General features: G+C 55.7%; 9 protein-coding genes and 1 non-coding gene across 25 annotated transcripts; 3 read left to right on the top strand and 7 right to left on the bottom strand.

The window, feature by feature from the left end:
* Nucleotides 1-1,311: 1,311 nt before the first annotated feature.
* On the bottom strand, nt 1,312-24,164 carry DPP3 (dipeptidyl peptidase 3). Of its 4 annotated transcripts, none has more exons than XM_038411580.2 (18): nt 23,898-24,164; nt 22,826-23,108; nt 22,496-22,585; nt 22,044-22,181; nt 14,958-15,032; nt 14,573-14,666; nt 14,193-14,323; nt 13,710-13,840; nt 13,385-13,443; nt 12,756-12,950; nt 8,388-8,500; nt 7,935-8,027; nt 7,653-7,715; nt 7,212-7,336; nt 2,855-2,975; nt 2,474-2,653; nt 2,063-2,225; nt 1,312-1,530 (listed from the first exon to the last, which is right to left on the bottom strand). In XM_038411580.2, the coding sequence occupies exons 1-18, from the start codon at nt 23,954-23,956 to the stop codon at nt 1,379-1,381; spliced, it is 2,265 nt and encodes a 754-aa protein (XP_038267508.1). In that variant the 5' UTR covers nt 23,957-24,164; the 3' UTR covers nt 1,312-1,378. The 4 variants fall into 4 exon arrangements, with proteins under 4 accessions (XP_038267508.1, XP_038267510.2, XP_038267509.1 ...); XM_038411582.2 differs by lacking the exon at nt 23,898-24,164 and adding an exon at nt 23,819-23,879; XM_038411581.2 differs by lacking the exon at nt 23,898-24,164 and adding an exon at nt 23,792-23,867.
* An 11,133-nt stretch (nt 24,165-35,297) lies between these two features.
* On the bottom strand, nt 35,298-43,919 carry PELI3 (pellino E3 ubiquitin protein ligase family member 3). The gene is made up of 7 exons (XM_043519538.1): nt 43,686-43,919; nt 39,910-40,062; nt 38,786-38,919; nt 38,440-38,523; nt 37,692-37,900; nt 36,835-37,023; nt 35,298-36,190 (listed from the first exon to the last, which is right to left on the bottom strand). Exons 2-7 carry the CDS (start codon nt 40,059-40,061, stop codon nt 35,624-35,626), a joined length of 1,335 nt encoding a protein of 444 aa, XP_043375473.1. The 5' UTR covers nt 40,062; nt 43,686-43,919; the 3' UTR covers nt 35,298-35,623.
* A 2,389-nt stretch (nt 43,920-46,308) lies between these two features.
* LOC119859321 (actin-related protein 2-B-like) lies at nt 46,309-56,182 on the top strand. Its single transcript, XM_038411274.2, has 9 exons — nt 46,309-46,551; nt 51,544-51,654; nt 51,842-52,057; nt 52,244-52,316; nt 52,812-52,948; nt 53,696-53,845; nt 54,068-54,213; nt 54,588-54,720; nt 55,131-56,182. Exons 1-9 carry the CDS (start codon nt 46,504-46,506, stop codon nt 55,299-55,301), a joined length of 1,185 nt encoding a protein of 394 aa, XP_038267202.1. The 5' UTR covers nt 46,309-46,503; the 3' UTR covers nt 55,302-56,182.
* Nucleotides 56,183-62,781: 6,599 nt separating this feature from the next.
* On the top strand, nt 62,782-66,683 carry CD248 (CD248 molecule). Its single transcript, XM_038410365.2, has one exon. The coding sequence runs from the start codon at nt 62,811-62,813 to the stop codon at nt 64,938-64,940; it is 2,130 nt and encodes a 709-aa protein (XP_038266293.1). The 5' UTR covers nt 62,782-62,810; the 3' UTR covers nt 64,941-66,683.
* A 14,405-nt stretch (nt 66,684-81,088) lies between these two features.
* Nucleotides 81,089-88,177, bottom strand: RIN1 (Ras and Rab interactor 1). 4 transcript variants are annotated; one of them, XM_043519536.1, is made up of 10 exons: nt 87,947-88,177; nt 87,385-87,568; nt 86,795-86,909; nt 86,518-86,590; nt 86,138-86,229; nt 84,879-85,682; nt 84,167-84,472; nt 83,385-83,516; nt 82,430-82,581; nt 81,089-82,118 (listed from the first exon to the last, which is right to left on the bottom strand). In XM_043519536.1, exons 4-10 carry the CDS (start codon nt 86,550-86,552, stop codon nt 81,864-81,866), a joined length of 1,776 nt encoding a protein of 591 aa, XP_043375471.1. In that variant the 5' UTR covers nt 86,553-86,590; nt 86,795-86,909; nt 87,385-87,568; nt 87,947-88,177; the 3' UTR covers nt 81,089-81,863. The 4 variants fall into 4 exon arrangements, with proteins under 4 accessions (XP_043375471.1, XP_038266362.1, XP_043375472.1 ...); XM_038410434.2 differs by lacking the exon at nt 87,947-88,177 and adding an exon at nt 87,753-87,940; XM_043519537.1 differs by lacking the exon at nt 86,138-86,229.
* Nucleotides 88,178-90,593: 2,416 nt separating this feature from the next.
* Nucleotides 90,594-99,268, bottom strand: BRMS1 (BRMS1 transcriptional repressor and anoikis regulator). The gene is made up of 11 exons (XM_043519535.1): nt 99,113-99,268; nt 95,995-96,140; nt 95,555-95,645; nt 95,158-95,285; nt 94,342-94,421; nt 93,804-93,900; nt 93,134-93,226; nt 92,678-92,742; nt 91,875-91,914; nt 91,356-91,488; nt 90,594-91,036 (listed from the first exon to the last, which is right to left on the bottom strand). Exons 2-11 carry the CDS (start codon nt 96,131-96,133, stop codon nt 90,724-90,726), a joined length of 1,179 nt encoding a protein of 392 aa, XP_043375470.1. The 5' UTR covers nt 96,134-96,140; nt 99,113-99,268; the 3' UTR covers nt 90,594-90,723.
* Nucleotides 99,269-99,909: 641 nt separating this feature from the next.
* Nucleotides 99,910-104,818, bottom strand: B4GAT1 (beta-1,4-glucuronyltransferase 1). Its single transcript, XM_038411143.2, has 2 exons — nt 103,393-104,818; nt 99,910-100,948 (listed from the first exon to the last, which is right to left on the bottom strand). Exons 1-2 carry the CDS (start codon nt 104,473-104,475, stop codon nt 100,757-100,759), a joined length of 1,275 nt encoding a protein of 424 aa, XP_038267071.1. The 5' UTR covers nt 104,476-104,818; the 3' UTR covers nt 99,910-100,756.
* A 126-nt stretch (nt 104,819-104,944) lies between these two features.
* TRNAS-GCU lies at nt 104,945-105,026 on the top strand. Its single transcript has one exon. It is a non-coding gene; the product is annotated as a tRNA-Ser (tRNA).
* Nucleotides 105,027-108,067: 3,041 nt separating this feature from the next.
* SLC29A2 (solute carrier family 29 member 2) lies at nt 108,068-121,464 on the bottom strand. 10 transcript variants are annotated; one of them, XM_038411477.2, is made up of 14 exons: nt 120,905-121,448; nt 120,342-120,555; nt 115,229-115,337; nt 114,033-114,114; nt 113,593-113,768; nt 112,848-112,987; nt 112,291-112,425; nt 111,975-112,072; nt 111,606-111,705; nt 111,042-111,262; nt 110,723-110,828; nt 110,455-110,540; nt 110,025-110,224; nt 108,068-109,643 (listed from the first exon to the last, which is right to left on the bottom strand). In XM_038411477.2, the coding sequence occupies exons 2-14, from the start codon at nt 120,382-120,384 to the stop codon at nt 109,532-109,534; spliced, it is 1,608 nt and encodes a 535-aa protein (XP_038267405.1). In that variant the 5' UTR covers nt 120,385-120,555; nt 120,905-121,448; the 3' UTR covers nt 108,068-109,531. The 10 variants fall into 10 exon arrangements, with proteins under 10 accessions (XP_038267405.1, XP_038267410.1, XP_043375469.1 ...); XM_038411482.2 differs by having other exon boundaries at nt 120,342-120,365; XM_043519534.1 differs by having other exon boundaries at nt 111,621-111,705; nt 120,498-120,555; nt 120,905-121,446.
* Nucleotides 121,465-127,431: 5,967 nt separating this feature from the next.
* Nucleotides 127,432-135,262, bottom strand: NPAS4 (neuronal PAS domain protein 4). The gene is made up of 8 exons (XM_038410666.2): nt 135,016-135,262; nt 134,460-134,608; nt 133,850-133,952; nt 133,187-133,436; nt 132,388-132,497; nt 132,151-132,289; nt 130,390-131,666; nt 127,432-129,175 (listed from the first exon to the last, which is right to left on the bottom strand). The coding sequence occupies exons 1-8, from the start codon at nt 135,188-135,190 to the stop codon at nt 129,147-129,149; spliced, it is 2,232 nt and encodes a 743-aa protein (XP_038266594.1). The 5' UTR covers nt 135,191-135,262; the 3' UTR covers nt 127,432-129,146.
* Between the last annotated feature and the right edge of the window lie 1,554 nt (nt 135,263-136,816).

Here is a 136,816-nt window from a genome sequence, read left to right as displayed (position 1 = left end):
CCCCAAAACTGGTGATCAGCTGCACCCTGAACATCTGGGTAAGACCCTCAGCCAAGCATCTGAACAAGATTCTCAGAGCCCAGGCCACCCATCCACTGTCCATTCTCCAGCTGTGGCCACTTCCTGACACATCAGAGGAAAGCAGGGGGAAAAAACCCAGATAAATCTGTCCGCTTGTGCATGGAAGAAAAAATCCCTTCCTGATCCACTGTGGGTGACTGGCTGAATCCTTGATTACAGTCGTTTAACTGCAGACCTGCAAACATTAGGGGTGTGTTGCAGGCAAGGCTGCTCTCCCCTTAGTCCCTGAAGAAAGGGAATGAACAGGGGGATTCAGAGATTTCATGGCCAAAACTGACTACCACATCCTTCCAGCCCAACTCCTCCAGCACACACCAGCTGTATCATTTCTCCCAGGTGCTGGATTAAAGTAAGATGTCCCGTTAAAGCCTCCAAGCAATAGTGAATTCCTCCACCTCCTCAGGGAAGCCCTTCGAATGGCTGTGGAAATTGCTTCTGAGATAAAAGTTAAATCTGTCTCAATTCAATTTCCAGCCATTGGGTCTTGCTATATCTTTGCAGCAGTGGTGAAAAGCTTCCACTACTTGCTCTCTTTTCCAAGTGTAAGTACCTACACAGAGCGATCAAGTCAGCTCTCGCCCTTCGCTTTGATCAGCTGAATAGACTGAGCTCATCATGCATCCCCTCATAAGGCTTGTTGTGCAACCCTGGCTCATTTTTGTGGCCCTCCTTTGAGTGTTCCACACCTTGCTGGAAGTGTGTATATCTGAACCAGACACAGCATTTGAGCAGCAGTTACACTGACACTGGGGGCACAGGCAAGATCATTCCCTGCTACTTGGTATCACGTTAGCCCTTTTGGGCGCAGGGCTGCATTGGGAGCTCATATTGTGGCAATTATTTGTGATGCCAGCTACGTCCTTCTCTGAGTCACTTCCTGAACCTGCATTGTTGGCTCCCAGACATACTACATTTAATTTGGATGTACTGAAACTTCTCAGGGTTCTCTGGGAGGGGTCTAGTGGTTAGAGCAGGGCGGAACGAGGAGCCAGGACTCTTGGGTTCTATGCCCAACTCTGGGAAGGAAGTTGTTTTGGTGGCTTGTGTGGGTGGAGGGGAATGGGAGCCAGGTCTCCTGGTAGAAGTTGGGGGGAGGGAGTCAGACACTAAGGCCCATTAAGCCATGTGCCATTTTGCTGAGGCTGTGGTGAGAAGCCCCTTTAATGCTCATTTGGGACGAGCTCCCCAACTCTTGTTTGACACATCAGACGCAGCAGAAAGAGATGAGAGGCAGGTACAAAAGCTGAGTGTATTGAGTTTCCGGTGCAGTGTGTAGGGGGTTTGGGTCTCCCTGTTCTCAGCCCTGGCTTGCCCAGAAGTGGGCGTCGCTGTCCGACAGCTCCAGCAGATGGCGCTCCAAGAGCTCAGCATCCTCAGGGAATCGCTCAGAGAAGGAGCGGATCAGTCCAGCCGCGGTACCCTCGTACTGCACCAGGGTCACATCCTCGCCTGGGGAGGAGGGGAGAAGACAGGGTCATGGCATTGTCCTCATCACAGCCCCCCTCCTAACCTTCACCCCCCCTCCTCTCTCTCTCTCTCTCTCACACACACAGAGGTCATGTCTCATGTCCTTGCCTCCTGAGGGAAAAGGGGTAAGACGAGGTCCCGGTGTTTCCCCCACACCCTGCTCCATCACAGCCCTCTGTATTGCACCCACCCCAGCTCACTGGCTCCAATCTTAGCCCACCATGCCTTCTCGGCGCCCTCTCCACCTGCACCTGGCACCAAGGCCCCACAGGTCTGAACTCCCAGCTGGCAAAGGACTGGGGTAAACCAGGGCTCAGCCTGGCCTGCAGCCCAGGGGTCTAGTTACCCAAGGGGGGCAGCTGGGGTGGGAGTTGTGGGGCAGAACTGTACCCGCCACGTGAGTGTCACCCCAGAGCAGGGTGCACGGGGAACTGGGGGGACTCCACACCCTCCAGGCAGTGTTACCCCATAGGGAGGTGGATAGAAGGCTGGGCAGTGCTGGGGGATTCCATACCTTCCAGGCGGGTGTTGGCCTGCACAAACATCTTGCGTGCTTCCTTGCGTAGCAGCACGGTGTCCCGTAGGCTGAGGAATCGCTCAGGCCCCTCGTCTGACACGGCTGAGAAACCCTCATAGAGCAGCCGGCCCCCTGCCACATCCGCCGTCGACTTCAGCACCTGCAACATAAAGGGGGCTGAGACCCAGCCAGCCCCTCCACCCCCCGGCAGAACTGCCCCGTACACCCACAACACAGCCACGGTCCCACCACCCCCACCATGGTCCCCCTCTCAGCAATAGCACTGCCTCACTGAGCCCCACTGTCGAGTAGCACAGCACCCCTATTGGGGCCAGCACTGACTGTGAGAGGAGAGTGCCCTCTACTGAGCCCCCAGCTTGTACCCTGCAGCCCTGCCCCGCCCCTCACCTGCAGCCTGCGCAGGAACCGCTCGATGGCCGGCTTCCCCACAGGCAGGATCTTGTTGCGGTTGAGAGTGATGAGTGCATCGGGTTTGCCGTCAGCGCCCGTGGTGTGTTGCAGCGACACCAGCCCCTCGCCCGCCTCCAGCAGCACCCGCAGGATCACGAAGCGCGCCTGCATGTGAGCCTGGGGGAGAGCAGCAAGGTGCCATGATGAGCCTAGGAGTCCTGGCTCCCAGCCCCCCTCCCCTCTAATCCACTAGATCCCACTCCCCTCCCAGGGCTGAGATAGAACCCTGGCTCCCCCGAGCCCAGCCACACACACCTCAGAGGAGGAGTCAAAGGCTGCCCTGCCTCCTTCTAAAGGGCCAGTGCCCCCCCAACTTACCTGGCGCCAGGTGCCAGTCTCAGGGGTGTAGAACTCCAGCCCTAGCAGCCCAGCCCGCACCATGTTCAGCCAGTTGATGTAGATCACATCTTCCGCATCCTCGCCTTCCAGCTCAAAAATCCTGTGGGGGGCAGGAGGAGGGAGTGAGGGAGGCCCACTGGGGAACCCCCAAACTCCCATCCCCTACACTTGTAGATAAATCTCTGTATTAAGTATCTTCACATAACTCATATGCCTTTGTATTATGCCTCTCCATATAACCTTATATTAAGCTATTTTCGTACAACTTTGTATCAAGTCCTTTGATATAGGAACTTTGTAGCAGATCCCTATATAGAAAACTTATAGAAAACTTTGTATTAAATCTTGGTATAATGTTATAGCCCCTAAGGATAGTTAAAGTAGAAGAAAAATGTCTTTTTGCTAGGAGAAAAGGAGTACTTGTGGCACCTTAGAGACTAATAAATGTATTTGAGCATAACCTTTCGTGAGCTACAGCTCACTTCATCGGATGCATTCAGTGGAAAATACAGTGGGGAGATTTATATACATAGAGAACATGAAACAATGGGTGTTACCATACACACTGTAACAAGAGTGATCACTTAAGGTAAGCTATTACCAGTGTGGGGGGAGGGGAGGGGACGGGACTTTTTGTAGTGATAATCAAGGTGGGCCATTTCCAGCAGTTGACAAGAACGTCTGAGGAACGGGGAGGGGGGGGGGAGGGAGAATAAACATGGGGAAATAGTTTTACTTTGTGTAATGACCCATCCACTCCCAGTCTCTATTAAAGCCTAAGTTAATTGTTTCCAGTTTGTAAATTAATTCAAATTCAGCAGTCTCTCATTGGAGTCTGTTTGGGGCCTCTCCTTCTGCCCCTCCACCCCCATGAACATGATACAGTTCTGTGGTGACCTAGAATCCTATTTTCGACGTCTCAGACTCAAGGAATATTTCCAACACACCTCTTAATAACATACTAACCCACAGAGACCTTCCTACCAAGACTACAAAAAGAAGGATTCTGGGTGAACTCCTCCTGAAGGTCGAAACAACAGACTGGACTTCTACATAGAGTGCTTCCGCGGTTGTGCACAGGCTGAAATTGTGGAAAAGCAGCATCACTTGCCCCATAACCTCAGCGGTGCAGAACACAATGCCATCCACAGCCTCAGAAACAACTCTGACATCATAATCAAAAAGGCTGACAAAGGAGGTGCTGTCGTCATCATGAATAGGTCGGAATATGAACAAGAGGCTGCTAGGCAGCTCTCCAACACCACTTTCTACAAGCCATTACCCTCTGATCCCACTGAGGGTTACCAAAAGAAACTACACCATTTGCTCAAGAAACTCCCTGAAAAAGTACAAGAACAAATCTGCACAGACACACCCCTGAAACCCTGACCTGGGGTATTCTATCTGCTACCCAAGATCCATAAACCTGGAAATCCTGGATGCCCCATCATCTCAGGCATTGGCACCCTGACAGCAGATTATCTGGCACTGTAGACTCCCTCCTCAGGCCCTTTGCTACCAGCACTCCCAGCTATCTTTGAGACACCACTGATTTTCTGAGGAAACTACAATCCATCATAATCTTCCTGAAAACACCATCCTAGCCACTATGGATGTAGAAGCCCCCTACACCAACATTCCAGATGGACTACAAGCCATCAGGAACAGTATCCCCGATAATGTCACTGCAAACCTGGTGACTGAACTTTATCCTCACCCATAACTATTTCACATTTGGGGATAATGTGTACCTTCAAATCAGCAGCACTGCGATGGGTACCCGCATGGCCCCACAGTATGCCAACATTTTTATGGCTGACTTAGAACAACACTTCTTCAGCTCTTGTCCTCTAATGCCCCTACTCTACATGCGCTACACTGATGACATCTTCATCATCTGGACCCATGGAAAAGAGGAATTCCACCATGATTTCAACAATTTCCATCCCACCATCAACCTCAGCCTGGACCAGTCCACACAAGAGATCTACTTCCTGGACACTACGATGCTAATAAGCGATGGTCACATAAACACCACCCTATACCGGAAACCTACTGACCGCTATTCCTACCTACATGCCTCCAGCTTTCATCCAGACCACACCACATGATCCATTGTCTACAGCCAAGCTCTATGATATAACCGCATTTGCTCCAACCCCTCAGACAGAGACAAATACCTACAAGATCTCTATCAAGCATTCTTACAACTACAATTCCCACCCGCTGAAGTGAAGAAACCGATTGACAGAGCCAGAAGAATACCCAGAAGTCACCTACTACAGGACAGGCCCAACAAAGAAAATAACAGAACGCCACTAGCCATCACATTGAGCCCCCAACTAAAACCTCTCCAACGCATCATCAAGGATCTACAACCTATCCTGAAGGACGACCCATCACTCTCACAGATCTTGGAAGACAGGCCAGTCCTTGCTTACAGACAGCTCCACAACTTGAAGCAAATACTCACCAGCAACCACACACCACACAACAGAACCACTAACCCAGGAACCTATCCTTGCAACAAAGCCCATTGCCAACTCTGTCCACATATCTATTCAGGGGACACCATCATAGGGCCTAATCGCATCAGCCACACTACCAGAGTCTCGTTCACCTGCACATCTACCAATGTGATATATGCCATCATGTGCCAGCAATGCCCTTTTGCTATGTACATTGGTCAAACTGGACAGTCTCTACGTAAAAGAATAAATGGACACAAATCAGACGTCAAGAATTATAATATTCAAAAACCAGTTTGAGAACACTTCAATCTCTTTGATCACTCGATTAAACCTAAAAAGTTGCAATTCTTCAACAAAAAAAACTTCAAAAACAGACTCCAAAGACAGACTGCTGAATTGGAATTAATTTGCAAAGTGGATACTGGGAGTGGATGGGTCATTACACAAAGTAAAACTATTTCCCCATGTTTATTCCCCCCCACACACACACACACACTCCCCACTGTTCCTCAGATGTTCTTGTCAACTGCTGGAAATGGCCCACCTTGATTACCACTACAAAAGGTCCCCCCCCCCGCTCTCCTGCTGGTAATAGCTTACCTTAAGTGATCACTCTCGTTACAGTGTGTATGGTAACACTCATTGTTTCATGTTCTCTATGTATATAAATCTCCCCACTGTATTTTCCACTGAATGCATCTGATGAAGTGAGCTGTAGCTCACGAAAGCTTATGCTCAAATAAATTTATTAGTCTCTAAGGTGCCACAAGTACTCCTTTTCTTTTTGTGAATACAGACTAACATGGCTGCTACTCTGAAACCGTTGGAGAAGGGATGGAAGCCAGACCCAAGAACAATAAAACTTGTCAAGTGGGCTCATAGAAGATCAGACATATTGACAGCCTTGGGGGTTAGAAGCAAGCACTTTCTTTTGGGAACACCCTCTTTGCAGCACTGGGACAACACCCAGAGGGAAGCAGCACAAAGGACCAAGGGACACAGACACAGATTTTGAATCTGGGATAGATTTGCATGAGAGGGAAGCTGCTATAAATGTGAGGTATCTTGCAGAGGACCCTGGGTTTCGTCTTGTCAACATCGGAGCATTGATCCAGATCGGCAAAAGCCTGGCTCCACTCTCCCCCCCCATGTAACTCACCTGGCCAGTGAAGTTAAGGGGAGCAACTAGTTGGTAACAACAAGACTGAGTGTGCTTGTGTGTGTATGTGAGTGCATGAGTGTAATATATATCATATGCATATGATACAGTGTTGATTGATACATGTATTACCAATAAATGTGGCGCTTTGCCTTATCCCCCTGAAAAGATCCTGTGCAGTACTTTAACTACAACACACTGAGGGGATTGTTGCTGAATTCCTAAACCGACTCTCAAATTCTGCAGGGTACCCCCTCCTTCCCCCCAGATGTGACCCCCCCCCCGAAACTCTGCAAGGTTCCCCCATCCGTGATCCACCCTGATGAGCCCCCTGCAAATACACCAGGTCCCACACCATAGATCTGGGAACAGGGAATGTGTCTGGATAGGGGGGGCCTGGATACAAAAACCAGGGGGAAGGGGACTTGCTGACAGTGGGGGGCAGCTACAATTGCAAGGAAACGCCCCCCCATGGTATCTGCAGGACTGCAGCATTATCCTGAGCCCCAGACCCTGCCATCCCCCAGCCTCCCCTCACTCTCTCAGTCCCCAGTGACAGCCCCCACCTCCCCACTCACCACCCCGTACCCAAGTAATATGAACTCCCCCCATGACAGCCACCCCCACCATCCAGGTGACTCTCCCCATCCACCTGCTGTCCCCAGCCCCTGGCGATAGGCCTTGTCCCCCCACCCAGGCCCCTCACCGGAGCACGTCCTTGTTGAGGCAGAGGTAGAGCCCCACGCACTCGGCCCGACACTCCTCGTAGCTCGACGCGATGGTGGAGAACTTGCTGTCCCATGTCTCGCCACCCCGGTACCAGCTCTGGATCTGGTTTTGGGTGGGGGGGAGAGAAGACAAAGTTAGGGGGCAAGGCTGGCACCTTTGGGAACCCCATAGGCAATGGGGGGTGAGGGCTGGGACTGATACCCAATGGGACCCAATAGGTAATGTGGGGAGGAGGGGTCTGGGGAAGACACGCATGTGGACATTATGGGGCTGGGGTGCAGGGCTGGCTGGTGGGGGGCACCCCAAGGTGATCACAGATGTTCAGTGTAAGCTGGCCCTGCCACTTCTCTTCCCCATTAAGATCATTGCTCTCCCCACCCTCCCCCATCGCCACCACTTCCCCTCCCAGCCCCCTTACCAGTTCCCCCGTCTCCGGGTTGATCACAGCTTCTCTGTCGAAGTTACAGGTGCCCTTCTCCTCCTGTGTAATGGGGGAGACGTTAGCATCCACCCTCAGCCAGCACTGTCGCGCTGCACCAGCCGTGCTAGCCCGTGGGGAGAAGCATCATCCCCAACACTGTGTACAGGGACCCCTTGCCTGGAGCAGAGATGCAGCCTCCTCTGGGGTAGAGCGCAGGGGCTGTTTATATAGGAATCCTTTCCCCCTCCCGCAGCATCCCCTGCCAAGGTGGGTGCTTACCTGCACAAAGAGCTTCCCACTGCCATGTCCCAGCAGCTCATGCAGCCCGACCTGCACCTCAAATGATGGCCCCTTCCACTTAATGTACAGGTCCTGCAAGAGACCTACAGCCTCAGCCAGACATGGTGCGCAGTGCCCCTTCCTCCCGACACAGAATCCATGCTATTCCAGCCTTGGCCTTCTTCCAAATCCCCCAGCTCTGCCAGTGCCCCTCAATCCTGACCCACTGCTATCCCAGCCCTGGGGTCCCCTGACCCGCACAGCTCTGCCAGTGCCCCTCAATCCTGACCCACTGGCCCCCTGCTATCCCAGCCACGGGCTCCCGACCAACTCTCCCAGTGCCCCTCAGTCCCAATCCACAACCACTGCTATCCCAGCCCTTGCCTTCCCCCAACCTCTACAGCTCTGCTGATGCCCCTCAACCCTGACCTACAGCTCTGGACTCCCACACACCTTGTCCTTCTCAGCGAGGAAAGTCAGTTTGTCCTTCTGGGTGGCATAGGCCACTGACAGAACGTTGCCCAGGGACACGTTCTTGAAACCTTCGGTCTGGCGGATGTCATCATCTGGAGAGATGGGGGAAGCAGACACTTGGCTCAGTCCCACCTGCCCCACACTGTGGCCCCAAACAGTCTCCCTGTGGCCCCCACCTTCTCAATGCAGCACAGCGCCCCCTAGCACCACACTAGGGCACTGGTGTCAGCAGTGACTAGGAGAAGGGAGTTACATTCCCAGCCAGGAGAGGCTGAACTGCAGTGATCTGACCTCTCCAGGAGATGAACCTTCCTAGAAACTGCTTTAGATTGTTCCAGGGAAAGCTGCCAGGGAAGATTTCATTATTTACAAACTCTTTGGCTGGGAGAGCATTAGAGGACCGTCACATGGAGATAGGAGGACTTTTATACTAGCCAAAGGATGGTCTGCGACTCTCTGGGCATTTCTGGGACAAGTTGCAGTAAAACTGCAGCAAAATGTCAACTTGCTTTAATCAAATGCGTAAGCCATTACAGGAAGAGTTGGACAATCAGGTACTGTCTATGTTGTTGGCATTACAAGATAAGAGCATTCATTGCTGCAGCAAACAGGGAGCAAATGGAAACAACTGAAGAGGAGACAATTCAGACACAGTGTGCTGAAAAATTTAAATGGCTTGAAATACAGTTTCAGGAAAGCATGAAAGAAATTAACAAGCCAAACCCCCTGTGGAAAATCTGCCACCACCAGCCCAGAAAATAGAACCAGTTCTAAGGAAAGATTTTAAAACAACAGGACAGACTGGGAACACCAACCAACAGGATAGGCTAAGCCTAAACAGTCTGGCTTCTCAAATTGAAAGTGGAATTCCAAAGGGGTACGCTGAGGCAGAGACAATGGAAGCTGTGATCAAGGCAGTTTGCCTGGGACTGATCTTCAGGAGTTACTTGGAGGGGAAAGCTAACCAGAGCCTTCCAAAACTGAGGGTATATTAAGATCCTATTACCAGGAAAAGGATGCAACTGAACTTCCCCTGCAGCTCTCAAGAGCAGCACAAGGGGACGTTTCAGGATTTGCTAGTCCCAGCCCTTGATCTGAGACAGAAAGTACTGTCTGCCGCACAAGAAGCTGATTCTAACTGAAGATATGATGCGGTGCTACAGATATGGCTTTACTGGAAACCAAGCTACCTGGTATTACCTGAAAAATCCAAAAGCAGGTACATCAAGAATCACACAAAGAGATGGGACATTGAAGAGCAGAGCAAGCAACCAGTCTTGCAAGAGATCAGTTTTATTGGCCACAGATGAAGAGGGGACATCAGACATTGTCACTAGAGTCTGTCCACTCGACAAGCAAAAGAACCCTCACCAGCCTACCAGAGCGCCATTAACTCACAGTTACAACAGAACCATTTGGGTTTGTATCAAGAGAAGTCTTGCATCTAGACAGAAGCAAAGGAGGATACGAATACATCTTAGTCATAAGGGATCACTTTACTAGGTATGTCCAAGCCTACCCTCCCACCACCGAGTCAGGAAACACCATGGCAGAGGAGATCTTCGGTAACTTTGTTTTAAAATTTGATTTCCCCAGAAGGATCCAAGAGGCAGAGTTTGAAAATCATTTATTCCAAAGGTCACTGGACTACAGTAAACCTGAAACACTTTGCACAACTACAAACCATCCATGGGGTAAGGGCACACGGAAAGCCTGAATCAGGCTCTGCTGGATAGGTTGAAAACCTTGCTGGAAGAACAAAAGTCAAATTGGAAGGCTTCCTTTAATAAAGTGATTTTTGCCTATAACTGTACATGAGAACCGTGTTGCTCATTTCATCCTTCTGTTTATTATATGGAAGTTCAGCACATCTGCGCCTTGACATTGCTTTTGGTTGACCTATAAACTCTCAGTCTGCACCTGGGAACGGTAAAGATTATGTTGAGAAATGGAAACAGCAGATGAAAGAACCTTACAAACCAGCATCAACATGTTCTCAAAAATCTGCTACTCACAAAGGGAATCACTGTGATTAGAAAGTGCATGGTGCTGCCCTCCTGCCAGCTGCACCAATACTTGTCCAGAGTCTCCAACAGAGAGGAGGACCAGACCAATTAAGATTGTAGTGGGAAGATAAAAAATCATGTAGTACTTCACAGGGAAGGGGACAGTCTAGTCCAGGAGTAATAAATTATATTTTGGTCAAGGTCCAAATTTCTTAGTCAAGGTATAGTCAAGGCCCAGACTCCAGGGAAAATAATAAAATCCAACAACGATGATAACAACAACAAGTAAATAAAAAGATGTTGGGGTCTGTTCAAAAGCATCTGGCGATCTGGATTGGGCCCATGATCCGCCTATTGACTACCCCTGGTCTAGTCTATGAAGCACAAGCAGAACACAGGAAAGGAGGTGTTTGCAGTGAAGAACCCTATCTTCTACTTCCCTACGACTTCCCCTTGGGTGTAACACCACTACAGAAGACACACAGGACAAGGCAAACTAGCACCAAAGGAAATCAAAATGATGACAGGAATTTGGACTCCAGGGACTCTGAAAGAGAGAGTTTTCAGAGTAGCAGCCATGTTTGTCTGTATTTGCAAAAAGAAAAGGAGTACTTGTGGCACCTTAGAGACTAACAAATTTATTTGAGCATAAGCTTTCGTGAGCTACAGCTCACTTCATCGGATGCATTCGGTGGAAAGTGAGAGTGAAGATGAACTACATTGCTGATGGTATCCGATGCTGCCCATGGCACAGAGACTCTGAATCCACAAATATTTCTTCCCCAGCTGGGAAATGAGGATGCTGTTGACTTTATACGTTTGGAAATTGCTGATCACACTCATGGGACATTTGCAACAGTGGTTGAAAGACAGGATTATCAAAATGTGACCACAGAACCTGAAAAAAGCAGTGCCCCAGAAGACAGATCACTGACACACAAGGTAGGCTGACAAGGAAGAGAAGAGCCCTGCAGATGCTGACAGGAACAGTTAGGGCACCTACTTATCAATGTCTAAATCCAACTACCGGACTGGTGAATGCACCAGGAGGGTGTCCTCATATTTGTCACATGCCATATTCAGTGTCTATTCCTGAACCATCTCCGGTATTCTATCCAAGGCTGATGTAAGGGATATTGAATTACACTGTGGATGTTGATCTACAGCACTTTATGGCTCTGGATTGTTTGTAATTCTGTTCATTCAGTACGTTTTTCTAAGTAGCTTGCCATATGCCCAGTGACTTGGAGTTACACGGTGATGCCACTGATCACATAGGAACTGTTATTCCATAAGATATGAACATCTTTGCGGACTGAAGGTAGGGTGACCAGCCAGCAAGTGTGAAAAATTGGGACAGGGAGTGGGGAGTAACAGGCACCTATATAAAACAAAGCCCCAAATAAAAGGACTGTCCCTGAAATCGGGACATCTGGTCACCCTAATTGAAGGTGTTCAGAACTGACTGTTCTGTTGGACAGTGGAACTAAAATTGCCACAGAAACTTTCTGCTGAATTTGAAATAAATGGGAGAGAGCTGCAGAAGGTCCTACCGTCAGTCCCAGAACTCGTGACAGACAAGAGGCTCAAAGGACAATGACAGTGATGTACTGGGACTATTGCTAATAACTCAAACGGATGGACTGGATTAGATTTTGCTCGGGAAGACATTACATGAACTGAGGGGAGTGTAGTACTCCAAAGGGAATGTCAGGGTTAGATTTACCTGTGTGTGTCCCTTTAAGGATTGAAGGGCTTCCGAGGGGGTCCAAAGGGGAAGCTCCAGTTGTAGCAGTAGCATCATTTGTGCTCTAAAAGCACTGAGCAGTAATGGGGCTTGTGCAATGTGTATGGGTGTGTTCGGGTTTTGATACAAAGCTTAATAAAACTCCAGTTTTAAAACTGTCCCTGGACTGGGAGTGTAGCAAGAGTGCCATTGTATCCTCCACTCTGCTCGCTGCAGCCCAGTGCCCACTAGCGCGGCACTGGGGTCAGCACTGATTGCCAGAGGAAAGCACCCCCCACTGAATCGTCCCTGCAGCACAGCACCCCATAGGGCCTTGCTAGGACATTGAGGCCAGCACTCATCATGAGGGGAGAGCAGGTCAAGGGGACAGACCAGTGGGCCTTACATGTGGTCTGGTCTCCCGTGCAATGGCTGGGGTGCAGATGCAGGGAATTATGGATAGTGCCAGGGTGGAAGAGGATTGTGGATAGCTCCTGGGAGGCACACGGGATTCTGAGAAGGGATGCAGACAGAGAGGATTCTGGGTAGTCCCTGGGGAGGTGCAGAGCACTGTGGACCGGGGTGCAGGCACAGAGGATTGTGAGTAGTTCTCACAGTTGGGGATGTTGATGCCAGCCGGGATCCCACTGCCTGCGAATGTCAGCACGTCCAGCGAGGTGAAGTCCGGCGTGAGGAAGGTGTCCTTCTCGAAGGCACGGGGCCAGGGCAGCTCCAGCAGAAGCTGCTCAGCCGACTCCACCAGCCGTGCAAACTTGGCGCTCATGGCCTTGTTCACGATGGCCACAAATCCTGGGGGGAGAGAGCGGGTGCTGTGGCTAGTACTGCCCCGCCCCAGCTAGTCAGCCACCCTCTGCCCAACACCACCACAAACTCCCCCACTGTAGAACACAACCCCCCACAAAACACCCCAACAGTCACACAAAACTACACCCCTCCCCTACAACTCCCCCAAAGCAATTACAATATATGACCACCATCTCCAAAACACACCTACAATACACAATTGCAAGGGACACACAACCACACCCCCCCATGACATTACATGACTACACAACCAACTCTCCTCAGCAGTCAGCCACAAGGGAACACAGTTACAGTACAAAAGCACACCCAGAAAAAACACACACACACCCGTCCACAGCCAGCCCATCCCCTCCCTCCCACTATTCCAACCCCTCCTGGTTCCCCAGGATCCTTTGGGGCTGGGAACCAGCTTGTTTTACCTTCAAACTCCCCCCGGGAGCCATAGGGGTCTCGGTAGCTTTCAATAAAGCCGATGTAACTGTGGAGGGAGAGAGCATATTAAATGGCCTGGCCTGCCCTGGACAAGAGACGAACCCCTGGTTCACTGATCCCAGGAGGCAAATGTCCCCATCAACAAATCCTTCTCCTTTCCTCTCTCAGCTGCCCCCCCCCCACCTCCCCCAGCTAGCACCTGACTTCTCTCAAAACTCCTGGGTGCCAGCACTCTCTGCTCTAACCCACTGAACCCCATTTCCCTCCCACAGCTGGGGACAGAACCCAGAAGTCCTGGTTCCCAACTCCCACCTTTCGACAATAGGCCCCTTGTCACGGATCCAGCTCCGGGAACCTTCCTTGTGGGCCGCAATGGAGCCCTGCGTGAAGCTACGGATGTAATGCTCCAGCATGTGCTCCTGGTTGGTGTTGGCAGCATGAGCCTGGGAGAGAAGAGGGGCAGACACCTAGCTCATCAACGACTATTCGTCTGGCTTCAGCCATTCCTCTCCCAACCCCGCAATAAATTCCTCCTCCCACATCACCATCTCAACTCCAGGAAGTGAGAACCCAGGGGTCCTGGCTCCCAGCCCCTCCTCCCAGAACTGGGAACAGAACCCAGGAGTCCAGGCTCTCAGTCCTTTGGCCCTAAGACTATCTTCTCTCTCTGGATAAATAAGGTTTCACTTTGGTGGCAGAGTTAGAGTTTAAAACCTACAAAAGCCACTGGGAGAGATCCCCCCACACACACAGCTCAGTGCACATGCAGAGCAGGGGCGACAGGGACACTCATGCCTTGGTGCGCTGTAGGTTCTCCACCACTCTCTCCAGCAGGGGTGAGTAGTCCCCACGGGTCACACGGAACGTGCAGCCCTCAAACTCAAAGCAGCGCAGCTTGGGGGCCAGCTCATGATCGACGGGTGCATCTGGGGGGAGAGAGAGAGATAATTCAATGTGGGGGAAGAGAGTGGGGAGTGCAGGCAGGGAGCTAAGCATGGGGGTGGGATCCAGGCAGCAGGTGAGGGGGGTGGCATGGGGGAGTACGGGTTGGGGGATTGGGGAGAAATCCAAGCAGCGTGGGAAGCACAGGTGAGAGGAGCTCAGGGAGGTGGGCACTGTGGGGAGCACAGACCAGGGGGATCCAAGCAGAGGGGGCAGAGAAGGGGGAGTCTTACCAGTGCCCAGCACTGATGCCAGCCGCACCTCGTAGCATGTCTGCCCTGCCTTGTCCTTCTCCTTGAAGAGCCGTGTGTTGTAGGCACTGATGTTCTGAAAGAGATGCAGAGATGGTGCTGGAGGGAGTGGGAGATTTACCCCATTTGACTCCCCCTTCAGTGGGCCCCCTACAATCCTACCCAGATCAGATCTGGGGGGATGGGAAATCTGGAGGGCGCAGACCGCAGGAGGCCTGATGCTGGCCCTGCCCTATGGGCACAAGGGCCGTAGCAATGCAGATGCAGCAGACACACCCCACGGAGGTGGTCAGACTTGGGGCTGCCCTGTGTGGGGCTATTTGGGGGAACCCGGGGAGATGTCCTATATCAGTGTGTCAGCAGGTACCTGCGAGTCAAGGAATTTCTGGGTTAGCTGGGCATCCTCCAAACAGCAGTTCCCAGAGAAATAGGTAGTGGTGCCCTGAGGGGGAAGGCAGGGTGTTACCGAGAGACCGCTAACCCCCCTTCCCGCCACCAACCGAGACGGCTCACACACCCCCTCCCCACCGCCAGCCGCACCCACTGACTCCCTGCCTCCCCGCTGCCAGCCACGCCCGCTGAGACACACGCAGACACCCCCTGCCCCCAGCCACGCCCACTGAAACACACACAGTCCCCGCCGCCAGCTGAGACCACTCACACACCCCCTCCCCGCCCCCAGCCACGCCCACTAAGACACACACACACACCCGCCGCCAGCCACACCCACTGACCCCCCACCTCCCCGCCCCAGCCACACCCACTGAGACACACACACCCGCCACCAGCCAAGACCGCTCACATACCTCCTCCCTGACGCCAGCCACATCCACTGACCCCCCTGTCTCCAGCCATGCCCACTGAGAGACACACACACAGCCATGCCCATTGACCCCCCTGCCTCCAGCCACGCCCACTGACCCCCACCTCCCCATCGCCAGAAACACCAACTGAGACACACACACACCCTGCCACCAGCTACACCCATTGAGACACACACACCCCCTCCCCACCATCAGCCACGCCCACTGACCCCACACCTCCCCGTCGCCAGCCACACCCACTGAGACACACACCCCCCGCCACCAGCCACACCCACTGAGACACGCACACACACCCCGGCCGCCAGCCACGCCCACTGAAACACACACACACACACCCCGCCGCCAGCCACGCCCACTGACCCCCCACCTCCCCACTGCCAGCCACACCCACTGACCCCACACCTCCCCGTCACCAGCCACACCCACTGAGACATACACCCCCCCCCGCCACCAGCCACACCCACTGACACACGCACACACACCCCGGCCGCCAGCCACACCCACTGAGACACACACACACTCCCGCCGCCAGCTATGCCCACTGACCCCCCACCTCCCCGTCGCCAGCCACACCCACTGACCCCCCACCTCCCCGTCGCCAGCCACACCCACTGAGACACGCACACACCCCTGGCCGCCAGCCACGCCCACTAAGACACACATACACACCCTGCCGCCAGCCAGACCCACTGAGACACACACACCCACCCCGCTGCCAGCCACGCCCACTGAGACACACACACCCACCCCGCTGCCAGCCACGCCCACTGAGACACACACACCCACCCCGCTGCCAGCCACGCCCACTGAGAGAGACAAACACTCCTGCCGCCAGCCATGCCCACTAACCCCCTACCTTCCCGCCACCAGCTACACCCACTGAGACACACACACACACCCCAGCACCAGCCACGCCCACTGACCCCTCATTTCCCCCGGCTCCCAGGGTGGATAGACATTCACTTTTTTTAATCACATTTTTTAAATTACATCCATTTTTTTCATCATTATATCAATTTCTCTTTCCAAAGAAAAGAAGAACATAAGAATGGCCGTACTGGGTCAGACCAAAGGTCCATCTAGTCCAGTATCCGGCCTTCCAACAGTGGCCAATACCAGGTGCCCCAGAGGGGATGAACAGAACAGGTAATAATCAAGTGATCCATCCCGTCACCCATTCCCAGCTTCTGACAAACTGAGGCTACGGACAACATCCCTGCGCATCCTGGCAAATAGCCGTTGATGGATCTATCCTCCATGAACTTATCTAGTTCTTTTTTTTAAATCCTGTTATAGTCTTGGCCTTCACAACATCCTCTGGCAGGGAGTTCCACAGGTTGACTGTGCATTGTGTGAAAAAATATTTCCTTTTGTTTGTTTTAAACTTGCTGCCTATTAATTTCATTTGGTGACCTCTAGTTTCTCTGTTATGAAAAGAAGTAAATAACACTTCCTTTTTTACTTTTTCCACACCAGTCATGATTTTATAGAACTCCATCACAGCCCCCTTTAGTTATCTTTTCCAAGCTGAAAAGTCCCAGGCTTATTAATCTCTCCTCATGTGGCAGCTGTTCCATACCCCTAATCATTTTTGTTGCCATTTTCTGAAACTTTTCCAATTCCAATATATCTTTTTTGAGAGGGGGCAATCACATCTGCACTCAGTATTCAAGATGTGGGCATATGATGGATTTATATAGAGGCAATATGATATTTTCTGTCTTATTATTTATCCGTTTCTTAATGATTTCCAACATTCTGTCCGCTTTTTTGACTCCCGCTGCACGTTGAGTGGATGTTTTCAGAGAACTAGCCACAATGACTCCAAGATCTCTTTCTTGAGTGGTAACAGCTAATTTAGACTCCATCATTTTATGTGTATAATTGGGATTACATTTTTCAATGTGCATTACTTTGCATTTATCAACATTGAATTTCATCTGCCATTTTGTTGCCCAGTCACCCAGTTTTGAGAGATCCTTTTGTAGCTCTTCGCAGTCTGCCTGGGACTTAATTATCTTCAGTAGTTTTGTACCATCTGTAAATTTTGTCACCTCACTATTTACCCCTTTTTCCAGATCATTTATGAATATGTTGAATAGGATGGGGCCCGGTACAGACCCCTGGGGGACACCACTATTTACCTCTCTCCATTCTGAAAACTGATAATTTATTCCTACCCTTTGTTTCCTATCTTCTAACCAGTTACCAATCCATGAGAGGACCTTCCCTCTTATCCCATGACAACTTACTTTGCTTAAGAGCCTTTGGTAAGGGACTTTGTCAAAGACTTTCTGAAAATATAAGTACACTATATCCACTGGATCTCCCTTGTCCCTTGTTGACCCCCTCAGAGAATTCTAGTAGAGTGGTGAGGCATGATTTCCTTTTACAAAAACCATGTTGACTCTTCCCCAACAAATTATATTCATCTATGCGTCTGACAATTTTATTCTTTACTATAGTTTCAACTAGGGCTGTCAACCGATTAAAAAAAATTAATCGCAATTAATTGTGCTGTTAAACAATAATAGAATACCATTTATTTAAATATTTTTGGATGTTTTCTACATTTTCAAATATATTGATTGCATTTTGCGTCATAATTGAAAAGTCTAGAATGCTCACTTTATTTTTATTACAAATATTTGCGCTGTAAAAAACAAAATAGTATTTTCAATGCACCTAATACAAGTACTGTAGTACAATTGCTTTATCATGAAAGTTGAACGAATGTAGAATTATGTACAAAAAAAACCTGCATTCAGAAATAAAATAAAGTTCAATCAGTCCTACTTCTTGTTCAGTCAATCATTCAAACAAATTTGTTTACATTTGCAGAAGATAATGCTGCCTGCTTCTTGTTTACAATGTCACCTGAAAGCGAGAACAAGAGTTTGCATGGCACTCTTGTAGCCGGCATTGCAAGATATTTACATGCCAGATGCGCTAAAGATTCATATGTCCCTTGATGCTTCAACCATCATTCCAGAGGACATGATGATGATGGGTTCTGCTCGATAACAATATAAAGCAGTGCGGACCAATGCATGTTCATTTTCATCATCTGAGTCAGATGTCGCCAGCAGAAGGTTGATTTTTCTTTTTTGGTGGTTTGGGTTCAGTAGTTTCTGCATCAGTGTATTGCTCTTAAGACTTCTGAAAGCATGCTCCACACCTTGTCCCTGTCAGATTTTGGAAGGCACTTTAGATTCTTAAATCTTGGATCGAGTGCTGCAGCTATATTTAGAAATTTCACATTGGTATCTTTTTTGCATTTTGTCAAATTTGCAGTGGAAGTGTTCTTAAAATGAACAACATGTACTGGGTCATCATCCAAGACTGCTATTACATGAAATATTTGGCAGAATGCAGGTAAAACGGAGCAGGGGACATACAATTCTCCCCCAAGGAGTTCAGTCACAAATTTAATTAATGCATTATTTTTTAATGAGCGTCATCAGCATGGAAGCATGTCCTCTGGAAGGACAGCTGAAGCATGAAGAGATATATGAATCTTTAGCACATGTGGCATGTAAGTATCTTGCGATGCCGGCTACAACAGTCCCATGTGAATGCCTGTTCTCGCTTTCAGGTGACATTGTAATTAAGAAGTGGGCACCATTATCTCCTGTAAATGTAAACAAACTTGTTTCTCTTAGTGATTCTCTCCTGCAGACTGGAACCATTTTAAGGTGGCCCGTGAGCCGCATCAGTGGCTCGGCCCCATTCCGGCTGGGGCACTGGGTCTGGGGCCGGACCACGCGGCTCGGTCCCACTCCGGCCGGGGTGCTGGGTTGGGGGCCACACCAGCGGCTTGGCCCCTCTACGGCTGGGTCACGGGCCACACGACATGGCTTGGACCTGTTCCAGCCGGGGTGCTAGGTCAGGGGCTAGACCACTTGGCCCGGCCCTGCTCTGGCTGGGGCGCTGGGTCAGGGCCGCACCACGCCGCTCCTGGAAGCCGCGGCATGGCCCCTCTCCAGTTCCTACACACTCCAATGGGAGCTACAGGGGCAGCACCTGTGGACAGGGTAGCGTGCATAGCCGCCTGGCTGCACCTTCGCGTAGGAGCTGGAGAAGGGACATAACATTTGAGGTAAGCGCCACTTGAAGCCTGCACCCCCTGAGCCGCTCCCCACACCCCAACCCCTGCCCCAGCCCTGTTCCCACTCCCGCCCTCCAAACCCCTTGATCCCAGTCCAGAGCACCCTCCTACAACCCAAACCTCTCATCACCAGCCCCACCCCACAGCCCGCACCCCCTTCCGCATGCCAACCCCAATTTTGTGAGACTTCATGGCCCGCCATACAATTTCTATTCCCCGATGTGGCCCTTGGGCCAAAAAGTTTGCCCATCCCTGCTCTAAAGTTTTACATTTTTTGTTTTTGTGTGCAGTTATGTAACAAAAAAAACCCTACATTTGTAAGTTGCACTTTCATGATAAAGAGCTTGCACTACAGTACTTGTATGAGGTGAATTGAAAAAAATACTATTTCTTTTCTTCATCATTTTTACAAACGTTTGTAATAAAAAATAATATAAAGTGAGCACTGTACACTTTGTATTCTGTGGTGTAACTGAAATAGATATATTTGAAAACGTAGAAAAACATCCAAAAATATTTAATACACTTCCATTGGTATTCTATTGTTTAACAGTGCGATTAATCGCGTGAGTTAACTGCTATTAATCAATAGCCCTAGTTTCAACCAGTTTGCCAGGACCAAAGTCAGGCTTACCGGCCTGTAATTGCCGGGTTCACCTCTGGAGCCCTTTTTAAAAATTGATGTCATATTAGCTATCCTCCAGTCATTTGATTTAAATGATTCAAAGTACAGTTAATAGTTCTGCAATTTCACATTTGAGTTCGTTCAGAACTCTTGGGTGAATACCACTCGGTCCTGGTGACTTATTGTTTAGTTTATCAATTTGTTCCAAAACCTCCTCTAATGACATCTCAATCTGTGACCGTTTCTCGGCTTTGTTATCTAAAAAGAATGGCTCAGGTTTGGGAATTTCCCTCACATTCACAGCCATGAAGACCAATGCAAATAATTCATTTAGTTTCTCTGCAATGACCTTATCACCCTTGAGTGCTCCTTTAGCATCTCGATCGTCCAGTGGCCTTACTGGCTGTTTAGCAGGCTTTCTGCTTCTGATGTACTTTAAAAAAAAAGTGCTATTAACTTTTTGATTCTTTGGCTAACTGTTCTTCAATGTGTTTCAAATTCAGTTCGAACTCCTGACAGGCTCTGGCAAGGCCAAACCTTACTGCAAATCATTAGAAACACTGAAAGAAATACACAATAATATAATATGCTGCATGGATGAGCCCTCAAATCTTGAAGGGGGGGGAGTGCATGGCTGTGTAATTATATGAGCAATCAGGGCTAAACCCTCTTTAATGGCTGAGGATGAATCAAGCTTTATACATGTCCCAATGGCCTGCATGTCCTGAGGGTGGAGCAGAGTGAGACCTGGCCATTAGTTTGACATTGAGCAAACCTTGCTAACTGGATGATCTCAAACCACAGTTCTTTCAGTTTCCGTTCTGCACAAAAGCTTCCGCCTTAATTTAGTGCTCTCGGTCAGCGTTTTTCAAAGGTCAGGTCAGGTCGCAGCATAGAAGGCACTGGGTCACTCTGGTCAGCACCGTTGACCGGGACATTAGAAGTCCTGTCGGCGTTGCTGCCCAGCTAAGGCAAGCTAGTGCCTACCTGTTCCGACACCACGCTGCGCCCCGGAAGCAGCCAGCAGCAGGTCCAGCTTCTAGGCGGGGGGCCACAAGGCTCCACGCGCTGCCCCCACCCCGACCACAGGCTCTGCACTCCCATTGGCCGGTTCCCAGCCAAGGGGAGCTGGGGAGGAGGGGGGGCAGTGCCTGCAGGCAAGAGCTGCGCAGAGCTGCTTGCATACCTCCTCCTAGGAGCTGGACCTGTTGCTGGCCTCTTCAGGCAGAGCACAGGCCACGGTGCCAGGACAGGCGGAAAGCCTGCCTCTGCACCCTGGCTGTGCCGCTGACTGGGAGCCGCCGGAGGTAAGTCCATGCCCCAATCCCCTCCCGCAGCACTGAGCCCGACCCCAAACCTGGAACCCCTTCCTGCACCCTAAACTCCTCATCCCCAGCCCCATCCCAGAGCCCGCACCCCCAGCCCAGAGCTCTGACCCACTGCTGCACCCCAAACCCCACATCCCCAGCTCCGTTGGGTCACGGGCATCAAGTTTTCTTCAACTGGGTCCCCAGAAAAAAGTTTGAAAACCACTGTTCTAGTTCAACCAGGAATTAATTCAGGGCAGTCCTATGGCTGTGTTATACAGGAGATCAGACTAGAGGACTGCAGTGGTTGCTCGTAGCCTTAGAATTCATGAATCTATAAATCAACCTGTTTGACTGGTTTATACCAACCAATGAAAATAAACCTTTCTTTAGGAAAAAAACTAACAAGTACAAAGGCAAAACAAGATGACAATAGATGATTTAAATCAAGGTTTCCTGCTGACTGATGATTTAAATCATGATTCAAATCAGTGGTTTAATCACTAATTTAAATCAACCATCCTGGTTGCTCCCAACCCCCACCCCTCCCCAGGCCAGAATCATCATGTGTGTATGTGAGGAGCATTACCTTCTCTCTGAGCCCCAGCTGTCTCTGCTGCGGGTCCAGCGAGAACATCAGCTCCCCACACCTATCCCACAGTGACTCCATCTCCTCTGGCCACTCCTGGAATGCCTGGCTCTGCCAGATCAGCTGCCGGAGCTTGTCCTAGTGGAGAAAGGGGTACAGGGACTGAGCTGTGAAGGAGAGGGGGATAAGCAGGCTGGAGCCATGGTGTGAGGGAGGGCCAAACAACCTCCCCTCCATAGAACATTTAACTCAGTCAGGGACCTGCTCCATAGCCAATGGGAGGGAAGGAAAGTGATGATTGGCTGGGGAAGATGGCTGGCACAGAGCTCTTGGCAAGAGGATGATACTGTGTCTGGGGAGCAGTGCCTCCCCATGGAGACTCCAAAACATGTTCCATCCCCGTGACCCTGCCATGTGGCCCTTCCCTCCGCCCCCTGCAACCACAGACTCACCTTGGGCAAGTTGGGCACAAACTTGGTGTCCCCAAAAGATTTGTAGTTCCCCATGTTGGAAAAGACACCAGCAGCGTAAACCAGGAACGCCTATGGGGAGAGAGGAATGATCAGGGTCCAGGCAGGCACTCCAGTGCCAGGGAGAACCCAGGAGTCCTGGCTCCCACCCTCCCTTCCCCCCACTCTAACCTACTAACACCCAATCCTCTCCCAGAGCCAAAGAAACCCAGGAGACCAGCCTCCCAGCCCCTCCCCAGTGCTCTAACCCACTAGACCCCACTCCCCTTCTAGAGCTGGAGACAGAACCCAGGTATCTGGGTGTGGTGGTACCTGGTACTCCTGGTCAGTGAGGCCAGCGGAGCGCGCCAATTCCCCCAGCTGGTCAGGGTCCTGGGCACGGAAGAGCCGAGAGAGCAGCACATAGATGGCTGGTGCCTCAGGTGAGGTCTGGAGCAGCACAACCAGCCCCCCGTACCAGCAGGCACGTGACAGATAGTGGGCGTAGAGCCGCTCGCCCCGCAGCAGCAGCCGGAAGGCCTCGCTGCAGTCCAGGAGCGCCAGCCCCACATCATTGGGCAGCACATACTGTGGGTCAACCATCTTGCTGGCCAGCCTGTGGGGAAAGCACGGGTGCCCCTCAGTCCCAACCCACAGCCCATGTTCTAACCACGAGACCCCACTCTCCTCCCAGTTCCATATTCATCCCTAGGCTGGTTATTGTCCACCCCCCGCACAACAGCTACAGCAGAATATCAAAGCTAGGACAGGCAGGGCTATTGCCCCACAGCTGAGCCAAAGTGGCATAAGCATAACCAGGGACACAACCACCCACTCATGCAATGGCCTATCTGACTGACCTACACAACCACACAATTGCCCTCCCAAGCACATCTGTACAAAGACACATCCACTCCAGGATGCAGCACCCCAGAGGAGGCTAGGTAAGGGATCCTGTAGAAACTGCTCCCACGCCTCACCCTAGAGGCGGCTACATCTCAGCATCACTCCCCGCCCCCGACACTGCCCTGATTGCACCCTTGTATTGCAGCAACATCTGCACCCACAAGTGCCTGCACCCCCCCGTGCATCCGCTCCCACTCTCCCTGTGCCCAGCCCCCCAACTCACACCTGGTGCCTCCCCAGTCCGTGCAAGGCCTATGCCTCCTGCACCGCGGGGGGGGTCCTTCACCACCCCCCAGGACCCCCACTGCTCTGAGTATTCCCCCTCCCCCGAGACCCCCGTGCACGCCCCTCCCCCCGGCAGGCTGCGCGAGACCCGCCCTGCGCCCAACTCACGCTACAGCACGCGCCCAGAGCCCCCACCTGCCGCCACGGCCCACTTCCTGCTTGCGGCCCCTCCCCCAGCGCCTTTCCATTCATAACCTCGGCCCTCCCCACCCACCAATCCGTGGGCTCTGCCAGGGAGACGGACGTTCTTTGCAGCCAGTCGCGCTTCGGCATGGGCAGGCCTTCGCTTTCCAAGCTCCTCCGCTGCCGCACGCGTTACCCAAAGGCCGGCCCGCGCTCTGGCGCTTCAAGGGCTGTTGTCCTGTCACTAACGGGAGGGGACGGTCCCAGATCCCATTGCCTGCCCCCGAGCCTGCCAGTCCACCTGCCCTGGGGCTGGATCGGGGCTGGTGCCCCGAGCGGGGCAAGGCCCCGGCTCCCGTTCCCTGACAAACCGGATTGGACCCGGCTTTATTCTCCCAGAGGGTCACAGGCTGCCCTGCTCCTAGAGGCCGGGGCGGGGCGGGGCGGGGCGGGGGGCAGCCTGCTTCTTTTTTTCTTTTTTCTTTTTTTTGCGATTTTCCAGAAAACTCCCAACCAAACCGTGCAGAGAGATTCTCTAGGCGGCCTGTGCCTGCTGGCAATTTTATAGGCTTGTGATTATTTATTATGTGTATTACCGCAGCGCCTAAGAGCCTGATTCCCAGAGAGGACCCCGTTGTGCTAGGCATTGTACAAATGCAGAACACACAGACCCCGCTCCAGAGCGCCTGCAATCTAAGTACAAGCCGGGAGACAACAGGGGTAGAAAGATGGGGGAGCACAAGGAACCAGTGAGACAGTAGTGTTCAGCATGCATGAGAGGCTGTCTGGGCTCTGCACACCTGCAGGCTCACCAAGGTCAAGTTGTTTCTAGGTGTCACGGCAAAGGAGAGATGCCACCACCACCAAAACTATCTCTGGTTGGGGAGTCATCCAAGCCACACCTCTTGGTGTCTTCATTGGTTCTTCAGTTTCATCTTCTTTCTAAAAAAGAAAAGGAGTACTTGTGGCACCTTATAGACTAACAAATATATTTGAGCATAAGCTTTCGTGAGCTACAGCTCATGAAAGCTTATGCTCAAATAAATTTGTTAGCCTCTAAGGTGCCACAAGTACTCCTTTTCTTTTTGCGAATACAGACTAACACAGCTGCTACTCTGAAATCTTCTTTCTAGTTTGTATTGCTTGATAACTGAATCCAGGGTCCAGTGTAATCCCATCACATCTTTGGGTCCTGGAAAGGGCTCCATATGGATTGTGCATCTGGCTGCAGGGTCACGTTGGCCAATGTCAGTGACAACTTTGGATAACAGGAGCCCCTGCGACTCCTGAACTGGCCCAGCCCAAGCCCAAAGCAAAGGAAAGTGGGTCTTAGCTCCATTTCTGGTCTTCCAGCCCCAGTAATGGAGCTCCCAGGAATTGGTGCTCTGGGGACTATAGGAAGTTGGTCTAGTGTACTCATCAAATGCAACACAAACTCCTGCAGGCACGTCTGCCACTGTTCTGTTCACCTGCTCCATCAGTGCCCATACTAAGAGCAGTATCAACCAGGCCTTTTCCTCCCCACAAATCCGTTTTCATCATAATACTGCTACCAATACCAAAATAAAGCTTAGCTTCTACTCCTTGGAGTATCATCCACTATATCATATCCCCTTTATATATAATATAAATTTGAGTTATAAAATAATCCATAAAGCTTATAAAGCACTTTCAATCAGTGAATCTCAAAGCACTGTACAAAGGTGGTCAGTATCATTATCCCCATATTACAGATGGAGAAACTGAGGCACAAACCAAGGATGTGAAGAGGACGGGTCTATGACAGAGCAAGGACCAGAACTAAGGTTTCTTAAGTTGCAGTCTAGTGTTCTAGCCAGTGTTCCACCCTGACTTTCAGGGCTGCAGGGAACTTCTATGCAAATATCATAATTAATCTAATTAACATCCCCTTTAACTCCTCCCACCACTCCTCTTCCAGATCCAGGAATAGAACCCAGGAGTCCTAACTACCAGCCCCTGACCACCCCCAACACACTATATCTAGGGCTGTGAGTCTGTCACGGAGGTCATGGATTCTGTGACTTTCCGGGACCTCTGTGACTTCTGCAGCGGCTGGTGTGGCTGGCCTGGGGGCCACCCAAGCAGCTTGGGCAGCCCCCGGGCCAGCCACACCAGCCGCTGCTAGGGCAGTCTCGGGACACTGTGCACTCACCCCCACTGATAGCAGCGGGGTCCCGGGCTGCATGCTGCTGTCCCCCCGCAGAACACCTGCACGCTCCTGAACCGCTCCCGCTCCCCCTCCCCCTCCCCCGTCAGAGCACCCAACATTTACTCAGGGGTATATAGTACAAGTCATGGACAGGTCATGGGCCATGAATTCTTGTTTACTGCCCGTGATCTGTCCATGACTTTTACTAAAAATACCCATGACTAAAACGTAGCCTTAACTATACCCCATTCTCCTCCCAGAGCCTGGGACAGAACTCAGGTGAAGGGAGTAGAATCTAGAGGTTAGAGGAGGAGGGGCTGGGAGCCAGGGCTGAATACAGCAACCCTGGAAGAGAAATTGATTATAGAGAGATACCTTTTTTAACCTGGAACCAAGAAGCAGAACGGGAAAAAGATAATTATGTTATAGAGCTGAGAAGACAGGCATCCATATGTAACTCTGGAGACATTAAAGATTCCCTAATTAGAGACAGGATCATTTGTGGGACACATGATTCCAGCTTACTGGAAAGAGTGTGGAAAGAAACCAATCTAACCCTAGAGAAATGCGTCCAAACAGCAAGGGCAACTAAACTGTCTGGGGAAGGAGCAAAACAGTGACAGTCACTAGTGCAGACCAAGTACACAAGCTCAAGATAAAGGAATCCAGGAAGCAGGACAGAGACATACCAGCCAAGAATGCAGGCATCATGGTCCAGTGAGTGGCATGAAAGGCAGAAAGGAAAATGCCCAGCCTATGGACAATGGTGCAAGGGATGTGGAATATAGAACCACTTTATGTCTCAATGCCAGTACATGTAGTGACTGAGGATGTAGCAACTTCCAATGGGAAAGAGGAGATCTCTTTAGCAGATCCAGAGACACTCACTCAATGTCCATGCACTGTAGGAGAAAGCTGCCCACCATTAAAATGCCATATTTGCAACTATGCTATTGGATCGACAACCGATTGGACTCCAGATGGACTGCAGAGCCATCTGCAATGTAATCCCAGCAACAATGATGAGCACCAATATTAGACTGGAGGAATGTGACTAAGTGCTGGTGATATTCATTCTGAGGCTAGTGGGCAAATGTAGATGCTTGATTAGAAACCCACGAGACAAGAGACATTGCTTGAAGCACACAGTAGTTGATATACAGAAGCACCACCCACTGCTGAGCAGCTGGGCAGTACAAGCCATGGATCTGATAATAACACAAGAATACCTTCAACATGAGAGAGGAGGGAGAACAGTCACTGTGAGCCCTATCCGGCACATATCAGAATATCTATATAATAAGATCCCACAATTGTCACCTGTTTGTGTGTCACTCAGAGGCCTAGACTGTCTGTGGACTCAGTGTGAAGGGATGGAAGCAGCTACAAGCATGGCTGTGAGCTCTTTTGGTTCAGAATATCACCAGGTTCAATCATCACTGGGTTTCGCCGTTTGTTAATGTCCATTCTTTAAGTTCTCAGCCATTTTGACTTTACAAATTACACCTGTGTTTCGTACAGCTACAGTAAGGCATTTATCCAGGCCAGGCCAAGAGTTCTAGACCATTGTGAGATCAGAGGTAACTCAACCAATCACCACCCTTGCTCTACAGCTAACTTGCATGCAACAGTTTCATTGGTCATATGAGGGAGACAGCACAGGTGGTGAATTACTTGGCCCACCTGCCACACCTATGTGACAGCATGGGCTTTCGGCAATTAGGAAAGACATATCTCATGGAGACGGACACCAAGAGGACAAGCTGAAAATAGAAACAGACCCTCATGTGCAGCTTGTGAGACAACCAAAATGCAGAGACCACCTTCTGTAGGTAAAAGAGACAAGCTTTCAAGCTACATTTGTGTATCTCAACACTTGTCTCTCTCACCAACAGAAGTGGTTCCAATAAAAGATATGACCTCACCCACCTTGTCTCTCTAATATCCTGGGCCCAACACAGCTACACCAACACTGCAAACACTGCAAACAACACTGCGTGGGATGTCACAAATGGGTTCTGCTGTGTTGAGCTAAATGAGCCATCTAGCCACCTTTTGGCAGGCACTGCAGGATCTGAATGCCATTGGCATCAGCCCCGGAGGTGTTCCATCGTACATAGATAAAGATGAATGAGTCACTGGCCTGGAAGTTGCTGGTTGCTTAGGGACCAGAGATCATGACCCGATTACATTCAAAATGGGTAAACAGAAAACAGTCCCAACCAGTAACATAGACTTGATTCTTCAGAAGGGCTAATTTCCCAAAGTTGAGGAAAATTATATGTGAAATTGATTGGGAGGAAAAAGGTAAATGGAAAAAATGTGAACAAAAACTGGAAGTTCTTTAAGAAGAGCAGATCTTTTAGAAAAACATTCAGTCTTGATTTTAAAATTGTCAGTGATGGAGAATCCACCACAGCCCTTAATAAATTGTCCTAATGGCTAATTACTCTCACCATTAAATATGTATGGCTGATTTCCAGTCTGAATTAGTCTAGCTTCAACTTCCAGCCATTGGATCATGTTATACCTTTCCCTGCTAGATTGAAGAGCCCATTATTAAATATTTATTCTACATGTAGGTGACTGAGATCAAGTCACCCTTTGACCTTCGCTTTGTTAAGCTAAACAGATTCAGCTCCTGGAGTCTCTCACTCTAAGGCACGTTTTCTAATCCTTAAACCATTCTTGTGACTCTTCTCTGAACCCTCTCCTATTTATCAACATCCTTCTTGAATTGTGGGCACCAGAACTGGGTACAAGATTCCAGCAGCGATCTCATCAGTGTGCAATACAGAGGTAAAACAACCTCTTTACTCCTACTCAAAATTCCCCTGTTTATGCATCCCAAGATCGGATTAGCTATTTTGACCACAGCTTCACACTGGTAGCTCATGTGAGGTTGATTACCCACCATGACCCCCAAATCTTTTGCAGAGTCACTGCTTGCCAGGATAGAGTCCCCCATCCTGTAAGCTTGGCCCACATTTTTTGTTCCCAGATGTATACATAGGGTTACCATACGTCCGTATTTTCCTGGACATGTCCAGCTTTTTGGTTCTTAAATTGCCATCCGGGAGGAATTTTTAAATATCTAAAAACGTCCGGGATTTTGCCATTATTATTTTTCCCCAAAGAAGAGTTGATCATTCAAGAAAGAGAGTGAATGTTGATCATTCGAGAAAGAAAGTGAATGTTGATCACTCAAGAGAGTGCCCACTTTTTCCCCCTGGCTCCCAGCACTTGCACCAAGAAACAGCTGTTTTGCATGGCTGGGAGGGAGGGGGGAGGAGGGGGAACGCAGTGCACTCAGGGAGGAGGCGGGGCCGGAGCAGGGATTTGGGGAAGGGGTCCAATGGGGCAGGGAGTGGGCAGAATTGGGGCAGGGACTTTGGGGAAGGGGTTGGAATGGGGGCAGGGAAGGGGTGGAGTTGGAGCGGGGCCGGGGGGGCACGAGCAAATACCGCCCGCCATGGAGTGTCCTCTTTTTTGAATGCTCAAATATGGTAACCCTATATACATCGACATTTAGCTGTACTAAAACACAATTTGTTTGCTTATGCCCAGTTTACCCAGCAATCCAGATCACTCGGAATCAGTGACTTGTCTTCTTCCTTACTTACCACTCCCCCAATTTGTGTATCATCCACAAACTTGATCAAGTCCAGGAAAAAGGGCTGCAGGCCATGCCTACAGAATGGGGACTCTATCCTGGAGAGCAGTGACTCTAGAAGGATTTAGGGGTCTCAGTGTATAAGCAACTCAACATGAGCTCCCAGTACCATGCTGTGGCAAAAAGGGCCAGTGCAACCCTTAACTGTGCAGACCGAGGCATAGTGAGAAGGAGCAGTGAGGGGATTTTACCTTTGCATACCACACTAGGGAGACCAGTGCTGTAATGGTGCGTTCAGCTCAGGAGGAGGGGCCACAATTTAAAAAGGGTGTTGAACAATTGGAGAGGGTGCAGAGAAGAGCCACAAAAATGATCCAGGGGCTGGAGAAAGTGTCTTAGAATGTGACTTAAAGAACTCCATCCGCTGAGCTTCTCAAAGAGAAAGTAGAGAGGTGACTTGATGACAGTGTCACAGGGAGACAATACTTGTTACTAAAGGGCTCTTTAGGCTATCGGAGAAAGGCAGAATAAGAACCGCGGGAAGCTGAAGCCAGCCACATTCCACTGAGAAATAAGACGCCCATTTTTAACTATGAGGATGATTCACCATTGGAACAAACCCTCAATGCAAGTGGTGGCTTCTCCTTTCCTTGATGTCTTCAAATCCAGACTGGCTGCTAGCTGGAAGATGCTTGAGACAAACCCAAGTGATTGAGCTCGGAATGTGGTGACATTATCTGACCTGTGCTATCCAGGATGTCAGACTAAGTGATCTAATGGGCCCTTCTGGTAAGAATCTATGTCTCTATGAACCAAGCATTAGAGGGGCTCTCGAGCATCAAGACTGGTGATGATGACATTCTTCTTGGAGGAGAAGGAGATGTCAAAGAGGAGACAATCCAGACCATGACACAAAGCTGCAACACCCTCACACAGGTGTCAGGAGCAGAAAATTAGGCTGGATGCCAACAAGCTGAAGAGCATTGAAGTCCCCTACTACATCAGACATCTGTTGCCTTCTGAGGAACTCCAGCTGGACCCTAAGAAGTTGAGAGCCATTAAGGACAGCCCAGAGCAAAAGATGTGAAGGGAATTCAGCGATTTATAGGGATGGGTTTGCTGTCTTTCCAGATTCTGTGCACACCTCTCAGAAGCCAGTGAGGCTGTGATGCACTCCCACACTGATGCAGCATAGGGAAGGTTGGAGAAACAAGAGTAGGCTTTGAAAGAGTAAAGAAAATCCTAAGTAAGGTACCAAAAATAAAGTCCTAAAATTCTGCATAGCAGTAAGAGTTGCAGGGCATTGTCTCAGAAGGAGACTAGGAGCAGTACTGATGCACAACCAGCAGCCCAGAGCATTAGCTAGCAGACCCCTGACAAATGCACTAGACAGAAAGGAAGCTACTGGCAGTGCTCGTTGGAAAGAAACTCTTCCATTAGTTCACCCTGGGACAAGGGCGGCTCTAGCCATTTTGCCAGCCAGGGTGGAAAACGTTTTTGCTCCCAACTCCCGCCACATGCAAGCATGGCTGAGAATAAAAAAAGCCCAAGGGCTGGCCAATCCGAGATCAGACTGGAGGGGAAAAAACCCAAAACCCAGTGGCACAGTGGTACAGCACCCCCTGGAAGTTGGTGCCCAGAGTGACTGCCCTGCTTGCCCACTCCTAGAACCAGCCCTGTCTTTGGGCACAAGGCGGAAGTGCGGTCTGATCACAAGCCATTAGAAAATGTCAGGAAGAAGCCACTGCTGAGCACACCCAAGCAATTACAATGCATGTTATTGAGACTCCAATGTGATGAGGCAAGGATAAGGTACTGCCCGGCTGAGGAAGGTCGCTGCTGGTGGCAGATACACTGAGCAGGGCAGACTTTCCAGTGTCCCTGCCCCTGATGGCTCTGTGGGACAGGAGACGGAGTCTATCCACAGGCTTCAATACCTCCACATCTCCAATGGGAGGCTCCAGGCAATCCAAGAAAGCTTTGAACAGGATGGGGCAGTAAAATGATTCAGACACCCAGGGGCTAGAAGACAAGAAGCAACGCCCCAGGAGGTTATACCTCACCAGCCAGTGAGGGTGAGCTGGGTGTGCAAGGCAGGATTTTGTTTAACAGGACTAAGCTGTAATTCCAGCCGAGTTAAGAGCTGACATAAAAGAATCTAAGGCCAGAAGGGCCCACTGTGATCATGTAGTCTGACCCCTCATGTAACACAGGCCCTAGGGCTGCCCTGAATTAATTACCATTTACACTAGAGCAGAGTGATTAGAAAAACATCCAACCCTGGTTTAAGAATTGCCAGTGATGGAGAATCCACCCCAGCCCCTGGGAAGTTGTTCCAGGGGTTAATTCCCCTCACTGGTACAAATGTGCACTTTAGTGCATGCTGAATTTGGCTGAATTTCCAGCCACTGGAAAATTTGTTAGACCTTTGTCTGCTAGATGGTAAAGCCCATCATCAGCCTCTGTTCTTAATATAGGTACTTATAGCCTGGGGTCAAGTGACCTCCTAACCTTCTCTTGGTTAAACCAAATACACCGAGCTCCGCTCCGGGAGTCTCTCACTAGAAGGCTTGTTTTCCAGCCCTTTAACCAGTTTCATGGCTCTTCTCCTGGGATGGCCACATGCTCCCCATGTGGGGCTAGAGGTACGCCTGAGCTGATCCAAGGAGAAAATGCCCAGCTGAGACCATGCATGGACCAGTGTGAATGTGCAAAGAGCAACCGAGCCTCTATGGGCCTCATGAAATCTCCTCCCCGGGAAAAAGCCAGACCCATTCACGCATGATGTCAGGAGCCGTCTGCTCACAGTGGATCGTTACACTCGGGTCTGGCAGGCAGACTCTCTGGAGGTACTGGGGTAAGACCTCTGATCAGGAACCTGAAGGCACATTTTGTAAAGGTATTGTGGGGGTTCTGGCCTCTGGGCGCAGCCAATGGTCACAGCACACTGCTGCAAAATTCAAAGGATCCAGCCCCAAATGGGAATGGGAGTACAAGCCATCTTCCCTTGGGTAGCCACAAAGCAACAGGAAGGCAGCCAGCTGGTAAGACAGCCAAGAGACTGATAGCAAAGGCAAAGCAGATGGGAAGTGCTCCCCATTTGGCAATGTTGCACCATCACAGTACCATCCCCCAGGGACCAGATACGGGCCCCCACACAGAGACTGATGGGCTGGAGAACCAAGAATCCACCCAGGCACAACCTGAATGGGCCAGAGGTCTGCGCTAGGGCAGTGTGGGGGAGGGAGCTGCACCCTGGGATATGGAATCTGTGCATGAGTCCACCACCACCCCAGTGGGAGAGGGACGGGGATTCCAGCTGTTCCCTCCCCACCTCAGGCCTCTGCCACAAACCCCAAGAGGAGGGAGCTGTGCCATGTCCCTGGGGAGGTAGGGATTCTGCAGGGCCACTGCAATGTTGCAAAGACCCCTCAGAGGTGCTGCTGCTGCTCCCCAGCCAGGATTCAAACTGAGGTCTCTCCTCGCAGTCCACAGCCCCTAACTTCCACCACAGCTTACAAATTTACTTGTGGACACGGGTCAGCTTCCCCCATTACTCCTGGGGATGCACTGCCCCCATCCCAAGGGACAGCCCTGGGGCGGGCTTTGGGCTCAGGGGCAGGTGGCCATTCAGTCCTCAGCTTCTCTATTGGGCTGCCCACAAAGGAGAGGGTCCTGCCCACCTGAACCAGCCAGTTCCCCACCCTGGGACCAGACTGGAGCTGGTACCATCTTGAGGGGCAAGCTCCCGTGTCCCATTCCCGGACAAATCCAGTGTCCCAGTTTACTTAAGGGTCACACAGGTCATTGCTCAGGGAGGCTGAGCTCTTTGTTATCCAGCTTTTAAAATGGTTTCAGAGTAGCAGCCATGTTAGTGTGTATTCGCAAAAAGGAAAAGGAGTACTTGTGGCACCTTAGAGACTAACAAATTTATTTGAGCATAAGCTTTCGTGAGCTACAGCTCACTTCATCGGATGCATTTGGTGGAAAAAAACCCAAATTTTTCCACTGAATGCATCCGATGAAGTGAGCTGTAGCTCATGAAAGCTTATGCTCAAATAAATTTGTTAGTCTCTAAGGTGCCACAAGTACTCCTTTTCTTTTTAGCTTTTAAAATGCAAATAGAGGCCTGGCTGGGGGACCTGGGTGGAATGGGGTGAGGGACTGACCATAGTGGGGGCGAGGGTGTGGCCTTGCTTTGCATGCCCAATAATCAGAATCCCAGACACTGCTCTTTGGGGCTAGGACTGTCTCTCACCATGTGTCTGGGCAGCTCCCAGCATGAGGATGCCCTTAGCTCTGCTGGGGTCTGTGCAATATGGTGGGGTCCCTGATCTCAGTCTGGGTCTTCGCAGCACCTGGCATGACAGGGCCCCTGTCCCAGTCAGGGTCTGCGCAGCACCCGGCCCGACGGGGCCCCAGTCTCGGTCGGGGTCTGCGCACCACCTGGCCCATCGGGGCCTTGATCTTGGTCGGGATCTGCGCAGCACCCGGCCCGCTGGGGCCCTGATCTTGGTCGGGGTCTGCGCAGCACCTGGCATGGCGCGGCTGGTTTGAGCTTCTAGCTGTCACAGAACAAATGGGAAGTGCTCCCTAATAAATGGATAATGCACCCCCCCTCCCCGAAGCATCTCAGGGACTGAGCTCAGGATTCCTGCAGGTAAAAGCAGCTTCCTGTGTCTGAGCTAAAGCTTCCTGTGGCAGCTCCAAGGCTACAGGCCACTCACAAACCTCTTGATGACTCTGACCACTAGGAGGAGCCAGAGAGCCACACACAGGGTTAACGTGGGTCACACCAGTGACAGCAGGAGTCAGTTGTCCCCAAGAACCTCTTATTCCATATCTCCCGCTCCATAGATTTCAAGGCCAGAAGCAACTGTTCAGACCCCTGCATCACCCAGGCTGGCAATGCCCCCCAGCCTCCGAGTGATGGAGAGTCAGCTCTTCCCCCTCCGTTCCAGGCCAAATGTGACCAGCGTCAGCTCCTGGCCCTGGAGTCTGGCTCAGCCTTTGTCTGTGGGATGGAGGAACCCACTGCTCCCAGAAGGGGAGGGGCAGAGTGACTGGGATTGAGCCCCTTTGGGATCCTCCTTCAGAGGAGCTCTTCCAAGGGGCTCCCTGAGTCTCCGGGTGTCCAGACAGGCCTTGTTCTCATGGCTCCTCTCTGACCCACCATGACCCACAACCGGGTGCAGTCTCCTCACTGCAGTATGCAGAGGGGACCTCCCTCTCCCCACTGGTTATACACCCAGGGCTGCCTTAGTCCTCAGCCCCTATGTCCAGCAGGGAGCACCTGGCCAGCTGGTTTCCTCCAGGACTCCTGGGTCCTCGCTAGGGCAGCTGCATCTAGTGAGCTGCCCACGTGAGCCACGTTCACTAGCAGGAGCTGGGCTAACACCGCTGCCCCAGTCTGTGTCTCAGGACCCTTGGGCACTAGACTTAGGGACCCTGAGGAGCTGGGGCACCGGTTCCTGGGGCCAGTCACTGCCCCCATTTCTCCTCACCTGTGGGACTTCCTACAGCAGGAGGCATCGGCTGGAATAACAGCCAGCAGGGGGCACACCCTGGCCCGTGCTGGGGCTAGGTTAGATATTGAGCTGGATGGTGGGGAGACAGGGACCTGCACAGCAGGACAGGGCAGTTGGGTCCATATGTCCATCTGGGGGCAGGCAGTAACAGACACACAGACACGTCCCAGTTTAGTCTTTGTATATAGCTCCCCCCCCAGGTTTTTTGCTGTTTTATTGGTCACTCACACTCAGTCCATGGGCACCCCCGTGCTCCTGCCCCACCCACCACTCTGTCCACAGAGCCATGCCATATCCCCCGGCTCAGGCCACAGGCTTCACCCCACCACACGCAAACGCACACTTCGGCCACAGGCTCCTCCTCCATTTACACTCCTGCCTGGCCCCCGATTCAGTCCACAGCCCCTGCCAGGTACCCCAGGCTCAGTTCATGGGCCCCGCCCCCGCTGAGTCCCTGGGCCCTGCCCCACCTGCTCAGTCCATGTCCCCCTGCTGAGTCCCCAGGCTCAGTCCATGGGGCCCTGGAAGATGAGGCGCATAAATCCCCGCTCGCCTGTGAGCCAGGTGCCACAGAAGGGGCAGGCAGCATGGAAGGCATGGGTGCCATGGGGCAGCGGGATCTGGGCCCAGTACTGCACAGTCTTCTGGGAACAGACGTGGCCGCAGGGGCAGAAGGCGTGGGTGGGCCGGCCTGTGTCCAGGTACAACCCAGCCTCGCAGCCCAGCCAGAGCGGCACGTAGGGTCCAGCTCGGCGGCACATGGGACACTCCCGCTCCAGCCCCCCCTTCTCCTTGCGGAAGCCCCAGTTGTGGTAGCCGTGGACGTGGCCGCAGTTGACGTAGACCCAGGGCTGCTGTTTGTCCACCACGCTGCGCTGGGCCAGGCTGGGGAAGGCCAGCGTGTTGAAGCCCACAGGGCACTGGGGGCGGGCAGCATTGGTCTCCTGGCGCAGCGCCTCCAGCTGCTTGAGGGTGGGCGTCAGCAGCAGCCCTGCTGTGGTCCGCCACAGCAGTGTGGCCCCGCACAGGTCGATGAGCGAGCCGTCCTGCAGCACGTTGGACTCGGTCTGCACCTGCAGGACATGGGAATCGGAGGCGGGGAGCCGGGCGTGTCAGAGCATCAGTTCCAAGGGAGGGGGTTAAGCTGTGGGGGCTGGGGAGGGGAAAGGGGGAAGTCAGGCTGGAGGGGACGGACCAAGGGAGGGAGATACGTGCTCCAGACAGGTGTGTGGAGGGGTCAAGTTGGAGGGGTGTTGGGGGAAGGATCACCAGACTGGGAGTGTGTGGGGGAGAGGGCTCAGGCTAGGGGCCAGGGGGCATGACACATGGGGCTGGGAGGGTTGCTCCTGAGAGGGCAAGAGCACCAGGCCAAAGGCTGGGGGTTTGTTCCAAACTAGGGGCAGCCCTCTGGGCACTGAGTCCTTTCTGGATTGGCAGGGGGGAGGTTCCCCCTATGACCACCATGGGGGCCAGGCCTCCCCCCTGCCAGATCTATAGTCATGTCCCTGTAACCCCCTAGTTGGGTGTGGGGGCACTCCCTGGGCAGGAGGAACCCCCTGGAGGGGTGGGATAGGAGCCCTCCTATGGCAGTGAACAGGGACCCCCAGGAGAGTGTTGGGGGCCCCACATACCAGCTTGCCACAGTGCAGGTTGGAGCTCCCTGGTGCAGTGCAGGGAATGGGGGACCCCCAGGAGGGATGATGTGGGCCCCACGTACCAGCTTGCCCCGCTGCTGCGCGGAGCGACTGTCGCGCAGGGCATACACATTCCCGCACACAGAGATCTCGCGCCACACACCAGGTGCCGAGTCCTCACTGAAGCCCCCCGTGGGGTGCATCACCAGCACCCCATTGGTCGTCAACCCATCCATCAGCCCGTCCGGTGTCCTCCACTTGGCTGCCCTCTCCTGCCAATGAGAGCAGTCAGGGGTCATGGCAACGCATGGGTGGGGGGGGGGGGCTCCTTACAGCTCCTCCCCTGAATCCCTGCATCTGGACCCAGCTCCTTGTTCCCTCCCCAAGAAGGACATCTGCCCCATCCTCCTCCATGCCCCAACACATGCACCCAGCACCCTCCAAGACCCAGAAGCTCCCAGTACTTTCACCAGGGCCCAGTCACCCTGCTACTCATGGGTCCCAACCCCCTGCATTATTCCCAGTGATCCAGGGCAAAGGTGCCACTTACAGTTCATTCCCCAGGGCTTGAACCTTGCTGTCCCCCATGCTTGGACTCCCATCACACCCAGGAGAAGACCCCCAGATCCCTCAGCCACACGGCACCAGCCTGGACCAGAACCCTGCCCAGTGATGACCCATGGCTCCTGCTCCCCCTCCAGGATTCCCTTGGGGTTCACAACCACTGAGGGCAGGGACCTCAGGCACCGGCTTCCCTGAACAAGTGTCCCAAGGACCAGCTGCCCTGGGGTTGGACTGAAGCCAGCACCACCTAGAGGGAAAGGCCCTGTGTCCCATTCCCTGACCCCTGAGCCAGGCAGTGCCCCTGATCTGGGGCCGGATTGCAGCCAGCGCCCCTGAGAAAAGAGCTCCCCTCTCGACACTGTCAGGACTCACTCACTCCAAGGAAGATGTTACGTGAGGAGTCGAAGCCTGCGGCGTAGATCCTGGCGGTGTAGGGAGGGCTGCGCTCACAGATGATGCGGCAGGCATAGCGGGAGATGGTGCTTTGGGCCGACTGCCCCTCACTGGCGCAGCTGCCCCCAGGCGCCGTGTCCGTCACCACAAAGTCAATCATGTTCTCCGTGGAGCGGCCAATCTGTACAGACACTAGTTCTGAGTGACCAGCTTCCTCCTGCCCCCTCCGAGCTGAGAGGCAGCTGCCTCTGGAGTGGGGGCTGTTTATACAGGGACCCCGCATGCAATACTGACATGCAGACACCTCTGGAGTAGGGTGTGGGGGCTGTTTATACAGAGATCCCTCACCCACACTGAGATGCAGCCACCTCTGGGGTCTGGCATGAAGGCTGCACAGCAATTATGACCAAAGGTCTAGGACAGGATGTGAGTGAGAACTGCAGATGGAGGCTTCATGGAGGCAAAATGCGATCCATAGAGTCAGTGTCTGGCTCAAAAGGGCCAGATAAGGGCTCTGATGGGCACAAAGGGGAGGCTCTAGCCAAGTCTTGACTCCCAGCTGTACTGCCTGCTGTTGCCACAAGGGGGCACCCTGATCTCAGCCTGGGTTAAGCAGTGGTGGAAGGGGCAGTGGCTGAGCTAAGATGTCATGGGCAAGAGGCCATTGTGTGTGGTGTGTGGGGGGGAATCCACAGTGCTTGTGGTAGCTCGGCGGTTGCAGTCCCTGGAACTGTCGGTACAGTCATGCGTATATTCCACAACAACGAGTGGCTGGGGACAGCGTGTGGAGATGCTGTGCTGGCCCTTGTTACTGAAGCGCCTGGGAGAGCAGAGGAGCATGACCTGAGCCAGATGGCCCCACCACCCCCATACCCCAGTAATCAACTGGACCGCCCCCTAGGGGAAAGGCCCATACACCATCCTTCTTCCTCTCCCCCCCCCCCGGCGCGTCAGAGCTGGCGCCCCCCAGTGCTGTCTATATGCCGTATCTCCCCTTGGGGGGTCAAAGCAGGCAGCAGCACTGCCTGGGAGCCTGCTGAAGCCATGGCCATGGGGCAGTGGTTGCAGGGGCATGGTTCACCTTGGAGACAAGGGGGGTGGAGATGTGGTGGATCACGTCCGGCTTCACCCCATTGGCCTTCGGCCTCTTGAAGAGTGCGATGCGGCTGCGGCGTCGGCCCTTGTCCCCACTGGCCAGGGAGCCATTGTATCTGTGGGGTGGGAGAAGGTTAGTCCCATACAGACACTGTTCCCCCCCGGCACCACCCTCCCCTCCTGAGCCAGCACAAGGCCCAGCCCCCACCCTGCCAGACACTCAACTCTGGGCCCAGGATGGCAACAAAAGCAAGAAAAAACAGGTGTCACGACAGTGCCGAATCCCTCCCCCGGGGCCAGCACAGCAACACCAATGAGCAAAGAATTCTGGGATAGCCGGGAATGGGTCTGGGAGCCCAGCCCTGCCTACTCTCTGGCTGGCACCTTAGCAGCATACAAAGGGTTAAACAGTATTCTAAGGAAGGCAGCAGTCCCAGCATCACCAAGCACACATGGTGCTGGGTGTTGCACAGACACAGTGAAAAGAAAAGGAGTACTTGTGGCACCTTAGAAACTAACAAATTTATTAGAGCATAAGCTTTCGTGAGCTACAGCTCACTTCATCGGATTGCATCGGATTGTAGCTCACGAAAGCTTATGCTCTAATAAATTTGTTAGTCTCTAAGGTGCAACAAGTACTCCTTTTCTTTTTGCGAATACAGACTAACACGGCTGCTACTCTGAAACCTGTCATTATGCAAGACACAGTGAGGGAGAGTCTCTGCCCCAAAGAGCTCACAGTCTGAATAGCCAAGGAGTGGGAGGGAAACTGAGCTCCAAAAGGGGATGGGACTTGCCCACGGTCAGTGGCAGACCTGCGAATAGAACCCAGGTATCCTGAGTCCTGTCCAGGCAAGGTGCCCACTGCAGTTGGATCTGTGTTACCAGGGAGGGCTCTTGTTCGCCTCATCCCTCCATAATAAACCAGCCCCAGCATCCCCAAGAAACCCTACAATAACAAACCAGTGTGCACACCGAGCACCCTAGAGATGCTACAATAAGCTGGTCTTCACAGCCCCAATGCTCCTAGAGACTCTAGACTAACAAACCAACCTGCATATCCCCAGGGCTCCCCCCATCAGACCTCATCTCTAGTCCCCACTCACCCGAGCACAATGAGCTCTCCATACTTCACAGCCTCTTTGTTCAGCAGGGAGCCCTCTCCAGCAGAGGGGAAGATCCGGGAGCCCTTGGGGCAGGATCGCCGCAGGTCCAGAGACTGGGAGCTGACGGCCTCGGGGCTGCCCTCCAGCACCATCCTGCAAAAAGAGAAGAGGGGGTGAAGGGGAAATTAATGCAATCGGGGCTTAGATCCCATCTCTCTATCTAACCTTCCATTCATCCATCCCCTTAGACCCCCATCTAATTGTTGTTCCAATGGTTAATTACCTTCACAGTTAAAAATCTGCACTTTATTTCTACCCTGAATTTGTCTAGCTTCAACTTCCAGCCCTTGGTTCTTGTTAGATTTTTGGCTGCTAGGTTGAAGAGCTCTCTATTATCACATTGCTGTTCCCCACCTAGGTACTTCTAGACTGGGGTCAAGTCACCCCTTAGCCTTCTCTTTGTTAAGCAAAACAGATTCAGCTTCTGGAGCCACTCACTATGAGGCATGTTTTCCAGCCCTTTATTCCTTCTGGTGGCTCTTCTCTGAGCCCTCTCCAATTTATCAGCATCCCTCTTGCATTGTGGGCACCAGAACTGGCCGCAGGATTCCAGCAGCAGCCGCACCAGCACCACACCCGGAGGTAACAGAACCTCCCTTCTCCTATTTCAGACAGCCCCGTTTACACACCCCAGGATCACCTTAACTCTTTTGAACACAGCGTTGCACTGGGAGCTCATGTTCAGCTGATTATCCACTGTATTTGGATGGGCAGATGGTGTGTGTCTGGGGGGCTGGGGGGAGGAGGAGGAAGTGGGTCCCAGCCACATGGCAGGTAAAGTGTTAACCTCCCCATCCCTTTCTCCTCCCACCTCCCCTATGTCCAACAGGAACACAGAAAGCTGGGTAGCCCAGGACTCTGTCCCCTCCCTTGTCCATCACTGGGCCCAGCTCCCCACCCTGACATTGCCATGACAATGCCCCTACCACTTAACCTCTTGTCACCATGGCAACACTCCTGAGCTTTCCCAACCCAATGTTACTATGGGAACACTCCTGATTTCTGACATCCACTTGTCACCATGGTGACGCTCCGGACCATAACAACCCTATTGTTTCCATGGCAACATTTCTGAACTGGAATCCCTGTCACCACAGTGACATTTTAGATCTTTAATGCCCCTCTTGTTACCAGGAAAATACTTTTCCTTCAGTCAGTCCCCCCTCACTCAGGCGGGGTCAGAGCCAGCCCCCTAGAAGGGAAAGACCCCACATCCTATTCCCCCTCACCAGCTGATCCTGAAGGCCAAAACCCTCCCGGCTCTGAGTTGGCCCTATGGATTGCCATGGGTTGCCCATCTGCAGAGGCCTGTGCAGCCCCCAGATGCTGGCCCTCCGGCCTTCCCCTGCAATGGGATCTATGCCACACAAGGCCAGCTGTGCCAGGCAGTGAAGCATAAGCCAGGCAGGGGAACCTGGGGAAGGGACAAGGATAGCCAGTTTTCTCATCCTCCCAGAGCAGCATAGGACGCAGGAGGGATCGCTGGTCTGTGGGGTTCCCTGGGATGTGGGTAGCTGGGGGACTCATCGGGTACCACAATGCAGGGCCTCCCAACCGTCATCCCAGCCAGCCCAGGGACAGGAGAGGCCCACTGGCTGGGAGGGAAGGCAAGAGTTTACGGACTGGTTTTTTTGGTCTGTACATATCTGTATGGGGGAAGGAAACGTCTGTTTTCTAATATCTCAACTGTAACATCAACCATCCACACACACACCTGACATGACACACAGACACCCCCATCGCCCCACGCAGACACCCCCAGCATCACACACAGACACTCCATCATCATGCACAGACATCCCATCACTACACACAGACACACCTGAAATGACGAAGACACATACCCCTGACACCACACACCTGAAACGGCAGACATAGACACACTTCGCAACACCACCCCCAACACCAGACATACCCATCTCTTACACACACACACACACACACACACGCAGGATAAACATCCTTCGCCCCACCCCTTTGAAAAGCAAGAAGCCAAACAACTCTCACCAAAACAACATAACACAACAATTCCTGGTGTCATCACATCGAGAGACATTCTAACTCAACAACAACACAACCCTATCCCAACACACACACCGGGCTGCAAGGGGCTTCCCACACATGCACAAGGACAACACAACCCCCTTTCCCCAAACACAAACTGGCAGGGCAGGGGCTCTCCTTCCTACCCACCCCCCACACCACCCCCTCCCAACACACACACACACAGAGGGGGCCAGGGCTGCCCTCCCACCCAACACAATTCCCAAACACATACAAATGGCAGGGGATCCCCTTCCAACACAACGCCACCACAACTCCCTCCCAGCACACACAGGGGTGAACAGGCACTTCCCTTCCCACCAACACAACCCACATGGAGGAGAGCAAGGGGCTCCCCTCCCAGGCACCACCCCCCAGCAACACAACCAGCTCCCCAAACACACACAGGCAGCAAGGGGGTGGTGGCTGCTGCAACTGCTGGCAGCAATTGCCCGGGAGCCAGGTGATCCCCGCACCTCCTCCAGCCAGACACAGACAGCAACCCCGATGTGGGTGCGCAGAGAGGATTTTGGTCCCCAAGCCACAGATGGGTGTGTGTCAGGGGTGAGATGGGGGGGCGGGGATCAGGGGCTGGGGATTAAATGACTGGGGGCTGCTGGGAGGCGGGAAGGGGTGTAGCTGTGGAGGTGTCCCTATCTGACCCTTTGGTTTGGATCTAACACAACATTGTGCAAAAGAAACAACCCCGTTTCCTCCAGGGCAAGCAACAAACCCTTGTGTGAGTGAGACAAGGAGGGGAACTGATGGTGCAATCAGATCTCAAGGAGAAAGAGAAAGAGATGGAGTGTATGGGGATAGATAGATAGATAGATAGATAGATAGATAGATAGATAGATAGATAGATGGCTGGGGAGGGAGGGAGGGATGGTTACAGGGCTGGGGAGGGTGGGATGGAGGGATGGTTACAGGACTGTGGAGGGAGGGATTGTTACAGGCTGTGGAGGGAAGGATGGTTATAGAACTGGGGAGGGAGGGATAGACAGATAGATACAGGCTGTGGAGGGAGGGATAGAGGGAGGGTTACAGGGCTGCAGACAGAGAGATTGTTACAGGCTGTGGAGGGAGGGATGGAGGGATGGTTACAGGACTGGGGATGGAGGGATGGTTACAGGCTGGGGAGGGAGGGATGGTTACAAGACTGGGGAGGAAGGGATGGTTACAGGCTGGGGAGGAAGGGATGGAGGGATGGTTACAGGCTGGGGAAGGAGGGATGGTTACAAGACTGGGAAGGGACGGAGGGTTACAGGCTGGGGAGGGAGGGATGGAGGGATGGTTACAGGCTGGGGAAGGAGGAATGGAGGGATGGTTACAGGCTGGGGAAGGAGGGATGGTTACAAGACTGGGAAGGGAGGGAGGGTTACAGGCTGGGGAGGGAGGGATGGAGGGATGGTTACAGGCTGGGGAAGGAGGGATGGTTACAAGACTGGGAAGGGAGGGAGGGTTACAGGCTGGGGAGGGAGGGATGGAGGGATGGTTACAGGCTGGGGAAGGAGGGATGGTTACAAGACTGGGAAGGGAGGGAGGGTTACAAGGCTGCGGAGGGAAGGACAGAGGAGATGCCTCTGGCTGACACTGAGGTTCCCATCTCCAGCCGCCCCTCTGCTTCTGTCTCCCCCCACGTAATCCCCCAGCAGCCCCGACCCGCCGCTTACCCCTCGGCGCGGCCCCAGCTCCCCCGCAGCCTGGCTCAGCAGCCGCCTGCGTCGCGCGGCCAGGATGAATAGCCCCGCATTGCTGCTGTCTCCGCCGGCAGTGCTGGAGCGGAACTGCCCTCCCCCCGGGGCGGGGTGTGAGCGGGGGCGGCCCCGAGACCACCACGGCCACCCCCGCCTCCCCCCCAGCCCATCGCAGGCAGGGATCCCCCAGCCACGCCTGCACCCCCTGCCCGCAGCCGCTGCGTCACTCGTGGGGGGATGGGGCGAGGCGCTTTTATTACTATGCAGGCGCGAGAAGGGATGGAAAAGGCTAGAAGGGGGGGGGGATCGGAGCCGGAGCGGGGGGCTGAGCTGATCGGGGGGAAGCAGAGCCGGATGGAGGCACTGACGCTGGATTAGAGTTGGATCGGGGGGGGGGGCTGAGCTGATTGGGAGGAGGGAAGCTGGAGGGGGTTGGAGCTGTATTGAGGGGACTGAAGCTGAATTAGGGGACTGAGCTGGATGGGGGGAAGCAGAGCTGGAGTGGGGGCAGGGCGCTTTCTGTGGGTTGGGGGGCAGGAGAGTCTGTGCATTGGTCCCCCCTACCTGCTGAGCAGTGATGCTCATGGGGGGAGGAGGGGAGATGGACCCTCCCCCACACACTAGGAACTCCCCTCCGACTTCGATCTGGGTTTCTGCCCTATCTCCACTCTGGGGGCCTGGGGACACATTGAAGGGCCAAAAAGAAAAGGAGTACTTGTGGCACCTTAGAGACTAACAAATTTATTAGAGCATAAGCTTTCGTGAGCTACAGCTCACTTCATCGGATGCAGTGGCCTCTGCAAACTCTTGATTGTGCCTCCAAATTTCCTTGGCCTCCTGTATCCTTCTTTGTCCATTAGGAGGAGGACAGTGAAGGCTGGTTCAGGGGCTAGAACACAAGCCTGGGTTCACTTCCCTTCCACACGAGCCTCCCCTGGTATCCCCTTGGCCAAGTCACTTTTCTGGCTGATGCACAATGGGCCAGATCTATTCTGGGTTGGTTGAATGGTTGGTTCCCCTCCTCCCCCCATCTTCCTCTGAAGCATCAGGGCTCGGCCACAGCTGGAGACTGGACACCAGAAGGAGGGTGAGGAAAGGTGGGTGCTGGGCTCTGAGCCTGTTCACAGAATCTTTCCTCTAGCTGCCAGTCTAGTGCCTGCTGCCCAGATGCTCAGGGTCCAGCTGATCACCGGGCTGGGAAGGAATTTCCCCCAGGTCAGATTGGCAGGGACCTTAGGGGGTTTTCACACACCCTCCCCCCGCAGCATGGGACCTGGGTCACCTACTGAGATCTCCTGGGCACGGCTCACCTCAGCAATTCCTTGCCCCTCCCCCTCCCCCATTATCTGCTGGGGCTCACAACAAGTCAGTCTCTGGAGACTGAAATGCTTTGGTTTAACTAAAGTCTTGGGGCTCAATTGAGGGGGAATGGGGTGAGACGGTCAGGCCTGTGCTAGACAGGAGATCAGGCTGGATGATCTATGGTCCCTTCTGGCCTTAACCACTAGGAAACCAGAGCACCAAGGGGACATCTACACAGCAAGTAGACTCCCACAGGCTGCAGGGCCCTAAACTTGCCATGCAGACATTCTGGCTCCAGCTGGAGCCAGGGGAGCCTCCCCCCTCCTGGGGTCCCAGAGCTTGGGCTCCAGCCCAAACCTGAATGTTTACACTGCAATTCTACATCCCTGCAACCAGATGATGTGGGCCAGGCCTCTATAGTAGGGATCACAGCGCTGCCCTGCCTCCTGTGGGGAAGGGGGACTAGAGAGGTGCTGAGCCCCTGCAGTAATGAGGGCAATCCACACAGTATGACCTCTCCCCCCTTGACCCAGTGACCCCCACTGTGCCCCAAGACACAGACCCCTGTCATGACCTGCCAGGTGTCCTGGTGCTCTTGCTGTGTGTGTGGCTCTAACACAGAGGTTGGCAAACTATGCCCATGAGCCACATCTGGCCCAAGGGACCGTCCTGCCCGGCCCCTGAGCTCCTGGCGGTCAGAGGGCGAGGAACAGGGGGGTTGAATGGGGGCGGCGGTCCCGGGGAGGCAGTCAGGAAGGAGAGGGAGGGTTGGATGGGGTGGGGGGGGTCAGGGGACAGTGGGGGTGGATGGAGCAGAGGTCCCGGGGAGGCAGTCAGGAAGGAGAGGGAGGGTTGGATGGGGTGGTGGCAGGCAGTTAGGGGCAGTGGGTCCAGGGACGGTCAGGGAGAAGGGGTGGTTGGATGGGCCGGGGGGGGCAGTCGGGAAGGAGAGGGAGGGTTGGATGGGGCCACGGGGGGCAGTCAGGAGCGGGGGTCCGAAAGCGGTCAGAGGACCGAGAGCAGGGGGTGTGTGGATGGGGCAGGGGTCCCCACGGGGCCGTCAGGGGGCGAGAAGCGGGCGGGGGGGGAGAAGGTTGGGGCGGGGGCCGGGGCCGGGCCACGCCTAGCTGTTTGCGGAGGCACAGCCTCCCCTAACCGGCCCTCCCTACAATTCAGAAACCCGATGCGGCCCTCAGGCCAAAAGTTGGCCCGCCCCTGCTCCACCAGCAAGGCGATTACTGGAAGCAGCTTTGCCCGCGGAGGCAGAGGCACTGGGCACCCCCAGCCGTGACCCCGCCCCCACCCACTTTTCGGATTCTGCCCAGCAGGGGGCAGCAGCACGTCGCCCACAGACGCACCAGGCCCCCGGCGCGGTCCCAGCCCAGGACGTTACATCAGCGGGGCTGGTTTCCTGCGCTGGGAGCCGGGTCACTGGGCTGGGCCCGCGGTTCCGTGGCTCAGACGGCGCAGGGCAGCGAGAGGCGGAGCCCCCATGGACAGCCAGGGCCGCAGGGTGGTGGTGTGCGACAATGGCACGGGGGTGAGTGTGCAGCCCCGGCCGGCCCCAGCCCTGCGCAGGGGAGGTGGCTGGGGGCAAGGGCGGCCGTGAGCCGGCCCAGCCTCGCTGCCAGCGCGGTGATTTCAGGGGGGATCGGGCCCCGGGAGGAGCAGGGGGGGATCGGGCCTTCCCACTGGCCCCGGCAAGAAGCAATCGGCTTAAAGGGCTCTGCAGCCGCCGGAAGAGCCTCGCCCCGCTCCCCGGGGTGCGGCGCTGGGTCCCCGCTCACTAGTGAGGGAGGTGGAGGAGCAGGTGGGTAACTGTGGGGGCGGTGACTGCCCCCGTTTCGGCTTGGCCGGCAGTTCTGCTGGCCTGGGTGGGGAAGGGGCCCAGCGACTCCTCCAGCATCTCGGCGTTGGCGCTTCCTGCTTGCCCTGGCTCATACACGGGGCCCAGAGAGCGGGGCAGCCTCGGCCGCTGGCACCGGAGCCATTTTTCCATTCTGAGAAAAGTCCATTTCTGTTTCTTCTTTGCATTACGGTGGAAGCTCCACTCCCAGCCTGAAGTCAAGGGCCCTTGTCGTGCCAGACCCATTGACCGAGCTTAGAGCCCCCTAGTGCCCAGTGCTGCCCAGCCACCCAGTGACAGTCCTTGGCTTGCAGAGCTCTCCATCTAAATAGACAAAGGGTGGGAAGAGAAACTGAGGCAGGAAAAGGGGCTTGCTGGAGGTCACACAGCAGCTCAGTGGCAGAGCCAAGAAGAGAACCCAGGAATCTCAGCTGTCAGCCCACCGACTCATCCCCTCTGCTGAATTGGGTTGTGTAGGGGGAACTTTATATATCCAGTATAAGTAAGGCACCTCCATTGGAGAGAGGGCAGCATTAATACTATTAGATAAGGCAGTGGTAAGAGCACATCAGGAGTGCTGGGTGCAGTTCTGGTCACCCCCTTCAGCAGAGAAACTGGCTCCTAGGCTGATCAGAGGAATGGAGAGCCGATCTTAGGGGAGGAGCCTGAAAGAGCAGAGTCTCTTCAGCCTGGCCAGAGAAGGGATCTGATTGCTCCCTCTAAATACATGGGGGAGAACTCCTGAGGGAGAAGAGCTATTGAAGTTTAAGTGGACACAAGAACAAATGGGGTTAAACTGGCCAGGGAATCAGCTGAGGCTAGAAGTGAGAAGGATTGTGCCCCTCAGAGGCAGGAGGATCTGGAACAGCCTCCCCCAGCAGTGGGGGGCAAACACCCCCCTGGAGATGGATGCTCGGGGTGGGGTGGGGGCAGCGATAGACTTGCTAGCCAAGGAGCTCCCTTCCAGTCCTGTAGAAGAGTGGGCTCACCCTCATGCTCCCCTTTGTGGAGAACTGAGGGGTAACAGCTATTTCCTCACTACTTCCCCTGCCCTGGGTCACACCAACCGTGGTGGAGTTCCTCTTCTCACCACTCAGCCGGCTCACACCTCGCTCCTACCCCTTTTGGCTACCAGAAGCTAAAGTAACAGTAGTCCCCATCTTTGCACTGGATCTTTGGCACTCAGCTCCAGGCTCTGTGATCCCTACAGCCCTTCACACCAGCCTCTCTTTCAGTCACCCTTCTCAGAGGCTTCACGCTACCTCTCCCAGGGGCTGGTTGGGGGAGGGTCCAAGCCCACCCTCTATGCTGGGTTCAGTCCAGGGCCCTTAGCAGCCAAGCTCTGTGCCATCAGATGCCTTGTCACTGTCTCCCCGGTCTCTGTCCTTTCTTCAGGCCTCATCCCCAGCTTCCCTCTGGGCTCCGTAACAAGCTCCCAGGGCTTCTCCCAGAGATCTGGGCCCTATCCTTGGGTCAGGTCAGTCACGGGAGCTTGCTTCAATCTTCCCTGCCCCCAATCAGAGCCTTAACATGCCACTTAGGGCTCTCTCTTCTCTCCCCTTCCCCTCACTAGGATGCTGAGTTCTTCCCCCTTCTTTTAGTCCCCCCTGCCACTTCCTCTTTTTATAGCTCCATCCGGCTCCTCCTCAGCTGAGCTTCATCTTCACTGAGGCCTTGGCCCACCTTCCAGGTGCAGCCAGCTGTGTTAATTGGGCTCTCAGGCCCACATTAACCCTTTCATCACCTCTGTGGGGCAGACCCCCACTCCCACAGGCACTTCTCTATCTGTAAAGAAGCCTTTGTGTGTGATATACATTAAAGCGAACATTGTAAGAGTCTTTTCTTCAATATTTCCGAGTGAGAAACTCTTTTTAACCTGCTTCATTGGAGAGCTTTGCCATGAGGTCAAGGCTGAGAGAAGGCAATGCTGGTTCACGCAAGATGTAGTTAGACTGTGGGACTCACTGCCACAGGTTGAAAACTCAGCAAAGTCCAAGAAGGGGTTGCTCATTTTTGTGGAGAAGCAGAATCTGCAGAGTTGGAATTGTTGATGCTGACACAAATCCTGGCAGGGAGATGAAACCTCAAGCTCCAGGGTTTGAGCCAATCTCTACCCATTAGTGAGAGAGCAGGGGGGAGGCTAATCTGGGGAGGATTATTCCCCATTGCCTACTGCAGGAGTTTTACACCTTCACACTGACCAATTCCACAGGCAATGGTCACTGTTAGAGACAGTATTCCAGGCGAGAGGGGCCTTGACTCTGAGCCAGTCTGGCAATTGCCATGTGAGTTCTGCAGGTTAACAGCTATGCTGTGGGTTTGGCAGGGAACTCTGGCACTGCTCGCTGCATCTATCCAAGCGTCTGTCGGAAGTGTCTACAACCTGGCTGTTCTCACCAGGGCTCCGATCTCAGCTCTGTGCAGCACCCAACGCAAGGGGTCCCAATTCAGCCAGGGGGGAGGGGGCTCTGTGCAGCACCTGGCACAATAGGGCCCTGATCTCAGTCAGGGTCTGTACAGTGCCTGGCACGATGGCAGCCCCGCCAACACTTGCTGAGTTGGGGGTTAAAAGGGACACAGGCCTGCATTATGCCAAAGTGGAAGGTAATTTGTAAATGAAACATGAAGCAAAACCCCCTTTGCAGGGAGGACGCCAGGAAAGTTGCCTGTAAAAGGAATCAGAAATGAGATTTCTCTGTAAGGGCTGTTGCTCTAGAGGCTTTGGCCTCACGGAGTCCCTAGCCAGAAGAAGGGGAGATTACCCAGAATTGCAGGGTGCTGCTAGGACCGATAGAGCCAGAGGGGATGTGCCTGTCTCCAGCAGGCTTGGTCTGCTGGTGCCTCTCTGCTGGGGTGAGTGCATGTGTTGTGCTAGCAGAAGCAGGCTCAGCTCTTGCATTTCCTCTTTCTCCACATCCGCTTGCTCGCTGCAGGGTTCACTCTCCCACAGCAGGCAGGGCCAGTCTGCCAGTGCTTTTGCTATGATTGCCCGGGCCTGCTGCTCAACACGAGGCAGAATTAACCTGCAAGCTGTGTCCAGTGGCAGAGGGTTCCACAGGTTAATGGGAGAGAGGAAGGCCTAGTCTGGGAACCAAGGAGCCTTGGGTGAAACTTGCACTGCTCAGAGGGAATAATGGGCCCAATACCCTGGGGGCAGGTGAGAGGATCAGGCCCAGTGCTTTTACACAATCTCTTAATTAACTTGAAGAGCTCGCTGTCATTGGGTGTTCAGGAGGCCAAGCTTGGAGAGGTGGCAGGGCACTGAGATGGGTAATGAGGTCATCCACAGATAGGAACAAAATTAAGCAGCGTGGTTGAGTGGGGGTGGAACTGGGACTCTACTTGTAGCTATGCCACCATCTTCCTGTGTGACCTTGGGTGGGACCTTTCCCATCATTGGACCTCAGTTTCCCCTCCCACCCCTTGTTTGTTCAGACGGAGCTCTTCAGGGCAGGGACTGTCTCTCACTGTATGTCTAGGTAGTGCCTGGCATAATGGGGGCCCTGCTCTCATACTGCTACTCTGACTTCTAAAGCATAGAACACAGTGAGCGCCCCTAAAGGACTCTCACACTATTTAAAGGGATATTATCTTAGTCCGTTACAGCAGGGGTTCTCAACCTTTTTCTTTTGGAGGCCCCCCCAGAATGCTATAAAAGCTCCACGGTGCTCCTGGACCACAACAACTGTTTTTCTGCAGGGCTGGCGTTAAGGGGTAGCAAGCAGGACAATTGCCTGGGGCTCCACTCTACAGGGGGCACCGCAAAACTAAGTTGCTCAGATTTTGGCTTCGGTCCCAGGTGGTGGGGCTCTGGGCCCCAGGCTGCAGTCCCATGCAGCAGGGTTTCGGCTTTCTGCCCTGGGCCCTAGTGAGTCTAATGCCGGCTCTGCTTGGCAGACCCCCCCGAAACCTGCTCACGGCCCCGCAGGGGACCCTGGACCCCTGGTTGAGAACAGCTGCTTTACAGGGCCTCTAGGCACTACCCTAATATTCCTAATAGCAGGGTATCCACATCTCCCTGCATGAGGGTACTGATGGAGCCTCTCCCTTTCCATGGCTGGGGTGCGGTTAGGAGAGGCAGGGGAGCGAGGGAGTGGTGAGTGTCTACAAAAGCAGAAATGTTACTTCCTCTAGGCTCTGCGCCCAGGGTTGCTTCCCTCCATGGCTGGGGAGGGAGGTGGGGCTAGTGGCCCTGTATACACATAGCACCTCCTGCTACCGCTTGGTGTGCAGACAGGGAAGGTCAGGCCAGCCCAGGGGGCATTGGACACAGTTCTTTGCAGCAATTTGGCTCCTTCCCCCCAGGGCAGGGGTGTCTGTGGCTCAGGGCTGGGCCAAGAGGATTTGGGGCTGAGGGGAGAAATTCTGTAGGGATTTAAAGGGTGATACTTCCAGTATCCTTCTGCTCCTCACCCCGGATCATCCTGGTGGGCCCAACTAGCCTGGGGTCCCCCCCACCTCGGAACAAAGATAACTGGGTCCCTCTAGGTGTTCTGAGGGTAACAGGAGTAGCCAAGTGGCGCCAGCATGTCTCCCCGGTGCCCCTAAGCCAGCTGGAGGGAGGAATGGGGCAGGTTTCCCCCTAGCCTGGCCTGGTCCCCAGGTCGGGGAGGCCTTGTGTGGCTGGGTGGGCGGAGACTCGGAGAGGTTTTCACCTGGTTCATTTCCCTCTCTCTGTCTCCCCAGTTCGTTAAGTGTGGCTTTGCCGGCTCCAACTTCCCTGAGCACATCTTCCCCGCACTGGTTGGGCGCCCCATCATCCGCTCCACCGCTCGTGTGGGCAACATTGAGATCAAGGTCAGGCTCTGGCAGGGGGGGCATGTCCCACAGGGGTCAGGTAAGGGGAGGGGGGCTTTGAAGGGGAGACTTCCCTTGGGGGGAGGGGCTCCTTAGGGGTCTGGGGCAGAGAGGCCCTGGCCTCCCGTGGTGGCTTAGCCAAAGTGCTGGTGTCTCAAATCTCCTCCCTGCCCCCCCCCGGCCCCAGGACCTGATGGTAGGGGATGAGGCCAGCGAGCTGCGCTCCATGCTGGAGGTGAACTACCCCATGGAGAACGGCATTGTGCGCAATTGGGACGACATGAAGTACCTGTGGGACTACACCTTCGGGCCCGAGAAACTCAACGTCGACCCCCGCAGCTGTAAGATCCTGCTCACCGAGCCCCCCATGAACCCCACCAAGAACCGCGAGAAGATCATCGAGGTCAGGCTGGGCTGTGGGACTGAGAGACTGGGGGGGAGGGGGCTGTGGGGCGGGATTGAGGGGCACTGGCAGAGCTTGAGGGACATCAGGCGGGGGGGGAGCCCAGGGCTGGGATAGCACGGGCAGGAGGTTGGGGCTGAAGGGCAGCAGCGGGGCTGTGCCCATGGCTTCTCCTCTCCCCCCCAGGTGATGTTCGAGACGTACCAGTTCGAAGGCGTGTATATCGCCATTCAGGCCGTGCTGACTCTCTACGCCCAGGGTGAGGGGCGCTGGGGCCGGAGCATGGGTGGGGGCGTGAAGGGGGATGGAAGGGGCGGAGCAGGTGAGGTATGGGAGGGCCAGAGGGGGAGGGTGCGAGAGGTCTGGGGGGAGGAGAGGTGAGGGCAGAGTCAGGGGCAGTAGAGGGAATTCAGGGGAATGTGTTACTGTGGTGAAATCTATCCTGCTGTATGGCAGGTGAGTGAACCTGTCACCCAGGGTGCTGGCCTGGGAAACTCACTGTCACTGGATGTCCTGGAGGCTGAGAGGGGAGCAGGGTTTGGGGAGGGAAGTGCAGGGAATGACCAGGGGAGCACTGCTTTGGGAGGGCGGGCAAGGGAGACGTCCCCTCTGGGCATGTTATTTCCTGTTTTGCCACAAAGGGGCCATTGTCACCTTTCCCGGACGTGGCCAGTTCTGGTGCCTTTGGAGGTGGGATACCAGGGTAGATGGGCGTATTGCCTCTCAGCACAGTAACCTCCCTCTCCCATTTCAGGCCTGCTGACTGGGGTGGTGGTGGACTCTGGGGACGGTGTGACCCACATCTGCCCTGTCTATGAGGGCTTCTCCCTGCCCCACCTCACCCGGCGGTTGGACATCGCGGGACGGGACATCACCCGCTACCTCATCAAGGTGAGAGCCGGGTGAGGGTGTGTCATAGATTTGGTAGCCGCCCGTTGGACTGCTGTGAGGGGAGTCCACGCCTCGGGGTCCCTGGATGTCTTAAGCCTCCCGGAACCTAAATGGAGTCCAGCCCCTGTCCTGAGGTGTGTGCTTTCTGGGTTCAGCTCGGCTCCCCCAGGAGCCCCGCGGCAGCTGTGAAGCAGATATCGCACCCGGACCCCGCCCCAAGACTCACCGGTTGCCCTTGTACCTCATCCCATGCAGCAGAGAGAGCTCAGATCCTGCAGCCCGACCTCCTGCCTGAAGCGCCTGCCGCTAGCTCCCCTTCCCTGGGGAGGCCTCCACCCAGCTGGGCTCAGGCAGGGCCCCTGCCTCAAGGCTCCTCTGTCGAAAATGGCCCAAACCTCCCAAGAGCTCAGCTCCTCCCCTTTATAACCGTCCAGCCTCCTCCTTTCCCACCGGCCTTCGGACTCTCTGCCCAGCATGGGCGCGAGCAGGGCGTTGGGCAGGCGAAAGGCTGCACCTCGGAGGGAGGGTCCCGCATGGGAGGAAGCCAGGCAGCCAGTTCCTGCTCCCACTCGGAGTGCCTAGATCGTACCCACGCCTTCCCCAGATCCTCACAGGGGGCCAGAGTGAGGGGCGGGACCTCTATGGGAGGGGGAGGGGCCCCAGCAGCTCCTGTTACTATAGTCTCCCCTTCTGGCAGCTGCTGGTACTGCAGGTTCCCTCCATGACTCTGTCTCCCTCTCCTGGCAGCTCCTGTTGTTGCGGGGTTACGCCTTTAACCACTCTGCTGATTTCGAGACGGTGCGGATGATGAAGGAGAAGCTCTGCTACGTGGGATACAACATTGAGCAGGAGCAGAAGCTGGCTCAGGAGACCACAGTGCTGGTGGAGTCCTACATGGTGAGGGAGTGGCTGGGGGTGTGTCTCTGCTTGGTGGATGAGTGGGTCACTCCTGCTCCATTGAGAGACCCTGGCTGGGATGGTGGGGATCTTAGCGCAGTGGGCTGGGAGTTAACACCCCATTAGGATGCCTGGGGTGATTCTCCCCCTTGGAGCAATCAGCTCAGGCTCTCTGCAGACTCGGGCAGTGTTGCTGACAGCCTCTCCCTCTGCTCCCCACAGCTGCCCGATGGGCGTGTGATCAAGGTGGGGGGTGAGCGGTTTGAGGCGCCCGAGGCCTTATTCCAGCCCCACCTCATCAATGTGGAGGGTGTGGGTGTAGCTGAGCTGCTATTCAACACCATCCAGGCAGCTGATATCGACACCAGGTGAGCAAGGGGGTGGGAAGTGGAGCCTGGAGCCCCCTCTCCTGACACTGGGCCGCAGGCAGGGAGGCCTGCAGGCCTAGGAGGCAAAACCATTGGTGGGGATTTTTTGTGTGTGAGAACTAGTAGGGGAGGTGATTGTTGGTGGATTCCAGGTGGCCGATTGGAAGGGGGTTGCTGGGGAGATCCTAGGGTGTTGGGAGGTGAGTGGAGGCAATTACTGGGGTAAGTCTGTTTGGGGGGATCCTGGGGGAAGTTGTTTGGGGGTTGAGTGGGGGGTTGGGAGGGTGAGTGGGGATCCTAGGGGTGCAGTGGGGCTGAGCCCCAAGGACCCCTCCCACGGGGTGTTGTCTGTCTCACTCCATCCCTCTCCCCAGGGCAGAGTTCTACAAGCACATTGTGCTGTCAGGCGGCTCCACCATGTACCCGGGCCTGCCCTCTCGGCTGGAGCGTGAGATCAAACAGCTCTACCTGGAGCGGGTGCTCAAGGGCGACGTGGAGAAGCTGTCGGTGAGTGGGCACCACGTGGGGTTCATGGGCGCTGCCCCACTGGACCCTAGCTCCGTTGCAATGGGTCTGGGGCCTACAGTCCCCTCCCTCGGTGGGACAAGCCAGCTTAGTTCCCCAGTGCCACCCACAATCCATTGCAGCTGACCTGCGTGTGGGGCCAAGGAGACCCCTGCCATGTGAGGCCAAGGAGGCCCCTGCCATGTGAGGGGGATTTCCCCAGGGGTGATGCAGGGGTTCAGAACAGGCCTTCTGGCCTTAAAATCCAGGAGTGAAATCCTGATCCCATTGACCCTGTGATTGGGACCAGTCACACTCCTCCCATAGCTGAGGGGGCGGAGGCTCTTCTCCTGGCTCTGGGTTTGAATCCTGGGGATCCCGTTTTCAATAAATGGTCTTCTCTCCCCCTGCAGAAATTCAAGATCCGGATTGAGGACCCACCACGGCGGAAGCACATGGTGTTCCTGGGGGGTGCCGTGTTGGCTGACATCATGAAGGACAAGGATACCTTCTGGCTGCAGCGAGCCGAGTACCTGGAAAAGGGGACTCGCATCCTGGAGAAGCTGGGGGTCACTGTGAGATAGGGACACCCTGTCTCACCCCCTCCCCACTAGCTCAGCTGCCTCATCTCTTCAATAACCCTTTCCTCCCTGTCAGTATCGCCTTGATTCTGCCTTTCTCGCAGGCCGACCAATCACAGGGCTTCTTTTGGGAACCTTTTTTCCGGGGATTATTCCGGGGAAATAATCATAGTGCCAGGGGGTTGGGTCTGGGTGGGGTGGGGAGAGGGAGGGTGTGCCTCTCTCATAGGCCCAGGGCATTCTCCATCCCAATCCCTGGGCTCTGCCCTGGCCACATCAGTGATGTCTCCCTTCCCCCTAGGGGCCAAGTGGGCCCCTGCAGCAGCCTGGGGTTTAGACAAGGCTGTTTTGGGCTGGATCTCAGGGAGATGCCCCTGCTGGGGAGGGGTCAGTAAGGCCAGGGAGCCCCCCCCCCAAGTCTGGCTAACACCCTGGGGAATGTGCTGTAGGGACTGGAGGAGGGGCTAGCTGGGGCCCCCCATCCCTGTGGGATTGGCCCTTGGGAAGCAAATAAGGGGGTGTTGGGGAGGAATAAAGGGATCAATGACACCCCCAGCATCAGTGACACAACAAACTGGATTGGGGTGGGGCCCCAACTAGCTCTACCCTTTCCCAAGCGTATGGCTGGCCTTAAAGGGTTATTCACAAGCTTTGCAGGAGCCTGATTGCATGGGTGGGGTGGAAGAACTTCTTTCCATGCCCCCCTCTCTCCACACTGCAATGCTGGGGTGCAGACATGGGGGGAGTGTTTGCTGGGCCTGGGGCAGGATTCCCAAGCGACGCATTCTCTGTATTGAACATGGTGGAGGAAAATCACCCCCGCACACACAGAAACCTGTAAAGGGGTTTTTTACCCTGATTTTTAAATTGTTTTTGCTTCTTAATGTCTCTCTGTCTCCTGTCTCTGCTGGGGAGGGAGGGGTGAGAAGAAGTGTCTGTCCTAACTCTGGTTCAACCACAGGCTGGCTTAGGGGAGTGAGATATGGGGCCTTTCCCCTCTATGGGGTGCTGGTCCCTGTTCTGTGTCCCATGAGTGGATTGACTTGGTGGGGGGGCCTAGCCCAGCTCCTAGTGAATCTGGCCTCCCTGTGGGATCTGCCCCCATTCTTAGTGGCAGGAGTCAGGCCTTGGGGTGGCTCCCCTGCTCCCTCCATACACATAAGGGGAGATGCTCTGGGCTGGGGGGAGCTGTGATGACAGAATCCCTAGGGCTGCCAGGCATGGGGCATGAAACCATGTCCAGGTCTGGAACTCTGAGCCCGCCATGATTGTTTCCCGGCCAAGGGGACCTCAGCTCTCCCTAGGCCTGCGCTACACACAAGGCTACTGTGATGAAGGTGGGAATGGCATGTGTGTAAATAGACTCCTGGAGTCTATCCCCAGCTCTGGGTGGGGTCTTTTGGTTAGAGCACAGGAGCTGGGAGCAAGGACACCTGGGGTTTATCCCTAGCTAGGGGAAGGGAGTGGGGGATGCTCACCCAGCCTGCACGGTGGCCCTTTGTGTAAAGGGCCAATAGCAGCATTACCTGTCCCGTCCCCTACAGCCAGCGCTGTGGCTCAGGTCCCTGAGGTCTATCAGGGGCTGTGAGGTCCTGGGGCGGCAAGGCCATCAGGCCAAATACCAAGAATAATCCTTGTTGCTAACTAGGAATTCTGCGTGCCCTTACAGACCATAGGGCTTGGGCAGTGTCAGCCCCAGGTTGCCAGGGGGCAGCACAGGTCTTCAAGACTAACTACATGGGAGTTTCAGAGTAGCAGCCGTGTTAGTCTGTATTCGCAAAAAGAAAAGGAGTACTTGTGGCACCTTAGAGACTAACAAATTTATTAGAGCATAAGCTTTCGTGAGCTACAGCTCACTTCATCAGATGCATTTGGTGGAAAAAACAGAGGAGAGATTTATATACACACACACAGAGAACATGAAACAATGGGTTTATCATACACACTGTAAGGAGAGTGATCACTTAAGATAAGCCATCACCAACAGCAGGGGGGGGGGAAGGAGGAAAACCTTTCATGGTGACAAGCAGGTAGGCTAATTCCAGCAGTTAACAAGAATATCAGAGGAACAGTGGGGGGTGGGGTGGGAGGGAGAAATACCATGGGGAAATAGTTTTACTTTGTGTAATGACTCATCCATTCCCAGTCTCTATTCAAGCCTAAGTTAATTGTATCCAGTTTGCAAATTAATTCCAATTCAGCAGTCTCTCGTTGGAGTCTGTTTTTGAAGCTTTTTTGTTGAAGTATAGCCACTCTTAGGTCTGTGATCGAGTGACCAGAGAGATTGAAGTGTTCTCCAACTGGTTTTTGAATGTTATAATTCTTGACGTCTGATTTGTGTCCATTCATTCTTTTACGTAGAGACTGTCCAGTTTGGCCAATGTACATGGCAGAGGGGCATTGCTGGCACATGATGGCATATATCACATTGGTAGATGCGCAGGTGAACGAGCCTCTGATAGTGTGGCTGATGTGATTAGGCCCTATGATGGTATCCCCTGAATAGATATGTGGACAGAGTTGGCAACGGGCTTTGTTGCAAGGATAGGTTCCTGGGTTAGTGGTTCTGTTGTGTGGTGTGTGGTTGCTGGTGAGTATTTGCTTCAGATTGGGGGGCTGTCTGTAAGCAAGGACTGGTCTGTCTCCCAAGATCTGAGAGAGCGATGGCTCGTCCTTCAGGATAGGTTGTAGATCCTTGATGATGCGTTGGAGGGGTTTTAGTTGGGGGCTGAAGGTGATGGCTAGTGGCGTTCTGTTGTTTTCTTTGTTGGGCCTGTCCTGTAGTAGGTGACTTCTGGGTACTCTTCTGGCTCTGTCAATCTGTTTCTTCACTTCAGCAGGTGGGTACTGTAGTTGTAGGAATGCATGATAGAGATCTTGTAGGTGTTTGTCTCTGTCTGAGGGGTTGGAGCAAATGCGGTTATATCGTAGCGCTTGGCTGTAGACAATGGATCGAGTGGTATGATCTGGATGAAAGCTAGAGGCATGTAGGTAGGAATAGCGGTCAGTAGGTTTCCGATATAGGGTGGTGTTTATGTGACCATCGCTTATTAGCACCGTAGTGTCCAGGAAGTGGATCTCTTGTGTGGACTGGTCCAGGCTGAGGTTGATGGTGGGATGGAAATTGTTGAAATCATGGTGGAATTCCTCAAGAGCTTCTTTTCCATGGGTCCAAATGATGAAGATGTCATCAATGTAGCGCAAGTAGAGTAGGGGCATTAGGGAACGAGAGCTAAGGAAGCGTTGTTCTAAGTCAGCCATAAAAATGTTGGCATACTGTGGGGCCATGCGGGTACCCATCGCAGTGCCGCTGATTTGAAGGTATACATTGTCACCAAATGTGAAATAGTTATGGGTCAGGACAAAGTCACAAAGTTCTGCCACCAGGTTTGCCGTGACAGTATCGGGGATACTGTTCCTGACGGCTTGTAGTCCATCTTTGTGTGGAATGTTGGTGTAGAGGGCTTCTACATCCATAGTGGCTAGGATGGTGTTTTTAGGAAGATCACCAATGGACTGTAGTTTCCTCAGGAAATCGGTGGTGTCTCGAAGATAGCTGGGAGTGCTGGTAACGAAGGGCCTGAGGAGGGAGTCTACATAGCCAGACAATCCTGCTGTCAGGGTGCCAATGCCTGAGATGATGGGGCGTCCAGGATTTCCAGGTTTATGGATCTTGGGTAGCAGATAGAATACCCCAGGTCCTGGCTCCAGGGGTGTGTCTGTGCGGATTTGTTCTTGTGCTTTTTCAGGGAGTTTCTTGAGCAAATGCTGTAGTTTCTTTTGGTAACTCTCAGTGGGATCAGAGGGTAATGGCTTGTAGAAAGTGGTGTTGGAGAGCTGCCTAGTAGCCTCTTGTTCATACTCTGACCTATTCATGATGACGACAGCACCTCCTTTGTCAGCCTTTTTGATTATGATGTCAGAGTTGTTTCTGAGGCTGTGGATGGCACTGTGTTCTGCATGGCTGAGGTTATGGGGTAAGCGATGCTGCTTTTCCACAATTTCAGCTCGTGCACGTCGGCGGAAGCAGTCTATGTAGAAATCCAGGCTGCTGTTTCGACCTTCAGGAGGAGTCCACCTAGAATCCTTCTTTTTGTAGTGTTGGCAGGAAGGTCTCTGTGGGTTAATATGTTGGTCAGAGGTGTGTTGGAAATATTCCTTGAGTCTGAGACGTCGAAAATAGGATTCTAGGTCACCACAGAACTGTATCATGTTCGTGGGGGTGGAGGGGCAAAAGGAGAGGCCCCGAGATAGGACAGATTCTTCCGCTGGGCTAAGAGTATAGTTGGATAGATTAACAATATTGCTGGGTGGGTTACGGGAACCATTGTTGTGGCCCCTTGTGGCATATAGTAGTTTAGATAGCTTAGTGTCCTTTTTCTTTTGTAGAGAATCAAAGTGTGTTTTGTAAATGGCTTGTCTAGTTTTTGTAAAGTCCAGCCACGAGGAAGTTTGTGTGGAAGGTTGGTTCTTTATGAGAGTATCCAGTTTTGAGAGCTCATTCTTAATCTTTCCCTGTTTGCTGTAGAGGATGTTGATCAGGTGGTTCCGCAGTTTCCTTGAGAGTGTGTGGCACAAGCTGTCAGCATAGTCTGTGTGGTACATGGGAGTGATTCACACGTGCATTTCCCTGCCTTGCCTGGGGTAACTCTGGAGTCACTCACTGCGTGCAAAGTTGCCAGCATCCCCCATGCTCTGACCGTTAGACACCACTCTCCCCTCAGAGCTAAGCCAGGAGCCGTGGCTCTCAGTTCCTCCCATTGCCACCAGGTGGTGCTCAACCGACATCACTGCGCTAGGATCCCTATATCCCAGCACAGAGGCCCCTTAACCGGGGAGCTCCTCTCCCCGCCCACCCCTGAGCCTGCAACCAGGAGCCAGGGCAGAATCAGCCCCCCTTCCAGTACAGAGCCTGTCCCCCCGCCTGAGAGAGTCCAGAAAGGGGATGAAAATGAGAGAGGGACTGGCTCCCTGACCTCCATCCCCACAGGGATACCGGGCTGAATGGGCCCATTGCAGCCGGGCGCGGCGGGGGGTGCGGGGCGGGATGGGTTCATCGGTCTGATCGGAGGCTGGGGGGTGAATACCTGGCGGGGTCTAGGGGTCAGTGTCTTCCCCCAGCCCCAAGCAGATCCAGGGGCGCCCAGCTCCATCAGCCACAAGCCAGTGTTTCTTGCAGTCTCTTACAACAACCAAGCAGAAACCAGGCTGGCGGGGGTGGGTTGATTAGAACGAGGGGAAGGGGGCGGGAGAGCTCCCATATAGCGTATGCTGGGGTACCCTCACCCCCGCCGTGGGGATCCCTGTGGGGCCGCTGGCACGGGGTGTGGTAACGTACTACCTGTGGGGCGGGGGCTCCTGCCCCAACAGGGACCAGGCTGAGACAGAAAACACCTCTCGGGGGGGGGCCCTGAACGGGCGCTGGATCGGAGCCAGGGTGCCTGCGGGGGGAACCCTGTGTCCCACTCCCCACTTCCCTGAGCCAGCCATTGCCCCCAGCTGGGGCTGGAGGGGCGCGGAGCTGGCGCCCCCTAGCGGGGAAAGGCTCCACGGCCGGCCGCCCCCCTCCCCTCCTGGTTCCCACACGCAAGGAATTCCATGCATTTCCGCGCTGCGCCTCCGTCCGACCTGCAGCCCCCGCCCCCGGCTGCCCTCCCCCCGCCAGCCCCTGCGGCTGGGCCCATTGTACCCTCCCCCTCGGCTCACACCACAGACTCCGAAACACACAACCCCCCCCGGAGATGTACAACACACACCCGCCACAAAGCCCGCCTAACACACACACACACACACCTAGTTCACAGCAGAGACAGCTGGGATCCCTGCCCCCCTAGTCCGGGCTGCAGCCCGAGATTCCTGGATTGCAGAGCTCGGACCCTTCCCTGTCTCCCCTCGCCTGGCCATGGGGGGGGCGCTCCAGAGCCTTGCGAACCTGTACTGCTGGCCTCGGCCTCCCCAGGAATGGGGTCCCCTAGGGACTGCCAGTTGGCTTAGTAGACAGGGTGAGCAGGTAGGCGGGCATGGGAAAGCACCTGTGCAAATATGCCCAGGGTGTGCCCACAAGTGAATGCACATGTGCAAATGCTCAGGTGTGCATGCACATGCATGGCAGTGCAACTATGCATACACATTTAGAGCCTCTAAGACAATGTGGTGGCATGGGTGTGTGGCAGCATGGGAGGATGCATGAGTGAGTCTGTGCAGGTGTGCAATGGGACAATGGTCACACCAGTGTGTGAATGACGAAGTAAGGAACACGTGCATGACCAGAAGTGCATGTATGCACATGGGTGTGCAAGCCCAGGAAAATGCATGCATGGGAGGGTGAGTGTACAGATGGATGTGCATGCCCAGGAATGTGTGTACACACGTGGGTATGCTTTCATGGGAAAGTGAGAATGCAGAAGAAACTGAGCTTGCACAGGCGAGCTTGTGTGTGTGCATGTGCAGCATGCACACACAAGTGTGCACATGTGCATGTATGTCAAACTAAGCTGCACATGGGGGTACGCACACATGTGTGGGAAAGTGAGGGCTAGGAACAATTCTGTTCCCTCTATGTCCCCCCCCCACACACTCTCCTGCCCTCCCATGCAATGCGCACCTTTGTGTGCACTCTTCTGTGCATGCACACCACGTGCACACTGACTTCCCCCAATCTGGACCCAGCGCCCTGTTGAGGGTCTCAGCTCCCCGTGGGAATCGCCCTGAGCATCATGAGGTCCTGGAGAGGATGGCGGGAGGAAACTCACGGTGAGCCTCTCCCCCTCCCAGCAGGGCATGGGGGCGGGGGGAAGTGAGGAGCCAAATTCCAACCCAGTGTTCCAGCCTCCAGGTTTCTGGAACAAAGGGCTGAACTAGGTCTGGGATTGGGGTGGGCGAGGGGGATGGAGCAGTGTATGCAGAGTGTGTGTGAGTGTGTTGTGTGTGCATATGTATGTGTGTGTCAGTGTGAGCCGCAGCATATGGTCACTGTACACACCCATTCTCTGCAGATTCACTGTCTGTCCCTTTCAGCAATTACTAGAGGAAAGCAGGGTGGTGGAACAGGGAGTCTGGACTCCTGGGTTCTAGCCCCAGCTGTAGGAGGGGAGTGGTATGTCTAGTGGTTAGAGCAGGAGGGCTGGGAGACAGGACTCTGGGGATCTATCCCAGCTCTCGGAGAGGAGTGGGATCTAGTGGTTAGAGCAGGAGGGCTAGGAGCCAGGACTCCGGGGATCTATCCCAGCTCTCGGAAAGGAGTGGGGTCTGCAGTTCTCATCCAGCTGCACACAAGGGAAGGTCTCACACACACATACCCTGCCTCCATCCTCTGGGTCAGGCTGTCCAGGATCCCCCCAGCTGCCCCTCCCAGCTTGTCTCCCCTCTCCCTGGGCCTGGGACCAATTCTCTGCCTTACAAGGGCAGGGGCGTGCACTGTCCCATCCTGCCCCTCCCCGCCGAGGGGAAGAGAAGGGCAGGGGCTCCCTGCTGAGGCACAGAGCCGAGCAGGCAGCCGTGGGCGCCAGGACGATGCTGTGTCTCTGGCTGCTCCTGACTGGGCTGGTGGGGCCAGCGCGGGGCGCCTGGCCGGGGCCCGAGGCTGCCTGGCCCGGGCTTGAGGCTGCCTGTGGCCCCGAGGGCTGCTACGTTGTCTTCTTCCAACGCCGCAGCTTCCTGGAGTCCTGGCGGAGCTGCCGGGAGCGCGGCGGGAACCTGGCCACGCTCAAGCGCCGCGAGGAAGCCGCCCAGGTGGCGGAGCTGCTGCAGGCCACGGGCCCGGGTACAGGGCAGCAGCGGCTCTTCTGGATCGGGCTGCAGCGCCAGCCACGCCAGTGCTTCCCGCAGCGCCCACTGCGTGGTTTCACCTGGACCACTGGCGACCAAGACACGCTCTACACCAACTGGGCACGGGCCGAGTCTGCCGGGGGCGCCGCATGCTCGGCCTCGCGCTGTGTGGTGCTGAGCTATGGCCCGGCCATGCAGGAGAATTTCCAGTGGCTGGAGGGTTCGTGCACCCTGCCCGTGGATGGCTTCCTGTGCCACTTCGGCTTCGCTGGCATGTGCCACGGGCTGGCCACGGAGGAGATGGGGCCCGTGAGCTACACGACGCCCTTCGGCCGGGTCAGCAGCGCCCTGAGCCACATCCCCTTCGGCACGGTGGCGTCCGTGGCCTGTGGCAACGCAGCCCCTGTCTCAGTGCTGTGCATGCAGCAGGACGACGGCGCTGTGGGCTGGTCCAAGGAGGAGCCCCTTTGCGGGGAGGAGCAGGGGGACTGGTGCGAGGGTGACAATGGGGGCTGCCAGCAGCTGTGCGTGGACGAGGGTCCCAGCTACTCCTGTGAGTGCCACGCCGGCCACACCTTGCTGCCTGACGGGCACTCCTGCGCCCCAGCCGATGGCTGCCAGAACCACCCCTGCCAGTTTGAGTGTGTGCCCGGAGAGGCCGGAGGGTACCGGTGCTTGTGCCCCGTGGGCTACACACTGGCCAGCGGCGGGCATGCGTGTGAGGACACGGATGAGTGTGCCACGGGCCCGTGTGAGCAGCTGTGTGACAACTTCCCCGGGGGCTTCCAGTGCCGCTGCCAGCTGGGCTATGAGGACGACGGGGCCGGCGGCTGCGCCGACCAGGATGAATGCGGCACCGCCCCGTGCGAGCACCAGTGCGAGAACACCGAGGGCTCCTACCTGTGCCTCTGCCACCTGGGCTTCAGCCCGGCCGAGGAGGCGCCACAGCACTGTGCCGACAACGACGAGTGCCAGATCCCCGGCGTCTGCCAGCAGATGTGCGTCAACTACGTGGGCGGCTTCGAATGCTACTGCACCGAGGGCTACGAGCTGGAGGCTGACGGCATCAGCTGCGCCCCCCTGGCAGAGCCCCCCGCGCTGGCCACCCGGCACCAGACCTTCTACCCACGCTTCAGGGACCAGCAGGAGTGGGGGGCAGAGATGCCGCAGGTTTTGGGGACGGACGAGCCTTTCAGCCTGACCCAGGCGTCCTCCGGCCCCACTGCTTCCCACCACGATCTCTCTCCTGCAGCCCCGCACCCCAGCACTGGCCACTCAGCCCCTCGCCCTTCCACTGCCCCACCAGCATCCACCACCAGCCCCCCAATCCCTTCCACAACCACTGCTCCCCCAGATCTCACCACTGGCCCCCCAATCCCCAGCACCACCACCCTGATCCCTCCTACATCCACTGCCCGCCCAGAGCCCACCAATGGCCCCCCAGCTCCTCACACGAGCCCCGCTATCACTCCCACAATTGGCCCTCCAACCCCCAGCACCAGCCCCCCAAGCCCCAGATCTCCAAGGTCCCCTGGTGCTCCTGCCTCACCCTACAGCATGGGGGAGGAGGACCCTGCTGCAGACAGGGCCAGGGCTCCACTGCCTCCTTCAGAGGACCCCAGCACCTCTCCAGGCGGGGAGCGGGCACGGAGGAAGCGGGATGACCGGTGGCTGTTGGTGGCACTGTTGGTGCCCCTCTGTGTCTTCCTGGTGATCATGGTGGCGTTGGGCATCGTGTACTGCACCCGCTGCGGTGCCAGGGCCAAGAGCCGCAGCGTCACACAGTGCTACCGCTGGGTCACCAGTGCAGGGGGCAAGGGGCCCCCACACCCCCCTGCAGGGGCCCACCCGACCACCTGCCGGACCAGCGTCTAAGACTGGGCGGGGCCCAGAACACAAAGGGACCAGGATGCCTCCCCCCACTCCCAGCTGGGAGACGAGACCCCCGCCTGGGATGCCAGGACTGGCCTGCACCCTTCCCCAGCTGAGACCGTGGAGCCACCCCATAGTCCCTGGCTGGGACATGGAGGCCGACGCCCTGGCTGGAGCAAGGGCCCTGCAGCCACCCTGCCCCCTGGCTGGGACATGGACACCCCAACTGGAGCACGGAGTCCAGAGCCACCCCATCACCCTCCCCCAGCTGGGACATGGACCCCCCATTTATTTCCCAACTCTCCAGCTGGAGCATGGTCCCCCCAAAACTGTCCTGTCTCCATCAGCTGGTCCCCTGGAATTGTGCATTGGCCATCCCGGAGATGGAATCACCCCTGTCCCAGGGCTGGCACTAGGACTAGAACTGGGCCCCTCGATCCAGGGCAGAGACATGGATCCCCTGCACCCTGGCTGGGACATGGGCCCCCACTCATCTCCAGAGCTGGGTTCCTCCTTATCTTGCTCCATGGACTTCTGCCAAACGGACACAGGAGCCACCCCCACTGCTCTAGGGGCCCCCGCTGATTGTGGGGAACCCATGATGAGACCCACTACTACCCCCACCCCAGAAAAGCTACGAGAAACTGACAGGGATGGAGAAGTGCCCGCAAGACTTGAGAGACCTCTGGAACTAGGGGTCACGGAGCCAAGAAGTGTGGGAAGTGGGGGCCTGGAGCTAGGGGACAGAAGGGGAGTCATGGGGGGGCTCAGAATGGGGGTTGTGGGAGGTCTCGGGGAGAGAATGTGGGGGCCCTCTGTGGGCGTGGAAGTTCAGGGACTCCCCAGATGCTGTTCCATTCTTAACGTGTGTTGCTCTCACAATAAAGGGGTGAGCCCACATTGCCTGCAGCTGGACAGCTTTACTGGGGTAGGGGGGCTGGGAGTCAGGACTCCTGGGTTCTATTCCCAGACAGTTTTACTGAGTCAATCCCTGACTCCATGATGGAAACCTTGGAATTGGCATCATGTGAGAAATCTGTGGGGTATTAGACTACTGAGCCCCACACTTGGCCCTCTGGCCGTCCAGGACTCCTGGGTCTATCCCAGCCCTGGGAGGGAAGTGGGGGCTGGTGGGCTAGAGTGTGGAGGGGGGAGGGGCAGTACTCCTGGGTCTCCCTGGGAGCAAGCAGGGATGTTTGTGTCTGCTGTTGCCTCTTTAATTAGAGTGTAATTAAAGTTCCTGGTGGCAGGAAGCTCCCTGTACCAGCTCCCCCCTCCTCTGGGGCCTTTCCCACCAAGCGAGCAATGGCCCCCCAGAGTCTGTGTCCCACTGGGGTGGGCTGGGACATGGCTCCCTGCCTTAACCCTTCACTAAAGCCAGGAGCAGCCCATCCCCCCTGTCCCATTGTAAGCTGGGCTGTCTTCAGCTCTTACACTAAGCTGGAGCAGGTCTGTGGATGGGAGACCTCCAGGAGGCTGTGAGAAGCAGAGGCTCACTTTCTGCCCTAAACTATCCTGCAATCCCAATTGTTGCACCCCACTCCAGAGGTGGCTGCATCTCTGCGCTGGGTGAGAGATCCTACCCCCTGCTCAGACCCAGCAGTGGCTTCATCTCAGTGCCAGGTGAGGAGTCCCTGTGTAAACAGCCCCCCGTGCACCACCCCAAAAGTGGCTGCATCTCAGAGACAGGGAAGTGATTTCTCTGTATACAATGTGTACAAACCATTAGTAAATATTTTAAACTGAGTCTGGCTATGGATGAAATGTTCTACAGCTTCTTACGCAGGGAAATATGCCCTGTTATTCCAGCCGTGGGCTCCCCCCTCCCGCTCTGCCAGTGCCTGTATGTCCTGACCGACAGCCTTCTGCTATCCCACGCCTGGGCTTCCTCACCCCCAGCCCACCATGCAGTGAAGGGTTAATACAGCAGCGGCCCAGGGAGCCCCCCACCCCAGCCGGTTGGGGGAAGGTTTCCTGGGCTCCCTGCCCCAGAGCCGCCCGGCCTGTTAGCACAAACTGGAAACAGACTCTGGCCTGACGCAAACACTTGGCAAACAATGGCCCCCAGGCACCTTGGGGAGAGAGAATGGGAGGGCTGGGAGGCATGGGGGGCCAGGAGAGGAAGGGGGCAGGGGGAAGGGAAGGATATTTTGGCTCCTTCAACTGATTGAGTTTCCCAATGTCTGTGCCCAATTGAACTCTAGCCCCCGCCACGTGCCCAGACACCCAGAGACATTTATGCACACTGAACCTCCCCCCGAGACACACTCACATGCTCATATACCAATATGCACACACCCACCCAGAGACAGGCGCCCGCACACACCCAGAGACATGTGCACACCACACAGGAGACATGTGTGCACATGCTGGTGTCAGCGCATACACACAGAATGACAAGCACATACCAGTGTGGGCACACTCACACATAGAGACACATGCATTACCCCTCAAGACATGCACACACACACAGACACACACACATTGGTGCAAGCACACATGCACACTGACACACGTACACACACCAATGTGAACACCCTCACCCCCGAGATATGCATGCGCTCACACACCCTTCCCCCCCACGGATGTTCCCCCCATAGATTTCCCTGGGTCGGGGCTGAGCAAATGCTATAAATGTGACAGTGAGCAAGCTAGGCGGCGTTTGCGCACAATGTGTGTCTGTGCAACTGTTAGTGCAAGTGTGTGCTCACCCTGCCCCCTGCTGGCTGGATCAGGGAGCTGCGCAGGCCCTGGGCCCTGCTGGGGGGAGCCGGCATCCCCCAGCCATGGTCAGCTAAGGGGGTTTGCAGCCTTCAGGTGCTGACAACACAGCACCTGGAAGACACCCCCCCACACACGCCTACCGCCTCTTGACACAGTCTGCATGTGGGACAGGCCTGGGATAGCAGGGGGGCTGTGAGTCAGGACTAGGGGGCACTGGCAGAAGCAGAGTTGTGGGGTGGGGGCAGGGATGACTCTGCATGTTTATGGGGGGTGTATTTGGGGGGAGGCAGGTTGAACCCCAACATACTGTGTCTGCCCCTTTTCCCCCAGTTCCCTGTGTCCGTCCCCCGTCCCCCCCCACCCCGAGATGGACAGGAATGTGCAGGGGAGAGGGGGGAGTGTTGAGAAGGGTTAATTAGAGCCAGACGGGCGGAGAAGCCAGAAGAATCTCAGCTCTGTGGGGCCTAATGAAGAGCAGATGGGGCTGTGTGCTTGGGACAGGGACCCCTCCACGGCCTGGCTCCCCTCACCCCCTGTAGCATGGCCCCCCATTGTCCCAAAGCCCCCCGGCCTCCCCCACAGCACAGCCCCCCCCGACTGGCCTGGCACAGCCCCACTATCCACTCCTACAGTCCCCCCTGCCTCCCCCATCGACCATGACACCCCCACCCCACCCCACCATTCCCCCAGCACAGCCCCAATACCTGCCCCCAGGGCCCCCCACCTTCCAACACCATGGCCCCCCATGGCAAGGCCACCTCCATGGCACTGCCCTTCTCCAGTACAGGCCCCCATTCCTTGATACACCCTCCTATGGCTCCTTATAATCCCCCAGCCCAGTCCCCCATACTCCCCACAGTTCCCCACAGCCCATTGCCCCTAATCCTTGCCATCCCCCTTGTGGTGACCCCAAATCTTTCCCCCACAGAGACCCCCAATGTCCCCCCCCAAGCACTTGCAGAGAGTGAACCATACCAGTGCTCTGCTCTTGGGGGATGGGGTGTCCTTCACCAGTGGGGGGTTTAAAAGGGTTCTGTCACTGTTCACCGTGGTGGGGAGGCGCTTGCTCGGCAGCCAGGCAGACACCCGTGTGGGCGGATGGCCTCATTGTGAGCACGAGGGGCTGGGCAGACGCTGTGCAGGCGGGTGCGTCGTGAGCACAAGGGGCCAGGCGGACACCATGCGGACAGGTGCGTCGTGAGCACAAGGGGCTGGGCAGACGCCGTGCGGGCAGGTGCGTTGTGAGCAAGAGGGGCCGAGCGAATGCTAGGTGGGCGGGTGCGTTGTGAGCACGAGGGGCCGGGCAGATGCCATGCGGGCAGGTGGGCATATCAGGAAGAGCAGGGCCATGAGTGTGCCCATGCAGGGATCTCACACACGTGCAGAAGCCTGAGGACCCATGTGGCCCCCAAGGACTCATTCTGAACATGTATCCTGGCTCCCCCCAAGTCACTTGTGACCCCTGGCTGTGGGGTGCAATAAGCCAGCCTGCAGCCCCCCCATACCCCTCTCTCACTGCATGGACCCACCAGGGAGGCCTGTCCCAGCAATGGGGGCGGGGAGCAGTGATCTAGGTCGGGCAGGGGGCAGAGCCGAAGTGGGGCTGGGAAAGGAAATGCCGGGACCACCCAGTGAGTCCCAGCCATGGCTCAGCAGCAGGAGCCAGAATGAGGCACAGAGGAACTGGGGAACACTCCCCACCCCCAGCTCTGCCAATGCCCCTCACTCCTGACCTGCAGCCCCCTGCTATCCCAGCCCTGGTCTCTCCCCCAGCTCGGCAAGTGCCTCTCAATCCCGAGCCACAGGCCCCCGCTATCGCAGTCCTGCCCCCCCACTCCTGACCCACAGCCCCCTGCTACTCCACCCCTGGGCTGCCCACCTGAGGCAGAGACCCAGGTAGGGCAGCTTCGCCCATCCCTGTGCCACAGGATGGACGGTCCCTGGAAATCAGCCAGGTCCAGGCCTCAGGCTTCTGCAGAGGAGCAGCCCCGTCTGTTTGTCTTGGCTGGAGCTACAGCCCCACCTCCCCACAAGCTTCCTGCCACCTCCCCCGCAGAGCGGAGATATGGGGGAGGCCCAGGCTCATCTTACAGGATCCCAGAGTGGGGATAGCAGGGGGCTGTGGGTTGCGATGGAGCGTCATCAGCACAGCTGGGGGAGTCTGAGTCCCAGGGTCTGTCTGAATATGGGGGTACAGGAGCCTTTGTGTGCCCATTACTCTTGTCCCAGCTCAGCCCCACTGCCAGGGTAGCATGCAGGGTGACTGTGTGTTTGTGAGTTCATAGGGTGGGTGTGTGCTGGTTCTGTGTGTGAGCCTGATGGGAAAAGCAGGCTGGTTTGGTGTGAGTGTGCACAGCCAGGTGCGGGGGAATGTGTGTGTGTGTGTGCCAGTGCAGTGTGAGCGTGCAAAGTCAGGTGCGGGGGAGTGTGCCTGGATGTGCCAGTGTTGTGTGTCAGTGTGCACAGGCAGATGCAGGGGGAGTGTGTGTGCGCCAGTGCAGTGTGAGTGTGCACACCCCGGTGCGAGGGAATGTCTGTGTGTGTGTTTCAGTGCCTTTTGAGTGTGCAGGGGATTAGTGCCTATGCACCCAGCTGGGTGTGCGAGGGACACGCATGCTGGTCAGAGTATGGCTAGCCAGCGGGCGGCTGTGGCGGTAGGGATGTGGGAGGGAGAGAATCAGGGGTGGTTCATGCCTGTGAGGGCATATGGGGGTGAGTGTGAAAATGGACCCTGGACACAACAGAAGGGAAGCTGAGCTACCCCAGCTCTACCCTCCCCTCCCTTATCCCCAGCTCCAGGAGGGGAGTGGGGTCTAGTGCGTTAGAAGGGGGAGGTCTGAGAGCCAGGACTCCTGGGTTCCCTCTGGCTCAGGGAGGGGCTATCCTGTGTCTCAGCCATGGCTCAGTGACAGGATCGGTGGTGGGGCAGGAGCAGGCGCTGCCTCATTAGGGTGAGGGGAATTAATGCATGTCCAGCCCCCCTCCCATCATAGGGACTGCAAATTACCAGTTATGGGGGAGGGAGGGTGCAGTGGGTCCTGGGGGGTGGTGGTGGTGACAGTATGCGTGGAGGGGAGATGGGGGCTGACTGTGGGGGGGAAGAGAAGCACAAAGTGAGGCTGGGAAGGGCTGGGCACGCTGCCAGCTCCCACATTGTACCGTCCCGTTCAACTGCGTTTAACCCCCTCAACTCAAAGCTAAGGATGCTTTCACTAGCCCTCCATCAGGCTTTGTTTTTGTAGGGTCTCTCAGGAGCGTGGGCAGAGATCAGTGTGTCATGGTGGAATATCTGAGGGGCAGCAGAACTGTGGGGGAGCCCAAGGCTGGGATAACAGGGGGCTGGCGGTTGGCACTGCGGGGCACCAGCAGAGCTGGGGGTTGAGCCGAAGCCCTGACTCTGCAAGGAGCCAGGCCCATTCCCTGCTAAACCCATTTCCCGTCTCAGCCCTAAGGGACCTGTTTCAGTGCCTGGTGGAACCATCAGCAGCCAGAGGGGGACAGGAATGCCATGTGGCATCGTGCCCCCACTGCTGCCCCAGAGTCCAGCAGCTGCACATCCATCCTGTCCCCCAATGGCTTGCTCCACCGCCGCACTGACGACATGCTGCTCACAGGGGGGGTTGCCCAACCGAGCTGGAATAGAACCCAGGAGCCCTGACTCCCAGTTCCCTGGCACTGCCCCTCACTCCAGCCCAGCAGCCCAGCCCTGCCTCTGTCCTGTCTCTGTCCCTTCTCTGGGGGAGGGATGCAGCTGTGATGGTCAGAGGAAGAAGGAGGCCCTGGGGAAGCCCCCCCTTGTCTATCTCCGGGTGGGGGGGTGGAGTGGGGAATATTTGAGGCTTGACAGTCTGGGAGGAGCCAGGCCAGGACCCGCACGTCACCAGGAAAGTATCTGAGCAAAGAGCCAAAGGATGGGATGGGAGAGAAGGGCCAAGCTTTGCATGGGACATTGGGGCCTTTCCCCTCCGGGGGAGCCAGCTCCCATCTGACCCCACGGTGTGTGTGTGGGGAGACTGGCTGGCTCCCAGGGGACGGGGAATGGGATCGGGGGATTTTCCCACTTGGGGTGCTGACTCCAATCTATCCTCCTCTTAGAGGAGAGCCCCTGGGGCTGGGCAGTGTGGTGGGGGCAGAGGGCCTAGGAGTGGCTACAGGTGAGACCCATAGGTGCTGGAACTAGGGGTGCTGCACCCCCCTGGCTTGAAGCGGTTTCCATCATATCCAGGGTTTACAGTTGGGTTCAATGGCTTTCAGCACCCCCAGTAGACACATTGTTCCAGCGCCCCTGGTGAGACCTGCTCATCTCATCAAGTCCCCCTGGGAGCCAGGCAGACCTGGAGGATAGGTGTGTGTGTGTCCCTTTGAACGTGGCCTGTTCTTGTATGACCCAGACCTGGTTCTGCTCAGCTGTCCCAGCACCTCCAGGCCTGTGGGATTGTAGCCCAGAGACCTGCTCCCAGCCCTCAAGGGGTAGGTGTGCGAGAGACATGGTGTGTGTCCCACACCTAGTGCATTGGACAGGCTAGTGCAGGTGAGAGTGCGTATAGGTGAGCGGCTCTGTGTACATGTTGGTGTGTGTGTGTGCACGGGTGTGTATAGCAAGCAAGCAAACAGTGCATTAAACATCACCTCCATGCCTGTAGCTCATCACTCTCACACACGCTGCCACGCTCACCATGCGGATGGGCTGAGAGGGGCACTCGCAGCCTTGCTTCTCCCACACAGAACCAGCACCGACCCGGCCCGAACTCCTGGGTTCTAACCCAGCTCTAGGAGGGGTGGAGTATTAAGGGGAGAGGTGGTTCAGGACACCCCAGCACCCCAGGGAAAGTGAGTCATCACAGCAGAATGTGATGGGCTCACGCGTTCCCTGCTCACACCCACCCCACCCGACACAGGCCGGCTGGACCCACAACAACATCTGGATCTGCTCAGCAGCTGGAGCGCCCATGGGGGGGGGCAGTGAGAGCAAGAATGGGATCATGTGCCAGGCTTTGTTGGGCCTGGAGCTCCCCCCCAACCCAAGCTGGGTCAGTGCCCCCCAGGACACACTGGGTGCCACTAGCTGGGATTCCCCTCCATATGGACCCCTTCAGAGCTGTCTGGGAGTGGAACAGGGTCTAATATCACAGAGCAGGGAATGGAACCCAGGAGTCCTGACTTGCAGCCCCCAGCTCTAACCACTGGCCCCACTCCCCTCCCAGAGCCAGGACACCGAACCCAGGAGTCATGGTTCCCATGAAGTACTAGGCCCTGTTGCTTCCTTCCTGCAATCCAATGGTTTGGCCCCTCATCCCTGTGCAGTGTGGGACAGACCCCGCTTAGCAGCTGGGAGAGCGTGGTCCAGGCTGGATTCCCAGCCCCCTGGGGCCTGAGTTCCTGGGGAATGTGGCCCCACCAGGAAAGGAAAGCAAGCAACCTCTTCCCAGAGTGGATAAATATAGCTCAGGGGTGGGTAGGGGGTCACAGACAGGAAGGGACAGCGTGGCAGCTTCCGGCCATTCCTCTCCGTCCTTGAGTGACCCACAGCCCCACAGAGACAGTGACAAAACCCCATGATTCCTCCTCCCACACAGGCAGGGTGGGATCTAGCATCTGGCTGCCAGGAGCTTGCTGAAACAGAGGGGGGATCCAGCAGAGACAGGAATGGAGACCCCCTCCCCCAATAAACCCTACAGGTCCAAGCCAGACAGTCCTTCCATCCTGTCCCCCAACAGCTCATCCCACCCCCGTAGAGGGAAAGGTCCTGTGTCCCGTTCCCTACAAATGTAGGGGGGCTGACTCCTGGGCGGGGGCAAAATTGTGGTGGGACCAAGGGCTGGGAGAAGCATCCTGCGTATAGGAATTAACACCAAAGTGGGGAGCGTGAGAATGAAACCTGGCCGCGTGACACATTCCTGCAGCTCCCAGATGGACGCTGCCACTGACACAGAGATGGGGGGGGGGGGGGCGAAATCTTCCTCCTGTGGCCCAGAGGGGGCTGGGGTCCTTTGATGGGGCTTACAGGGGAAGATACCAGTTCTTCCCTCTAAAGGAAGAATGGGGGTGAGGGACGACTAGACTGTGTGTGGGGAGCAACTCAGAGCCCAATGGGGGGCACTGAGAGCAGGATGGACGGGGGAATTCTGATCCCCCCTAGCCCCCCCAACTCCCTGTCAGACCTCACTCCGGTACCCCCAGGCTCCCTCTATAAACAGCCCCCATGCCCCACCCAAGAGGCGGCTATGTCTCAGGGATGGGCGAGGGATCCCTCTATAAAAACCCCTATGCCCTACCCCACAGGCAGCTGCATCTCAGAGCCAGATGAGGGATACCTGCACAATCCACAGTCCCTGCAGCGCATCAGCCCCCAGCACTGTACTGAGGCACGAGGATCAGCGCTGACTACTAGGGGGGAGCCCCCGTACTGAGTCCCCACCCCACTCCCATAATTTAACTTTGACCCCACTCAGATGACACCTGGGCCTGTCTCTGCTTTGAGTGAGGGCCTGACTGGGAGCAGGGACATTAATTTCCCTCCATGGAGTGGGGGTGTCTCAGGGCCATAGTCCCCCCACCCCTCCGGCAGGGTCCGTTTGGGTGCTGCCCCCCTGCTCCAGGACAGGATAGAACAAAGAGCACGTGCTGTTCCAAGCCCCCCTTGGATGAGCTCATTCCCCCCCTCGGGCCGCCATGCAGGGCAGGGCCTCGGGGTTCATGCAGCATCTGCTGGGCCTGGGTGGTGCTGGCTCAGCCTGGAGCAGTCCCAGAGCCCAACAGCTGGGGGGTGGGGTGGGGGGACACAGAGCACGTCCCCCGCACAGCCTATCAGTGGGGTGGGGGACACACACACACAGAGCTCCTCCCCCACTTAGCTCCAACTCACCAGAACACCCACCCTTCCCCATAGCCTGGTGGGGGAGAAACATACACAGAGCATCTTCCCCCACAGCCCACATACCCCACTGGAAGGAAACCTGCCCCCCCCATGCCACTGTCATCCTCCAACCCCCAGCACACCTGCAGGAACCCCACATCCCTAACCGCATAGAAGACCCCCTAACACTCATAGACCCTCCCCCAATGTAATGTGCCCCCTCCCCGCTCTGCAGGAACCCCCAAAAGCAGCCTTGCCTCCACCCAATGTGCCCTAGTCTCACATGCTCAGAGAACCCCCACCACAGCCCTTCACACCCCTCAGTCACACTCTCGCCACTCCCTAGCCATGCAGGGCCCCACCTAGGAGGCACAAGGGTGTTTACTGCCCCTGTGGAGGGTAGATCCTGCCTTGCTAGGGACGAGGCTGTGACCTGGCAAATTTGCCTATTATGGGGCAAATGAACTAGAAGGGAAAGGCCCCTTGTGCCATTTTTCACCCTCCTGAGCCAGCCAGTCCTCCCCCCTCACACCCAGCTTGGACCAGCTGGAAGCTGGTGCCAGAGGGGAAAGGCCCCACAGTGCAGGGTGAGTGCAGCAATCGGGTGGGGAAGAGCTCCACACTCTCTCACACCCCACATGAGCTCACAGCAGCCCCAGCTGCTCCCGGCCCTGCTGGCCCATGGACAGACTGACGCAAGGGCAGGGAATTGGGGCTGGAGCACGAGGGTGGGTGGGACGGGGACAAGGGTCAGTGCCCAGGGATAGAACTGGGCCAGTCACGGGGCGTCAGCTGCTGTAGCCGGTGCTGCCAAAGATCCTGCAGCCTGGCCCAATGCACACAGCTCTGCCGATGTGCTTCCATCCCAGCTTGTAGCCCCTTTGTATCCCAGCTCTGGGCTCCCCCGCTCTGATCCTGACCCACTGCCTCTTGCTGTACCGGCCCTGGGGTCCCCCCTCAGCTCTGCCAGAGCCCCTCAACCCCAGCCCTGGGCTCCCCTCTCAGCTCTGCCAGAGCCCCTCAATCCCGGTCCTGAGCTCCCCCCCTCAGCTCTGCCAGAGCCCCTCAATCCTGGCCCACAGCCCCGAGCTGTCCCCACAACACTCCAAATTCATAAACGGGTTACAATCCCAGTTTAAGGATACGGATGGAGTGGTGTTGCCTCCTGCAGGCGTGATTACAGCACTGCACCTGGACTCAAATTCATCATTGAATCAACTGAACATACATTTCAATTACTGTCTTTTGGGTGCTGGTTCCCACCGGCTGGCTCCGGAGGGCAGGGAATGAGATACGGGCCTTTTCCTTCATGGGGGCACCAGCTCCAATCCAGGCCCAGGGCAGGGGACTGACTGGCTGGCTCAGGGGCACAGACTATGACCATGTCTTTCTGAAAACAAACCATGCCAGGACTCCTTTAGGTGGATTTCCTCAATAGAACAATGTTGGGGGTGGGGGCACACACAGAGGTTGATTTTGTAGTGATACAGTTATCCCAGGACAGCCCTTCAGGTGGATCCTGTTATCCCAGGATAAAGGTGCTTTAACCCCACTTATCTTATTCCCCTTGTGCACAGCTATCCTGTATCCTGGTACAGCTGCATCCTCACCTGGGGCAGGAAGTATCCTAGTGCTGAAACGAGACCAGGAATGCTCCAGCTGGACCATGTGTGTGTGCGCTGACTGGCTCTTACACTGGTGTACCAACCCCCAGGACCTTAGGAAAGCCATAGAAAGGTTCCTTCCTTGGACAGCAGCTGTGGGCTTTTGAGACATGCTGCCCTGGGCGTACTCCACTAGAGGTGCCCCTGTGCCACAGGCCCCCAAGAGTGCCCCTCTGGTCCATGCCTGCACCTCAACTACCCTATGCCCCGTTTCAAGGCCACAGGAGGTGGAGTGGACCAGTGCCTTCACTGCCAGGGCTCCCAGAGCAGACAGCAGGCTCCACAGCGGAGGGAAGGGGGGCAGAAAGTGGAACAGACACAAGGCCAACACATTGCAAAGAATCCCTGCCACTGCAGAAAACTGCCTTGTCTTCTTCCAGTGTTTGTCCCAATGCATGCTACATGCCAGGGGCCTCCCAAGCAGGCTTCTGGTTCTGGCAGGAGCTCCGAGCCTGCCTGCCACCGACTGGAGAATCACCTGCCCAGTCTGTAGTACCCGGGAAGGTATGGATATTACTCCATGTGGTGGCTCAGCTCCAGGAATGCTCCTCAAGTGGCCCACAAAGGACACCTTGAGTCCTTGTCAAATGAGCTGTAACCGTGCTTGGGGGATTTTGTGTGGCAGCCTCAAAACAGCTCAGATACAGCTCAGACCACAGCACCTGCCATTCCTCCAACGAGACAGACCAGCTCAGGGAGGGCCACCTGGTTTTGTGTCTGTAGGGAAAAGGGTAAAGGTCTCCAAACTCATGATGTGTGTAAGTTGGCCTCACCCGTTAGTGTGACATTTCAGATACCACACAGCATTACATGACTCACCACCGCAGAGCAGCCTCTCACAGCGAGGGCCTGCATGGCAGCATGCACTGCCTCAGTTTCCCCAAAACAATCTTCAGCCTACTCCAGCCATAGGGATGACATGCTGCAGTGATGTGGCCCCCCAGCTAACTCATTAACAGACATCCACCCTGTCCTGGGAATCAACATCCAAAACACCCTCCCACCCCATGCACCTTTATCCCAGTTCCCAACTGGACCCAGTCCTTCCTTCCCAAGGGATCTGTTCTCTTTCTTCTAACTCATATACACTTCTGCTTACCTACTGTGCTCAGTTTCCAGGCCAGCCATGCTTCCCATCTGCCCCCATAGCCCCTCCTGGGATCCTCCCCAAGCAGCCACACCCAGATACCTTCCCCATTGCATCCAGTACCTGCCTTGCGTTCCACTCTGCTCTGCTGGGCTTCCTTCCTCTTAAGTCTCACACCCAGCAGGTTGCAGCTAACTGAACAGAGCTGACTAGCCCAAGGCCTCCTGGTCCTTAAAGGGGCAGGCCCTCGTGTGACACCAGGGTAAATGGATGGCGTGAGTTAGATGACATTCAGACACAATTCTGGGTATGAACTTAGGGTGCAGCCTGAGCGTGTCCTTGTCTGGGAACAAAACTATATAAGGAGGGTCAGTTGTAAGAGCCCCTAGTTCCCCCACCATTCCTGCTGATGTTATCGCTGCAGGACAGGGGGCTTTCCTGGGTAAGTGCATGGTTCAAAGAGTGATCTCATTGGACCTGTTCACACTGCACTGAGGTCCCAGACTGGGGCAGGTTCTACTCCAGGTGGAAATGCTCTGAGGGAAATGGGGAGTTGGTATGGTGGGAGAATAACAACAAAATGTCTACATGGGGCTGGGGGGCACTGATTGCTGCCCAGGGCAACCTGAGAGAGCAGTGTCAGAGACCCGAGTTCTTCAGCAGTTGTATAGAGTCCAGACTGTCAGCTATCTGAGACTGCCCCAGTACAAACTCGAGCTGATCCTGCCAAGCCACATATCCTTTCCACTCAGAGCTGCCCACTTTCCTCATGGAATCAGCCTGTGGAACTCATTGCCAGGGGATGTTGTGAAGGCCAAAAGGATAAAAAAAAGAAATAGGTAAGTTCATGGAGGATAGGTCCATCAGTGGCTATTAGCCAAGAAGGTCAGGAACACAGCCCCATCACCTGGGCGTCTCTAACCCTCTGTTTTCCAGAAGCTGGGACGAGGTGACTGGGGATGGATCACTTGATAATTGCCCTGTTCTTTTCATTCCCACCGACACGTTTGGCTCTGGCCCCTATCAGAGACAGGATACTGGGTTAGATGGACCATTGGTCTGACCCAGTGTGGCCATTCTTATGCAGTCCTTTCTACTGCTGAGCAAGAGAGTTTGTGTCCCCGTTTGTACATTGCCTATTCTTTCTAGCTCCAACACCCGGCCAAGAACCAAGTGGTCAGGTGGAGGGAGGACAGTTCAGGGGAATGAGCTCTTCTCTTGTTCTGTGATAGGAGCCCTGGCAGCAGGGGGAATGGGATGGGATGACAAGTGGACAAACCAAGAGGATCTAGGAACCATTATTGCCTCGGCCACCTGGGTGCCAGTTGGAGAATTAGTGCACTGTCCTGTTTGCTGTGTCCTAGTACTCTGGGAAGCAACGGGGTGGGTGGATTGACATCTGTTGTGACCAAAGGGATGGGAAAGAGAGGAGCTCTCTCCCCCTGCTCGTTTATAGTGTGGTCATATTGTCTGTGGTGATGGGAACTGGTTGAAATGGCTGGTCTAGAGGTCATTGTGCCCTGTTCTGAGTTCCAGCAGAGCAACTCTTCTTGCCTTGCACTACCTGATGGTCCAGGGGGACTCCTCAACCCAGCACAGATGCCTTCAGCAATATAGTTCCTGTCGGAAGGGCTGGGACGAAGGGGACTCCTACCCAAACTGCAGCCGGGTGCTTCCCCAGTTGGGAGAGGAAGGAACCCTTGGTGGGAGTGCTCCCATCAGTTTGGGCTGTGGGCTGTCCCCAGCTGAGCTAGCCTGCAGTGAAGATGCAGTTTGGCAGGCAGCGTCACAAAAGTGCAAGAGGCCGCGTGGCCCAGCAGGACCTTACCGTCATCTGTGGAGCGAAGAGGATGGATCAATCGGTCGTGAGCCAAGTCCACACTGCCAACCCTAGAATCCATCTGGCATGGCTTGGCAGGGGCTGAGGCCTTCAGCCAGCCTCCTGGCAGTAACCCTGCCTTGTGCCAGGCCCGGCAGTAGCTCACAAGAGACTCCTCAGCCTGGCGATAGAAGTGTTCAGATACACCCCAGAGGGAAAGGATCTGACTCCAAATAGTTCCTTATCCCGAGAAGGAGGCTGGGGGCCTGGCCTAGCCCTCAGAGAGCTCAGCCCTCAGAGATCCACTGTAGGGCACTGTGTGGATTAGAAGGGCCCCAGGGACGGGGTAATGGGGCATATGGGGAGCATGAGAGTCCCTGTCCCGGGAGCACTGGGATACCCAAGAGGACTGCTCTGAACTCATGTCTGGGGCTGGGCTCTAGGACAGCGGAGTGATGACTCAGGGCCCTTCGGCTAGGAGTCAGCCGATGATTCATGACTTGTCTGTCTCCAAAGTGGGGGCAGTGATCAGGCAAGGGGGATCTGGTCCCACAGCTTGTGCTAACTCCCTGCAGTCAGAGGGGCCCATCTCTCCAGTCCTGGCTGCCTCCCCCATCCCCACGCTCCTCCTCACCCCCCCCCAGAGCCCTACTTCCCCCCAAAATCCTTGCGTTCTGCTGGACTCCAGGCCAGTGCCCCACTCAGTGCAGGGAGCTACCTCCTGTGATGTGCTAAGCAGCAGCAGCAGGGGGCACCAGTGTCCTGCCTCTGCCTGCCCCACCGGAGGGGCCCGATTTCCCTCCCACTGGGTTCTGCCCCCAGGTGCCAGGCCCCTCCCTGAGGCTGTGGCATTGCTGCAAAGCCCTCGCCTGACAGGCAGGCCGCCACAGACCAGGGAGCTGGGCACAGAGCCTCAGTGTCCAGCCACAGACAGAACCAGTTGCAGCGCCTTGGGGAAAAACCACAGTGAAACCCGCCAGGGCACCCGCTTCACAGGGGGTGTCGGCCAAGCTCATCGCCCCCACCAGGGCTCCTGGCATCCCTCCTTCCCCCATCCCCAGCTGCCTGGGTGCCATCCTCCATCCCCCTCTCGTTCATGGGCTCCCTGCCCTTCTCCCAAGCTCCTCCTTGCCAGGGGCTGTCTGCTCCCCCTTCCCCCTGGCATGGGCTCTTTCAGCTTCTCCTTCCCCCATACCAGGGGCCCCATTCTTCCCCACACCCGCATGGGCTCTTTCAGCTCCCCCTTCCCCCATACCAGGGGCCCCATTCTTCCCCACACCCGCATGGGCTCTGTCAGCTCCCCCTTCCCCCATACCAGGGGCCCCATTCTTCCCCATCCCCGCATGGGCTCTGTCAGCTCCCCCTCCCCCCATACCAAGGGCCCCCCTTCCCTCTGGCATGGGCTCTGTCAGCTCCCCCTCCCCGCATACCAGGGGCCCCCATTCTTCCCCTCCCTCCGGCATGGACTCTGACAGCTCCCCCTTCCCCCATACCAGGGGCCCCCATTCTCCCACCCCCGCCAAGGGGTCTGTCTGTCCCCCTTCCCCTCACACCAGAGCCCCCCTATTTCCACCCATGCCAGAGGCACTGTTTGTCTCTCTCCCGCCATTTTCATTTCTTCTCTGTCTGTCCAGGAGCTCAGTCACACAGGGTTTCAATGTCTCAAACTCCACCTGGAGGCTTGGCAGAGCAGAGATGACGGCGGGTGTTGTGCTGGAAGGTGTTAATCGTTGCCATCAGCAGCAGGGCTTGAAGCCATGGCTCTGCTACCGGATGCTGGGGTTCCAGGGGCCTCCCATTTCCCCCTTTTGGTTTCTCTGATTTTCACCAACATCCAACGGCTCTTGCCCATTGCTGCCTAGAACATTCCTGGAAATGTTGGAATTGATTGTACGCAGTGTTCAGAAGTTATCTTGTTACAGACAGAGACAGCCAAACAGATGGCACGTCGTTCAGCCAATAAAGCAGACCCTACAATAATATCAACAGGAGACTTTTGTGTTCCAGAGTGTTGGATTTATCAAAAACATATATTTGAAGCTTCAGAAAATTAAAAAAAAAACACAGACTTGAGTTAAAAACAAAGAATGCCACTCTTCGAACAAAGTAAATCTTTTATACAAATAGCAAATAAAGTAGGCCCTACAATACTATTGATACAAGAGCATTTTGTTACAGAACTCCTTTTCTTTTAATATATGAACAAATTGTAAATTTGAGGCCTCAGACAAACCAGGCCGTGTCGCTTTTGGGAGAATAAAAAATAAAAATGAATCCCTCCCCCCAAAAAATATTTAATAAAGTAGGCCCTATAAAAATAACATCAGCAGAAGAGATTTTTGTGCCAGCAAATCCCCCTGGTGTATGTACATTGATCCCCTGTATCACTAGAGAAAGAGTCTCTCTCTCTCTCTCTCTCTCTTTCGGCATTTAACTGACTCTTATTCAAGTCAGGAGTGATTGTCACAAGCTACGATACTCCCTGCCCTACCCCCAAAGTGAGGAAAAGGCTCCCCCCGCACCACTCCCCCCTGGAACAGGGAGGGGCTACCTGGGACAGACATTCCTTCCACACTGCTATAGGTCTTATTCATCCTGTTTTACAGAAGGGGGAAACTTCTGTAAAACTTCTGAGGTGCCAAGAGGGAAGTGGTCATAAAGCCAGTCACAGCACAGCTCGGACTAGAACCCAGGAGATCTCACTCCCAGCCCCACTGCTCTAACCTATTAGGTCCCACTCCCCTCCTAGAGCTGGGACAGAACCAGGCATCCCAGGTCAGAGGGGTTCATCCAGGTCGACAGCCCCTTCACGGATCAGCCTGTGCCGGGGTCCTGGCCTGGGTCCCATCTCCCCAGGGTGGCGGTGCTGGGCTGGGTGCTCCTGGGACTGGTGCTGTCCTTCAGGGTGCAGGGGGAGACTGTTGTCTGTGGGGTGCCCCCGTAGCTGCTCTGCCGTCCCCTGGGCTCCCAGAGCAGGCATGGTGGAGTGGCACCCACTGCAGGTGGCCTGGGTCTTCTCAGGCCATGGGTCCTGGAGGGCAGAGCAAGTCAAGGACTAAGTGGGCATGGGTGTGGGGGGTGGGACTAAGAGCAGCAGGGACCAATGGGGATGGGGGGCAGGGTCTGAGTGGGCACTGAGGCGGATGGAGGGTCGGTGATGGGGGATAGGGACTGAGGAGGCACCAGGGGTGATGGGGGGACTGTGCAAGCAGCGGGGAGGAGTAAGGAAGGGGGTAGGGATGGAGCGGGGAGTGGATGGGCGAGGGGTGGAGTAGGGTCAGGGACTGGGTGGGTAGCAGGGAGTCCCCGTCAATGACTCCCCCAGAACACTTCTCCACATACCTGGCATGGGCTGCCAGGGGGCCGCCCTGCGGGGCACTGGTGCTGCCAGCTCAGGGTTCTCTGGATATCAGAGTGCAGCTCCCTTGGCTCCTCTTCATGAAAACGCCCCAGCAGGGCCAAGCTGGCCTGGAGAGTGGTCAGGTAATAGCCACCTGGGGAAGGATGGGGTGTAGATTGCCAGGCAGAAGGGACCATGGGGATTCTCTAGGCTGCCCTTCTCTCTGTACAGGGCTGCCCTGAATTGATTCCTGGAGGAACTAGCACAGTTCTCAGAAAAACATCCCTCCCTGCTTTAGACACTGCCAGTGATGGAGAATCCAGCCCTTGGGAGGCTGTGCCCCTGGTTAATTCCCCTCACTTACAAAGTGTACCTTATTGCTAGTCTGAATTTGTCCAGCTTCAGCTTCCAGCCCTTGGTTCTTGCTAGACCTTTGGCTGCTAGACTGAAGAGCCATGTGCTCTCCCGTTTCTGTTCCCCACGTAGGTACTTAGACTGGGATCACGCTTAACCTTTTCTCTGTTAAACTAAACAGATCGAGCTCCTGGGGTCTCTCACTCTGAGGCTTGTTCTCTGAGCCTTTAGTCATTCTCGTGACTCTTCTCTGAACTTTATCAGCATCCCTCTTGCATTGTGGGTACCAGGACTGGCCGCAGGATTCCAGCAGCGGCCGCACCAGCGCCACACCCGGAGGTAACAGAACCTCCCTTCTCCTATTTCAGACTGCCCTGTTTACACACCCCAGGATTGCTTTAGCCCTTTTGGCCACAGCGTCGCACTGGGAGCTCACATTCAGATGATTATGTGGGCCACACCCCCGCCTTTAGGGAAGTAAGCGGACTCAGGGATTTTCCCCTCTAGGGGGCACCATCTCTGATCTGGCCCCAGGGTGAGGGGACTGGCTGGCTTAGCAGGACAAGGAAAAGGGGTAGTGGAGGGCCTAGGGGTCTCCCTTACCTTCCCCCAGGAGCTGGCTGGGCTCCATCAGCTCCATCATGTACTCAGCCTCCATGAGCAGCTGGGGCAGGTCGCACTGAGCCAGGATGAAACTCAGAACCGGCAAGAACTCGTCCGCCTCATAGCTCCCATCTGGGGGGGAAGAGGGGACATGTGAGTGGGTGCTGGCAGGGATGTAGCAGGAACATAAGGGGTATGGGGGGGGTCCTGGCAGTAGGGAAGGCAGGCGGCATTGGGAGCACGAGCTGGGAGAGGGGGTCTCCCAGCGGCAGGTAGCATGGAGAGCACAGGCTGGGCCGGGATGGGGGAGGGCTCCTGGAAGCTGAGGAGGCATGGGGTGCAGGGTGTACAGAGGGGGAGACTGGGGAGGGAGGGGCAGGGGGGACCAGGGTGGCTATGTTAGGTGTAGGAGGGCACAGGGGTCAGTTACGGGGGTGGGCAGATATGGGGATGTGGGGAGCATCAGGAGGTTGTAGGGAATGATCAGGTTGGAGGTGAAGGGGCGGGCAGGCTGGGTGATATGGGGGTGGTGCTAGGGAACAGGGGGCTGTATGGGGATTGTCCGTACTTGGGGACAGATCTATGGCTGCAGAGATGCCCTCCTATGCCTGGGTCCTGGGCGAGGAAGAACGGGGGGCAGGGGGCCCATGCAGGTTAGGGTGGTCGGGAAGGGTGTGCGGGGGCCCCCCACCCCATGGCTCTGCAGACACCTTTGCAGCCCTGCAGGAGCAGCATCACGTGGGCGAGGGAGGGGAGGGGGGAAGGGATGAAGGGATCCGTACCCGGGGCTGCCCCCATGGCTCGGTAGACACCCTTGCAGGCCTGCAGCAGCAGTGTCACCTGGGTGCTGGGCGAATAGGCACGCAGAAGCTGCAGCAGTTTGCGCCGTGCCCGCTGGGTGTCAGGGGGGCTAGGCAGCATCACCCGAGCCGGGAAGGTACCAGGGCCCCGCTCCCGCACCAGCCGCAGGTTCTCCCGAAGCTGGCCCAGGGACCCATCTGCCATGCGTCGCCTGCACAGCCGTGATGCTAACACTGGTTTGAGGGGCTTCAGCACACAACGATGGAGGGCCCGTTCCAGCACAGCATCTGCGGGGTAGTAGTGAGTTACATGGGCTAGCGACAGAGTCAGGAGTCCTGGCTCCCAGCCCCACAGCTCTAATCCACTAGGCCCCACTCCCTTCCCTGGGCTGGGAATAGAACCCAGGTGTCCTGGTCCCCATTAGACCGCATTCCCCTTCCTGAACTGGGAATAGAACCCAGGCGTCCTGGCTTTCCCCTGCCCCACTCCCACCCTTCTCTTAGAACTCAGCAGTCCTGGCTCCCAGCCACCCCTGCTCTAATCATTACACCCCACTCGCCTCCCAGAGCTGGGGACAGAACCCAGGAGTCCTAGCTCCCAGCCCCACAGCTGTAACTCAGTAGACTCCATACCTGTCCCAGAGCTGGGAATAGATCCCAGGCATCCTGGATCCTTCCCCCCAGCCCCACTCACCCAGCCTGTGGTCAGGCAGCAGCGTGGGGCTCGGCAGCTCCAGGGCTGGGCTCTGCAGCAGCTGGGCCTTGGTGTGGGTCAGGAAGGTCCGGATGGGGCTCAGCAGCTCGTGGCTGGACCGCCACTTCCCCCCATCACCCCTCACTAGGGTCAAGAAATCCTGGACGCTGGCTCCCAGCCTGGTGCTCCGGTCCCGCGCCAGCCCCTCCACAGCCCGTGACAGCTGTTTCTCAGGGGCCAGCACTGCCAGGACGGCATCGCTCATGGAGCGCAGGGGGGCACGGGGGCGGCGCTGGGCAGGAGGTGAGGGGGCCCGTGGGCTCCCACTCCCCTCGCTCTCTGAACCACTGGGGGATCCGCTGTCCAGTTCCTGCAGGGATGGGAGGCTGCTCCCGGCTGGCTCAGGATTAAGAGGCTGCCCAGCCTGCTGGGGCACCCGATACCCTGAGATGCTGAGCGGTGAGTACTGGCCCGGTTCCCGGTGCAGGGTGGGGGACGTCCCTGTCTGGCTGGCAGGGATGGGGGGCGGTGGCTTGGGGGGAGGTGAGAGAGGGCTGGAGGTCTCGGTGGACACCCGCACTTTAATGCTGCGCTTGAAGTCGTCCCGCCGTGAGCCCCTGTCCCTTCCCTGGAACAGGGGGTTCAGGAAGCCCAGCGCCCCGCTGCCCAGCCCACAGTCCAGCTCCCTTGGGCTCCGCGTGGGGATCGCACCCAGCTGGCCAGCTGCAGGGGCGACATCCTCACAGAGTTGGGGCTCAGGCGACTCCAGGGGGTCCTTGGCATTGAGAGAAGAGCTCCAAAACTCTGGGCGGGAGAGGAAATGAGGGGTCAGCACCGAGGAGAGGACAGGGGGCCTTTCCCCTCTAGGAGGCGCTGGCTCTGATCCAGCCCAAAGTGGGGGGCCCGGCTGGCTTAGGGGGCCAGAAATGGGATATGAGCCTTTCCCCTCTAGGGGCTGCCGGCTCCAATCTAGCCCCAGGCCAGGGGGAGGGGAGGGGAGGGGAATTAAAGGAGGAATGGAGGGGAGGGATTTCCCAACTACCTAGGGGGTGCAGGGAGTAGGTGCAGGGTGATGGGGGAAGGGGAATGGGGATGGGGTGGAAATGGGGCACACAGAGAATGGGCAGGGAAGGACCAGGGGGATTGAAGGGAGAGGAAGGATCAGGGAGAGGAGTGTAGGGGCCACTGAGATGTGGGGGAGGGGTGGGGGTCTGAGGGAAGGGTCCAGGGGGAAGGACTGTTGGGAGGGTGTCACTCACCGAGCCCCAGGTGGGAAATGGCCTCCAGTTCCTTGTGTGACACAGCCTGCTGGATGGGCTGGGGCAGGCGCAGGGTGACCGGGAGAACCTCCCTAGGAGGACAGTGCATCAGGCTCTGACGGCAGTACCAGGGCTCCCTCCCCCCCCTCGGGCACTCCCCCAATTCCCTTCTGCCCCGCCTCCTCCCCCAGGGGCACTCCCCAGTTCCCTTCTGCCCTTTGCCCTCTCCCCCAGGGCTGCCCCAATGCCCTCTGTCCTATAACCCCTCTGCTGTCCCCCACTGCCCTGGACACTACAGGATCTCTGTCCATTGGGAGCAAGGGAGAGCTGGAGCTGGGATGCAGCTCAGATTTTGGGGTGCTCCCCATCCTCCCACTCACCGGCTCTGGCAGTAGGAGGCCACCAGGTGCAGCATGTCTGGGAAGCTCTGGGATGAGCCCTCCAAGGAGATGCCTGCAAAGAGAAGGACCCTCAGACCTGTGGCACTAGGAGGCGCTCTCCCCTGGCAGTCAGGACTTGCCTGCTGGCCCTGTGCAGCGCTAGGGGGCACTGTGCTGCAGGGAGCTGGGGGGCTCAGTAGGGCCCCAGACGCAGGGCTGTGTGTAGGCGTGGCGCTCCCTGGGGGGCACAGGGCAGCACAGACAGATGCGTCCCTACCGGCTGCTCTCTCCTGCAGGCAGTAGCTAGCGACAAAGGCCGGGGCCAGGTCATCTAGGAGGCGCAAGCAGAGCACCCGGCGTCGGTGTGTGTTCGATCGGCGCACCAGGAACGTCTGGGGCAGGAAGGGGGCACCTGTCAGCAGGGGCTACACATGGGGACTGGGCTGGGGACATGGAACATTTCCCAATATCCACCCCCTTCCCTGCTCCTGCTCAGCCCCATGCACCCATCCAGTGTGGGATCTCCCACTCCCAATCGGCCCCATGGACCCATCCACTGTGGGATTTCCCTCCCCCAGTCAGCCCCATCAGCCCCATCCAGTGTGGGATTCCCCCCCCCCATCAGCTCCATGGACCCATCCAGTGTGGGATTCTCCCCCCCCATTAGACCCATGGACCCATCTGGCCTGGGTTTTGGCCTCTGGCCCCCACCCCCCAGTCAGACCCAGGGACCCATCCAGCCCAGTATTATTCCCCTCCCCAGATGAGCCCCAGGGGCCCATCCTGCCTGATACCTCCCATCAGACCAATGGACCCATCTGCCCCAGTAATGAGCCTGGCAGGGCAGAGGCACCCCTGAGCCCTCACCCCGGGGGGCTCCCGCTGCAGGATGTGCAGGGCCGTGGCAGAGTTGAGGCTCAGCTGCAGCCAGACAGACTGGGTGAGGAGCAGACGATCCAGGAGGCTGACGTTGTTCAGAGACCCCCGGGCTGGCCTGGTCTGGGGGAAGACGTGTGGGTTTGGGACATCGTACACCGGGTCGCGCCCCAGACTGAGGAGGGAGACAGTGCTGTGAGGAGGGCGGGGAGCCCCTAGCACTAAGGGCCAGAGCATGGAACCCAGGAGTCCGGACTCCCAGCCCCACCTGCTTTAACCCACTACCCCGCCCTCCACTCCCGAGCTGGGCTAGACTTCAGGAGTCCTGGCCCCCCACCTCCCAGGCTCCGCTGCCATACCCATCTGGCTGGTCCGGGGGCTCCATCTCGGCTGGGTGACCAGGCTGCAGAGACAGGCTCCCTCTGCCAGAAACAGGAGCTGCTGTTAACCCTTAGCGGACCCCCCACCCCCGGTACCAACTCCTCTGGGCCCCCCAGGGGCGGCTGAGTGTGGGGCAGCCCAGCCCAGCCTGACGCCAGCCCTGAAACGCTACCGGGAAGCTGCAGGAGGAGCAGGAAGGGACACGACTCAGACCCACGTGGCCCTTGCTGGGAATACGCTTCTCCCCCGGGCCTGGAGCCCTGGCGGGGCGCTGAGATGCAGCCGCCTCTGGGGTGGGGCGCGGGGGCTGTTTGTACCGGGAGCTCAGCAGGGGAGAGGGGGATTCCTGCACAGGGCGGGCTGCGGCAGCGGCGACCCCGGCTCCGCGGGAGGGGGGAGCTGTTCGGGCCCGGGCCAGGAATGCGCGAGTCGGCGCTGACTCACCGTCACACCCAGCCCTGGCCCAGGGCTGGGCCAGCCCCAGGCAGGGACGGACGGGCTCCCCCCTCCCGCAGCCCAGGCACGTTTCCAAGGCAAAGCTCTCTGGGCTGGCACAGCCCATGCGGGGGCGCAGATCTAATCGGCAACCCAGCCCCGGGCAGGGGGAACACGAGGAGACACAGCCTCCCAGCGCGCCCATTTTGTGCAGGGGTAAACTGAGGCACGGAGCAGGGGTCTGCCCAAGCGAGAGTCCCGGTCAGAGCTGCGGATAGAGCCCAGGAGTAGTGGCTCTCAGCCCCTCTGCTCTAACCCCCTAGACCCCAATCCCTGAGCTAAGAATAGAACCCAGGCGTCCTAGCTCCCTGCTCTGACTCACTAGACCCCACTCTCTTCCCGGAGCTGGGGCTAGAACCCAGGAGTCCTGGCTCCCTGCCCCCGCTTCTCTCCCCGCGCTGGGATAGAACCCATCGACCCATGTCCATGCTCCTAGCTCCCACCACCCTGCTCTAACCACTAGACACTGTTCCTCTTCCAGATGGGAGAGAAAAGTCAATCTTAGGGCTGCAGGTCAGGTCTGTAATTATGTGTGTATAATCACAGGGAAATGGTGCTTGGGGGCAGGGCAGTAGATGGGGGGAGTGCCGGGGAGAGAAAATTAGCAAGAGATGGAATATCCATCAGAACCAAGCCAGATCCCAGTTCCCCTCCCCTGATCTCAGCTCCCTCCCAGATCCCACCCCCACCATCTCAGTCCCCCCCAACCCAGGTCCTGAGCTATAAATAGCTGCTGGGCTGCTACCTCCCTGTCTGGAGTGAAGTTTTGATGTGAACGGAGCTGACATCGCGGCTCATCCTGGTGGAGTCCCCAGTGCTCACTTTCCACTCCCCCAGTGCCCCATGCCCCATCCCAATGCCCCCCACCGCAGGCCCTTACCTGGCAGTGCCCCCTTCCCACTACCCCTTTGCTGCCTGCAGTGTCGTTATTAATTCATTATTCCCTTCGCTCCCAGGTCAAACTCAGATGCGCTGGGCTCTGAGCATGTCTGGGTTGCCAGCCAAATTCGGCAGCTGCCTGGCCACCCCCAGACACCAGGGGTCCTAGGCACCATCCCTGGGGTCTTGCTTTATCCTGGGTTTTGTATCTGTCCCCAGGCAAGAGCCCTGCCCAGATGCTCTATCCCCTCACCCTGGCATCAGGGAGGCCACAGTAGCTCCCAATACAGGGAGGGAAACTGAGGCACAAACAAGGGAGGGGACTCTGCCACTGTCAGCCAGCTGGGAAGAAAACCTAGGGGTCCTGGCTTCCAGCCAGCAACCCCCCCTCCCCAACCCAGTGGACCCCACAGTCCTTTCAAAATGGAGGATAGAACCCAGGAGTCCTGGATCCCAGTGCCCCCGTCCCGCTTGACCCCACAGCCCTCCTAAAACTGGATAGAACTCAGGAGTTCTGGCTCCCAGACCCCAATCAGCTGGGCATGCAGAGAAGGGAGCTGAGCCATGGGGAGGGTAGTGGGGTGTTGGAATCCAGGAGATCAGTTCTCTGCATCACTCATGGGGTGTCAGGCTAAAGCCCCAATGTGGGGAGGGGCAAGTAAAGACCCGCTGTGGGCAGTTGGCAGGAGGGTTTGAAAGCCCAGCATGGGGCAGAACCAAGGAGATCGGGGCAGGGTTCCCAGGTCTGTGCCAGATCCCACCCCGTGACCCAGTCCCCCACTCTCCCTAAGGCCTTTGTAACCTCTCCAGGGCCTGTGAAGTTGGGGTGCAGCTCTGGCTGGGCTTATGCAGAAGGGATGGGAAGGGATTCCCCCATTCATTACCCCCCTTGCTCTGCTGAGGAGTGCTGGAGGGGTGCAGGCAGCTGCGATTCTGGGGGAGGCCTGGCTGAGAATGGGCACGGCCCAGACACGAAACCCCTAGGCTGTCGGCCACATGAGCGGCTCCCAGCAGTATGGTCTGGCCAGAGCCTGTGGGGGGCCCTGTCTTTCCCGAGGGGAAGGAAGGCTGGAGAAGGGGCAATAGTGCAGGCTAGGAGAGTTGGCTGGGGGATCCCAAAGGTGCTGCCACTTGGGGGAAAAGGAGCCAGGGTGGGTGTCCTAGAATCAAAGCAGGTTGGAGTCAGGGGGTGCCCTTATGCTGCAATGACCCCCCTAAGGGCCAGCTGTTCTGGAGGGGCTCAAAGACAAGAGACGGTGCACACAGCTGGGGGGGGGCTGGCTTGGAGCTGGGGATCCTCTGTGCCCCAGCAAGGGGACACCCCACTCACCCTCCAGCCCCAGCCCACCCTGGGGCCAGAACAGAGTTGGCGTCCCCTAGAAGAGAAAAGCCCCATGTCCCACTCCCCATCATATGCTGAAATGAATCAAAGGGCCAAGAGTTTGTATGTTTCACTTGGTTTTTAATGTGAACGCTTCCAGGGGGCTGGCCGAGGCCAAGGGCTTTTCCTGCTGAAGCCCCTGGAACCAGCACCCCTATTTCCCTGGGGGGCACAACAGCCCCAGGCACCGGGGTTTACGTGCAGCCCCCCAAGATTGCTACAAACATCAGAGTCCTAGTGAGGGAAGCGAGCAGTGAAGCCTCGTGCTGGCCTGTCTGCAGGGATCTGAGGCGGGAGTGCTGGCCATGGGAACACCCCGCCGGGCAGGGCCCCAGAGTCCTCTCCATCGGAGTCCTAGTGCAAGGGGAGAGCAAGCCCAGCCACTCGCTGCGCCGGGGAGGATCCGTGGGCCATTGGTTTCCAGGAGGAGGCCTGTGCCGAGCCACAGGGCTGAGCCACGAGAGGGCCCGCTCAAGCCTTGCGCACCGAGTACTTGCCCTTCTGCAACTGTGAGACGTAGATTTTGGTCTTGGTGCCATCCTCCCGGCGCAGCCAGACCTCCCCAGTGCTGACAGCCGTGATCACAGCCCTGCGGGGGAGAGCAGGGGTCACACCAGCCCCCCAAAAACAGTCAGTTGCGTTGCCTCCCCCGCCCTGGGACTGGATTAGAGCCAGTACCCCCTACAGGGGAAAGGCCCTGTATCCCATTCCCTGCCCCCTGAGCCAGCCAGTCCCCTGCCTTGGGGCTGGATCAGAGCTGGTACCTCCTAGAGGGAAAAGGCTCCGTGCCCCATTCCCTCCAGCCAGCCAGCCCCTGGCCACTCACTGCGCGGGCGCCTCGTCCCCGACCTCCAGGATAACGCTCTGCCCTTTGCTGTAGATCTCGCCCTCGTAATGCAGCCGCCCCTCCTCACAACGGGCTGAGAACTGGGCCCCCGGCTTCTCCACCTTCACCAGCACTGGAGGGAGAGAGGTGGTCAATACTGGGGGCACAGGCACAGCCCTACATACCTGAGGATGGGCCCTGCTGGCAGCAGGTGGCAGCTGCAGGACCAGGTTAGCTCATGTCTTGGCTGAGGCACTGGGGGAGACCAGAGGTGGCAAGGGGGATCTGTGCAGGGTGGTGGAGGGCACCAAGATGGCCAGCAAGGAGCCATGAAGGGGCAGGAGGGACACGGCTGGGATTCAGGGGGGCCCAGGTCAGAGCCAGCACCCCTAGGTGGAAAGACCCTGCACCCCACTCCCTGAACACCTGAGCCAGCCAGTTCCCTGCGCTGGGGCCAGACTGGAGCTGGTGCCCCTAGAGTGGAGAGGTCCCATATCTTATTCCTTCCCCAGCTCTTACCATCTGATTTTCTTTTCTGGGGGGACACGGCTGCTTTAGCCTGTAGGGAGACAAGACGATTAAAGAGGCTTCCGCAGGGAGCGTGCTCCACCCCCTGCAACTGCTCACAGAGCTATGCAGACCCCACCCATGCTGGTCCCTCAGGAAGGATGGCAGCATTAGTTTGTGTGACAGATGGGGAAACTAAGGCGCAGGGTAAGGGACTCACTCAGCATCAGTGAACAGAACCAGGGAGTCCTGACTCCCAGCGCCCACTCTCTGCCCACAGGTGGGGATAGAACCCAGGAGTCTTGGTTCCCAGCCCCACCCTCCCCATCACTCTAACCCACTAGACCCCCCCCAGCTCTGCTCTCAGAGCCGGGGACAGACCCCAGGAGTCCTGGCTCCCAGCTTCTGGCCCAGCTATGCAAATGGTGACTTTTTAAAGGGCATATTAAGAATACTTATGAAAACAATCCCATATCCACATGTTTGATCCCAAATGGCAGAGCTAGGAAGGGGGATTATTATGGGACACGGTGTTCTGCAGCACAACTAAGGGAGTGCGTGAGGGGTGGTTATTAAGGGACCCAAGCAGCCTGTGGGGCAGCCAGGGGACATGTGTGTGTGAGAGGGGCTTAAGGGATCCAAGCATTGTGTGGGGTGGCCGGGGGTGTGTGAGGGTCTTGGGGTCCTGTGGTGTCACTGAGGGATGTGTGGGTGGGATGGGGCTTAAGGGACTCAGGCATTGTGGGGGGTGGCCAGTGGTGTGCAAGGAAGTGGGGGTTATTAAAGGACCCAGGCATCCTGTGGGTCAGCTTCACCTTTTTGATGGCCGTCCAGTCTTCCAGGATGTCGATGTCCCGCAGCATGTAGACGATGTAGGGGCGTGAAGGGCACGTTAAGGGCATGTAGCCATGGTGATCATTTAGCCCCATTCCCTTTCACATCAACTCGGGGGGGGAGGGGGAGGCAGCCAGCCAGTAGCCAACAGGACTCCCTCCCACAGGGCACCGCAGAGCGGGGAGCCCCTGGACCAAACATCCCAGCCCCCTCTTCCCCCAACATCACTACTGGGACTGGAAGGGTCAGGGGCCAGGACTGATGGGACGCCTAGCGGGATGGGTCTGTTCTGGGGGAGGAGATACCAGCATGGCCAGCAGGGGGGATACCAGCAGAGTGTATGTGTGTTTGTGGGCGGAGGGAGGGGGGGACACCAGCATGGTCCTTGCCCCAAGCCCAGCGCGGGGGTGAGGGATGGGATACCAACGTAAGGATATCAGACACAAGTGGTGCTTTCTTCCTCTTGGCGGGCCGGAAGGGATCCCACTTCTTGAGGCTGTTTTTGGGGCGCAGCTTGTCGTCCCACCACTCTAACCCAGGAGGAGAGGACAAGGGTAAGAGGACAGCCCCTCCCACCAGGCTGGGGGAGGGGCCTGCTTGGCAGCAGCCCCCTCTCTCCCTTCCCCCTGCCATACAGGGATGCCTCTGGGGGGCAAAGGGGACTCAATCCTTTCTCCCCACTGGGGCTGCCAGTGCAGAGGAAGCTAGTGCCCTCTGGGGACAGGGATGAGAGGAATGGTTTGTGCCGGGAAGGGGGGGGGGGGGCAGTGATCCTGCCCCATGAGGGACTGGGCTGAGACCCAGCAAACTCGTCTCACACATGGAACAAGTGGCGAGCTAGAAAGTGGGAACAACACTAGGATACTGGGCAGGATGGACCCGTTGGTCTGATCCATGGGGTGCAAGGACCCTGGATACAGCTGCCTTTGTAATGGGGATGTGACACCGGCGCCCTGTGGGGGGCAGCAGCAGTGTGGCAGGGGAGGAATGATTGTTGGGGCACACTGAAGTGAGAGCAGGTTAGAGGCACCCTGGATGACCAGGAGGCAGACACGTGGAGAACGGCAGCGGGGGACGGGGGTCGAGGGGGGCCCAGGGCTCACTGACCCGAGGTGATGTCAATGCTCTGCCGATCATCCTCCAGGCGCTGGATGCGCTCCAGCAGCTCGCTCTGCATGTTGTCGTACAGCAGCAGCTTTTCACTCTGTGTGGACAGGACGGGGTCGGGGGGTGCAGCCAGGACGGACCCACCCCACTGGCCCAGAGGACACTAGAGAGGCCCTGGAGGTGCAGCCAGACCTGATCCCACCCCCAAGACTGTGGGCTCCCAGCCTCCCATCTGGCTCGATTGGTCCCATTCCTGGACCCCCCACAGTGGTTGGCGTCACCCACAGGTGCTCCCTGGGAATGCTGGGGGTGCAGAAGTCAGCCACAGAGCTCACACAGATGCGACATCTGGAGCTGGGAAGTAGATGGAGGGTCTGCGGGAGCAGGGCAGTCCGTGGGGCACTCAGGGGCAAGATCGGGGGGCTTATGCAGGGGGCCCCTCTGGGGCGGGGAGGGATAGATGCAGGCCTGCAGGGGACCTCAGCAATGGGACTGAGGGGGGTGGGGAGGAGCAAAGGGGGTTCATGGGGGCCCTCACCTCCAGGTGCTGGTGTGCTCCCTGCAGCTCACACTCGTGCTTGTTCCTGACCACCTCCAGGCATAGCCCCTTGTATATGCCTACAGAGAAGGGGGACCAATGACCCCTGCCCACACACCATCCCTCCACCTCCATGCCCAGCCACAGCCCCTGCGATATGCCTACTTTGGCTAACCCCAAGCCTCCCATGAGGCTCTCAGTCCAAGCCCCTGCCCTCCTACCACCACCAGCCTGGGCCCCGCCAGTCTCACTCCATCACTCCCCCTACCCTGAGAAATTCCTGCCCTCTGGGCCCTGCCATCAACTGCCCGCTTTTGGCCCCACCCCTTCTTCCCACAGGTAGGCCTGGACCCCACCTGCCTGAATCTTCCACCCCTGAGCCCCCTCCCAGGGCCTGCCTGCCAGCACCCTCCTCTGAATTCCCACCCCATCCTGCAGGTCTGAGTCCCCCCCATGCCTCTCCTGAGCCCCCTCCCCCGATTTCCTCTCCCACCGGCTCCCCCACCTGCCATCCATCCTCCCCTCTCCTGAACCCTTCCCTCTCCCCACCTCTGGGCCACACTGGATCTGGGCCCTGTCATTCCCCCCCACAAGCCCAGCTGCCCCCAGTTCCTGAGCCTTCAACCCTTGCTGCTCCCTTAGAGCTGGTCACTGCCCTCTGAGGCCTGTCTGGACCAGGACAGCCCAGGGGACACAGCCACCCTCCCCCCACGCCCTGGTTCTGACCCCTGGCACCCCAACTCCTCAGCGGTGGGATCAGTCCCCTGTGGGACAGCAGGGGATACAGATAACAGATAGGCAGGGCCAGGAGCTCACCAGCCACCTCGATGCGGATCTTCATGTTGTTCTGCAGAACACCCAGGGGGTCGAGGTACTCGGCTGCCCGCCCCGACGCCACATCCTCCAGCTTGGCCTTCACCTGGTTCAGTCGCTCCTTGAATAGCCTGCAGGGTGCACCAGCAGGGACTGAGCCCTGTCCACCCCACCCAGCTTGCACTTGCCCCCCGCCCCACTTCCAACCAGCCCTGCCCAACATGGTCCCACTCTGCCTACCCCATCCAGCAGAGCACAGGCCTGCCCAGCCCACCGTGTCAGCCCACACTGAGACACAGCCATCTCTGGGGTGGAGTGCAGGGGCAGTTTATATCAGGATCCCTTGCCTGGCACTGAGATACAGGCACCTCAGGGGTGGAGAAGTCAACAGGGGACTCACTTTTCCTTGAGCTCAGAGAACTGCTTCTCCAGGTCACACATCTCATCCAGGCACTCACTGCGGCGCCTCTCACAGTCCTCCTCGTCCATCTCTGTAGGGCACAGCACATGTACCTTCCAGCCCACGCTCACCCTGGGCACAGTGCCACACACAGACCACCCGGGGAACTGAAGCACACAGAATCAGGACACTCACCCAGGGGGCAAACACACAGCTGGGGATAAATAGAACCCAGGAGTCCTGGTTCATAGGCCCATCCCCCTATAGCCCACTTAGACCCCACTCTCCTCCCAGAGCTGGGAACAGAACCCAGGAGTCTGGGGAGAGGACACTGGCCTGGCTGGGCCATGGCTCTTACCCAGGAAGCAGGGCCAGCCCCCAGTACTGCTCCTTGATGAAGGGCCAAGCCCCATCCCAAATCCCCTTCCACACCCCAGTACCTGAGCTTTCTTCCTCTGACTCAGAAGGGCTGGCACTATGCTCCTCCTCGCTCTCCTCCTCTTCGCCATTTAGCTCAGGTGCCGAGTCCCCATCCCCCTCCATCTCCTCCACCTCCTTGGGCACTGGGTGCACTGGCATGGGCACTCTGGGTGATCAATGGCAGGGGTTATTGCCAGGTGATATGGGAGGGTCCTACTTCACTGCACCTCCCACTGCCCTCCTCCAACACATGCAGGGCACGGGGCCCTGGACAGGGACAGCTGCCCCCCAACCCATGGGACCCCCTGTGTGCCAAGCATGGGTCTGGACAGGGGCAGCTCCAACCCCTGCCAATGTGTAGCCCCTTGCCCCAGGGCCACCATAACTAGTGGACCCCAATCTCCACTGGGAACAACACTGAGGCCCAACAACTTGTTCCACATGTGGGCCCTGAATACATATCACATGGGGCCAGACCAGAGCCAGCGCCTCCTAGAGGAGACAGGCCCTGTGTCTTATTCTCCCCCACACCCTCAGCCAGCCAGTCCTCCTGCCATGGGGCCAGACCAGAGCCAGCAACTCCTTGTTCTCACTGCATTTTGATTTGCAGCCACCTTGAGGGGAGCCCCATGAAGCCGCCCAGTCGGTCTGTCAGGGAGAGAGGTGCTATCAGCTGGTAGCTGCTATTGCAGTGGTGTTGGGACATAGATTCATAGACACTAAGGTCAGAAGGGACCATTATGATCATCTAGTCCGACCTCCTGCGCAACGCAGGCCACAAAATTTCACATTGCTTCTAGTGGATACAAATTAACAGGTTCCTTATTTTAATTTATTTTGGTCTTCTAGGGCAGTGGCTTTCAACCTTTCCAGACCACTGTACCCCTTTCAGGAGTCTGATTTGTCTTGTGTATCCCCAAGTTTCACCTCATTTAAAAATTCTTGCTTACAAAATTAGACATAAAAATACAAAAGTGTCACAACACACTATTACTGAAAAATTGCTTACTTTCTCATTTTTACCATATAATTATAAAATAAATTGTGGCCCCCAGGTTGAGAAACACTGATATACTATATAAAGCAGTATAAACAATTCATTGTCAGTATGAAATTTTAGTTTATACTGACTTTGCTAGTGTTTTTCTTGTAGCCTCTTATAAAACTAGGCAAATATCTAGATGAGTTGACATACCCCCGGAAGACCTCTGCATACCCCTCGTTGAGAACTACTGCTGTAGGATATCCAGGGGTTGAAGAAAGAGACAAGTCTCCTCTTTCTCCACGCTTGTAAACTTTGTGAACTGTCTTTTAAATTGTTTGTACTGCTAATGCAAGTAAATGGCAGCTGATGATAGAAGAGTTTGGATAATTGTGTGTTATCTCCATAATCCATCTCTGCTGAGAAACAGTTCAGTTGATAGAGGAAAACTAGAGCCTCAATAAATTCTGGGAAATCTTTTTCTTACTACATGAACAGACAAAAGTGGAATTTGGTGCTTGATATTCTGTTGTAGGGCTGTAAAATGTGCCAAATGAATATGAGTCCATTCCCCAAACAGTTTACAGTCTCAAGGAATGAGAGGATAAAGATTATAATGACCCTAAACAGAGCGGGGTGTGGTCTTCAGATCTTGAATGCTTCCTGGAGTAGGTGGCACCATTTGGGAGAGGGTGTTGGACATAAATTGCAAGGTTGCCATAAGGATAAGGGGAGACATGAAAGAAGTTGGAGATGGGCAAAGGAGTCCAGGGGAAGGGGATTTTGGCTCATTTCCAAAGTGTGGGAATGGGAAGTAAGAGGAGAGACCTGTATTACAAACCAAGTTTTAAATTGCCAGTAGCATTTATATAGTTTCCAAACTTGTGTTAGGCACTTAGATAGATCATGCAGATAGAGGAGTGAGGGAAAGGAAGTTATACTTTTAAAAATGTCATTAGTTCCTATTATATTTCCAGTTTGAATTTGAAATTGATTTACATTATTTCTCTAGCTTTACAATTAAACCTGTTTTTCCCAACTGTTGTCCCCTCACTCATTATTTTTAGGGCTCTACCAAATTCACAGTCCATTTTGGTCAATTTCATGGACATAGAAGTTTAAAAATCATAAATTTCATGATTTCAGCTATTTAAATCTGAAATTTCACGGTGTTGTAATTATAGGAATCCTGACCCAAAAAGGAGTTCTGGGGAGGTCGCAAGGCCATTGTAGGACTCTGCAGAGATGGGTGCTGGCCTCATCGGAGCCAGCGTGGTGACCCCAGTGCTCCCTTGCCATGAGCCTGGAGCTCCCTCCTCGCCAACACAGCAGGGGCCTGACTTCCAACAGCAGGCCCCAATCCAGGCCCATGGGGCACCAGAGCTCGCAGGGAGCAGAGCGAGCAATGCTGGGAATACAGGCAGAGGCAGTAACAGAACCCAGGAGTCCTGGCTCCCAGCCCCCTGCTCGCTCTGTAACCATGGTCTGACCCAACTCCCTGCTGGGTTCATTGCTACATGTGCAATGCTGGGGGACGCTCTCTTCCCCCCAACCCCTCGATGGGAATGGTATATCCCATCTTCTGCTCACTTGAGCGCACTAAGGAACCTACCACTGCTATATATTCCCCCTCCACTTGACATAGTCTGCTCTATTTCCGTGCTCGGGAAGGCACCACTGAACCCCAAACACAGCAGGAGGGCACAATTCATACACCCCCCATGAGATGTCTTGGTCTCTTCCAGTTCCTTTGAGTTTGCTTTGGAAGATGCCATTCAGGTTCCCATGAAGGGGGACGGCAGGATATAGCGCACCCCTTCAATGGTCTGAGCCCCCAGTGCGTTTCAAACGGGGAATGGATCATTGAGCGCTCACAATACGGGGGCCGCAACCCTCCCCTTTGAGTTGCAATGGTCTGGGCCGGCCTCCCCGGTAAGTTCTCCCCCTGGGGTTGCAATGGGCCGGCCTGCTCTCCCTTGATCGCAATGGGGATAGAACCAACAAGCTCCAGAAGCAGGGGAGGCAGCGAATTCCCCCCTTGGGCTGCACTGCTCTAGCCCAGCTTCCATTGATCTCAGCTGGGAATGCACCACCCAGCACCCCATAGAGGGGAGGCTAGGACGAATCCATCTCCCGCTGCTCTGAGCCCCACGTACCTCGGGGAGCCCAGGCCGGAGGCCTCCCTCCCGTAGGCGCTTCGCTTCTCCGTACCCGGAAGCTCCACACCTACTGGCTCCGCCCCATCCTCTGCCAGCCAATCAGGGAGACCACTTAGCCAGAGCGCCGTTGCCTCTATGGTTCCCAGCTGCCCACTGCGCTAGGCCTTGTGGGATAGCGGAAGATGGGGCATGTTCCCATGGCAGCAGGACGCCCACAGCCTAGCGTGAGGTGAGCGACATGCACCCAAAGTTGGGCTAAGGGGAATCCCCTGAACTGGTGTTGCCGTGGCACCTAGTCTTATGGGCACTTGCTTGTGACACATCACCATGGCACCCAGTCAGGTTGTTGCCATGGTGCCAGGTCATGACCTTACCAGGGGACCTGGTGATTCCTGGACAGTCTCATCACAATCTGCTGCAGCCCCATTGCAGCATCACCAGAGCACCAGTCACGGCGTTGCCATAACACTTGTCACCCAGTCCCAGGGCAGCCTTAGCTCAGGACCTTTGGCCCCTTGCCATGGTGCCCAACTGCAATGTTGTCATGGCACCCATGGGACTGCCCCCATCACCCAAGTGCCTGGAGAGAGGCCAGGGTTGTGTGGCTCTCGGCTCCCCTCTCTCCATCCTGAGCAGCATGGGGTGCATAGGCAGGAGGGTCCCTGCTTTGGCACACCAAGAAGTCAGCACCACCCACCAGTGCCATATCTAGTGAGCCAAGCCCTGTGTGGGATAGACAAGTTCCAGCCACTGCCCCCAGCACCACAGAAAGGACCCACAGCAGGACACAGCCATGAGGAGATGCCCCTGGCCTCCACAGTACTTTATTGTTCTAAGCCAAGGCTCGCACTCAGGGGGACTGAATGCCAGGCCATTTCCTACAGTGGGGTAAGAGCCATAAATTAAACCTCATGCCCCCTGCCCTCAGGAGGTAGGTCAGTGCGTTAATTCCCATTTTACAAAGGGGAAAAACGAGGTGCAGAAAGGGGAGGGGACTTGGTGGAGGGCAAATAGAATCAGTGACAAAACTGGGAACAGAACCCAGGAGTCCTGACTTTCAGCCCCTCATTCTTTAACCACTAGAGCCTACTCTCCTCTCAGAGACAGGAAAAGATCCCATAAGTCCTGACTCCCCACCCCCCTTCTCTCATCCCTATACTAGCTCCCACCCCACAGCCACCTACAGAAATGGAGAGGGGGATGCTGAGTCCAGAACAGCTCCTTTTTCCCTGCTCAGGAAGGGAAAGAATCATAACAAGGGAGCTGCTGAGGGAGGAAACAGCTGTCCTCTGCCCACACAGGCCGCAGGCCGGGACGGGAGGTCCTCTGTTCTGACAGCCTGCTGTTCAATGGGAAATTGGGGAGAAGGATGCTGAAGTATATTGGGGGAGGGGGATACAGTAATCCATGACCCCAGCAACAGGTTGGGGCAGGTGAAGGATCCAGTGTGATGTGGCTGGAAAGAATCCCTCCTAACTATAAACCTCTGTCCAATATGGGAGTTAATGACTCAGTGGAAAGGGGGGGCATTGCAGGCCCAGATTGGGCAGGGCCCTCTAAAAACACTATGACACCAAAGCTACAGATGAAGGGTCATGGGGAAGGCAGGTCTGAGGAGCTGTGCCAGAGATGGCAGGACCATCAGCACCGGTGCAGTGAGCCAGGATACTTCAGCTTCAGCTCCTGCTTGAACTGGCGGAAGAGCACCTTATTGCGCTGATTCTCAGCATCCTTCTGTGCATGGAACTCGCTCGGCACCTTGAAGCCCTTGTGCACCAGGAAAGCATTGTTCAGTACTGAGAAACTGTACCCAGCCACATGGAGTTCACATGCCTGTGAAAGGGAACAGGAGAGCTGTGAAGGAGAGACCAGGGTAATCCCCACCCCCACCAGACTCCGAAATCTGTTACATTGAAGGCTGAAAAGCAGCCACCTCTAGAGTCAACTGCAGGGGCTATTTATACAGGGATCCTTCTCCTGGGACTAAGATGCAGCCACCTCTGGGGTGGGGCACTGGAGCTGTTTTATACAATGATCCCTCACCCAGTGTTCAGATACAGTGTGGGATATGAGGGCTATTTCACAGCTTCACAGAGCACTACAGTTCAGCACAGGAACTGGAAATTCTCCACTGGATGGAAACTGTAGGAAAAGGGACAAATGGTCATTAGTAAGCACAAGGGGCCAAGGCCCATTTTACATCTCATTGGACAGATGGCACTTCAGGGTGTATGGCAACCCTGGTGCAGCCCTCGCATTGGGAACAGTACTGACTGCAAGGTGAAAGCACCTCTTACTGAACCCCCCACCCTTCTTCCTGCAGCACATTGCCCCCTACATTGTGCTGTTTCTCCCCCCTAGCCAGTAAGTACCCTTGACCTAGGGCTGGATCAGGGCCAAAGCTCCCTTGCCGGGAAGGAAATATTCACTTCTCACACCCTGGCCATGTGTCTCACAGGGCCATGTTCGGGCAGGGCTGGTGTAACCACTAGGCAAACTAGGTGGCCGCCTAGGGTGCCAAGATTTGGGGGTGCCAAAAAGCGGTACCCCAAAATATTTTTTACACTATTGCTTAGGGGCAGGTACCTGTCAGTCTCCAACGCTTGGGCCGCGCCAGGGCCAGCAGCCTCTTCACCTCGGAGTTTCCCCCGCTTGCCTGGGGGCCACTCCTCCTCTCAGGCTCCCCAGCCGCTGCCGCCATGGCCACCCTGGAGGACGCGGGCGGGGGGCTTCGCCACGGAGGAGGCGCAAGGGGCCGTGCTCGGCTGGGGCCCTGCACCTGCTGGCCGAGAGCAGCAGGAACCAGGTGCCGCATGGGGGGAGCCAGGCGGCCAGAGCCCAGGGAGGCAGCAGCCTCCGCAGCAGCAGGGGCAGGTGGGGAGCGTAGGCGCCCTGGGCTTGGGCCACCCGGCTCCCCCCGAGCAGCACCCGGTTCCTGCTGGTCTCAGCCAGCAGGTGTGGGGCCCCAGCTGAGCCCGGTCCCTTGCATCTCCTCCGCGCCAGCGCCCCCTGTTCGCATCCTCCTCGGCGGCCTGAGAGGAGGAGTGGCCCCCAGGCAAGCATGGGAGACTCTGAGGTGAAGAGGCTGCTGGCCCTGGTGCAGCCCGAGCGCTGGAGACTGACAAATACTTGCTCCTGCCCCACCCCAGCACCGCCTGCCCCCCAGCCCAGTGAGTGTTACCTGCCCCACCAGCTTCAGTGCCCTGCCCCATACTGTCAGCCACCCCAAGCTCACTGTGACACCAGCACCCCTTGGCAAAGGGCCCCCGATCTTCACAAACAGCTGTCACTGCAGGCCTGACAAACTCACTGCACCCCACATGTGTCTTACAGGGCACTTACCCACAAAGAGGAATGTGGAAGGGATCTACACAAAGCTGGTAACTTGTCAAGAGTGAGAATCTTTGTGAGATGTGTGCATAGGTAATATTGAAGGAATAATGTATTTACCTTAAAAGTCTGCTTTACAGACTTGGAGTAGAAATTAGTCACCAGGAGATAATGGCCCTTTGGGGCAAGGGGGATTTGTCACCCTGCCGAACCTGGCTGGCAAGGCTCAATTGTTTAGCTTTGCACAATAACAGGTTTCAGAGTAGCAGCCGTGTTAGTCTGTATTCGCAAAAAGAAAAGGAGTAATTGTGGCACCTTAGAGACTAACAAATTTATTAGAGCATAAGCTTTCGTGAGCTACAGCTCACTTCATCGGATGCATTTGGTGGAAAAAACAGAGGAGAGATTTACAGAGGATAAATCTCTCCTCTGTTTTTTCCACCAAATGCATCCGATGAAGTGAGCTGTAGCTCACGAAAGCTTATGCTCTAATAAATTTGTTAGTCTCTAAGGTGCCACAAGTACTCCTTTTCTCTTTGCACAATAGTAAGACTTTGAATGGGACACCATCAGAGGCAATGGCAAACAATTGAAACACCTTAAAGGTAAAAAAGAAACATTACAACAGCCATTAACCACTCTGACAGGCTGTTTATAATGCTAAGTTTACTAGTTTTCGGAGGTTGTTGGGGGGAGATGCAAGGCGGAAGTTTTGCCTAGGGTGCAAAATATCCTTGCAGCAGGCCTGTGTTCGGGTGCCCTCTATGAGGCTCAGTGAGCATAGCCTGAAGTGCCGAGTGATCAAGAGAGCACCTGGCTGAGACTTCCCAGACTTGTTTCAGCCACAGGTCAAAGACACCCTGCTCCATCTCTTGGGGTGGCTGGGCGTATATCTGGGGCTGGCTCCCACGGCACAAATGCCTCCCCATGCCCGGTGAAGCAGGTACCTGGCTGATGCGGTTGAACCCATACTGCTTGAATCTTTCATCATAGGGTGGCACAGAGTTGGCACTGATGTAGAAGGGCTCCCAGGGGTCCCTCCACTCCACGGTGTAGGCAATGTTCAGGGAACTGCCCGGAGGGAGGTTCAGCCAGCGTGAGTAGTTAGTGGGGGCCTGGCAGCGTGGGCAGAGCTCCTCGTAGAACGGCCGGATCTCCCCCACCTGATAGAGCTGCAGCAGCTCGGCCTTGGCACCTGGGAGGCGCCGGGTGTGCCGGATCTCAAAGGCGGGCACCACGAAGACGCTTGATGGCCCCTCAGCACCCAAGGTTGCAGCCAGTGCCAGGAAGGCCTCACGCAACCCCTCGCTCGGCAGCATGTCCACGTCCAGCACGAGCGTGTAGTGCCCCGTGGCCGCCTCCCGCGCCACATTGCGCAGCAGGTTGTTGGGGTATGAGGCATTGGCGCCCAGGGCATAGTTACGCCGGCCCGCCCCGGCCCGTGCCAGCTTGGCGAAGACATCCCCACAGGCCTTGAGCCGCACAAACTCCGCCCGGTCTTCTAGCTCGGGGAAGGCGGCCAGGTCCCCCGAGTGGCACACCAGGTGGGCACTCACCAGCTGCCGCACTGGCCCGCACAGCGCCCCCAGAGCGTAGAGCATCAGCGTGGCCAGCCGCACCTCGGCGGGGCCCGGCGCAAAGAGCGCCACGGAGACCGGGCCCTGCCAGCGCCCCACCAGCTCCTGCAGCTGGTGCAGGTTGCTCAGGCTGGTGTGGGTGGCGAGCACCAGGTCGGGCGCCCGCCCCGCCCGCTCCGGGGGCCCCAGCATGTCCGCGTAGATCCGGTACTGCCCGCTGGCATCCAGCCGCCCGCCGCTGGCCAGGGCGCGCTTCAGCTGCTCCTTCTGCTGCTCGCTGGGCCGGCCGGGCGCCTCGCCCCGGCGCCCCCCGAACAGCTCCGAGTAGCGGGAGCGCTGCTGGCGGCCGTGGAGCCCCGAGAGCAGGGACAGGTAGAGCAGCTGCAGCAGGGCCAGCAGCGCCAGCGCCCACAGCAGCGCCTTGAAGAAGGAGCATCTGGCGGGGCCCTGCATCCCCGCTCAGGCCCGGCGCGCTGCGCCCATGCTCGCCAGGGGGGACCGGCGCAGGCAGCGGGCGGCCGCACCTCCCGGCCCTTCCATGCAGCCGGCCGGGGGCCGGGAATGGAGGCGCCCGTCGCTGCGGCAGCGCGCCACCTGCCCTAGGGAGGAGCCACTGCAGGCGGGCTCGCCACCGCGCCCCGCCCGCTGCGGACAGGGGGCGCCGGGGGAGTTTCGGGGGCGGGTGGTTTTCTGACCATTGCACGGTACTGGCTCGCGCGCCCCTGGCGGCATCCGGGCCCGGCTCGGATGGGGCAAGCGGGGGTGGGGAGGGGAGGGTGTCCGGGCAAGGGGGTGTGTGCAAAAGGCAGCGCGGGGGGAATCAACCCCCTGCACACAGACCCTCCCCGTGCTGTGCACTCGTGCCCTCCTTCGCACACTCTCAGGGGTATGGCTGGGATGGCAGAAGGAGCCCAACGCGAGAGACGAGGTGGCCGAGTGGTTAAGGCGATGGACTGCTAATCCATTGTGCTCTGCACGCGTGGGTTCGAATCCCACCCTCGTCGCTCCCTTTTTGAGAAGAAGGGTCAACGTGCATTATTTTCTGGACTGATTCTGGAAGAAAGGGGGTGGGGGGTGTTCGCAGCCTTAAGGGACTGAGAGCTGCGTCTGCTGTCCAACTTGGCTCATTCTTCCTCCGTTCCTGCACTAAAGTCTCCTCTCAGCCCCTGGGGTTAACGCTGGCGGGGAGAGGTGTGCAATAAAATCCCCCCTCAGTATCAGGGGGCCCAACGGGTGCATTTGGGGTGGGTGAAATGACACACTGGAACCCCGATAACCCACAGTAGATCGAATGGGGGGGCCTATTGGGTGGTGGGCTGAGAATTGTATTAGACTCCCCAATACACTGCCCTAGTTATATGAAAGCGAGCAATTCGTGGGGTGCAGGTAGGGCGGCCAACAACCCTCGCTTAGGTGAAGGAAGACGGCAGGGGATCTGTCACTCACAGGAGGGGCCGAATGGGAGACCCCTGGGTGGGATGGATGTTCCTCCTCATTCTGGGGGGCTGGGGAAATTGGGGGGTGGCTAGAAATCTCCACTCAGGACTCTTCCCAGAGGGGACTGCATCACATGAATAAAAGGATCAGCCTGGGGGAAGGGAGTCCCCAAGAGCCAGAGGAGTCCAAGAGGAGGTGGTTTTGGAAAGGAAAGCTGGGATTTGGGGCTGTCATTAATGTACCACTGAATGACTAGTGTCCAAACTCAGCCCCTGCGCCACGGCACAGAGTCCACACGTCAGCTGTGTGCTTCAGCCCCCTTGAAGTAGAGGCAATTTAAGCATAAGTGGAGCCTCAGTGTGTCCTTCCCCTTGAAAGATGTGGCAAATGAGGCAGAGAGGTGGGGAGGAACACACCTAGACAATCAGTGGCTGAACGGGGCTGGAACCCAGTGAGTCCTGGCTCTCTGCCCATCTGCTCTAACCACTAGCCTCCTCCAAGACCTGGCAACAGAAGTCAGGAATCTATTTTCCATGTCAGAGTTTGTGATTATGTTGAGTACAGCATGCTGGGGGGCATATCCCTCCCATGGACTTTCTCGGAAACACCTGGTATTGGCCCCTGTTGGCAGACAGGAGACTGGGTTAGATGCACCATTGGTCTGACCCAATATGGCTGTTCTTATATGATGCTTTGCTTCAGGCAATGCCATCATAGTACCCCACCATTCCCCATCACCACCACCAGCCCCCTCTCAATTCATCACAGATCCTGGAGAGGGGCCACAGAGCAGCCCCAGCATGGGGTATCCCCTCTTCCCTGCAGGAATCCCATCTAAGAGAAGAAGGTGGGGGCTTGGGGTCTGTGAGGGGGATGGGGGCAGGTGTGGGGGTGGCATGAGCCCCTGTGTTGCAAGGAATAGGGCTAAGACCCAACAGACTCACTCTCCCAAGAGGGTGGGCTAGGTGAAACTCTCAGATTAACTCCTTCTTGGCTGGGAAGCTGAGGCGGGGGGTGAGTCCAGCAAACAGCAGAAGATTGGCAAAGAATTAGGCTGAACAGAATAGGGGCCCTGAGCAGTAGCAGCTAAGAGGAGCCCAAGGGTACAGCTGGCATCAAAGTAGCCTGACCTGTGAATATTTATGGCTTCATTCATAGAGTTTAAGCCAAAAAGGGCAAGCAGATCATCTAGTCTGACCTGCTGTATGGCCCAGGCCAGAGATTGTCACTGGTACCCCTGCACTGAGCCCGGTCACTTGGGTTTGGTTACAGCATCTTCCCCCAAGGCAGCCAGGCTGGATTTGAAAACCTCAAGAGATAGAGAATCCACCACTTCCCTTGGCAGTTTGTGCCGCTGGTTAATTACCTGTTCTGTTAAAAACAGGTGCCTTATTTCTCCTTGGAACACGTCTGGCTTCAGCTGTCACCCCTTGGTTCTTGTTCTGCCTTTCTCTGCTAGCTTAAAGAGCCTGTCAATATTCGGTGTCTTCTTCCCATGAAGGTACTTAGACACCTAGATCAAGCCACCTCTTGATCTTCTCTTTGAGACACTAAATGGACTGAGTTCCTTTGTCTCTTGCTACAGCATCTTTCCCATTCATTTGTGTGGCTCTTCTCTGCAACCTCTCCAATTTTTCCAACAGCTTTTTTATAATGTCGCCCCCAGAGCTCCGTTAGGTCAAAGAGCCGGTGAGTACTTGGCCTTTTGTCCCCAGGAATGTACGCACAGACTGTAATCCATTCACCTCTCCTTTTTGGTAAGATGAACAGATGGAGCTTTTTAAGTCTCTCTAATGATTTTGCACACCCCTGGGTGATGTCCATCTAATTTTCTAGTGGAGACCAGCCCTTAGCATAAACTAAGCCCAAGACACCTGCCAGGCATCTATAAAATTGACTCTCCAAACCATCTTCAAGCACTGGCAAAGTCTGTCCAGCATCTTGTCTCCAACTGTGGCTGATCTCTCATGCTTCAGAAGAAGGGGGCGGGGGGAATTATGTGTCAGGGGAAAAAAATTCCCTTCCTGACACCTGCAGGGGGTCAGCCGAAGCCCACAAGTATAATTTGATTAGTCAGTGTCGGGGCTGTGGGTCTAGGGAGCCATGTGGGTGGCTGGGCTGAGGTCTCTGACTGGAGCTGACTAGAGTCAGAACTGCTCCTTGGGATCTGATTTATGGGACTCCTGGGAGGAGGGATTACCCCGAGGGCTAGCTAACCCTTCCACTAGATGCATATAATGTAAATAACTCACACGGAACAGTCCTGGATTTGCATAGCCCGGACACCTGCTCCTACCCAGTGTAGGGGGTGGGGGCAGCAGTGGTACTGGGAGAAGGGGGAAGATTTTTACACATATAATATAATCACATACACACACTCTGCTCCTGCAGTAGTTTAGGCAAAACCAGCTGCACAGGATGGCACATATCCACACCCAGCCCCACATTGCTATGGGATGCGGTGGGATGGAGGCTGTGCGCCTATAGAATACCTGCCTGCTTAGCCTTGGTTTCCCAGTTCCACCACCCCACAATTGCTCTCAGTGGCAAATGAGGAGTTAACCCACAGAGGCCAAGATGAATCCTTGTTTAAAAAAAAAAAAAACAAAAAAAACCCTCACATCACTTTTATTGAAAAAAATAAAAATCAAACTTATTAAAAAGAGCAAAAAAGTAGCTTATGAAATACAGTAAAACAGCCACCCTAGCCCCACACACACACAATAAAGCCAAAGGGGAAAAATGCCACCATATCCTTTTCTCTCACAGGGATTTCTATTGCACCTGCCACCATGGTATCTGGGCGCTTCACAACATGAACTGAGTATGTCCTCGTGCCCCAGGGAGGGCAGGGCAGTGCTAATATCTCCATTGTACATCCCCTAATGTGACCGCTCTCAGCCCCTCCCTGAGCCTAGAGTAGAGCCCAAGAGCCCTGGGTCTCAGCCACACCTACTCTAACTATTATTATTTATCTAGCACCTAAGGCAGGGGGGTTCTCAAACTGGGGGTCATCGTGAGGTTATTACATGGGGGGTCACGAGCTCTCAGCCTCCAACCCCTGGTATTTATAATAGTGTTAAATACACAAAAAAGTGTTTTTAATTTCTAAGGGGGGTTCCCACTCAGAAGCTTGCTGTGTGAAAGGGGTCACCAGGACGGAAGTTTGAGAACCACCCACCTAAAGCATACTAGGCACTTAAGAGCACAGACAAGACCTTGCCCCAAAGAGTTTACAATCAACTGGCCAGCATGCGGCTCCCAGAGCTGGGGACAGAACCCATCTGTCCTTGCTCCCATCTCCTATCCTTCCCATTAGGCAATATTCCCTCTAAAGGGCAGTAGCCACCACACTGTGGCATTTGCCAGTCAGGAGCTAGGACCCTTATGGGGGTCAGGAGAGAGGGGATATTTAACCCTTTAGAGCCCAGCCAGCAGTCTGGCTTGGATGTGCGTTTCTGCAGCAGAGGCAAAGCCCCAGCAACCCTTGGGGTCCTCTCCTTCCTCAACCCCAGGGTGAAGGGGAAGGAGTTGGAGACAGAACCCAGGAGTCCTGGGCTCTATCTGAATCTCCAGGCAAAGTGGTATGCTATGGTGTCCCTTTGCGTAGCCCATGACACCTCATGGGGCTCAGCCCCCCCACTTGGGCTCAGGAGCCAGCCAAAATCAGCCCAGGAGCCCCACAAACAAATACATGAAAAACCCAGATCTCTCTTTACATTAATCCTTTCCTCCCCCTCCACACCATTCTACAGACATTCCCTTTGCTGGAATTCCTATGGAATGGTGGTGGGGAGCAGAATGGGGCTGAGGGGCAACCCCTGATGGGGTATCTGCCTTGTAACAGGAGACTGGGGGACGGGACGGGACAGGATACTAATCTTTACACCCACCCGACAGAGATGATGCCCATGGAAAGAAAGGGGGAAGTCAAGAGGTACCAGCCCCCCTCCTATGCAAAGCCCCCCTGTCCCTCCTATTCCAAGCCCCCCAGTTTGATGGGGTGCACTCAGACGAGCCGCTGGTGATGGTGGATGCTGCAGGAAGATGAGGGGATGGATCTGAAGGAGGCTCACAGCAGGGCCTTGAGGAGGAAAGAGAGCCCCGCCCCACACGACAGCCCTAGTGCCAGGAAGAAGGTCATGATGGCTCCTGCCAGCTCGCTCTCCTGCGGCAGCACCTGCCTATGGGGCGAGAGAGGACACAGCTGAGAACCACACACACCACTCCCCAACATGCAGAGAAACCCAGCACTGAGATGCAGCCACTTCTCGGGTGGGCTGTGAGAGCGGTTTACATCAGGATCCCTCTTCTGGTGCTGAGATGCCACTCTGACTGCGCTGGGAGAGTGCCCCCTGCAGTGCAGCACAGCATCCCCTAGCAGCACACTGGGGCACTGGCCTCAGCACCAACTGCGAGGGGAGAGCACCCTATAGAAACCTTCCCCACCCCGTTTCCTGCAGTTCAGAAAAGCGCCCCCTAGCAGCACACTGGGGCATTGAGCTCAGCACTGACTGCGCTGGGAGAGTGCCCCCTACTGAGCCCCAATCCTGCCCAGTACTCACTTGGGGGCAAGGCACATGGTGAGCGAGACGAAGTAGCCATTGGAGAAGGAGAAAGGCAGCATGAAGAGGATGAACCAGGCATCCTGGTGGAAGAGCACGGGCAGGCGGGTGCGGGGCTCGGCCTGGCACAGCATGAGCAGGGGCACAAACAGGAAGCGCAGGCCCACCAGCAGGGGGAGTAGCCAGAGCTTCTTCTCTGGCTGGAGAGCAGCAAGGCGGGGGGGTATCAGAGTGGGAGGGAAACCTGGCAATCATGGGCTAATCTCCCCCATGCAGACCCAGTGCAGGATTGTGCCCCCCCAACATCACCCACTCCATTAAACCCTCCCTTTGCCCCAAGGGTTCACCGCCGATGGAGGCTGCTGATTTCCCCCCCCCCCCCGCCAATGAGTGCAGAGCTTGGCCAGGGGCTGGGTGTTCCCTGACTCACCCAGCGGCAGTATGAGGTGACGCTTCGGCCCAGCCAGTCCATCACGTTGAACAATAGGAAGCAGCAAATAGGGGTGAAGAACTCACCTATATGAAGGGGGGAAAAGTTGGGGAACAGAACACAAGGCTTTCATCTCTAGGGGGCACCTGCTCCAACCCAGCCCTGGGGCATCAAATCACAGCACCACCCAGAGCCAGGGATTCATGCCAGGAGTCCCGGCTCCCAGCCCCCCATGTTCTAACCATGAGACCCCACTCCCTATACTCACTCCATTGCCTGCTCTCCGAGGTGCTGGTGACGGTAGCAGTGATGGCAGGGAACATGGACAGGGTGACAGTGAAAACCATGACAATGCAGAGTGCCAGCAGCCAGATCTGCAGGGGGTTGGGAAGACAGTCAGAGCCAGCTGGGCCCCACCCCCAATAGCTCCAGAACCTCTCAATGAGACGCAGCTGCCTGCAGAGGGTAAGGCAGGGGTGGTTTACCCAGGGATCCCTTGCCTGGCACTGAGATGCAGCTACCTCTGGGAAGGGGCATTGGGACTGTTTATAGGGTACCACAGGGACTCTTCCCCCAATCCCCCTTACCTTTCGAAGCACACCGAACACCGACGGTCTCTCTGGTACCGGCCCCCTGTTCTGGGAATTGGTGGCTGTCCCATTGTGCAGGGCGAAGGCTCCCTTTCCAGAGCTCTCCACACTGATCTCCTCCAATGTCCTGTGTGTCCCGTTAACCATTCCCAGCATTGGCTTCTCTGGGCCCTGCGGCTCGTTTCCAGGCCTCTCCGACTGGTCCCCACTCTGTTCCTCTGGGGACACAGGGAAGAGAGGCAGTGTACAGAGATCCCAGAAGTCTTCAGCTGGCCAGAGCATAGCGGGAGCTTTGGACACCACCCATGGCAGCGCGAGGGCGCATGATAAAGCGCCTGGGTGTACCAGGGGGTGTGACACCCCACATGGCGTGCAACAGGGTCTGTGTGCAAGGTGTCAGCACAGCACGTGGGCACATGAGGAGCCAGGGCAAGGTAGGTGAGCTCAGCAAATGGGTGTAAGCGGCCTCACCTGCTCACTCGCATCCTGCCCACCAATGAGCCCTTTCCCAAGCTGTGGGCAGCAAGGTGTCCCCCTGCTGCAAAAGGCCCTAAAACTCACCAGGGCCTAGAGTACCGGGGCCCAGCAGCCCAGCCTTGGTCTCCAACTCATTGCGTGGGTCACGCTGCCAACTCCGCTCCATGTAGTGACGGAAGAAAGCCTGCAGTGGGCGACAGGACAGAAGCGGGTCTGTGGAAGGGGCACTCATCTGAACCCAGGGCACCACACCCATGTCCCTTCAATCCCCCCATTGCTAATACTCTACCCCCCACTCTCCCCCACATGGATCCAGCCAGCTAGGGACACTGCTTTTATAAGTTCCCAACACCCACACCCACTGCTTGCATCCCCAGCCAGCTTGGAGCCAGCACCCCCCAGAGGGGAAAGTCCCTATGCCACATTCCCTGCCCCGGCGGTGCAGCATCTCACCATACGGGGCAGCATAAGATAGCAGACAATGGAGATCAGGGTTCCGACACAGGGGGTGATGAAGTAGCTCAGGGCAGACGTCTGCGCATCCACACCACCTGAAACAGCCAGCACAGCACGTGGAGCAACAGCACGCAGACAGCACGATGGGGCGCTGAGCCCAATGTCCCAGTGCAGCACTAGGGGGCGCTGTGCTGCAGTGAGGGAGGACTCAGTGGGGGGCGCTCTCCCCTCACAGTCAGTGCTAGGGGTGGGGCTCAGCGGGGGGAGCAGGAGAGGGGCTGCGGGTGGCGAGGCAGATCCCCGTCATACTCACTAGCCATGGAAAGCAGCATGGCGCTGGCGGCGAAGGTCCCGGCCATGCCCTGGCCGCTCAGGAAGAGTGTGCTGTAGCCCTGGGGCAGGGTGCCCAGCTGCCCGAACAGGCTGCCTTGCAGGACGGCGCAGAAGGCTGGGTAGAGACACAGTGGGTCAGAATTGCCCCCACAGCCGGGGACCCCTAGTGCCATGGGAGGAGGAGGCGGGAATGCTGAGCCCAGACCCCTCCCCGCCAGTCTCCTGGGAGTTAACCCTTAGCTTCCCTCCCCTACAAAAAATACACCATACCCTCGCTGCCCCCTCCCGCACACCATCATCAGTCGCATCTCCCACGTGGGTGCACAACCCCATCACAGACCCCCCCCAAGCTCCCTTCTGGCTCCAATCCCCCTGCACTCAGTGGGCTGTGAGTCACTGTATTTGGCTCTGTAGGGGCACAATGGAAGGGGAAGATTTGCAGACCCGTTCCCCGCCCTCCCAAACCAGCCAGCCCCTCGGCCTGGGGGCCCCCTGAGAGAGGAAAGCTCCTGTGTCCCATTCCCCACCCACACTCACAGTTAATGAACCACACAGAGCCTATGGTGATGGAGAAGAAGCTGTGGGGGGGCATTTCCACCCTGACCAGCACAGCTGTGAGGATGAAGAGGAGGAGGATGCCACTCATGCTGCCGAGGACCCGCACCTTGTCTGGGATGCTGCGGGGGGAGGGAGGGAGCAGGTCAGAGCCCGGGGGTCTCGCCCATTACTCCAGGGCTGACTCAGTGTTGGGCCGCTGGTACCTTGTCACCCCATCAGCCCCGACTGCAGGGGGGCCAGCTCAACGGGACCATAGGGCAGCCCCGACTGCAGGGGGGCCAGCTCAACGGGACCACAGGGGTGTGTAGGAGGGAGAGGGACCCTCTGGCTTCCCTGCTAGCCCCTGCGGTGGGTATGGGGCACTGGCGCTGTTTATAAAGGGACCCCACCCATCCCAGTGCTGAGGTTGTCAGGATTAGATGCCCCTAGAACTGCAGGGGGCTGGGGGTGAGTGGGGGAGCCCCAGGCTGGGATTGCAAGGGGCTGGAGTCAGGACTGAGAGGCACCAGCACAGCTGGGAGGAGGGGGAACCTCGTGCTGGGGTCAGGACTGAGAGGTACCGGCAGAGCTGGGGTGAGGTGGGTGGGAGGAGCCCAGGGCTGGGATCAGGACTGAGAAGCACTGGCAGAGATGGGGGATGTGGGAGTGGGGGGAGGAGCCCCGGGCTGGGATCGCAGGGGGCTGGGATCAGGACTGAAGCCCTGGCAGGATCAAGGTCTCTCACCATTGGTAGAGGAAGGAGTTGAGCAGAGTGAAGAGCAGCAGTGGGAGCTGGGAGAGCAGCGTGAGCCAGTTGTTGAAGTTGAAGTCATCCTGGGCTGGGTCTGGCTGCGTCACAGAGCTGTTCCCTCCTGGGCCCACGGATGAGCTGGTCCCCACGATGAGCCGGGCCTGGAAATACTGTGGGGAAGAGACGAGGTGAGATGGGGCTGCAGCCCTGCTGCCCACACAGCCTCAGGGGCACCTCCCCCACTGAGCCACCTAAGCCCCAGCAAGACCCCTACATGCATGGCTGCACACCTGTCCCCCCAGTGCTCCCCCTCCCTTAGCCCAGCACCCCACTTCCCCTCCTCCTCCCCGTAGCACCATACCTGCCCCTTGCCTACACCAGCCCCCTCAGCCCCTCCCATCCCCCCAGAGCCCCATGGCACTCAGGGTCGGTACCGGGATGGCCGTGATGAAGAAGTTCCAGGGCAGGAGGGTGCCCAGACCCAGGATGAAGATGATGATTCCCACAGCATGAAACCTGGGGGAGAGACACTATCACCATGGGAACAAGGCCTTCCCCCTCTAAGGGGCACTGGCTCTGACCCCGCCCCAGGCTGGTGGGGGGGACTGGCATCTGGGGCACAGAGAGGGACTCAGTCTTGGTAGCATGTTCAGTCCCTGGTCAGCCAGCTGGGGCTCCCTCCCGAGGGACTGGGCTGAGCCCAGCAAACTTGCCTCAAATGGGGCCCCAATTGGGGATGGTTTCCATTTAGGACCCAGCTATGTGGGGTGCAGGGACTAGAATCCTCATGGACCTCCCCCCTCCAATCCAGGCTACCAAGCCAGGCACCCTCCCCACCTGCCCCCCCCCCACTCTTTCCTGGCTCTGCTGCTCACACCTGGACAGGTAAATCTCTTTCCCAACTTAGAGATCTGCAATTCTCCACCCACTATTCCCCCAAGCTGCCCCCAGAGTGGGATGGGGTGGGGATTGCACACTGCCTTACATCCGAGCTGGGGATAGAACCCAAAGTCCTCTGGCTGCCAGCTCTCCCCTCCCCACCTGCCTGCTCTAACCCACCAGACTCCACTCCCCTCCCAGAGCTGGGGATAGAAACCCGGAGTCCTGGTTCCCAGCCCCCATCTGCTCAAACCACTAACCCCACTCCCCTTGCTCTGCAGTCATTTCTCATTAGCTCCAAGGAGCATTGACTGCATAGCTAATGTGGGTCCCCTCCCTGACGGCCTGCGGGGATGGGTCGGGGTGGTGGTGTTAGGCATGGTCCGCAGCTCGAACCCCTCCTCCTGCCCCCCTTATGGGCAGGTTCAGGGAGCGTGAGTGCCTTGGTTTGACCAAAGGTTTTACAGAGTGGGCAGAGCGGCCAGCAGAACCCCCCTATCTCCCAGCCTGCTCCTTTACTCCCAGGGTGTCCATGGAGCAGCCCCTTTCCTTCCCCAGCCCACACATGGGTTCTGTACCAGATTCAGGTTTCCTGACTCCCAGCCTCTCCCACCCCTCCCCACCTGAGCCCCACAGGACACAGCCCCTGGGGGATGGTGGTCCCAGAGTATGTGCCCTGCCCAGGCAGAGCTCCACCCCCACACAGGGGGTGCCCAGGGTCTGTTGTTGGCAAAGGGGAGCTGCCACTCACTGGTCCTTGGGCTCGTCCTGTCGAGCCATCTGGGTACTGCCAGGGATGTCTCCGTGCCTTGCGGGGAGGGAGGGGACAGTGGACAGCCCTGGCTGGTTCCCTGCAGCACCTAGAACAAAAAACACTCTTAAGAACAGGGAGGGAGCAGCCCTCAACCCACCAAAGAGCCCTGGGGGATGGAAAAACACAACCTATGGAGGGGGGATGGGCTTAAGGAGAAACCCGCTCATACAGGGGCCTCACAGGGAGGCTCCCAGCTCTGCTGTGGAAGGCAGGTGAAGACAGAGGCCAGCTAACTCCAGGAACAGAAAAAACAGCCCTTGGGTACCCATGTTCCCTTCCAAAGCCAGGATAGACCCCAGGAATATGGACTCCTGTCCCAGCCCCTGTCCCCTCCCACAGCTGGGATAGAACCCAGGCTCCTGCCCCAACTCACTAGACCTCACTCTGCTCCTCAAGCTGGGCATAACGCCCAGGAGTTCTGGCTCCTGAGTGCCCCCTACTGAACACCCTGCATCACAGCACCCCCCAGCTCCGCATTGGGGCATAGAGACCAGCACACACTGTGATGGGAGAACACCCCCTACCGAGCTCCCATGTGCTCCCTGCGGCACTGCACCCCCAGCAATGCACTGTGGCACCGCATCCAGCACTGACACCTAGGGGAGAACACCCCCTACAGAGACCCTGCCCTGCTCTCTGCAGTACAGTGCCCCCTAGTACCAACCAGGGGCATTGGGCCAGCAGTGACTGTGAGGGGGGAGCGGCCAGCGCAGCGCCCCTAGCACCAGGCCTGCTTGTGAGATACTCCACGGCATCTCAGCGTGTAGCAGGCATACCGTGAGTCAATGGCAAGGGGGGAGTGACTATGAGTGCCTCCCAGCGCTGGCAGCGGACCCGGCCCAGGCTTTATTCTATACAGAGCTCCCATTACCTGCTGGGAATTGGCAGGGCATGCCACTGTCCCTTCCCTAGCCTGAGGGCCCTGCCTTTGCCTGAGGCATCTCAAGCCCGAAGGACATGTCCCAGCCTTGCTCCAGGTTGTGTCTGTGGTGGGGATGAGGCTACAAGCAGCTTTTGCAGCTGTCAGCCAGTTGGGAGTGCCCTGGGTTCCCCTCTGACCAGCTAAAACAAAACATCACTCCAGCCTGCACCATCTAAACTGAGGGTTTTAACAGGAGACTTGTCTGCACTTTGACATGTACAAAATCTCTTCGGGACTGCTCAGCCAATGGTCAAATTAAGACATCAGACCGAACCGGAAAATTCCCTAGGCAGGGTTGAGAGCCTGACACTTCCTATTATAGGACACTATTGTTACATGCTTAAAACTTTACTAGACTTTTACCAGAAAGGCTGAAATTTCATACACAGGTCATCAGGCCAAATTTTTTTGGAAAATTTCAGCCAAAACAGCTCTGCCATCTCCAAGAATGAGGTTAGGGAACAATGCATGGTTTTGCCTATGTTAATTATATATATACATATTCTGGAGTCCTTTACTTTGGCTCTCGCACCCCCATGCTTTGCAGCAGGGACTGTATCTGGCAGGGTGGGTTGTCAGCCAGGGCTGTGCCTTTTGCAATCCCCATGAAAATCCATCTACCCAAATTTGAAAATATTGCAGTTCACATGTGCGCAGTAGAGACTCCTTAGAGCTTAACTAACATTTCTAAGAATCCATCCTCACCGGGCATGCTACATCCTCACATAGGGCTTGAGCATTCTCCCTCAAGCTCAGGTCTATGAGGCAAAACCAGACCTTTTCCAGGCACTGGAACTGAGAGCCTCTCTCTCTTGTGCAGTCAACGGGCCCCTTACTGGCACCCAGGCAGAGCGGAGGAGTACATCATCCAATTCAAATACAGAGGGGACAAGATCCAGATCAGGCGGAATGAAAGGAGTAGACTGGGACAAGGAGCTGGAGACTGGGATCAGAGGTCTGCGGAGTGGAGATTGGGACTGACTAGGTGAGGCGAATGGGGGAGGGACAGATTGGAGGGGAGGGGACAGAAGGGGTCAAGCTTGAGGAAAGGGGCAAGAGCCTAGATCACACTCCTCACTAGAGCTTGGAATAGAACCTGAGATTCCAGGGTCTGCTGACAGCTGAGGAATGGTGAGACAGCTATGAAATACACTGGCAAAGTATCCCATCCCCCTGGGCCACATAGAAGAGAACAGCTAGCAATTACTCAATAAGCTCAAAGAAAAGGAGTACTTGTGGCACCTTAGAGATTAACAAATTTATTAGAGCATAAGCTTTCATGAGCTACAGCTCACTTCATCGGATGCATTTGGTGGAAAAAACAGAGGGGAGATTGAACTTTGTGACTTCGTCCTCAACCATAACTATTTCACATTTGGGGACAATGTATACCTTCAAGTCAGCGGCACTGCGATGGGTACCCGCATGGCCCCACAGTATGCCAACATTTTTATGGCTGACTTAGAACAACGCTTCCTCAGCTCTTGTCTCCTAATGCCCCTACTCTACTTGCGCTACATTGATGACATCTTCATCATCTGGACCCATGGAAAAGAAGCCCTTGAGGAATTCCACCATGATTTCAACAATTTCCATCCCACCATCAACCTCAGCCTGGACCAGTCCACACAAGAGATCCACTTCCTGGACACTACGGTGCTAATAAGAGATGGTCACATAAACACCACCCTATATCGGAAACCTACTGACTGCTATTCCTACTTACATGCCTCTAGCTTTCATCCAGATCATACCACACAATCCATTGTCTACAGCCAAGCTCTACAATATAACCGCATTTGCTCCAACCCCTCAGACAGAGACAAACACCTACAAGATCTCTATCATGCATTCCTACAACTACAATACCCACCTGCTGAAGTGAAGAAACAGATAGACAGAGCCAGAAGAATACCCAGAAGTCACCTACTACAGGACAGGCCCAACAAAGAAAATAACAGAACGCCACTAGCCATCGCCTTCAGCCCCCAACTAAAACCTCTCCAACGCATCATCAAGGATCTACAACCTATCCTGAAGGACGACCCATCACTCTCACAGATCTTAGGAGACAGGCCAGTCCTTGCTTACAGACAGCCCCCCAATCTGAAGCAAATACTCACCAGCAACCACACACCACACAACAGAACCACCAACCCAGGAACCTATCCTTGCAACAAAGCCCGTTGCCAACTCTGTCCACATATCTATTCAGGGGATACCATCATAGGGCCTAATCACATCAGCCACACTATCAGAGGCTCGTTCACCTGCGCATCTACCAATGTGATATATGCCATCATGTGCCAGCAATGCCCCTCTGCCATGTACATTGGTCAAACTGGACAGTCTCTACGTAAAAGAATGAATGGACACAAATCAGATGTCAAGAATTATAACATTCAAAAACCAGTCGGAGAACACTTCAATCTCTCTGGTCACTCGATTACTGAACTGAGAGTGGCTATCCTTCAACAAAAAAGCTTCAAAAACAGACTCCAACGAGAGACTGCTGAATTGGAATTAATTTGCAAACTGGATACAATTAACTTAGGCTTGAATAGAGACTGGGAATGGATGAGTCATTACACAAAGTAAAACTATTTCCCCATGTTATTTCTCCCCCCCCACCCCAGCCCACCCCCTCTGTTCCTCAGATATTCTTGTTAACTGCTGGAAATAGCCTACCTTGCTTGTCACCATGAAAGGTTTTCCTCCTCCCCCCCCCGCTGCTGGTGATGGCTTATCTTAAGTGATCACTCTCCTTACAGTTTTCAGAGTAGCAGCTGAGTTAGTCTGTATTCGCAAAAAGAAAAGGAGTACTTGTGGCACTTTAGAGACTAACAAATTGATTAGAGCATAAGCTTTCGTGAGCTACAGCTCACTTCATCGGATGCATCCTTTTCTTTTTTCTCCTTACAGTGTGCATGATAAACCCATTGTTTCATGTTCTCTGTGTGTGTATATCAATCTCCACTCTGTTTTTTCCACCAAATGCATCCGATGAAGTGAGCTGTAGCTCACGAAAGCTTATGCTCTAATAAATTTGTTAGTCTCTACGGTGCCACAAGTACTCCTTTTCTTTTTACGAATACAGACTAACACGGCTGCTACTCTGAAACCTGTCAATAAGCTCAAGCGGCAGAGACTCCCTGCTGATGACCCATGTGGGTGTCAATAGGATGCCACATGATAGAATTGGCATTTTTTAAAAAACCTAGCCAATTACACACAAAAAAACGATGTGAAAAGAACATTAGCAAGGTTGGAAGGCCAAGCACTCAAAAGTTAGGAAGTTCCAGAATTAAGGTTGCCAGTGCAGCCTCAATTCAGCCCCTTGTGCGTATTGGATCTGATAGAGTCTTTAACCACAGTCTGTTTTTCCACACAAGCCCCTGCTGCATTCAGCACACAGGCTGGACCTGCTCTGGGGATGAATTAGAGGTGTGTGGTGAAGGAGGCTGTTGTACGTGGGACCCTGCCTCCTTTGTTGTAGCAGCTGGCAGGTGAGCAGTGGAGGAGGCAGGGGGCTGCAGGGAGAGGAAGGAGGGGCTCATTATTCAAGTAGGTGAATGCTGCTGTGGAGCACAGGAGTCTGCCCCTGCCTCTGCCACCAAGTTCCTGTGTGCTACGGGGCAAGTCACTTCATCCAGACTTTAGTGATTGCTAATTGTGTGTTCCTTGTTTTCTGGGTGTCTGACTTGAGAGCCTCGGATCTGATCTGCAGAAGCGCTGAGCACTCACCGCTGCAATTGAAATCAGTGGGAGCTGGGGTTTGAACATACGTTGTTCTATGTAATGCTAAAGAAACAGATTGTAGCTGACTCAGTGGGTTCCCAAAATTAATGGATACACTTGACCTTAATCTCTCAGTGCCTCACCTGTAACACGGGGGTAATACCCATCTCTCGCTTATAGAAGTGTTGAGAAGATAAATTAATCAATATTTGACAAGTTCTCAGATACTCTAGTGCTGCGCGCCATAGAAAAGCCCAGGAGGAAAACAGCAATTCTGTATTCATGGCAGGGGCTGCGTGGTGTACCCTGGAAGAAGGCCTGGGCACCCATTGAACAGTGAGGAGGAAACAAAATATTGAAGAGCCGCTTGTTTAACTGGCCAGAGCTCACCTGAGTACTGAATGAAGCAGGGTCCTGTGGGGGAAAAGAGCATGCTGTCATGAAGTTAAAGTCTGTAACATAATGCAGACACACAGAAGGGCTGAACGCTTTCACTCATAGGGTTTGTATTGCTTTGTTGCTGCGAGTCTTGTTAAAGTGATGTGCCCCTTGTGTGGCTGCAGCTGTCCTGGTACAGAGGTGCATCTAGCACTCCCATGGTACCCTGTTTTTGAACAATGACATTGATTGAAATTAACCAGGAAGAAGAAAAATACTGGAACTTCCCCCCAACACTCTCCCAAGTCACCCCCCATACCATCATGCACACACTCTGTAGCCACACACCAACTCCCCCCAACATCAGTCCGTACACTGCTATGACACCCCTCATTGTCCCCCAAACCTTCCCACAGGAGGGGAACCGAACCTCCACCACAATCCAGCCACCCCCCACTGTAGACACCCCCGAAGTCCCAACAGGACACTCCAAGTGCCCCCTTTACCACTCCTCTGAGGCACCTCGACAATGCAGACCTCCCCCCCAAGCCAGTGACCCTCAGCGCAGCCCTTACCCTCTATCTCCGGCTGAAACGCCTCTGCACTCTCTCAAGGGCAAAGGGGAGAGTCCTGCCCCCTTACAAAGCCCCACAGGTCACGAGGGGAACGTGTCTTCCGGCTGCGCCGCAAGCTGTCCCGTGCAACCACGTGTGAAGACGAAACCGCTACACCGCAGCGGGCCGCGACACGGTACCGGGCGGCCAGAAGGGGTCGGCACCGGTTTGTTCCCTTCGTCCCAGCCCCGCCAGCGGCCCCCCAGCTCGGGGACGCCCCGGGGGTGGGAGAGGGAAGCAATCAGCCGGGCTGAGGCTCCATGGCCCCCAAGGCCGATCCGGTTCCACCAGCTAGCGCGGCCCGGTCTCCGGGCGGCGGCGGCGGCGGGTGTGCGCCGGGAACAGCCCAGCCGCTCGTCCAAGCGCCGCCTCGCCTCGCCCCGCCCCCGGGGCCCCCTAGAGAAGGGTCCGGACCCCAGCGGCCCTTCCCGCCTGGCGGGGATAGGCTGGGCCCTGGCGGGGGGGTCACTGACACCCCTCGGAGCACCCCACGGGACAGGCAGCGCCGGGAGCGGAGCAGTTTTAGCCTGGGCTAGTCCCGCGCCCCTGGGATCGCCCCCGCCCCGGGAAGGCGCGTTCCAAAGGGTGACGCTGCCCGCGGTAGCACCCCCGGGTGTATCTGACGCAGCCCGTCCCGACTCACCTGGGCTTAGGGGAGAGGGAGCTGAAGTGGAAGGAAATCGGATTTAGCAACATGGTCCTCGGATCGGGGGCGGTGAGGTGCCTGCTCTGGGGCGCTGCCCCCACCCCGTGTCCGGATCGCAGGGAGGGGGGGTCCCTGCTCTGGGGCGCTGCCCCCAACCCCGTGTCCGGATCGCAGGGGGGGTCCCCACCCCGTGTCCGGATCGCAGGGGGCGGGGGGTCCCTGCTCTAGGGCGCTGCCCCCACCCTCTGCCCGGATCGCAGGGGGGGTCCCCACCCCGTGTCCGGATCGCAGGCGGGGGTCCCTGCTCTGGGGCGCTGCCCCCACCCTCTGCCCGGATCGCAGGGGGGGTCCCCACCCCGTGTCCGGATCGCAGGCGGGGGTCCCTGCTCTGGGGCGCTGCCCCCACCCTCTGCCCGGATCGCAGGCGGGGTCCCCACCCCGTGTCCGGATCGCAGGCGGGGGTCCCTGCTCTGGGGCGCTGCCCCCACCCTCTGCCCGGATCGCAGGGGGGTCCCCACCCCGTGTCCGGATCGCAGGCGGGGGTCCCTGCTCTGGGGCGCTGCCCCCACCCTCTGCCCGGATCGCAAGGGGGGGCCCCACCCCGTGTCCGGATCGCAGGCGGGGGCCCCTGCTCTGGGGCGCTGCCCCCCATGCCCGGATTGCGGCGGGGCTCCGGGCACCCCCCTGTGGTGCACAGAGAGGCCCTGTTCCCGGGAGGCGAGCAGCCCGTCTCAGGGGCTGGGCAGTGCCAGGCGCTCACTCACCTCCACTTGTTCTACTTGGAACTTCCCGTTCCCGCCAAAACATGGACATTTTGACGGGGGCGGGGCCAGGCTGCATTCTCCAATCACAACCCCCGCGCCCCCCCCCGCGACCTCACCTACTCCAGTCACATCCCACTGCCCTGCAAGCCGCTTCCCACTGTATCTGCCCTGGGCACCCCGTCCCCAGTCACACATTGCTCCCCCTGTGGCCCAGGCTCCTGCTGGGACTCCGGGAACCTGGGTCTCCGGTGAGCTCAGGCAATTTCCTTCCCCGCTCGGTGCCTCAGTTTCCCCCTCCACTTTTGTCTATCCAGACTGTGAGCTCTTTGAGGCCGGGACTGTCTCTCCCTGTGTCTCTGTGCTGTACCCATGGGGCCCCTGGTTCAGCTGCGGCTTGCTCTGTGCAGCACCCAGCACACTCTTCAAAATGTTGGGCTGGAAGAGACCATGAGAGGTCAGGTAGTCCAACCCCATGCGCTGCAGCGGGCTCCAGGGTGGTCCCTGATAGGTGTTTGTCCAACCAGGTCATAAAAACCTCCAGTGATGGGGATGCCACAACCTCCCTGGGGGACCTGTTCCAGGGCTTAACTAGCCTTGGGGTTAGCAAGCTTTCCCGAATGTCAAACCTCAATCTCCCTTTCTGCAAATTAAGCTGATTACTTGTCCCATCCTAGTGGTCACGGAGCACAATTGATCACCATCCTCTTTATAACAGCCCTTAGCATAGGTAAACCCCATTATCTGGTCCCCCTTCTGTTGTCTTTTCTCAGGACTAAACAGGCCCAATTTTTAAAAACTTGCCTAATGGGCCGGGGGTTTCTAAACCTCTCATTGTTTCTGCGGCTCTCCTCCAGACTCTGTCCAATGTGTTGACATCCTTCAGCACCCAGAACTGGACACAGCTCTCCAGCTGAGACCTCCCCAGTGCCCGGCAGAGTGGGGCAGTTACCGCCCATGTCCTGCATACAATACTTCTGTTACTACATCAGTGATGGGGCAACACCCCCGAAACACACACCCATGTGGCACAACACAGCCTTGTGGAGGCACTGCCCTCTATTGCCCCCATCCCACCTCATCCACCTCTTGTTAGAAGCCACTCTCCAGCTAGAGTGTTTAAACAGGGGTTCCCTTGTGAAGGGTCTCGTTTCTTACAGTATGTCAAATTAGTCCTTAAGCCCTCAGGTCCCAGGCTTGTTTCTGGGCTTCCACAGCCCTCCTTGGGTCTGACTGATCATTCAGGCCAGCTGCAGCCTCAAATAAACTCTCTGCACGGCCCCTTTTAATCCTGTCCTTTCCCGCAGGGCTGGGAGAGGTCACAAGCAAGCAGGTATCTCCTAGGGACATCTCTTTCCAGCTGTCTGTTTCTGCACCCACACACAGCCCCCAGGTTCTCCAGTGACTCTTCTTTTTTATCTCCAGGCCTGCACTGACTTTTTAAAACTATTTGTGTATTTAGGTAGGAAGTTTTAACAAGCTTACAAATCCTTGCCATGTAAATTTCAGAAACCCAACAATCATTACAGCAGTTAGCTTTTCTTAAAAGAGACAGTGTACAGGATTGTAGTCATCAAATCTTTCTGTTTAACAGCGTGTTACCTTATTATAGAGTGCGCTTTGCTACAACACCTGGAATATGTCCCTTCTAGCGATAAATGGAGTGAAATCTCTATACGCACCTATTTAACTGACCAGGCATGTCTATCAAATGTTAATAGTCACAACATTTGGACAAGCATACTGAGGTTTTTTTTGCAGCTGACTTTGTCTGAGTATTGAGTAAAAAGTAAGCAAATATCTATCCGTTCTCTGTCTATTTTGCTGGGTACGTAATTGGTGTGTTAATTTCCCCCTAACCTCAATCTCCCATATTTTTTAGATAAGTTCCTGCAGGACAGGTCCATCAATGGCTGTTAACCAAGATGGTCAGTGGTGCAGCCCCCGTATTCCTGGTGTCCCTAAACCTCCAACTGCCAGAAGCTGGGATGGGGGCTGGATCACTTGATAATTGCCCTGTTCTGGTCATTCTCCCTGAAGCCAGCAGCCACTGTCAGAAGACAGGATAGTGAACTAGAGCAGTGGCTCTCAACCTTTCCAGGCTACTGTACCCCTTTCAAGAATCTGATTTGTCTTGCGTACCACCAAGTTTCGCCTCATTTTAAAACTACTTGCTGACAAAATCAGACAAGTGTCATAGTACACTATGACTGAAAAGCAGCTGACTTTCTCATTTTTAACATATAATTATAAAATTAATCCATTGGAATATAAATATTGTACTTACATTGCAGTGTATAGTATATAGCAGCAGTTCTCAAACTTTACAATCTGAGGCCCCACATTTTGATTTATAATTTTTCATGGACCCCCCAAGCTGCCCCCGCACTCTACCCCTTCCCCCAAGACCCCATTCCCGCCCCACCTCTTCCCACCCCCACTCCACCCCTGCCCTGCCTCTTCCTCGCCTCTTTCTGCCTCCTCCCCCTCTCTCCCAGCACCTCCTACATGCCGCTGAACAGTTTTTCCCCCGATGTGCAGGAGGCACTGGGACGAAGGGGGAGGAGTTGATCAGCATAGCCGGCAGACCCCTTGGAGTACCCTTGCAGACCCCCAGGGGTCAGTGGACCCCAGTTTGAGAAATGCTGGTATATAGAGCAGTATAAACAATTCATTATCTGTATGAAATTTTAGTTTGTTTAGTTTAGCTAGTACTTTTTATGTAGCCTGTTGTAAAACTAGGCAAATAGGTAGATGTGTTGATGTACCCCCTCTACGTACCCTGGTTGAGAACTATTGGGCTAGATGGATCATCGGTCTCACCCAGCGTGGCCATTCTTATGTTCTTAATAATTCCTCTGGAATTGGAAAAGGTTCAGAAAAGGGCAACAAATATTATTAGGGGTATGGAATAGCTTCTGTAGGAGGAGAGATTAATAAGACTGGGACTTTTCAACTTGGAAAAGAGACGGCTCAGGGGAGATATGATTGAGGTCTATAAAATCATGACTGGTGTAGGGAAAGTAGATAAGGAAGTGTTGTTTACTACTGCTCATAACACAAGAACTAGGAGTCACCAAATGAAATGAATAGGCAGCAGGTTTAAAACAAACAAAAGGAAGTATTTCTTCACACAACGCACAGTCAACCTGTGGAACTCCTTGCCAGAGGATGTTATGAAGGCCAAGACCATAACAGGGTTCAAAAAAGAACTAGATAAGTTCATGGAGGATAGGTCTATCAACGGCTATTAGCCAGGACGGACAGGGATGATGTCCCTAGCCTCTGTTTGCCAGAAGTTGGGAATGGGCGACAGGGGATGGATCACTTGATAATTACCTGTTCTGTTTATTCCCTCTGGGGTACCTGGCACTGGCCGCTGTCAGAAGACAGGATACTGGACTAGATGGACCTTTGGTCTGACCCAGTATGGCCACTCTTATGTTCTTATGTTCTCTGTGACTGGGCTAATTTTCTTTTTCCAGTTAGAGGCTACCAATAACCGAGCATTTAGGTGCTGATGAGAGCTTAATTCTTCATTTCTTCTTGTGTGGCCATTTCCACTAGGAGGAGCATTACCAAACAATCACTTGGTAATAAATACGGGCATGGACTGATTTTAACCACACAACCTATCTGCCAGGTGTCTACACTGGGGAGAAGGGCTGAATGAGTCCCAGATGGAGCTGGACCCATTACCTCTTAAAGGGGCCAGTCAGCTGGTGACAACATCCCAGAAAAAGATTTGCCTTTTCCAAAACAGCTTCATGTTGTTGGCTTTTATTTAATTTGTGATCCACTATCATCCCCTGATCCTTTTCTGTCGTACCGTTGCCTAGCCGGTGAGTCCCATGGTGTATCTGTGCCGTTGCTTTTTCTACCTACATGCCATACTTTGAACTTGCCTTTGCTGAATTTCCTCTTGTTGCTTTCAGACCAATTTTCCAACCTCCCAAAATCATTCTAATTCTAATCTTGTCCTTGCACTGCTGAAAGCCCCTCCCAGCAATTTTATCAGCATACTCTCCATGTCACCAGCCAAGTCGTTCATTACAATTTTGAATAGTACTAAACCCAAGACAGACCCCTGAGGGCTCTGACTTGATATGGCCTCGCAGTCTGACTGTAAACCATCAAGAACTACCCTTTGAATATGATCTTTCAACCAGTTGTGCACCTGCCTGATAGGAATCTCATCTAGACTGTATTTCCCTAGTTTGCTTATGGGAATGTCAATGGGGACTAACTCTTTACTAACATTCAGATATAGCAGGTCTACTGTTTTTCCCACATCCACTTGGCCAGTTATACAGCTCCTGCACTCCACCCCAGAGGCAGCTGCATCTGGGTGCTATGCGACGAGTCTCTATAGAAACAGTTCCCACACCCCACCCTAGGGGCAGCCGCATTTGAGCACCAGGTGAGGGATCCCTGTATAATCAGCCCCCCCACCTCATCCCAGGAGCAGCTACATCTCAGTGCCAGATGAGGGAATCCCAATATAAACAGTTCCTGTGCTCCACTCCAGAGGTAGCTGTATCACCACAGCACAGGTTAGCAATCCCCCACCCAATCTGTGTGCAGAGAGTGGGGGCCCTAGCTCACTAACATGCCACTAGGCCACCCTGCCCTTGGTGCTGCTGACATGGGGGCTGATGTACAGCAGAACACATCTAGTTTCACCCTGCAGGGGGCAGTAGCGCTGATAAGATGAGGGAAGGGTGAGGAGGTCTTGGTCACCACCATGCCATGCCCTGTAGCAGAGACCCAGGAAATCCTTGCTCAGGCTCACAGGATATGGGGATACCTGGCACAATAGGGGCCCTGATCTCAGGGTCTGTGCAATGCGCAGCACCATGGGGGCTCTGGGCTCAGTTGGGGTTTGTGCAGCATCTGGCCCAATAGGGCCCTGATCTCAATCAGGGTCTGTCCAGAACCTGCAATGGGATCCCCAATCTTGGTGGGTGTCTGTGTAGCTCCTGGCACAATGGGGCCCCCTGATCTCAAATGCAGCCTCACAATACAATTACTAACCCTCTCCCGAGGAGATAGCTTAAGAAATGCCCCATGTCATTTTTGTTAATTTCAGTTTTATTACAAAGATTTTGGCATTACAAATGCACTCACAGCGACACACACCGAAGAACGACTCCACGTTGTCCATGACCTGGTGCACAATGATCCGTATATATAATATAGAGATATATGTACAGCGATGGACACAATGATCTTTTTTGTTTTAAAAAAAGAAATCCCGTCGTTTTCCTATACAAATATACATGTGTCTTACAATACTCCACATTTCGGCAATGTGCGAATTGGTAAAGAGTTAGAGGATTCAATCCTGATACTTGAGCGTAGACAACTCTACGGTTAGCGACAATGGCGCCTCTCTGGGCGTCACATCTTAACATTTGTTTATTTGTTTTTTTATCAACACCCCAAAAAGAAAGGAAAGGGGGGGAAAACCCCCATGGATCCTGATGTCTTACAGCTTATCCCTGTCATGGCACAGAGACTGCGCCCAACTCAGGATCCCACTCTGGAGAAGTTAGAAAATCATTCTTGTGTTTTTTTTTTAAAAAAATTAAAGATCTATATATATTTATATCTATAAACATTTCTGTTCTACACTGGTATATTTCACCCCGCCCTGCCCACCTTAGGTGGGGGAGAGGGGTTTTTTTGGTGCCAGGAATCATTCCGAGTAGCTCATTCTGGTGACAATGTTAAGCTCCGATCTGGAAGATGCTTGCGGGGGATTATTCCAGACAGGGTGAGTTAACATTAATAGGTGAAATTTCAAAATGAAACAACAATTAAAATGACTCCTGCTGAACAACGATCTCACTCAACGCTGGGAGTCTCAAAGCTGGACGAGGGGCTGGAATGTCAGTCCCTTAGGGTAATGAATTCTTAGGCTCAGATCCTGTCTGACATGGATAACACAGGCTAGAGAATTTCACCCCATTACCCAAGCACTGAGTCCAGTGATTGGTGGTCAGGCTAGAGAGAGTCACCCAATCTGGGTTTACAGCCCACGTGATGGAGAGTCCATCACATCCCCAGGCCATTTGTCAATCACCCTCCCCACTTAAACATTTGCCTTTTATTCATTGTTCAGCTGCCCCTGTGCAAGAGACTGTGATCAAGCCAGTTTTGACAGTCCCAGCCTAGAATCCCAGCAGAAGCCTCACGGTGAAATGGACGTAGCCACGAACACTGAATTTTGCCCAGGCAGCTCTGAGAAAAATCAGAGCTGGACCAGTTGAATCTAGGGATTTTTTTTTTGAGTCAGGAACAGAAGTGCAATTGCCAAAAAATGCCTGAACAGCCATGGGCCCTTACTGCGGTAGGTTAGATACCACCTACGCCCACCATTCTCTAGGGGTTTAGAGGGATGGGGAGGCCAAAGCCAGGCACCCCTGTGCCTTGTTCCAACACTGGGTTGAATGCACGTGGGGGTGCAGGCTTTGGGGAGAGGCGACTGTAGTATTTCTTATTAAATTACATACATATACTCACTACGAGTGAATACAGTTCTATGTGTAAAGCCACGTACAATGGTCCTTTCAAGAGCTCTGGTTGGCAACTCTAGCTTCGACAGCACAATGGTGGTCGTTTTGGGAGGGGTATAAAAATGCTAGTTCTTCACCCAAAGCTCACCCCAGGGACACCCAGCCTGGCGCCCACTCCGGATGTGCCCGGAGTCAAGTCTCAGCTCGAGTATAGGTGGAAGAAGCTCCTCAAAATATGACAATATGCCATACTTGGTGAAGTAAGTCACAGACTTATTTCAGAACGAAGGGTCACTTTCGCTTCCATCTGTAGGGAGACATAAAGCAAAGGGGGTGGGGAGTTAGAGGGAACAGGGCATCCCAGCCAGCTCCCACCACAAAGACAGACCATGCTCTCCCCAACCTCTGTCAGGCCTGACTGAGCTAGGACCAGCCTCCTCATGGATCTCCACTAGAGGGCGACCTGCTCCACAACTTTCCTCCCAGGATAGCTACCTGAGAGAGGTTTCAGAGTAGCAGCCGTGTTAGTCTGTATTCGCAAAAAGAAAAGGAGTACTTGGGAGAGGTTATTCTCCCCTACTTTCACAGAGGGGGAAACTCACACATGCAATGTGATAGGGTCAGGAGTAGAACCCAAAAGTCCTGATCTTATACTCTAACCACTAATCCATGTTCACTCAGTACTGGGAACAGAAACCAAAAGTCCTGGCTCCTCGCTTCCCGGCTCTAACCCACTTAGATCCCACTCCCCTCCCGAGCTGGGATACACAAGGAGTCCCCTCGCTCCCAGCCTCCTGCTCTAACCGCTAGTCCCCTCCGAGCTGGGATAGAACCCAGGAGTCCTGGCTCCCAGCCTCCTGCTCTAACCCACTAGAGTCAGACCCTGACTCTCTCAATCCCTTGTCAGTTCCTCATGTGCTGTCCCCAAGTGGAAGCTGGCCTTGAGATGAATGCCACAGGCTGGTGCTCAGGACACCTGGGTTCAGTTCCCAGCTCCTCCACTGTCTCCCCATGTGACATTGGGCAAGTCACTGACTTTCTGTGCCTCACTTTCTATCTGTAAAATGGGGAGGATAATCCCACCTTTGTCTCCAGCTTGTGATCTCAGTGGGACAGGGACTGCATTTGTGCAGTGCCCAGGCTGACGGAGACCCTGATCTCGGTCAGGGTTGGTGCAGTGCCTGGCGTGACGGGGCCCCCTGATCTCAGTCTAGCTGCCTTTACATAGTGCCCTGGCAGCAGCCTTGGAAATGGTCACACAGCCGAACTGGAGCTGTGGGACCTGTAACTGGGGAGGGACAGGTTACATTTTGGAGGGCAGGAGGCAGCATGCACGTGCCTTAACTGGTGGCAGATATGCTGCAGTGCAGGGTTGGCCCCCTGGAAGAGTGATGTGCCCCATGGTGGGGGCAAATGGGTGGCCAATAGGGGATCCCTACAGTCCATATCCATGCTGCCTGAATTCCTGCACTGACCCAGTCCCTCCCACCGCCCCCAGCTGGCACTGCCTCTGCCCCTTACCTTCATGGAAGCTGTCTTGCAGGTGGCTCTGGAGTTGATACAACTCATCTAACCCATCACAGGGCGACCTTGAGGCACATGTCTCAAAGACTGTTTCATAGGAGGCCAGTTCTTCCAGAAAGCACTGCTCTTCTGGAGACAGGTCCGTGGAGGGCGAGGGAGCCAAGGTTCCACTGCCGCTCTCTTCGGCGTCCAAGCTTAGTGGACTACTGACGTTCCCACCACAGAAGTGGTGGTGGAGGGGGCACCGGACACCGGCACCACTCTTCTCGAACAGAGAGGTGGACAAGTCCTGGAGAAGGTTCTCCACAGTGTCCTCTTCCAGGAGGCTCTCCTCTGGGCAGGAGAGGAAGGAGAAGTCAATGCTCCTCCAGCTCTTGAGGGGCTGGAAGTCCAGGCAGGGGCTGGGCATGCCGGCCGGCAGGGAGGAGCTGCGGCTGACCTGGCCTTGCTTTGCCTGGAGGGAGAGCTCCGTGGAGTGGAAGGAGCTGAAGTCTTCAGCCAAGCAGCTGATGTGCCTGGCCAGCAGGTCAATCTCAGTCTTTTCTTTTTCAGAATATCTGAAGAAGGTCTGTTTGATGGGCGAGGCCTCCGGGGTCAGCACCCCCTCGGGCACCATGGGCACATCAATATAGAGGGGGGCTCTGACCTCCGGCAGCGTCATGACGGTGCAATCCCCATTACCGGGGCTGTCAGGAGTGGGCGGCAACTTCTCATAGAGAGCACTGCAGTTCTCCGGAGGGTATAGGAGCTCGGAGGAAGTGATGGTGGTGGAAGTGGTGGTGGGAGGGGAGGTGGCTGTGTTGGGAGGGTAGGACTCCTGGGTCCCAAACATGAAGCTGCAGCCCTGGTGGGGCGTGTAGGGAGGCGTGCAGACTAAGTCCTTGCCAGAGCCACCTGGGTTGTCCCTCCGGAAGGCCGGCTCGTAAGCAGTGGGGAAGAACACATAGCTGAACTCGGTGTCTTTGCCTGGCTGTCCCAGGGTGGAGCTGGGGGCCTCCTCCATGGAGGAGAGATTGCCCAACTCCATGGCCATTGATGCTCCCTCGTGACTCAGGCTGGCGCCCTCTGCATACTCCAGGCTGGCGAAATCGAAGGAGGGCACCGGGGCAGCACTGGTGGGTGTGCCAGACAGGGGCGTGAAGACCTGGTCGGGGCTGGAGAGCTGCACCGGGGACAGCAGCCCCTCAGAGCAGGTCGGCGCGGCGCTTAGCACGTAGGCCACCTGCGGCTCCTCCGAGGCCAGCTGCTGACGCAGGCACCAGGCTTCTGAGTCACTGGGGACCAAAGGGAAGCAGGGTTAGTGCTGGAGCTGGCAGAAGTGATCCCCCCCCAGCCCAGGGCTCTCAAATACACCCGCCTATTGCACCACGGACACACAGACCAGGCTCTGGACAGGGAGTCAGGACGTCTGGGTTTTATTCTTAGCCCCTGAACTTGGGCAGGTCCCTCCCCCTCTGCGGGCCTCAGTTTCCCCTCACACCATCTGTCTATTTAGACTGTGAGCTCTTTGGGGAAGGGACCATCTCTCGTGCTGGGTCTGTGCAGCGTGCAGCACAATGGGGCCCTGATCTCTGTCAGGAGCTATGCAACGCCCGGTTCAATGGGATCCCCAACCCTGCCTTGGGCTCCTGGATTCTAGCCCAAACCAAATCAGGGCCTGATCCCAGAAGCTGCTGAGTGCCCAGACCTCTCAGTGAGGGGAGCACTGTCTGGCTCGGGGTCCCGTAACCCAGGAAGAGGCTGGTTGCATGCGGTTACCTGATGATGTAGTTCTGGCAGGTGACGGGGATCTCAGTGCTCTCCATGCATGCCAGGGAGTAGATCCAAACCCAGCTGACACCATTCTTGGTCTGGAGTCGGATGACCATTTCCACCTGTGGCTCACCAGCATCGCCCACTGCAGGGGGGAAAAGAGGGCAGGGGGTTAGTATCATGGATCCTCTGGAGCCTAACCCAGCCCTTAGTCGCTCGGGGCGGAGAGGAGGAGATACTCACACAGGCGGCAGTGCTGGGCAGAGGCATGGCTCAGGTCCTCTGGGTGCATCAGGCTGTACCACGACCGGCATAGGAGCTCACTCTTCTCAAAGCCCAGATGAAAGATCACACTGCAGGGGAGCCAAGCAGAAGAGACCATTGAGCACTCACGAGGAGCGGAGAACAACCCACAGAGCAGAACCGAGCTGGGGCCCAGAACACCTGGGTTCTAATTCTGGTACTTGGAAGAGAATGGGGCCTAGTGGGTTAGAGGTGGAGACAGGACTCCTGGTTCTTCTCCCAGCTTTGCCACTCAGCTTGGGCCAGTCATAGAATCATAGAATATCAGGGTTGGAAGGGACCTCAGGAGATCATCTAGTCCAACTGCCTGCTCAAAGCAGGACCAATCTGCAATTTTTGCCCCAGATCCCTAAATGGCCCCCTCAAGGATTGAACTCACAACCCTGGGAATGCTCAAACCACTGACCTATCCCTCCCACAAAGTCCTTCCCACTCTTGCTGCCCTTGTTTCCCCTCCTGATGTTTGAACAGACGGAACAGGGATTGTCTCTCATTCTGCATCTGTGGAGCTCCTGACATGATCAGGGACCCTGGTTCATAGACTCAGCCCAGGGGCCCATCTAGCCTGATACCCCAACTTTTACAGCTGCCCAGAGCAGGGTTCAAGGCACCCTGCAGGGATGTGGTAATCACTCCCTGATTTTCTTCCTAACCCCTTCACGCAACTCCTTATGCCCTAAATCAGGACATGCCAGAAGGACCCTCCTCCCCCTGTGCTGAAGGTTGAGCCCCTCCTCACCTCTCTGAGATGTCCAGGATGGCCAGGTCCTTGGTGTGCCGGCTCTCAAAGGAGGTCAGGAAGAGTGAATTGTGGCTGAGCCGTGGTTTGGGCTCTAGCGGGGTGCAGAAGGCCATGAAGACAGGGTTGGTGGACCAGTAGGAGCCGGGTGGTGGCTGATGGAAGCAGCCCCGGACTAGGACCAGTTTATTCCCTGCACTCTGGCGCCGCACAGTCTTGGAGGTGTTGAAATGGCACCGGAACAAGCGGTCTGGAAATCAGCAAGGGCAGAAGATGGTGAGTGTGTGGGGCAAACATAGGGAGTCTTGGCATGCGGGGAGGGAGCTCACAGAAGAACTTAATACACTGGGAAGTGTCAACTCCAGGAATATTAGATTAGTACAGGAGTGAATCTATCCTCCCATGCCCATCTCTAGCTATCCACCCAGCTTTATATAAGCCCGTCTGCCCACCCATCTCCCCCTCTCATATTTCCATAGTATCTGAGCTCTCTCTCATTTCTATGTTCATTTGCATACTCTGTATAGATGTCTCTACCCTCTGTCCCTCCTTGGCCAGCTGCTCAAATCCTCTGCTCTGCTCTTTCTCAGTTTTCATGCTCTTCCCAAGTGGCATCGCGTGCAGAATGATTTCAACGCAAGCCCCAATCACACAAGAACCCACCTGTATCAGTTGGGGAGGGCAGCGCCAGCTGATTCCTCATCACAAAGTGGTCGGTGGGGTCAATGATGTCATAAATACTGTCTCCTTGGGCTACCAGGTCCACCTGGGGGGTGAGGTAATAGCAAGATGTTAGCTCACACTGTCATGCAACACAAGGAACAGGCTGCTCGGAGTTGAAGCCCAAGGGTTGGCAACACACATCATTGTGCCAGGATTTCTATATGGTCATATAACACAGATCGGCATTTTCCAGGTAGCTGTGTTTTTATGCTTCACAAGCTATCAGTGTCTGTATTAGAAACACTGCTTAACAACAGGCACAGGGGAAATACACAGTGAGATCCTCACTGGTTAACTCTAGAAATAGCCATCCCTCTATCTATCTAATCTAATCTAATCTAATCTAATCTAATCTAATCTAATCTAATCTAATCTAATCTAATCTAATCTAATCTATCTCCATATGCATCCTTCTCTCTCTCTGTCTCTCTCTAGCTATCCATCCATCCCCATACACATACCCCCTCTCCCCCAGCTCTTTAGTATGTACAAGAGCGGGAGAGTCGGTGTGTGGATAGCCCGGCCACCGGCTCGCCGCCTGAGCCCTTACCATCGAATGTCCCAGGTGCTCTGCTACGTTCTCCGAGAGGTAGATCAGCTTCCCTTCGCCGGTGAACGCCAGGAGGAAGCCTGGGAGCGTCTGCACGAACTCTTCCAGGTCCTGGGATGACAGCAGGCTCTCCAGCCCGCCCAGGGCACCTGTTGTGGAAGAGGAGGGGGAGTCAGGATACAAAGCCCTTTCCATGCATTGCAGCCCGGCCGTACCATGGACAGAGACCCGCGGCAGCCACTGACTCAGGAGCCTGCCGCTTCAGAGCCATGGACAGCGACTCCACCGCCACCTGGGCAGCACCGTGGACAGCGACCGGGACTCAGTGCCCCATGGCCATGTAGCTTCAGCACCAAGGACAGTACCACGAGCCTTTTACCCCTACTCCCGCCTCCTGGGCTGGAGGCGCCCCATAGGCCGGACACCCACCAGGCACTGGTGTCTAACAGGTGTCCTTCCGGGCACACTGGCTCCTCACTTCTCCCTGCCCAGTGCCAGCCAGGCAACGCGTCTCTCTCTCTCTCTCTCTCTCTCTCTCTCTCCTGGTGCTGGTTACCTTTGGCGAAGAAGATGGACTTGCGGGTATAGATACAGGCCAGCGACATGATGTGCAGGTAGGAGAGCCGGACTTTGTCCCCTTCCGGGATGGGCAGCAGCTCCTTGAGATTGCGGATCTCGGCGTTGATCTGGTCCCGCCGCGCCTTGGAGGCGCCCTTGGTGGAGCGGTACATCTGGGCTTCTCCACGCTCGGCGCTTGGCGGCGGTCGGTCTGTCCGTCTGGCAGGCTGTGTGGCTCCCAGATTCCTGCCGGCAGATCTGGTTGAGAGCCTCAGCCTGCATCCCGGCTTTTATAGGCTGCCGGGAGTGTGGGCACTGGCATGGTAAGGAAAGTGGGGCGGGAAGATTTGCTCAGATCAATGGAGGGACATGGCTGGGAAGCTGCTCCCCCCTCCCCTCTACCTCCTCCTTCTATGTGCTGGGGGAGCCACACGTCACCCTCTCCTCAGTGACGTGATCAAGTGAGGGAGGGGGAGTGGAGGAGGCAGGCACAGAAACACACTGCACCGAATTAGGAGAAAAGCAGCTAGAGGAGAGACTTGACTGTTGGAATCACATCTAGCTCCAGGCTGAATCTGCCCCTGCTCCTTCCCAGAGTCAAACATTAACTCTTACACTGACTTCTTGGTGAAGTATTCTGTAGGGGAATCTAATTTAATCCTATCTATCCATCCATCCACCCCTTCCATCTATCTACCCCTCTACATCCATCCATCTATCTACCCCTCTATCCATCCACCCCTTCCACTTATCTATCCCAGTATCCCTCCATCCCTCTTCCATCTATCTACCCCTCTATAAATCCACCCCTTCCCATCTATCTACCTCTCTATTCATCCATCCATCCATCCATCCATGCATCCATCCATCTAGCTACTCCTCTATCCATCCACCCCTTCCACCTATCTACCCCTCTATCCTTCCATCCCTCTTCCATCTAGCTACCCATCTATCCTTCCATCCCTATTCCATCTACTACTCCTCTATGAATCCATCCATCCATCCACCCCTTCACCTATCTATCCATCTATCCCTCCATCCCTCTTCCATCTATCTACCCCTCTATATACCCACTCCCCTTCCATCTAGCTACATAAGAATGGCCATATTGGGTCAGACCAAAAGTCCATCTATCCCAGTATCCTGTCTTCTGACAGTGGCCAATGCCAGGTTCCCCAGAGAGAATTAACAGAACAGATAATCACTAAGTCATCCATTCCCTGCTGCCCATTCCCAGCTTCTGGCAACAGAGGCTAGGGACACCATCCCTGCCTATCCTGGCTAATAGCTGTTGATGGACCTATCCTCCATGAACTTATCTAGTTCTTTTTTGAATCCTGTTATAGTCTTGGCCTTCACAACATCCTCTGGCAAGGATTTTCACAGGTTGACTGTGTGTTGTGTGAAAAAATACTTCCTTTTGTTTGTTTTAAACCTGCTGCCTATTCATTTCATTTGGTGACCCCTGGTTTTTGTGTTATGAGAAGGAGTAAATAACATTTCCTTATTTACGTTCTCCACACCAGTCATGATTTTATAGATCTCTATCATATCCCCCTTAGTCTTCGCTTCTCCAAGCTGACAAGTCCCGATCTTATTACTCTCTCCTCATATGGAAGCCATTCCATACCCCTAGTCATTTTTGTTGCCCTTTTCTGAAACTTTTCCAATTCCAATATATCTTTTTTGAGATGGAGCGACCACATCTGCAAGCAATATTCAAGATGTGGACATACCATGGATTTATAGAGAGACAATATGATATTTTCTGTCTTGTTATCTACCCCTTTCTTAAGGAT

The sequence above is a fragment of the Dermochelys coriacea genome, chromosome 7 (genome assembly GCF_009764565.3).
Source record: "Dermochelys coriacea isolate rDerCor1 chromosome 7, rDerCor1.pri.v4, whole genome shotgun sequence".
In the NCBI taxonomy this organism is placed as follows: Eukaryota; Metazoa; Chordata; order Testudines; family Dermochelyidae; genus Dermochelys; species Dermochelys coriacea.
The sequence above is the reverse complement of the archived record's forward strand: the minus strand, read 5'-3'. Positions and strand labels throughout refer to the sequence as shown.

Bases quoted from the DNA above. Each gene is read 5' to 3' on its own strand.
- B4GAT1 (XM_038411143.2), bottom strand. From the start codon at position 104,475: ATGCAGGGCCCCGCCAGATGCTCCTTCTTCAAGGCGCTGCTGTGGGCG. The intron at 100,949-103,392 runs GTACCTGCTTCA...TCCCTTTCACAG, and splicing joins GGTTCAACCGCATCAGCCAG to GCATGTGAACTCCATGTGGC.
- LOC119859321 (XM_038411274.2), top strand. From the start codon at position 46,504: ATGGACAGCCAGGGCCGCAGGGTGGTGGTGTGCGACAATGGCACGGGG. The intron at 46,552-51,543 runs GTGAGTGTGCAG...CTGTCTCCCCAG, and splicing joins TGTGCGACAATGGCACGGGG to TTCGTTAAGTGTGGCTTTGC. The intron at 52,058-52,243 runs GTCAGGCTGGGC...TCTCCCCCCCAG, and splicing joins ACCGCGAGAAGATCATCGAG to GTGATGTTCGAGACGTACCA.
- CD248 (XM_038410365.2), top strand. From the start codon at position 62,811: ATGCTGTGTCTCTGGCTGCTCCTGACTGGGCTGGTGGGGCCAGCGCGG.
- PELI3 (XM_043519538.1), bottom strand. From the start codon at position 40,061: ATGGTGCTGGAGGGCAGCCCCGAGGCCGTCAGCTCCCAGTCTCTGGAC. The intron at 37,901-38,439 runs GTTCCAGGGACT...ACTCAGAACTAG, and splicing joins TACGCATGACTGTACCGACA to TGTCTGTACAGATTGGCCGC. The intron at 37,024-37,691 runs GTGAGTGAGTCC...TCTCATTGGCAG, and splicing joins CACGTAACATCTTCCTTGGA to GAGAGGGCAGCCAAGTGGAG.
- BRMS1 (XM_043519535.1), bottom strand. From the start codon at position 96,133: ATGCCAGTGCACCCAGTGCCCAAGGAGGTGGAGGAGATGGAGGGGGAT. The intron at 95,646-95,994 runs GTACTGGGGTGT...TGTGCCCTACAG, and splicing joins GTCAGAGGAAGAAAGCTCAG to AGATGGACGAGGAGGACTGT. The intron at 91,915-92,677 runs GTGAAGCTGACC...GTCTCCCTACAG, and splicing joins ACTGGACGGCCATCAAAAAG to GCTAAAGCAGCCGTGTCCCC.
- SLC29A2 (XM_043519527.1), bottom strand. From the start codon at position 120,549: ATGGGAGTGCTAGATGCACCTCTGTACCAGGACAGCTGCAGCCACACA. The intron at 112,426-112,847 runs GTGAGTGTGGGT...GTCTCTACCCAG, and splicing joins CTCTGTGTGGTTCATTAACT to CCTTCTGCGCCGTCCTGCAA. The intron at 111,735-111,974 runs GTGAGATGCTGC...CCCCTTCCACAG, and splicing joins ATCTTATGCTGCCCCGTATG to ACCCGCTTCTGTCCTGTCGC.
- RIN1 (XM_038410433.2), bottom strand. From the start codon at position 87,630: ATGCTCTGGCCCTTAGTGCTAGGGGCTCCCCGCCCTCCTCACAGCACT. The intron at 86,910-87,384 runs GTGAGGGCTCAG...TTCCTGCCCCAG, and splicing joins TGCAGCGGGAGCCCCCCGGG to ACGTTCCTGGTGCGCCGATC. The intron at 82,119-82,429 runs GTATGTGGAGAA...TCTGCCCTCCAG, and splicing joins CCCCTGGCAGCCCATGCCAG to GACCCATGGCCTGAGAAGAC.
- DPP3 (XM_038411580.2), bottom strand. From the start codon at position 23,956: ATGCCGAAGCGCGACTGGCTGCAAAGAACGTCCGTCTCCCTGGCAGAG. The intron at 22,182-22,495 runs GTGAGTCTGTGG...TTTCTCCACTAG, and splicing joins TTGTGCCCAACTTGCCCAAG to GACAAGCTCCGGCAGCTGAT. The intron at 14,667-14,957 runs GTACCTGCTGAC...CATCTCTTTCAG, and splicing joins AGAAATTCCTTGACTCGCAG to AACATCAGTGCCTACAACAC.
- NPAS4 (XM_038410666.2), bottom strand. From the start codon at position 135,190: ATGTACCGCTCCACCAAGGGCGCCTCCAAGGCGCGGCGGGACCAGATC. The intron at 133,953-134,459 runs GTAAGGGCTCAG...CTCACCCCCCAG, and splicing joins AGCACCTGGGACATTCGATG to GTGGACCTGGTAGCCCAAGG. The intron at 131,667-132,150 runs GTAACCGCATGC...TTTGGTCCCCAG, and splicing joins TGCCAGAACTACATCATCAG to TGACTCAGAAGCCTGGTGCC.